The 121,842-nt window shown below is 41.1% G+C and overlaps 6 protein-coding genes across 15 annotated transcripts; 3 read left to right on the top strand and 3 right to left on the bottom strand.

The window, feature by feature from the left end:
* Positions 1–39,914: 39,914 nt before the first annotated feature.
* Positions 39,915–45,855, top strand: KRR1 (KRR1 small subunit processome component homolog). 2 transcript variants are annotated; one of them, XM_083820795.1, is made up of 10 exons: positions 39,915–40,070; positions 40,441–40,619; positions 41,119–41,253; positions 41,513–41,638; positions 41,737–41,820; positions 42,576–42,632; positions 43,102–43,272; positions 43,439–43,516; positions 43,632–43,725; positions 45,234–45,855. In XM_083820795.1, exons 1-10 carry the CDS (start codon positions 40,007–40,009, stop codon positions 45,374–45,376), a joined length of 1,131 nt encoding a protein of 376 aa, XP_083676921.1. In that variant the 5' UTR covers positions 39,915–40,006; the 3' UTR covers positions 45,377–45,855. The 2 variants fall into 2 exon arrangements, with proteins under 2 accessions (XP_083676921.1, XP_083676922.1); XM_083820796.1 differs by having other exon boundaries at positions 39,924–40,070; positions 40,444–40,619.
* A 4,828-nt stretch (positions 45,856–50,683) lies between these two features.
* On the bottom strand, positions 50,684–58,348 carry LOC310892677 (glioma pathogenesis-related protein 1-like). The gene is made up of 6 exons (XM_083820799.1): positions 57,942–58,348; positions 54,235–54,480; positions 53,323–53,432; positions 52,074–52,156; positions 51,586–51,612; positions 50,684–51,502 (listed from the first exon to the last, which is right to left on the bottom strand). Exons 1-6 carry the CDS (start codon positions 58,119–58,121, stop codon positions 51,351–51,353), a joined length of 798 nt encoding a protein of 265 aa, XP_083676925.1. The 5' UTR covers positions 58,122–58,348; the 3' UTR covers positions 50,684–51,350.
* Positions 58,349–60,400: 2,052 nt separating this feature from the next.
* LOC310892676 (glioma pathogenesis-related protein 1-like) lies at positions 60,401–68,065 on the bottom strand. Of its 2 annotated transcripts, XM_083820798.1 has the most exons (7): positions 67,260–68,065; positions 66,412–67,078; positions 64,272–64,517; positions 63,718–63,830; positions 62,451–62,533; positions 61,169–61,195; positions 60,401–61,081 (listed from the first exon to the last, which is right to left on the bottom strand). In XM_083820798.1, exons 2-7 carry the CDS (start codon positions 66,589–66,591, stop codon positions 60,861–60,863), a joined length of 870 nt encoding a protein of 289 aa, XP_083676924.1. In that variant the 5' UTR covers positions 66,592–67,078; positions 67,260–68,065; the 3' UTR covers positions 60,401–60,860. The 2 variants fall into 2 exon arrangements, with proteins under 2 accessions (XP_083676924.1, XP_083676923.1); XM_083820797.1 differs by having other exon boundaries at positions 66,412–68,065.
* Positions 68,066–71,968: 3,903 nt separating this feature from the next.
* Positions 71,969–81,700, bottom strand: GLIPR1L2 (GLIPR1 like 2; the record flags this gene model as incomplete). 3 transcript variants are annotated; one of them, XM_083820800.1, is made up of 6 exons in its annotated part: positions 71,970–72,839; positions 72,935–72,961; positions 74,802–74,887; positions 77,207–77,310; positions 79,770–80,015; positions 81,527–81,700. In XM_083820800.1, 6 exons carry the CDS (start codon positions 81,698–81,700, stop codon positions 72,685–72,687), a joined length of 792 nt encoding a protein of 263 aa, XP_083676926.1. In that variant the 3' UTR covers positions 71,970–72,684. The 3 variants fall into 3 exon arrangements, with proteins under 3 accessions (XP_083676927.1, XP_083676926.1, XP_083676928.1); XM_083820802.1 differs by lacking the exon at positions 81,527–81,700 and adding an exon at positions 80,678–80,814; XM_083820801.1 differs by lacking the exon at positions 72,935–72,961 and having other exon boundaries at positions 71,969–72,839.
* CCDC107 (coiled-coil domain containing 107) lies at positions 81,699–88,456 on the top strand (the record flags this gene model as incomplete). The annotated part of the gene is made up of 6 exons (XM_083820794.1): positions 81,699–82,107; positions 82,898–83,103; positions 84,148–84,214; positions 85,431–85,521; positions 87,072–87,181; positions 87,776–88,456. The coding sequence occupies 6 exons, from the start codon at positions 81,699–81,701 to the stop codon at positions 88,045–88,047; spliced, it is 1,155 nt and encodes a 384-aa protein (XP_083676920.1). The 3' UTR covers positions 88,048–88,456.
* A 1,034-nt stretch (positions 88,457–89,490) lies between these two features.
* On the top strand, positions 89,491–120,660 carry CAPS2 (calcyphosine 2). Of its 6 annotated transcripts, none has more exons than XM_083820787.1 (18): positions 89,491–89,695; positions 90,219–90,328; positions 92,624–92,670; positions 93,720–93,765; positions 93,880–93,996; positions 97,807–97,980; positions 99,968–100,090; positions 103,739–103,806; positions 105,510–105,629; positions 106,751–106,825; positions 107,675–107,770; positions 107,877–107,970; positions 109,985–110,100; positions 114,408–114,484; positions 116,124–116,278; positions 116,778–116,897; positions 117,956–118,052; positions 119,355–120,660. In XM_083820787.1, exons 2-18 carry the CDS (start codon positions 90,248–90,250, stop codon positions 119,528–119,530), a joined length of 1,782 nt encoding a protein of 593 aa, XP_083676913.1. In that variant the 5' UTR covers positions 89,491–89,695; positions 90,219–90,247; the 3' UTR covers positions 119,531–120,660. The 6 variants fall into 6 exon arrangements, with proteins under 6 accessions (XP_083676913.1, XP_083676912.1, XP_083676916.1 ...); XM_083820786.1 differs by having other exon boundaries at positions 89,491–89,759; XM_083820789.1 differs by having other exon boundaries at positions 89,501–89,615.
* Positions 120,661–121,842: the final 1,182 nt, after the last annotated feature.

Below are 121,842 nucleotides of genomic sequence, written 5' to 3'. Positions count from 1 at the left end.
TGTGAATCTGTGAAACACACCTCACTGACAGCCAGCGTTTCTCAGAATGTGTTCAGGTAAAAGCCATGCCAGAACCAGAGGCATTTTGCTGCAATAAGGTCTCTAGGAGCAGGTCCTTCGGTTATTTTTCAGCTGTAGTCTGCTATTAGGCCTCGCTCATGAAACCAGTCAGGGCTGCCATGTCACTAGATAGTTTGAACTAAAGAAGTAACTTTCATGCAATCAAACCTTATTGACTTCAGTGACCTGGAAAGCAAAATTGCTGGTTTCAGGGGCTTTGACTTCTCTTTCAGGCTGGAAGAACATAGGCACTGGGGTTTGCTCCATTTTCAGTGCCTGTTAGAGAACAGGCAGTGGTAGGGTCTGAACTAGAAACGTCATTTCTCCTTACCCAAATGAAGCACACCAAGTGCCAGCAGCAACTGCCTTGTTTAGCTTTGCACTTGTACGTGATGTGGTTCCCTCCACCCTCTACTACAAGCTGGTTGTTGAAAGAAGAAATGTATTTTTCAGAAGAAATTTGTGGAAGAAATTTCCCATAAATAAGTGGGAAAAACAAGGTTTTAACAACAGGCACAGGGGAAGGGAAGGGAAGGGAAGGGAAGGGAAGGGAAGGGAAGGGAAGGGAAGGGAAGGGAAGGGAAGGGAAGGGAAGGGAAGGGAAGGGAAGGGAAGGGAAGGGAAGGGAAGGGAAGGGAAGGGAAGGGAAGGGAAGGGAAGGGAAGGGAAGGGAAGGGAAGGGAAGGGAAGGGAAGGGAAGGGAAGGGAAGGGAAGGGAAGGGAAGGGAAGGGAAGGGAAGGGAAGGGAAGGGAAGGGAAGGGAAGGGAAGGGAAGGGAAGGGAAGGGAAGGGAAGGGAAGGGAAGGGAAGGGAAGGGAATCACCTAGTCTGATATTTTTTTAAAGCAAAACACTTTTTAAAGCTTTAACACTCCAATTTAGGGATATGTTTATGCACAGAGTCTGCTGCCACTACAAATGCTGGTGGCATTTTTATAAACTAAAAGAGGGAAGGGCCTGAAAATGAAGAATCTCTTGAATGTCATAAGTTTATGAGAGTAGAAAAAAAAAATGACTAGGAGAATAAGCTAAGAGAGATTCTTGTTCTGAATTTATTTCCAAATGTGTCAAAGTGCCTAGCTTATACAGTTAATAAAGCTTTTAAACTAAAAAGCAATCAATCTCTGTTTTCTCTCAAAGCTAAACAGCTTTCTCTACTGAGAAATAGCAATAAGTATATACATTAAAGAATACTAAAGAATATGTCTGGCATGCCTGAGGTTGGGCAAAAAAATAATATTTTATATGCTGAAGTAATTTGGATGAATATTTCTTTAATATAACTTAGTATTTTATTATTTATTATTCAGTTTTATTCTTTTTCTCTGCCCACTGACATCCTCATTACGTCTTCAAAATAATGAAAAAAATAAAAATGGATGTATGTACATGAAGTTAGCCAATGGCTTTTGTTAGCCAATACAAACATCCAGAAATCTGAATATTTATCAGACTCCTAAATCTGGGAAAAGGGATGAGACTCTCCAGAAGAAGTATCTTCCAGGCTCCTGAGCAGTGGGAGCCTCCTGCCATTGATGTCAAACCTCATGCAGTGTTTGCTCTCCAAAACACAGGATTTGTTCCCAGAAGGGCAGGCACAGTCAAGTGACAAGTCCAAGGTCAACTGTGCTGTGAGCAGTCAGGGCTAGGAACACAGCTCTCGTGCTACGAAGAGCTGAAATCCATCTTTTTCAGTGGGCACAGAGCATTTGCCCTTTTTCTAGCAGTTATATCAGTCAGAGCACCTATATTAAAATACCTGAAGGATAACAGTAAGATGTCCTGCACAGTGTTCTGCATTCCACTATCTTCATCTGCTTTAAGACAGCAAACGTTTCCCCCCTTCTCCTCTGTCGCTGGTGATGCACAGCCTTCGCTGCAGCTGTTGCCAATGGTGACTGCTGGAGCCGCAGCAGATCAAGGCACCCATAAGGGTGTTGTTGCTGCTGTGCCCCTGCTCCGTGGCTCACAGTTCAGTAGCTGCTGGCTTTGAGGTCACTGGGAGAAATATTTGCTTTTCTTCCTTTGTTCTATCAAGTTTATTTTCTGGCTCATCCAGAGGATAATTTTGTCTTGTGATGGAGTGGAACAGAATAAACCTGTGACTTCAAGTGACTGCAGAGCTTTCTGTATCCTTCTCTGCATTCTTCCAGGGTGATTTAATAAAGGGTAGGAGCTCAAAATAACATGACAAAAACTCATTTTCAAAACTTGGGAAAAGGCTAACGGTGGTGCTCCGGGGCAGTCTACTTCCAGGAGAAACAAGAGTCGTTTCTCAGCCCTGGCACTGCTTTCCTCTTTGATCATTGCCCTATATCCACAGCTGCTGTCAGACTAATATTTGTAAAATTGCTTTGGGTTCTTAAATGTATTCCAGAAGCATAAAGCAATATTGCCTCTGTGCTATACATGTAGAAAAACATAATGAAAACAGGAGGTGGGTGATGCATCCAGCAGTCCAAATACCTTTCTTTGTTGGGCTCAGTACACCCTCAGTTCTGTGTTCTTGTTTTTTACAGTGGATGTCTAAATGTTAGTGACAAAAACATGTCTCTCTACCTTTTAACACTTACAGGACAAAATTCAAGGCTTGCTTTTACTCAGCCTTCCTTTCCCTGGCACACATAGCTGCAGCATACAGCACTCCGGGTGTGAGGGAGAAGGCATTTGGTGTTACGAGGTGTGTTAAGTTTCACGGCGTTGCCGCAGCCCAAGAAACGATGCAGATGTGCTCTATTGACAGGAGAGATTTTTCTTACTTTGCATCAAAGACATTTACATTGGGGCTTACAAAAGGATTTAAGAGAGCTAGGTGCCCAAATCCCTGCGCAGCTTAGGTGGATTTAAGGGCATTGCTGCCTCCAGTTCTCTTGCACAAAACAGTACATGCACACAAGTCTTTCTGCTTCGGTGAGTTCTCCTGATGCACCAGCCTGGCACAAATCACCTATTGCCTTTGCACTGGTTCTTTCAACTTATTTTCATTGGCTTGCATGTGTGTGAGAGGAAGGGAGAGGCAGCAAGACTGAAGAAGTCACAGAGGGTGGGTGTCAGAGCCCAGATGTGAACTCAGAGGGGCACAGCTTGCTGCCTAGGCACTGGCAGGCTCCTCAAAGTGAGAATAACCCCTTTTTCTGCTTCAAGAGACACAGGGAGGTGTGTGACAAAGGATGAAGGGTATTTCAGACTGGCACGCTCCTGCAATTACAGTTGTTATAACTGTAGTATGGCCTTGTGACTTCTTCAGCCTTCGTATTCTCCGTCATGCGTGCACAGCACATGGGTTTCTGCTGCTTTGCAGGCTGGAGGTCACCTGAAGAGCTGTGAAAGGGGCTCAGAGACACAAATATGGCCCAAAGCTACATTTGCCCCAGTACAAACGTATTCTTAGCTCTGCTTCTGATTGTATCTGTATGTGTGTAAAGCTGAAAGACAAAAATAACTGATTCAGATCACAGTTTAGACCAACTCTGCTAAACCTTTTCCATTTTACACTGCTCTGCCAATAGTCTTCTAACCTAGTACGTGAAACCTCTCTGTTGTGCAAGTCAGGGTCTTTGGAACAAATTTTTTTACCTGTGCCAATCTGCACCCTGACTGTGGATGTGTTTTCTCTGCCACAAATTGCGTTTGCATTACAAAGCAGACTTTTCATTTGAAAATGTGTCATCTTCCATATCCACAGACTTAGAAGGTACGTTTTCATGAATAATTCAACCCTACAAAGAGGCTGGCAGGAATACACCTTAGTAATGTGCGGAAGCACAGAGCCCTGAAGCACCGTGAACATCACTTTTAGTATTAAAAAAGAAAAGCATCAACTGATTTGACTTTGATTTGATATCAAAAGAATTTTTATTGTCAAAAGATTTTATTATCAAAAGAATTTTTATTGATATCAAAAGAATTTTATTTGTTCAAATACTCAGGAAATCCCAAACTTGTAGAAGCCAAAGCACCTCTCTGCATGCAGCACTTTGAGCATCAGCCTCATCAGCTCCACGGAGCTCACACCACACTGTCGTGACACTGGGAAGGGTTTGTGCAACTCAGACAGCACTGGGAGAAGTGGCTGGGTGCTGAAATACTTGGAAATACCTGACTTGTGCAGAAGTTGTTGGTTGGTCACAAACCTTCCCTTTGAAGAATACTTTGACCCCTTAAATATGTGCCATGTCCAGTGAGGTGAAATTGCACCTTACCTGATGAAAATTTCCAGGGCCACATTCTAATTTTTGTTTGCTTTTAAAGCTACAAGTCATCCTTGCAACACCCTTATGTCAAGCTATAAGACAGAAATGTACCTGCATGCTCGTCCTTCCTCAGATAACCACACCAGGTATGTTGGAAACAGTCATGACTGTCACCATTAAAGGAAAAATAAGGCCATAATCCTCCACTTGGAGGGAGCTTCTTCATTGATTGCAAACACTTTAGATACTTCCTAGTACACTTGCTCTCTGTCATAGTTTTGCCAATTTGTAAATACCGGGGAACAAAGGTCAAGAGATGAAAGCCCTTTATGAGCATGAGTCTAGCAGTTTTTTATTTTACCTGCTTGCTACACCCTGGAAGTAGGAATTGTAAAACATTTTAGCAATTCAGAAATATTAATTTTCTCTGTAACCAGAACATTCAAAGCAACCAGCAGAACAGCAGCAGTCATGCCTTCGTGAGCACAATAAATCACTAGGCAAGCAGCTATGTGACCAGAAGCTTTGAGAACACATTTAAGTTTTGACATTGAATTTAATCACACATCTTATCCAGAGAGTAATGGGTGGAGGATCGGGCTTAGGTAACATGAAAATCAGTGGTTACTCAAAATCTGTTACTCAAAAATAGGAATGTTTACATCAGAAACCACTTGCTTCTCTAGGCACAGGATATGGCTGAGTATTTACACAGTTAAATCAGATTTGTCACCCTTTTTGTTGAACAGAGGAAATGTGCTATTAAGTATTTGTTTAGATACTCATAAACATACGTGAAACTGTGTACACAGCCAGTCTGTTGAAACCACGCCAGCCTCGCTCTGCTTCCTCCTTTACCTCAGCTGTGCTTTCTCATCTGTTATTTCTCATCTTAAGCTAAAATTGTAATCTTGTGGGCAGGTGAATACCTTTAACACCTACTGCCTTTTGTACGGTGCTCCTGGCATTGTTCAGGTCTCTAGAACTATTGTAGCACAATTATTTAAGAAAACAAGCACTAGTTGGAGACTAGGAGTGCTCGGAAATGATTTTCTCCCCAAGAAGATAACTATGGGAAGAAACAGAAGGGTTTAGCTCTCTGTAGTTGATCTGTCTGTCAGGGGAGGAGGGTGCGTGGTCTGCTCTTCCTGCCACTCTTCTGCTGAAGAAGGTCCTCCAGGTTTTGGAGAAGCAGCTGGTCCCTGGGAACAACAAGCTCAGGCCACCAGCTTCACATCGCTGAGCACAATTGTGATTTGTTATGGTGAGGTTCAGTGCAGCTCTTCTGTATTGCTCAAGGAAAAGGACATCTTTGGAGAACTACATTAGGAACCTAAATAATGTGTGATCTTCAAGGCTGCTGGTCACCGGCTGCTCAGAGTAAATGTAGACGGTGTTAGACAGGCCTTGCCATATGTGAAAGTCAAATTTGGGCTCAGAAACGTTTAGGGAACTGGCAGGGTGCTCCGTGCCTTAGAAACGTAGTCTTATTTTCCTAACTGTTGTTTATTAAGCTGCTTCCTGGGACCAAGCAAAGTGAGAGCTGGCTGGAAATGGAGCACACCGGGAAGCGAGGGGAAGTCCAACTGCTCCATACGTTTCTTGGCTGTAGGCAATGTGGAGCAAGGAGGCATAGCAAGCATTGTTCTCAATCCAGCAGGGAAACGTAATGCCTCCAGAAACTTTCCTAGTGCAGCTTATGCAAGACGAGGCTCTGGAGAATACGCATCAAAGTAAAGGTGCTGTTTCTCTGGTTCCTCAGGCTGCAATAGCAATTAGGCCATACTGAGTTACATTACTTATCTCTCAGTTGAGCGAAGGAGCTACAGAAGCCAGATACCAGTTACGTGCAGGGATTAAGGACATGACCCCAAATAGACCCCATTAATTCTCTCAGCAGCTCAAATGTCATCAGTCTTAAAAATCAATAGGTAACACTGAATTATGAATAGTTTCCAGCTGGAAAGTTTGAGAAATGTTGATGTGGCTGCTGAGCAGTTGGTACCACAATATTAATGTGAGCGATGAATCTAATTAGAGGTACACACAGCAGAAAATTGACGAAGACAAGGTTAAAGTACTGCCTGCTGCCTTTCAGAAAAAATTGTGTTATTCGCCTTAAATTTCAGGATTTGTATTCTCTAGGTAGGTTAAAGAATGGAATTACAACATAAACTAATAAACCCCAAACTAAAAAGCTCTGTGCAGAGCAGGAACTCCTTTGTTGTCCACAAGGACAAAACATTTATATGATTAATTTTTATTTATTTATTTTTTCTCCTTGGGTGATGTCTGTGTCCTTCAATCAACTGAAGTTTTAATTTTTCATGCCTCTATTCAGACTTCCTCTTGTTCCCCAGTTATCTTTTCTTTTTCTTTCAGTGCTGAGAGCGTTTATGCTTTCCCAATCTTTTACTGTCTCTATCTTGTAACCGCAAGTACACATAGCTCCTCTGCTAAAGAACACATATCATGCCTCTCCGCCCTGTATAAGTACAGGAAAGGAGCTTTTTGTTTAAAGCACTTTATAACAGATAAGAGAATGACAAGTGATTGTTGTGCTGGCTCCTTCCAGTGGCTGGTGGGCAGTGGGAGACGCTTTCCTGGGAGGCACAATTACTGGCACGACTTAGCACGAGTCCTACCAGCTGTGGCGTGGTCCTGGTGCCTGCTGAGAACAAAGATGTGAGCGTGCACTGTACTTTCCCCAGCCCATGAATACCTTAGGTTGTTACTGTAAGTGGGATAGGAGGAAATTCAGTTATAAATGGAGGCTTGTATTCTTGCCGTTGCCCACAATAAACATATTTTTCATTCAGCGTTGTAAGAAGTCGTGGATGCTCAAGAAAAGCCTGTCTGTATCTCATGCGTGGCGGACAATGGGTGAAATTCAGCCCCATGTTAAACGCATTGGAGTCCGTGGAGTTTCTTCTTCTTTGGGCTATTATTTCAGGCCAGTTGTCTTCTCTCTACATCCAGATCACTGCTGGAGGGTAGGTGTGATGCTGGCTTGGTGACCACTCTGGTGCTGCCCTGCCTGATGCAGCAGCACCCACTGCAGTAGGGAGGGATGCTCCTGGGACCCCGATGGGCATCTTCCCCACAGTACCCCCACCCCACAAGTGCCCTCATGTCTCTGGGACCAGCCTGACCCAGGAGCTGCTAAATACCACATGGAGGTTCAGTCATATTGAAGGGAAGTCCTGTTTTCTGCAACCACTCTGGACCTTGCATCGTGAAGGCCCCCTGCCTCCTTCGTTACCTGCACACTTCCTCGAATGCAGCCTCAGGAGCAGTTGCAGACAAACCAAGATGTTCAATTAGATTTCGCTATTTCCTGTTTCCAACACCAGTCTCGACGTTAATGGAGCTCTCTCTGTCCCTCTCTTTTATTTATTTCCCAGCTACAGCATGTAATAGATGTCAGGAACTGTGTTATCCCCTCTCATGGCCATGGACTCACAAAAGGCTATAACTCTGGGTTTTCTGGTTCACGGACAGTGCAGCTGGTATTTCATAGCTGGCAGCAGCTTGGGAGGTTGGGGAACCGTGGACAGCTACATCGCAAGTCACTACTGAGAATTGTTTTAATGAGGCAGAAATGCAGTGCTTAAAGTCCCGTCACATATACAAATATCACCAGATAGAATACAGGGGATAAAATTAAACAGCAACGCTGTGAGTACAGTTGTGCATCTGCTTTGTTCCCCAGCTCGTGTTTGCCTGAAATGTGATAATATATTTGAAAAATCTTGCCTTTGCAAATGAGAATCCCACATGATTTTGCCTAAGCCAAGCGACGTGAGATGATCTTCACTGCTCAGGCATGCAGCTTTGGTGGGGTTATTACTGAGCTGGCCACGCAGATGGGCAGTCTCGCTACAGACAATAAACGGGAATTGTCTTTGTTGCAGTGTTTAACTGGCCATCCCCAGATAATACAAGTTAGGGCAAGGCATGCTCCTCCATAATAAATGCTGCTGCACAATTATCAAGCTTTCTGAAAGCCTGCCTTTTGTCCGAGGGCTGATTCTTCTCTCTCATCCTCTGCCTCTTCAAAGAGAGCAGCACCCCCTCTTCTCCCTCTTCACACCGCACACTTCAGCGTTCAGCAGGCAGCTGTGCTGCAGGTAAATATCTCTGGATATCATTGGCGAACCTGCACAATGCTGAACACAGGCTGTGCGGAAATCCTGCTGTGTCCTGAGCCCCAGATGACCCCCTCCTTCACCAGCCACACGAATAGGGCTTCATCTGCACTCTGGCATCACATTTTTGGTTGCTCTCAGACAATTTAGCAGCTAGGGACTGTTCTTTCAGGCATATATATGCTTTGTTGTACGTGTCCTTGACTGAAGGAGTGTGTGTAGAGGCAAGAGGGAGCTGCTATCTCAGGGAGATGCTGCTGCTAATTGCCTGCTACTGCTGAATACTGGAGCGCAGCCTGGGCAGAATTAACCTACGAGATCACAAATTATGCCCATTTCAGCTAGGAGTGTAATTGCACTGCTATTATGCATCTGACTTCTGTAAAATACCATTATTTTACTGTTTAGAAATGTGCCCTTAGCAGTAACTATAAATATGCTTGCATTCCACAGCAGGTTAATTAAACATCAATTAAAATATTTATTGAGTAAGTTATTAATTGGCTATAACCACCATGTTATATGACAATTGTTTAAAGGGATGTGAAATTTTATCATAGACTCTGTGTAGTTACAGCTGATGGCATGGCAATTTTATTAGGTATGTTGAGAAGAAGCACTCATACCCTCTTTTTAAGGTCTCTGATTTTGTCCTTCCTTTTGAAACATGGTTGCTTGTTTGGAGAGTATTGTAAAATGAAGATGACTAAAATGATGCCTAAACATTTTCTAGTTTACTTTTCAAAGTGGCAGAGGTGAAGTGGAAGATGTTCTATCTTGATCTCTGCAGCATTTTAATTCATCCTTCATCCTTGAGCTTGGGGGAGCGCTTGTTATGCCCAGCACACTAAGGAGCAAATGACAAAGAGTAATCTCTAGCAGAATGAGTTCATAAATTACGTTCCCTGCCCCTCCTCTCGGTGACATCCTCGCAAACAAGCTGCCTTGCTTTCCTTGTGGAGGTGGGCAGCATCCTCAGGGCCGCACGGCCTCTGGCTCCCAGCCTCTCCCTCCCCTCCTCTCACCTCAGCATCACTCCAACCTGCCCGTCCCTGCTCTCCTTTCTCCTGCCTTTCACCTTCTTTCTTTTTTCCTGACATGCTAGGCTCTCCTAACCAATCTTACCTCCACATGGTGATGACAAAATAAAACTGGTGGCCGGTGTGATAAAACTGGTGGCCGGTGTGACCCAACAGCCACCTGAGTACTTTCTCGTGTAGCGTTAGACCTTTCCCTTCCCAGCCCCAAGCACAGAATCACTCTGCTCTCGGTGCCAGTCCAGGTTCCTAGAGTTCGTTCTGAAAGTATTACTGTGGGTTATCTCATGCAAAAGCTGCTGCTTATCAGCTGCCACGCTCGTATGGGTGAGGGCTGCCTGCAGGAACTAACACCGTGCGCGCAGGAGGAGCGTGGGCGCTGCGCCTGCAGCCTGCCAAGCTGCAGCAGATCGCACGTGAGCAGTGATGCCCTCCAGAGACATGGGCACACACACCCTCTCTCTGGTAGAAGATGTCAGGACCTCTTCGCAAAACTCAAACCAGAGCATTTTGCTTGCTTCTGGTTTGTGCTTTTATTTTATTATTATTCACACACCCCCCCCCCCCCCCCAAGTAGAGACACAATCAAATGACCTTTATAATGAGGAAAAAGTGAGGAGGGAAAATACGATGCTTTTACTGTTTCTCTCTTGTTATGCTTAATAGATTAACTATGGCTGTAATTCAGTAAAAGGCTGTCTGCGGAGGGCATGTGGCAGTGAACAGATGCAGTGAATACTGTTTTTAAAATTGATTCTTTATTCAGTTACTGAGACTGAGACTGTGAAAGAGATTTCCCCCCAGACCACCATGCATTTGATTGCTGCATTCTGGTATTTTCACATATTTTAGACAGTAGTCATGCTACCATGCAGCTTTTAGTGAAAATCCCCCTTTTTCCTGGACTTTTCCAGTTACTTAAGATGAAGGCTTCTTTTCCTGTAACGTTGTATCACAAGGAGGGAGAGATTTCCTTATGCTTGGCTTGTACTTCTGTGGGTGCCTTCCTAATATTTAGGAATTGACTTTGGGTATGTACCCATCACAAAAAAAAAAAAAAAAACACTTTTATTGAAAATATAGTGAGAGCAGCCCTTGACCTCCTGCATCCCTATTTGCTTTTCAGTGTGGCTTTCCTGTGATGGGCAGTCTGACAGCCTGGGCTGTTCACAGCCCCTCTGGGATTGCCCATCTCCTGCTGTGTGCCAGCACGTGAGAAGTCTCTGGGGTCCATGGCAGTGCCTCTCACAGCATCGCTGCTCTCTCCACTCAATGCTCCTGAGTTTGGTCCTTCCTCTCAGGTTCTTTCTGCTCTTAGCAGGTTCTCACAGTAAATTGAGAGAAAGGAAAAATCATTTCCCTTCTTTCCCTGGAATCACCAGGGCAAGGAGGAGAGGGGTGGGCAGCCCACGACAGCAGGGATCTCCCTGTGCTGAACTGAGCACGCCACAGTTTTTGCTGGTGGGGTGATGCCAGCTCATTTGTAGCATCTGCTGACTGGGGGATTCTGCATGTATATATATACACATATATGCATATATATATATAGATACAGATATAGCTTTTGGCTTCTGGGGTGTTTTTCCCAAATAGCTGAACAGACAGAAAAACTCCAACTACAAAAGGGTATTTACACATTCAGATGGGTCCAGCGATGCTTTCCTACTCATTAGCCCAGCGCTCTGCACATTCGTGTGATATTTCTGGATGGGAATCTGCTACATTGTGGGAAAAGGGAGTACTAGAGCAGGAAAAAAAAGGAGAGGGGGGAACAAGACGGGAAAAAATAGATGGAAATGCAAACTGCATTTCCACAGTAACTGACAGCTTTATCACTCTTGCTGCTAAATGTTTAAGAAGGAGAAGAGCCCAGATGCCAGGAAGACACAATCCCCCAGTTTGTCTTGGATGGGGCTGGGATACAGAACTGAAAATAGAAATAGGTTTTGTCCCAGACATCTGTCTTGTCCTCACGCCCCGTGTCAGGCCATGCCACATCACCCAGCACAGCAGCGTGTCCCTGCCACATCCTTCCTCCCTGGCCACCCGTCCTAGCCTGCCATCTGCACTACCTTCTGCAACAGGCAGGTGATACTTGGGCTCCTCATCCCACAGGAATTCCTTTCATCCCAGCTTAGGAAAAGTAGCGTAACTCACAAAGTGAAGAGGTATTGCACTTAAACGATACTGGTGCGTTTTAAAAGAAAATTCAAAATTCCAGTCTCATTCCTCCTGTCCACGTGTTATCTACATCCTGCGTGATTTATAAACAGCACAAAAGGGCCCCTGTCTCTTTTTCCTTGGCTCTGTCATAACAGAAGGTTAATGAAATCCTTCGTGAAAACCAGTGAAAGCTAAAAATCCTGCTAGCTAATGTCATCTAAGCATTTAGCACGAAAAACAGCAATGCAACTTCCCAAGCAAATGCAAAAAAGCTTGATTAAAACCTCCTGCAGAAGACTGGCATATTTGTCCAGGCCAATGATATTCAAAATATCGCCATAATACCTGCCTTATAAAAATGCATGTATTTCTTCAGCTGTGTGTATTTAGACCTTTTAGCAGTTCGAATGAGCTTTCAGAATGAAGCTACTACAGCAATCAGCTTCTGTGTAACAAGCAACATTTAAATATTAAAAATGTAAATTAGCTAAGCTGGTTAATTACAATTTTCCAAATATTGCAAAAGTGCGAGTAAGACTATTAACTGCTTTGAAATTCAGATATCAGTTCCTCCCACTCAGGGAACATCCAGTTCAGCAGAGAAGATGAAGTTACAGAACAGTCTCCTGAGCTAGCCAAAACAATATCTGCTTACCAGAGCTAAAAGCCCTACATTTCAGCTGCCATTCAGAGATGTTAAAATGACACAGAAGTCTAAAATCAGAATTTACCAGTTTGTGGAAATACAAATGTCTCCCAGAAAAAGTTTCTTGTTGGCTCTTTGAGCCCCTGCCTAAGGATGCTGTGGCTTGGGGTGCTGGGCAGGCTGCATCCCATATCTGCAGCCCCCTGTGCCCATGAGGACCCTCCCCTTCCTGAGAACCGTTTATGTTGGGTTGATGCCCAGCAAGAAATGTGCAGCAGGCAGCGTTTGAGCTGCTCTTGCTTCTGCCCCAGATTCTTGGTAGAAATGACCCTGGCAGCAAACATAACATCAGGAAAATATCTGCAAAAGTCAACTGATGAGGACAATCTCTTCATTTTCTCTTAGTGTGGATGATCCTAGGTACTCAAGCCCACGGTGTGACCCTATTTCCTTGAGCAGCACAAAATCCTCTTAAAAGTCACCCACTGGGAATGCCCCAAGGTTTCAGCCTGGCTGCCAGACACCTCTGCTCTTCCTACAGCAGCCAGCTACTGCACACACCTCTGTTGAAATGGGTGCAGTCACGGAGTAAACGGCTTGTCAGGAAGATGATGAATGGATCCAAAATTATAAACGTGCGCCTCTTTGAGTATATCATCTGCCTGTACTGCTTTGTGCTGCAGAACAAAGAAGGAGCAGAGAAAATTCTTCCCTTGGGTCTTTACTGGAGGTGTTCAAAACCATACAGGAGCTGTCCCTGCTAAAAGGGATCTGGGTGGCTTTTAGTTCCAATATTGCTAAAAATTGCATATTATTTCCTTTTTGTTGTTGTTGTGGTGGTGGTGATTTTTTTTTTTTTTTGCTTTTTTGCTTTCTACATGGCTGTAATTCAAAAGCTTATGAGAGAGAATGTCTCACAAAAGAAAAGTGAGGAAAATATCTGTTTGATTACACTTCTTCGCAAGCATAAAAGCTTTCTTTGTTGTAGCTCAAGGAAACAGCTTTTCAGAGCCAGTTCTGCAGCAGCTACATAAGCATTTGTATTTCTAAGGCATCTCAAGATTTTGCATGTTGCTTTTGTTTATTTTTAAGTAATCTCCAATTTTCCATCTGTCTGTTTGACCTACCCTGGTTAAAATCCCCACTAGTCCCTTCAACTCTACCTAAGGTGGAAATGAAGCTGAAAGCTCTTTCTGGAAGACATTCTGTATTAGAAGCTATCAACACTTGGTGGTATCTTTTCTCTTGGAAATCCCTTGTTGGCCTAATTTAGAGTTCACTCCAGGCAAACTTCTTTCAAAAGTAAGTGAGAGAATGAAAAGGTTTGCTCAGTTGACTTTCAACCGCATGGTAAGAATTGAAGCAAATAATGCTGGTTTCCATCAAACACACTGCAGACCACAACAATTTTTATTGATAACATAAAAAAAAAAAAAAAAAAAGCATGTAATACTTCGGAACAGCCGACAGAATAGCTGCCTTTAGTAGCCTGAGTAACCTTTCAAGTGAATTAATAGAAAGTTAGTCATTGCAACGATAAACTCTTATTTATATTAGCTCAGTGTATGTGGGTTCCCAGTCTTGGAAGACCCCTGGTCCTTGGCATTGCACATGGTGTCAGGGACTGTCCTCCCAGAAGAGGTTATAAACTGGGACTGGGACGAGTCAAGGAGCTAGTATTGTCTCCTTTTCACAGTTGAGAAAATGAATCATTTTAAACAGAAAGCCCGGGCCTGACCTGGAGACCAAGCAGTCCTCCTGACTCTTACTGTCCATCCAACATTTCTACAGGCCTGGGAGTTATATTGGGCATACGTGGAAATGAACAGGTAACTCTATAAAATTTTACTTTGCCTTAGCAGTGCTTTGCCCTGATATATTTGTTGCTGTTGTTCTTGGGTGCCTGAGAAGGGAATATGTGGGTTGTAAAAGACCTCTGTTGAGGCAGTGGAGCAGCTTTAATTTCATGTCACGTAGGGTGAGGTTGTTCTGGCCAGGAGCAGGGGATGCAGCATCTCCTAGCTGCAGAGGAGTGATTTTGAAGATTATCTTTGCGGTCACTTCAAACTGTGAGGCAAGAAGGGCTGCTACTGAAGTGAATTTAGTTCGGATGGACTAGGGTCTAAAGGGAAATATTTGGGCTGTATGAAAGCAAGAGCTGCAGCAATGTTGTTGATTTATCTGCAGAACAGATTTTATCAAGTCTTTGCAGTCAGTTCTCTTTAAAAAGATAACTTCGAAAATGCTCTCGATGGTGGCAGTGCTTCAGTGCCAAGCTGCAGCAGCAAGGAGATATCAGCACAATCTCTCTGTGCAGGAGTGGTATTTGTATGAAAGCATCCCCCACTCCATCTCTAATTGAAGCCCTTAATAACAAAAATACCTTATTTGATCATGCTGCTCAAATGTTAGCATCCCAGTGTTCTTTGTGCCTTACATCCTGGTAGCAGACATAAAAGCAACAAACCTTAAATAAGCCCATCAGTAGGAGGGAGAAATGCAGTGACAGACCCTTGGTGTCTCTTTGAAGCCATCCACAAGGAAACTAGCCTGCCAACCTGAGCAAATTAAAATTTTTGATGTTCTCCTTCCTTTCTCTCCCCCAGTTCCTTTTACTGACTTGACTTTTATCTGTTATTAAATGTTAAATTTATTTTTCTAGGACAAACAACTGAGTGGATCCACAACTACTTGCAATAAAATTCATGTTTGTCTTTCCTGGCCAAGACCAAAATTGTGGATTCATCCAAAATACCCCTGTGTTTCTTACCAGCCTTATTAGGTTAGATCCTTACTGGATTATCTTCTACTTTCTGTTGCTGTCTGAAAATTATAAATCAATACAAAGTTCTTCGGGACAACTTCTGCATGGTTTTGAGCAGTAAGCAATTTAAGTTCTCTTCTTTGGAGGGGTTGGAGGCAGAGAAGGTGGAGGGGATTATTGCTGGTCCAAAGGCAAGACACTTGCTGTGGTTGCACGTTTGCAGCAAAAGTGCATGTCCTCTGCCCAGCACACGTATCTGCCTGGGGAAGCTCCCTTTCAAGCACATCCCTGTGGCATTTCACTGCCTCAGCAGAGCAGCCACTTTTGAAGGATTTTGGCTTTTTGGAGAGTTGACTGTGTGTAACCAGATTTGTTACCAGTTTTGCCTCCAGTAGCAGTTCCAAGCCTGTAACATGCAAGGAGAGCCCTTCGTTCCCCCGAGCCTGGTCCATCCTCCTGCTCCTCCCTGCCTTTGGTGATCGCAGATGTGCAGGTGCTCCTCAGAGGCTGGATTTGGGGATGGAAAAGAGAGGAGAGGGAAGAAGTGATGCTACTATTATTTTGTTGTTGCAGCTGTTTCTTTAGGACCCAACAGAACTGTGGAGATTTGCAGTAGCAAATGGATCACCGAGGAAATAAATAAGATGCGGTAGAAATATATGGCGAGTAGAGAGAAAAAGGGAATTGGTCTTGCACATTGTAGATAAACTTGAATAATGGGGTCACATACTGCAAGCTTTGTAGTCCAATTTCATTTCCTTCACACATCATTCAGTTGTATAAAAGCAATTCATCCAGTTATCACCTCCTAAATCTCCTTCTACATTGTTGTAGGCATTGATGGCTCTTATCTCATTACCATATGCTGCTGCTGGTCAGGAGCTATTCTTTGTGAGCAGTATTACCCTGGTAACAAAATAAAAACAAATTAAAAAGGAGAAAGATGCATAATTTAATGTGTCTGTTTCAAAGATAATTCTTGATTATTATTTTTTTAGATCAATTTTCAGACTCTGCAGTAAGGAATGACAAGGTACCTTGCAGTGAGACTTGTTACATCATGTGATTTCCAAACAAATGATCACAGAAAAAGATATTTTTTAAAGTAAGCACTGGAAACAAAAGCTTGATATCCCTGTTGACTTTTCCTTTCTCCCCATGCATCTTCGTATCAAAGGAATAAAAAGAAATGAGATTCCAACACCAGTTCCTGTCACTACATAAAACAGCAATTTAATGCCACAGTCCTTTTTTTGTTTTTTTAGTATTTTTTTTTTTACTGCAGAAGACCTGGCTTTATTATGTCACAGTGTGAGGAATGTTTTTATTAGTAGCAGTTCTCTGCTGAGGGAAAAATATTAGGTCAGTTATAGCCCAGGTAGTAAGTGAAATCGGAATCTGGCCTATGCTTGGCTAAAAATCAAGTATCTTCCAATATAAAATAAAATATTTCCCATTTTTAAGATAGCAAGCTTTTAAAATACAAACTAAGGGGGTGTCCTGGCAATGTCCTTTTAAACAACCTTCAGAATGGAGCGTGCTGATTCTAAAAGTCCATTTAAATTCCTGGGAGCATCTCAGCAGCTGTGGGAGAGCAGGCAGAGGGACAGATAACAGCAATCAATACTGGCTTTAATAAAGGACAGTGGCAAAGGAGAAGAAATGAAAAAAAAAAAAAAAAAAGGTGAATTGCTGTAGGTGTAGAGGATTTCAGGTCACTTATTTTGGCTTGACCTGCTGCTTTCTCCCCTAATTGAGCCAGGGAGTTGCTAAACCTCTCTCCAGGCAAGGCGAGGAACTGGACGTAGGGGGAGTGAGAGGATGGAAGAAAGCAGCCTGCTTTCTTGTGGGAGGGGTTGAATTTTGTTGTTCGTTTGCTTTAAGCTGAGAATAAATACATTAAAACACTCTATAGTATTTTCAAGTCTTGAACAGAGGTTTATCAGGAGTATCTATGGCTCTCTAGCATGTGCAGGCCAGCAGCTAAAAGCTGTGGTCTGCTTGGAGCAATGCACCCATTTTTTTTTTTGTCTGTTTGCAGCATCGCAACAATGTCACATGGATACGAATAAATCTGCATTATATTCACTGCTCCTTAAGAAAAGGGGTAATTTTTAAATATTGGGACCGGAACTATACGTGCATTAAGCACGGCTGACAAAAAGAAGGGGAAAGCATGTGTATTATTAGCCCGGCCCTGCAGGGAACATGAAGTGTAAGAGGTTGTGCTTGAAAGTTAGAGACGGGCTCAGCGTGTGCACTTGTCTCCTCCACCCTCAGCCGGGGCTGCTCTCCCCACAGCATGTTCTCCAGTGTTTTCCTCAGCCCAGATTCAGGTCAGGGACTTCAGGCCTGCTGCACCGTACTGAGTTCATCTTTTCCTTTCTTTTTTCTTTTTTATTTTGTTATGGGATCTGAGATGTTTCACAGCTGGGAATCCTGATTGAAATGCTGCTGTTGTTGTGTGTCGCTGCAGGTTGGACCAGAGCAGGTGAGCCCAGAAACGTGAGAGAGGTGCAGAAGTCCTGGCCTCTGAGAGCCACCAGGGATGAGCCCTGGTGCTGTTGAGTGCTGTGGCTGCGGGCTGCTGAAGCCCAGCCAAGCTCTGCTTTGCTCCAGACATCCACAGAGAAGGCCATAAATTGCATTTATGCCACTCCAGCCTCCTCCTCAACTTAGGATCTGCTGGAGATGGCCGTTATCTGGGTGCTCCAGTAAAACAGACCCTTGAACAGCCCAAAGCCAGCCACAGTGTGCCATGCAGAGCAGCCAGTGCTGGCCGTGCACCTCGTCCCTCTGCGCTGGGGTGGGAAGAGGCCGAGCTTTCCACTGATCTTGAGACCAGATGTGTTTTTTTCGCTAAGACTGGTAGTTTAAAATACAGAGCAAAATGATGGAGAGGCGGGGCAGGAAGGGTGGTCTACAGGGACGTGGATGTTGTCCGCCTGCGTGAAGAAGAAAAGCCTTTTGCTCCATTAGTCATCCCCTCATGAAACGCCTGGCCTCCAGAGGCCTCTGGGATGTTGTGATCTCATCGGAGCTGCAAGGTGGGTTTCTGAAAAGACAGCTAATGGGATCGGTTAAAGCTTTTACAGCGGCACCAGCTGGAGAAGCCTCGCCCTGGAGCAGGCCCAGCGATGCCGGGTGCTGAGCACATTGCAGCCCTGTGGCAGGGAGGGGAGAGCTGAGGCACGGCGGTGGCTCACCAGGGTGTGGTGCGCCACTGCTGCCTAAATATCTGAAGGCACTGCCCCAACACCAAGCAGCCCCTCTGCTCGTTCTCAGTCAGCCAAGTGGGAAAGCAATATGTGAATCTCAGTGCAGCTTCTTGGTGCTGCCCTTCGCCCTGCCCATGGCATGGCTGCATGGAGTCAGCCTCCCTGTGCCCCTGCTGTGGGGGCGGTGTCCTACCTGTCAGCACCACGCAAGCTTCAGCAGAGACTCCTTTTTGCACGTCACAGTGAGCTGTGCTTGTCTTACCACTGATGCTGAGTTATTTCTACGGACTTCACTCAGAGCTGTAGCCCACAAGGTCCACCCCATGCCATAAAATCCCCATCGCCTCCAGCTGGTGGGACCACCAATCTCCAGGCATCCCAGTTTGGGGGAACCCAATACTGGGCTCCGGGGACTGCTGGCATGTGGTGGCATGGCACAGGGTGACATCAGGCTGAGTGGGGCATCTTTCATTGGATTCAGCAGGTTCCTGCAGCTTGGTGTCAGCACAGAGATGCTGTGCAGGGCTACAGTGAAATGGATGCACTCAGGCATGAACAGGCACAATTACAGCATCTAGAAGCAAATTACAAGTTTAAAACTGTTCTTTACAGTTTGGAAAGCCCAAATTATAGGGCCCACAGAAGAATGCCAGAAGGATAAGAAGTAACTAGAAGAAAGTAATTATTAATGAGCTTAAACATTCTTGTTTGCTGCATTCACGTTGTAGCAGTGCTTCCCTGTGAAATACAAATAAGTGGTCAGCATCCCTTGGGAGAAAAGCAATGCAGTGGTTTTATGCCTTAACCTCCTGGCCAGTGATTGCTAGACACTTCTTGGTGGTTAAGCATTCCCAGCGACTGGAATCGATCCTCTGCAGAACTAAACCTAATTTGGACATAGTCCAGTGTGATTGCTTGATAGGATATAGCTTAATGGCAATGTGCTTGCAGTTAAACAGAAGAGAAAGTGAGAGAGAAAAGATCCCTGAACAAAGAGCCCGTGCTTGTGCCTGTGACAGAAATATGATCCTTTGCTTCAGCGCAATAGGTCTTAAAGCCTTGTCATCTTCCTGAAGGTTGGCAGTGATGTACAGACAGGAGAACGAAGTGCAGTGGCACGCAGCAGCCTGCATCTCTGCTGCTCTGGTTGCTGTTGAACAAGGACTTGCTGCAGCCAAGCTCAAACCCAGACATCCGAGGAGATGGGGCTCAGAGCATCCTTCTGGGGGAAGGGCAGCCCTTCCTCCCAGGAAACTGCAGCAGGCTGGAAAAGAGGTGGAGGCCACGCTGAATATGAGCTGCTAGCCCAGCCCTTCTTCCGAGTGATTAAAGACAGGGGAATATTGAGTGGGAGGGAGCAGGATACGTTACCTCCACCTCTGGCAGCAGCACGCTGGCCAAGTGAGTCCGCTGCTGGTGCCAGTGATTCAAAAAGGTCATTGAGAAGCTGGAGGGTGCTCAAGGAAGAACTATCAGGATGAGAAAAAAATGGAAAACATGAGGAAGACCCAAAGAGAGGAATCTGTTTATCTTATTGAAAACAGGATAATGCAGCCTGCGGCTTCCTACAGAGGAAACATAAGTTTATTAGCAGATAATTCTTTAGCTAACAGATAAATATATAGCATCATCCATCAGGAAGAGCAGAAGACAATAGCACCTTAGAATAAAGATAAGGTGTAAATGTCTAACAGTAACATTAATTGACAATTAACCTCATTAGTGGCCATGGGAGATTACTTTTTTTTTTTTTTTTTCCTGCTGAAAGAGGTGCTCTGTCTCTGTCAGGGGTTAACATGGAAGTCTGAGCTCTGTGCTCTGCAAAATGTCAACTCGAATGATCTCAGTGATCTCTTCTAGCTCTGTTTTTGAATCTTGTAACATATTTCATTCCTAATTCAATATGGAAAAGAGGTTTCATTTCAGTATCTTTAATTTCTACCAAATGCATTTTGCATTCATCTTGCAGTGGTTTTGATTTCCTGTAATGAAATTCTGGCTGGTCTCTAGCTCTGTGTTCATAAACATTGCTAGCACAGCAGATAATATGTAAGACGTCTCACAGCCAGCCTGCAATGTGCAAAGCTTCATAGGAGCACTCCGTAACATTGCAGGCAATTATGGCAATAAATGACTAGATTATGCACCTGATTCTGTGTCCTGGGGGTATTTCAGGGGAAATCCCACCCTTTTCTATAAAGAATGGCCAGGCCTTATACCAAGGGCTTGCAAAGTACACCCATAACCATGTTTTATTGTAGTTGTACATTGCAGGTTTGCATGCAGGTGTACCTAATTAAAAAATAAAAATAAAAAATAAAAATTTTCATTGTTAGTTTATGTGAGATTTTAATTTTTCATTGCCTTCAACTCCTTTTCTTCCAGTAGCCACTTTGTTACAACACTGGAAGTTCAAGGCAGCTTTCAGAAGCTGCAGCATCCAGACCTATGGAGGGATTTCTGGGTTAGACCATTCACTACCTCCAGTATATCATTGCCACTGCTTCATTACAATGACATTTTAATAAATATTATTGTTGGTATTACCCCAAAAGTTTACAATGCCATGGTACATGGGCACATAACAAATAGCATTTATATCACCATTAATTTATAAATTGACCATATGCACATACTACAGGAATAATAAAAAAAGCAGCTGTCTGAGTGTGTTTGAAGAGATAATGTTGGCAAATGCTGCATGGAAAATTTCAGGAAAGAACATTTTTATTAGGGTTAGTTCAAGATGCTCAGTTAGTTTAAGATGTCTGTCTGGATGCCTGGTACAACTCACTTTTCAGCTCCTGACATGGAGCAGACAGAAGTTCTCCTACTTTCTGTTTTTAAATCATGGGTACCCCATGTGAGGCTGATGAATTTGGTCACTAAATGAACACATTGTTTCTCCATGAAATTGGTCTGCATGGGCACGCTTGTTTGACCAGCTAACTTTGTAATTTTTTTCAGACAAAGTAGAGGAAGCAGAGAGGAAAATCCAACACACACAACATGGATTGTGTTCTGGACTTTGAAGGCACCCACAAAAGGATTTTATATTTTCAGGGTTTTATACACAGTGTTTCAGTTCTATCAACTCCATTATTAATGTCTAAATTTTTTTTTTTTGGACTTACCACGTACAAACACCTAGTTAACACAAGCCCTCTGGGTTGAAATAACAATAATTTTAGGCACCAGTAAGCAACAGACAAATTCTCCTGAAAAACCTTTAGACACTTTTTCCATGCTTGCTTTAGAAATTACCTAAAAGCCTTGGCTCAGACTTACATTTCTGTTCCTCTGAGGAGTCCAGGGCCTCAAGTGGCCAAAACACACACTCCTCAAAATCAAAATGTGAGGAAAATTATTTCTACTTGGGGGCTGAGACTGAGCCTTCTGCCAGAAAGACAAATCAAATTGTTTTTTTACATCAACAACAGGTCTGTGTTTCTCAGTCCAGTCATATACAGACATATGACGTTTTGTTATTCCTTTTTTTTTTTTTTTAATTGTATTCCCTTTTTCTAAATGTTGTTACCGTCTTGTGAGGAAGACAGACAGCAATGTGGAGTTTTAACTAAATGCCTCTTTCAGATGACTGACCTGCCGTGAACTTCAGATACAATAACTAAAACAAACAATTCTGTGCTGTTACAACTTCCTAAGCAAGCCATCTTACTGTGAAACTTTTTCTAGGTCTAATTACTTAAACTTTGGGGATTTTTTAAGATTAAATTAAGGCTAGGCTTTGGATGAGCCAGGGTACACCCCAGAATTAACTTTGCTCTTATCTATCTTCTTCTTGGAGGCACTGCCATTTATCTTGAAAGTATCTGAGACAGGTAAGTATTTCAGCTGCTTTTACTCACCCATTGCTTCCTAAGACCTGTTAATATTTCATTGGGAGCTAGACGCACACATGATAAAGGTAGGACTATTTCATCAGAAGGACTCCCACCCACAAAAACTTCCTCTACAAATTGTGGAAAGGGAACAATGCTCCTTGGAGTTTCAGGAGTATGAGAACCAAAGTAAAGACCTGGTTGAGCATCTGTGTCTGCAAAGCTGTGGCTAAGCTGTCACTAAGAGTGTTATGTCTGTTAAGTAGGGACAGAGTTTGGAAGCACGGCTTTGCTCTGTTTTAGCGCTCATGCTGAAGGAGGCTGAGGTCATTCACAAGGAGGCTTTATTTTTCCAGTAATGACTCAAGACAAAAAAGGATCTTTTAATTACACCCCAGTGACGGCAAAGCATGAAAGCACGATTCATGATACCCTGGAGACTGCATGATATCTTGGTGGCATTTGTTTTGTCCAAACAAAATTACGTAAATAAAACTATTTACATTTTTTCTACATATGTTCCTCCGAGGATTAATATTTTCAGAGGATTTTGGAAAAAATCATTTCATATCCATGCAGATACTTAACCAAGAAACTGTATGTTACAGTAAGGGATACAAGATCCAGAAAAAAAACATAAGATGAGCATCCCTGTTTGCTAGAACAAACAAATGCAGGTGCTGGGACTCAGCCCCCAGACCTGATCCTTGGGGACTTAGTTTTAACCAGTCCTGGCCCCGGTGAGAATGCAGGTGTGCTGTAGGCAAAGGAGCCTGGCAGACCAGGGACATGGCTGCCCTCATTGAGAGGGGATGATACTGGTCGTTGTTGTTGTTTTGGGTGTTTTTTTTCAGTTGTGAGTAGGGTGGAGCTGCCCCAGCCCTCTGTCTGACAGAAAAGAAGGCACTGTGAGTGCGCATACCTGGGATGCTGGTGCTCAGGATTACTGCCCCGCTGGCAGGGGCCACCAGCAGCCCACAGGGATGGGCATTTGCTTTGTCAAGGCAGTTTTGCTCAAATGCAAGGCAGGTTTTCGTACAAAAGGAGAGGGGGCAAATGCTAGGTGTCATTTGTTCTTGTCCTCATTCGGCTTGCATCTACCCCCTGGGGTCCTGCTCTTTCTTCGCGGGGAGCTGGAACTGGCCCTGCTGCAGGCACAGTGCTGAGCTGCAGGGAATAAGGGGCTGAGCTATTTTGGGCATCTCCCACACTCCAAACTGATAGCTTTGTGATGGGATTTTTGTTCTAAAGCCGGAGGAAGAGGGAGAGAAACAACCACAGGCTTTCAAGGGAGGAAGTCCAGAGGGAATTTCTGGTGCGTTCCCAAGTCATTCATTAATATCAGCTGATGAGTCAGAAAAATGTGGCTGTCTGCTGACTTGTAACGCGTCTCAGGAACAAAACAGGTTCCTGTAGCAGCAGTTCACCGTTACTAATGCAGAGCCAAGCCCTTTGTCAGCTTCGGATGATTCCCACATCCAAATCAAGGGCTGCATTTTGCTTCCTGTTTGCTTGTCCGATCTCTTGGTCCCCCTGCTGACATCTGCGTGCAGGCTTACAGAAATAACATCTCTACAAAACGCTGCAGTGTGCTGTGTGTAAATATATATATATATTCCAACTGAATCAATAAGAATAGTAGATCATGCCATATTCAGGTATATTTAAGAAGACTGTGTTTTCTGTTTTTAAGACCTTTTGCCTCTCAGTGTTGAAGTTTCAGGTCACGCAGAGTCCTCGAGGCATGTGCTGAGGGCGATCCTGACCCCCTCGAGCAACGTGCTCCCCTCAGCGTGGCGGCAGCACTCACGGCCTGGAGCAGAAAGCGGCTCCGCCACGGGGTTAGGCCGCTGCCGAGCCCCGGCTGCCTCTGCTGTGAGACAATCTGCTCCTCGGGGCTAGCTGCGAGCGAGCAGATGGCGAACGGGCTGATCCTGCCCTCAGCAGGGCGCTGGGTGGCCGCAAGGACCTGCTGAGGACCCTTCCTACCTGAATTACCTAAAAACCTCTGATCCCAGCCAGCACCGGTCAGGATCACAGGTCACCTCACCCGTTTGCCTGAGTCAAGTATTCGGCTCTCCGGCCCGCTTCCAGCCTTGGCTTTTGGCCACACCTTTGCATCTATATCAGCACCTTGTGACAAAATTGCCCCTCTCCCATCCCTCTGCTGGTTGTGCACACAAAGACAAAGCATTTTAGGTCAGGAAAATTAACCTCACTTCAGACACAACTCAAACCATCACGGGTGGTATGGCCGGTAGTCTGTACACCTATATTTCACACTGGGGTTTTGAACTGCAGTGTTCCCAGGCTGTCATGGGCACTGTAAGCCTCTTCACCTCTTTACATAGGGCGATGGTTGCTCATGAGGTACCGGAATTAGTAAATAGCTCTGATCAAACATATTTATCTGCTGATGTAGAAAAAAATTGCTGGACCACCCCATTGTATGGCTAATCACTTACCAACGGTAGCTAAATAGGCTCCAGGTACCTGCTAATAGTTTTTCAAGACCTAATTATCTAAAAAGTTGTTTGTGGGTCTCTTTTTTAGGACCTAAATGCTTTTTTTTCTCATCCAGTGAAAACTCAAATGTGTCTCAGTTTAATCGCAATTGTTGAATCTGCTTTCCAGGAAGAATGCTGCTGGGAATACATAGAATCACGGTGCATGCACTGTTTTCCGTAAATATAAGGCGAACCCGGGGAGAGGGTAGGAGGGGCGCAAATGTTTTGACACAAATAGGCAGGAAAAAAAAGCATTTTTCTAGTAGTTAATTTTCAAAACAGAAATCCTATGGGATTTCAAAATAGAAATCACTTCTACGTAATTAAATCTTTTGAGAGGTTCATCTGCATGCTTGTCCCTGCCTTGGGGCTGGTGTTTCACCACCCGTAATTGCGCACAGTTGGCCACCCCTGACGCCCCACAGGAGGATGGTGGCATGGTCAGAAGTTCCCAGCGATTCGTGGGGGATTCGGCTGCAGCTTGAAGCAGTGACGTGCTGGGGAGGGGAAGGGCATTCGGGAGGAATAGCTAGAATAATTAGAGAAATTACCACATCCCCCGGGGGTGGGTTTTCAGAGATAAGCCCCATTTCTAACAGTGTTCCATGTGTAACCAGTATTGTCCGTTGAGTCCTTCAACCTGAAAATGCATTACCTGAATGTAAAGAATATGGAAATGATGAGCGATTATGGAGATTTATCCCATCCTCTGCATTGTCTCAGGGTGGAAAAAAAAATGCCTGCAAACATGAGCAGTACTACACCCTAATAATAACAGGGTAGTTTCTGAGTAGACTGCTTTCATACATGGGTGTCTCCTCTTCCCTTCTGCTTCTGTCATTAGGACGCTGGGTTTCTCAGCATCACAGGGAACAACAACCGTTTATCTTCCAGGGCTCCTGCGTGTTTAGGAGCCCAGCTGCAGGTATCTTGGCTATACATTTTCCCCAATGCGCCATGTCCATGCCTGCAGAAGCTATTGAGCCCTGGGCCCCCCAAAACAGGCGAGGGCAATCAGGCAGCAGGGGGGTGAGGTGGGAAGCTGGTGGATGCCCCCCACTGTGGGGATGTCCCCAAGCACCCGAGGCTCTCCCAGCCCCCCAGCAGCACCCAGCGAGGCAGGAGCTGCTCGAACACCTCGCACTGGGGCACGGCTGCTGCCCCCATTGCCTCGCCATGCTCTGGGAGCCTCAGAGTGACAGATGGCAGCGTTTATGGCATCGCCGCGGGGTCCCCTGCCAGCCCTGCGCTTATCCCAGCCTGGCAGTGCCAGACAATCCCCCTCATTCATAAAACCCTGAGGTTTCATTGTTACCTTTGCTGCCCCGAGACTCTTGGGTTTCGAATGGTGCTGATTTATGCTCACAGGCATCTTTGCGATTTTGTGAAAAAATAACAGGTGGCATGGGGTCAGGGGCAGGGAGGCAAAAGCGTTTTTCTTTTTGCTCCAGTTCTTTCCTAAGCTGTGTGCGAACTGTGTTTTTCAGTTAATGATGAAGTGCTAAGACTGCTGGGACACTCTGCTTATCCAAGGAAAGGAACAAAGCACGTCTTTTAGCAAAAAGCAATATTTTTTGTATCTGAAAGACCAATGGCGCCCACAAAGCACTGAGGCTTTGAGGCTGGTGCTCAGGGGAAGGTTAAGTGTGAGTGGCAATAAAGCTCAATGACAGCTTTACAAGTGGGGACACCAAAAACCTTCTCAAATGGAATCACGACACATGTAAAGTGTCCTGCACGAGGATTTCACCTCTGCAGGCACTATTTGACAGAACAACTCTGCTCCTGAGGTTTGTGTCATCACAAAATATGATTTTACCTTTGTGTTTGGATGTGAAGCTTAGAAGCAGGAAAATGGCTTCTTAAGCAGAAATTGCTTTTTAAGCAGAAATTAAAGATTATATTAACCACGTGTACAAAGTGTGGTGGCCCATTGCAAGCATTTTCTCAGAAACTGCTTGAAAAAAAGACTCCTACAATGCATTCATCTAAGCCCTGCTTGCAGCCAGGGAAATGGTTACAGCAGAGAGTAAATGACTGTCAGAACAAAATGTTGTTATGGCACGGCGATTACACGACCCCGTATGCAGCTACAGCACAGTTGTAACCTAACGTCCGTGTGAAAAGAGGCTGTAAATGTCAAGACCAAAAGGGGCTATTCAGAGAACATAATACGATTTCTCAGCACTAAAGCTGCAAATCCTCCCCGGATTTCTTAAACATATGAATTGCTATTGTCTGGCAGGGTAATTCAGAAAAATCCTAGGCCATCAGGCTTCTCGGCGGGTAGCCGTAGCCTTGGATGCACCTCGCAGAGAGTGGCCTGCTGCCCGGTGGTGGAGGCAGGAGCACGTCCCTGCCCCTCCTGATGTGTCCGGCTCCAGACGTGGGACAGCTGGGGAGGCTGCTGCCCACCCCAGGGGGATAAACACCCGCACCCTACCCATTCAGCATCCTGCACGTGGCCCCTGCCCTCTTACTTTTATTTATTTATTTTTAAAAAATAACTAACAATTGAAAGTTAATTCAAAATCATGATGGCCTATTTTCAGGTTACCATGGGACATTAAAACAGTATGAATCAAATATACACTGACAGATAATATTCAAACAATAGCTGTTTGCCCTCAAAGTCTGAGGAGATGCACCAGCTTTTGGCTAACGCCCCCCATTCTCCAGTACAGAAGGAAAATCTGCTTTGTTTGGCTTTAGTTGGCTTCAGCTCAATAATAGGCTCAATCACATCTGGGGAACTGAATCAGGTTTTTACACATATGCAGAAAAGCCATGTTTTTTTCCTTTCTGTTTTAGGTACAAAAACACTACATAAGAGACGAGGCTTTTAAATTTATCAGGCAACCAAAAAAAGTTTAAATTATTTGACTATGGATAAGGCTAAAAGCCATTTGTTTCTGGTGCAAAATTGAATTTCAAAAGAGTAAATTATACACATGAAAAGAAATTACTACAGTTTTATAATTTCTGCACTTTTATTAAATCCCACTTTCCATCCAGAAACAGCATGACAGAAAACAAGTTGTTTTTTAGTTTTTATTTGCTGTTCTTTGTCAGACAAAATGAAGAACCTAAGCAGGGTATGCTAAGTTGTGCAGTGGCTTAAATATGTTCGTTGTGTGTCCTCCTGGTTAGCAGAAACAAATGCCAAATTCTTTGCAAAGACCATATACAACTTCATACCAACCCACCTGCACAGCTAGCAGTCAAGGATGTCTAACTTTGTCTTGTGAAAGAATCAAAAAGAAGAAATCCAGAACAAAATTCAAATCAATTATTCAAATGAAGGTGTCCTGCTGCTAAAATTCATTACAATTAAAGCCACTGATTGTAACTGCTTTGCCAAAATGAATCTATTCATATGCCCTGCCCCCTGGGGACACCTCTCACTGTCTCTCGCCGCTGGTAGCCACAGACCTGGGTGGGAAGAAACTTCAAGGAAAAAAGTGATTGCCCTCGAGCGCTGTGCTGAAAGTGGAATAAATCTGTAGGACAAACCTGAAGCACGAGCTGCTAGCTAGGCAGGGAGGCAAAACGGGGCTTCAAGAGAGGAAACGTTCTTGCTGTAGGAGTGGGTGGCCATGGTCATGCTCTCTTTTCCTAGCTTATGAGCCTGGTATATGGGTTCCTGCGTCAAAATATTGTTCAACTGCAATGCATGCTCTGACTTTACTTCTCCAAGGCAGATAAGAGCTGTGGTCCACCCGGAAGGGGAGGTTGAAGGGTTATGTGAAATGTCCTTGCTGCTCTTTCCTGTGTGCCACAGGAATTAATCACGAGGCAGTATCTGCTCTAAGGTTCCTCATTCCCATCAGGGAGGTCACAGCCTGTTTGATACCAAACACTGCCTCATAAATTACAATGGGAGTAGTTTTCTCCTGGATGAAAAGGAAAAAGTGACGCACTGTGGCACTCAAAACATCGTAGGAGTCTTTCTCACACATCCGTGTAGAGCTGCATTGAATGGGCAGACGTTACCTCACTGAGATTTCATAAAATACCTTCAGCAACTTGGGATCCCCTCTCTGGCTTGCGTACTGTACACAGAAACCTGCCCCATCCTGCTTCTTTCTCCACCAAAAGACCAAAAGATGCCAAAGTATTCTGGATTTTTTTTTTTCATAATAATTTTTCAAACATAATTTTGCCTTTAAAAATGATGAGATGAAATGGCTGTCACTTACAGTTCCTGCAGAACTGTTCCTTTCGATATTGAGGAAGCAGCAAGGGAGAAAGTGCTGCGTTTTGTGACCTAGTGGGAAGTGCAGCTTGTTTTCTAACAATGAATGAGATTCTTAAGATAATGGCAGAGCATTAACCCTAAATCAGTACAGTACAGAATCACAGAATGGCTTGGGTGGGAAGGGACCTTAAAGCCCACCCAGTTCCAGCCCCCTGCCATCGGCAGGGGCACCTCCCAGCAGACCAGGCTGCCCAAAGCCCCATCCAGCCTGGTCTTGAACACCCCCAGGGATGGGGCACCCACAGCTGCTCTGGGCAGCCTGTGCCAGGGCCTCACCACCATCACAGTAACAAATTTCTTCTGAATATCTAATTTAAATCTACCCTTTTTAGTTTAAAGCCATTCCCCTTTGTCCTATCACTACACTCCCTGACAAAGAGTCCCTCCCCAGCTTTCCTGCTGGACCCCTTTTGGTACCGGAAGGCTGCTGTAAGGTCTCCCAGGAGTTTTCTCCAGGCTGAACAACCCCAACTCCCTCAGCGTGTCCCCATAGGAGAGGTCATGGCACTCCTCTGGACTCTCTCCAATACCTCCATGTCCTTGTGCTGGAGGCCCCAGAGCTGAACACAGGCTCCAGGTGGGGTCTCACGAGAGCAGAGCAGAGGCGGACAATCCTCTCCTTTGGCCTGCTGGCCACACTGCTTTTGATGCAGCCCAGGACACCGGCCTTTTTTAAAAATGGGAGTTATGTTTCCCCTCTTCCAGTCAGTGGGAACTTCACCAGACTGCCATGATTTCTCACATATGATGGACAGTGGCTTAGCAATTACATCTGCCCGTTCCCTCAGGACTCATGGATTCATCTCATCATTTTTGTACCTTCCCCAAAGCTACAATGATTTTTGCTCAGGCTTCATCCTGTTCTAAGTATTTTCTGATCTAAATAAATCCTTCAAACACTTTCACAACTTTATCCCATTTCCCATTTGCTCTTTGGTATAAAATATTCTACACATTTTAAGTATTTTTATCAGTGATGTAGAAGAGTTACTACTTAGCCATTCAGCTCCAATTATCATTTAACCATCACCCAATTACAGTCTTATTATTAGATGCCTGCAGGGCAGATTTTGCTAAACGCTTGACTCTTCTCATTTGAAAAAACAATCCTTTTTGCAATATTATCTTTTTTTTTTTTTTTTTTAACGAAGAAGCCAGTGGTATCAATACAAATGTTGTGACATTTACAACAGTTCAGCTGGGAACATGCTGCCTGTTCCTTTTATACCTAATTTGCTGATGATTTCCAACTGTGTAGAGCACTATCAAGCTCTCTGATAGCAGCGTGTGCTTGTGCCCTTGTCTTTTTTTTTTTTTTAACCCTTATCTAATTTTGGCAGGACCACAGTTCCTGCTCTTAAACGTGATAAAAGGATCAGCACACAGCCCCAACCTACAGCCAAAAGCTTTGAGACCATGCAGGCAGGATGTGTCAGCCCAGCACATGCTGGAATTTGGTTGTGTGACCTGTGTCAGGGCAGTGCTCTTGCCCATTGAGCTTGCCGGGTGCCTACAGATCTAATACTATTGATATAGGCATATCTTGTCTTTCTAACTCCCTTTATTTCCCCTCTCCTCATTTGGAGATGGCCTCAAACCCTAAATAAGAAGCATTGCTTAACCACAGAGATTTATGAGGATATTTTCAAGCCTATTTGTGGTTTCCACAGCGCAAGCCTTAATATGCAGAGCAACGTGGGGAGAGAACTGGCAGGGTCACAGATCTCAAGGCAGGAAAGTACCAGGAGACATAGCACAAGTGCCTGCTGGGAACAGAGAGTTACATTTGGTTTGCGTGTCCACATACTGAATTAAAGAACTTGTGTTAAACTAAAACCTTTCACCCAGCAAGGCACCAAATCTTCCACTGAAGCCTTCAAGAAGTGGAAAAATATTTCTATCACAAGCATTTGATAATCATCCTTTTTTTCTGAAAAATACTTTCATGTAAAAATCGCCATTCCTATTATTGCTACATAAAATTGATACGTATTTATCCATTGATAATTTGAATATTATCACTGACTCCTCTGTCTGAATTAATGTTTTCTTAATACAATTGTACAATTGAGACCCTATAGAGACATTCTCTACAGATTTTGACAAGCAAGTGACATTTTCTCCTGGAGCTTTTGGCAATTTTGCTGTCTTCCAATTATTTGGAACATTAAGTTTAATTCTGTAAGAAATGTAGTTGTTAACTTGATACAGTTTTGCAGGATCACCTCCCCAGTGCTTCATATAAATATTTGTGTCACAGTGATGTTATTTTCTTGTCCATATGCCCATATATATATATATATATGTGTGTGTGGAGATTATATATGTATATATGTGTTTGTCACAGCATTGTTCTGGTCATTTCAGCAGTATTGCTTGTGCTCTTTTAATTCCCACATGCTCACACAACTACTTCTTTCCAAGATTTCATTGCTCACTGCACAGGTCCAGCCAGCGCTCCTTCTTCCCAGGGCCATGTTTTACCTTTGTCTTGTGTTCAGATACTTCTTGTTTGGATGACTCGAGCTGAGTGTGCCCCAGCTCACCCTGCGTGACTGTCATATCATAGCCTCCTTCTCCTTCACAACCTCTTCATTTTCCACTCATTGACTTTGCATTGTTTTTGTAATTGCTTTCAGGTGCTCAACAAAAAAAACCTGCCTTGGTCCTACACAGAGTGAATCACAAATCTGGCAGTTCATTTCAGGGCTGCTCTCATTGTTAATCAGGTAGGTCTTAATCCACTGGCTGTGTGATGCAATAGGGTTTTGTTTGTTTGATGTTGGTGAGTCTTTTTGAGATAACACCCAGCTACTGTTATAATCTGTATAGGTTAGAGTGTCCATAGCTGCCTTTCATCAGCCAACCTTATAAACTGGGAAAGTGAAAGACATGTTAAATAATGCAGGTTTGTTCTTATAAGACACTTGTGTCAGAAATTATATGTACGCCACTCACATCTAGCTTCCCTGTAGTTTCACCTAGGATGGAAATCAACCAGCCAGTCCATAGATGTCAACCAGTGACATCCTACCTGCCCTCTTCAATTAGCACATCATCGTCTTGCTTTAAATTTGCTGTAGTTCTCCTGGTCTTTAAGAAGCTAGTGAAAAATCATTCCCTTCTCAGCCAGTTCTTCTGAGACACTTGGGATGCACAAGATGCACTCGGCCCCTGCAACAGGAGCCAGTACCATTTTCGAAAAGCAGAGAAAAAGCATTTTACTGAATGTTTTTGCCTTTTTTTTTTTTTGTATCATCGTAAACATTATTCCATCTCCAGCTATTGAAGGTCCACTTTCAGTTTTTATTTTGAATATATTTACCGTATGTTCAAAACATACTTACAGTATGTTCAAAAACAATTTAATAATTGTCCTTGAATATATGGTGGTAGACTCATGGCTAGAAAATACATCTTTCCTGCACTGACCATGAGATGTAGTAGAGTTACCAGGCTCAGCTGTCCTTCCCTGAGTATCTGGAAAGTCCCAGCACGTCACACATGCCACTGGGAGGTGGTGGGACTACGGTGGCCTTGTTTTGGGGTGGCTGGGTGCGATGTTGTGCATGGGGAGCCGCAGGGCTGTGTAAGCTCCCCGCCTTATAACCCAGCAATGTGCTGAAGGAAGGCCGGGGCTCAGCACCCTCCGCCTGCCCGCTGTGTCTGCTTCTTGCTTTTGTTTGGAAGCTCAACAGCAACTTTGTGCTTTGAAAGCATGAGTCCATTTGAGAGGTTTCCAAAGCGCTCGGCAGCTTTTCCAACCTGCTCAGACTCGGCGTCTCCTTGTATGACAGCCTTTTGAAATGCCCACAAATATGTTTTCTCACCCCCTATTCATGTATTAAAAGCTCATCTCAGCGATGAAACGCTTGCCCGGGTCTCGCTTAATGAACAACTGTCAGATGTTTAGCACCAGCAGACTTCGCTCAAAGGCGCGGGCTTCTGAGATTTCCCCTCAGACATTTCCAGCTCAGTCTGACTGGGAGTACCGGGCAGGGGAAGGAAGAGGCTGTTCCTGTCAATGGGATTCCAGCTGGTTTGGATATAAAATCTTTCCAGGAGACCCGAAACGCCTCATTCACCAGTCAGACATCACATGCTGAATGAAACCAGCTCGCTGGTTGACACAGACGGCCCCGCTGAGGTACGTGATAATGGCGCCCCTTGTCTGCTCCCCGCACCAAGAGCCATGCGGCCCTGCCAGGCTCAGCAGCAGCAGAACTGCCGCAGCCTTTCGAGGCCGGGGGAGCACCCTGGCATCACATCCTGGCAAGGACCATCATTTTTACGTCGCTTTTGGGTAAACTTCAATGACTCATCTCGTATTCAAGCTCATCTATGGTCGGCATTTTTTTTTTCTTTCTTCTAATGTGCTGATCTGCCAAGCTGCGAGTGGTTTGCTGAACAATGTGCAGCGCTCGGGGAACAGATGGGCGCTTTTCTTCCTCCCGGTGGCGTGCAAAAGTGAAATTTTATCATTCAAACTTCCGTCTGCGAAATTTCATCTGAAATGGTTGTTTTAACAGCTACTTTGCAACCCGACAGCTCCGTTGCATTTCCTTCCACATCGGATGTGACTTTACGACAAACCTGGTGTCCAGCAGCTAGCAATCTGTGTTACAGCTGTACCTTGCACAAGCTCATTTCGAATTGCCCTCCTCTACAAACACACACATAGAAAAGCTCCTGCCTTTGAATCTTTACAGCTTCAGCAAGGAAAGGGGGCTGCCAAGCTTATCAGCAGGTGATGGGTTCCCAGGTCCTTCGCTCACTATGGAGTTCAGTACAGGCTAGGAACTGCACTTAAACCCAGACAAAACCTCTGGGGGAAAGAACGGTTTGCTCTTCCACATGCCATTTCATGAACGGGTGACCAGAGGATGAGCAGCAGGAGGAGGAAGGTTTCTTGGCTGCTTCTCCACTCGTTCAGAGACCGCCTTTCTAGAGGGTTGCCTGGTAGATTTTCTTTCCCTGAAACTTTGTTTGCTACCATGAGGAAACAAACAGCACAGCACCCAAGTACACACTGCTCACCTACACCAAACACCGAGGGTAACAGCTAAAATCAGAGGTAGGCTAGGACATCATGACTGCTCAGAGAGTCGGATCTTGGGCTACTGCAGTGACTTTGTTCCACACGCTCAGCCCAAGGTGCTCTGAAAGCCCTTACTGCCACCTCAGAAAGAAGAAAGGGCTCGCTCCTCTGTGGCCTGAAGGACTTGCTACCCTGTAGGTAACAAAAAATGGACTTAACAGCCTGGGTGTTCCTACACGGAGCTGGTGCAGCTCAGCTCCTCAAAGCTGTTGGCAACTGGCTCAATGCTTGCCCAGAGCGAGACCCGCTCATGGACGTGCTAGGGCTTTCACAAGCTTCAAAGGTGTGTTTGCTTCAGCAAACTACCCCCAAGGGCTAATTAAACGACAGCAGCTGCTCTTCTCACCTCTATCTGCGGGCTGTGCAGGGGGAAGCTCCTTGGGAGAGGCTCCGAGGAGCTCCCGAAGCCCTGAATCACCTCCAGGATGCAGCCCTACAGATGCACCTCTCCCCTGTTTCATACCTCATGTCCCCAGCTGTGTCCCCCAGGCTCCACGGTTGTCACTGGGGATCTGGCCAGGGGAAATTGCTGTGAAATCTGTTGTGGGTGGAAGGATATGCGTGTCGTAAATGACTTCATGGATTCATAGGGGGTTTGATCTTTCCAATTATGAAATAAAGCTTGCCACATTCAGGGGTTTGTAAGTGGCTGCTAATATTCTAAAGTCAAAAAAAACAATAACCATACAGGATTCAGTGAGTCACGAGGCAGGTTATGATAAGCAGCTTTGTTTGTCAGGTCCCAGCTGCTACGTTGATAAATCACAGGGGAATTTCTCACTGGCTGTCCCAGGGCTGAATGCAGCAAACACAAAGTTTCGTATCAGACTTTACGGGCTGGATCCTTCGGTGTGCTGAGTTCCCTTTGACTCACGTGAACATGAACCAAGGACAAACTGAGCTGCTGAATCACAGATTTTATGGGGAGAGGGCTCCCCGTGGGCACCAGGCCGGTGGGGACACCACCCCAGCTCGGGATTTCAGACACGCAGCCCTTGGCACAGAGGGGCAGGAGGAATGGAGGTGTGTGGGAATGGGGCTCCCCTGGGTCCGGTCCTCTGCCTGCTGCAGGAGTTAGAGGCTTTTGGCTGCTCCTGGGGTGTATATCTGCATATAAGCACATTCTGTGATACGTCCATTTAACCAGGGCAAGAACTGGGGTCTTACCTCCTTTCTGGCACATAAAACATAAGTGTTTTGGGATGAGACCACCCCAAAACACATCGCAGGGGCAGCCGTGCGTTTGGCTGCACGAAGCTCTGTATTGAAATTAATTCGTCCGTGCTTCTGCTGACACCTTCTGATTATGCTGCTATCCCAGTGAAATAAAGGGTGTGCTGCAATCAATTTCCTGCCCCCTACTCCACTTCAGATACGAGACAAAAGATATATTGCTAATTAAAATGTTCTTATCTGCTGGAAAGCAGTTTGTAGGATTTATTTGAATAAAACTGATGATGCAGCCCACTCAGATCACTGGGAAATGACCTCCTTATTATGAAGTCCCAGAATAACTTAGCAAAGCAATCTTGATTTCCTGAAATCTGTCAAAGGAAGAACTTTGCAGTTAGTTACAGCATATAATATGGACACTCCTGAAATGTCCTCCGCTTAATGAACAGCTGATATTGGCTAACCTCGTAGAAATAAGAGAGAATTAGTACCAGCTGCAAAATGCATTCACTGGATAGTGAAACTGGCAGTTGGTATTATGCCTGCTATAAATATTTTTAATTAAAAATTGTTTTCTGTCTCTTCAATTGGTATAATAGCGATGATGCTTACTGAGAGTTACTGAAGATGTAATAGGATTCCCCTTCGTGTATAGCAGAGCTATTTATTCTGCTGTAATTTTGCTATAGTGGAAATTTGCATAATAATGCCTGGATTCTAGTACAAGAGAAAAATAGACCGAGAGAGCATTTTATCTGTGCTTTGCAGAATAAAACACACCGGTACTGTTGTGAATTCCTAAAAAAATGCAGTGCTCCAAGCCTGGCTGCTCAGGTACGAGGTTAAAATGATTTCAACAACCCTTTGGGGGGAAATTCAGGGAAGAGGGGGACTGAGGGTGCTTCTGTTGCCCTGACCAGGGGAGGAACAGCCCCAGCCCTGTGCCCTCAGTGCCGTGTCCCCTGCAGCACTCTCCTGCGGGCTGGCCCCGGTGACAGGGACACCCTGGGGAGCCCGGAGCCCTTAGACCAGCTCTGCTTTCTCTTTAGGTGTGACCTAAACAGGGTGGGTGGTGAGAAACCTCTGTTAACAGACTCTGCTGCGTGCACCTTTGGGAATGTGTGATTGCTCCCTGTACTACGTGGGAGACATAAAGCAGACAAGTGATCATTTTCCAATCCCCACTTGACTCTTTTCCCCTCTGAGGCTTTGGACGAGTGCTCCGATTTAGGCATTTTCCTTCCACCGCCTTCCTCACCCCTGCCTTCCTCCTGCCTGCCTCCTGACACATCCATCCCGACCACGCTCAGCTGCACGCTCAAGCCCTGGCACAGTTTCTGTGGTGTGTTGTTTGCTTTCTGACAACACCCAGGGGCTAAAGTCAAGACAAAAGCCCCATCCTGTCCATCACTGTATGATTCATGATCAGACATGTCCCCTGCGCCAGAGACCTTTTGATCTAAACCCGCTGCTTTGACTTCATAATGACACTGAATTCCTTCCCCATTTGGCTCTCATCCCTTTCTTGGTGACAGCAATTTTATTGCAGCAAGGCTTTCCACAGACAAATCTGTCAACTTTTTTATCTGCTGGTTCTTCCTTCTTGTCCTGGGTTCTTCCTTCTGCATCAAATTGTCTTTGCTGTGGTTTTCCAGCTAACCCTTTCAGACGCTCTTATGGTGTGCAGTCCTCTCATCTTCCACCTCCTTGTTCCTCTTCAGGGTTCAGCACATGTTCTTATTTCTGCTCTCTCTCTTTTAAAGGTAAGCCCTCGCTCTCATAAACTCAGCTAGCTCTTAGCTGAGCTGAATTTATGATGACCACTGTCCCCTTTCCCTTATCTTTGTGTCTAACTTTGCAAGTGCTAGCTACATCTGAAAGCTTTGCTGTTGAGTCAGTGATATTCCTCTCAATTTCTTGCAAAATCTTCCTCTTGTCTTCCCAGCCTCAAGATATGAATAGATATCTGACTGTGTGAGTGCTTGCTTTTTTCACAGCTTCAACCCCACCAGCAGTGAAGGTGAGCTGTTATTTGTTTACCATGTCCTTGTGGCAAGGTGCGGATTTACTCTCTGGTGAAAAGATAGCTCAGAAGAATGGGAATTAGCATATGATCCCAAGATGATACACTAAGTCTCCTTTTCTCTTCTGAAAGTCATGTTTTCCTCTGCCACTTACAGCCTGCCAGCTGTGATGACCTCTACCTTCCCAGGCATTTCCCCAGCTCTCCGCAGAGCTGGCAGCAGCACGGTGGCAGCGTGGTTTGCAGTGGGCACTGTCACTTTTATCTGTCAGCACCTCTGCAGATCACTGCATTCAGCAGCAAAGACGAGAATTAAACAAAACCAGAAAAATGACTTACACCCCTGCCCAGTGAGAGAAGGCGAGGAGCGGGGAGAGAGGAAAGAGAACCGAGGAGCACAGCCACGCCAGCCTGAGGGTGCAGAGGTCATGGCAGCAGGATAAGGAGTGAATCAAAGGGACTTTTCTGGAGGTGGCTGGGCAGGGGGGTTTCTGTTCGACTATTTTTTTTCTGTCAGTCTCTCTCTGAGCATTGGGTCACTCGCAGCCATAATTTTATTCAAATAATGAAAGACCTTGATATTAACACAAAAAGGACAACAAAATTGGAACTTTTTTTTTTTTCGGCATCTAGTCCAGTTAATATGTTTTGGCAGCTGCTTTGAACAATGTTTTGATCAGTTGGGATGTTTGTATGGAAAAGCTGATGATTTAAGAGCCAGTCACACCCAGAGTAGCTCTCACTTGCCCATGTGGCTGTTCCCTGCCCTGCTGTAACCTAAAAGAATTAAGAACACCCTAAGCCAAGATAAATTTGAAATACAATTCTCCAGTTATTTGAATCAAAAGGCAGTATTGATTATTTAATTACGCAGAAATGATCCAGATGCTGAGCATTTACTACAGATTAATGACCATCCCAGAGCAGTTAATGGCCCTTCTTGCTGCCATCAACACAAGCTGCTTATTAATCCCTGGAAAATGGCTTGCATAACAATCATAACCTGCTGTTAAAAGTTTATAAATAGATAAAAGTGTCACATGGATTTACGAGTGCTGAGGCTGAATGGGATCTGTGTGGCGTTTCTAGTGAATGAATGCCATGTGCATGAGCTCATCTGATTGCTTGAATTATCACAAAATCCCAAGTTGCTCTTTTGGATTTGAAAATGGCATGTAAGAAAGTGCCAAGTGGCTGGAGTCCTATCTACTGACAGGGAAATAATTACTTTGCTGCATAATAAAGAGGCACCTTCAGCCTAACGGCAGCGCTCTGCCCTTTTTATCATACAGCCTGAAGTGCATTTAAGGGAGGCTGTGCGGCTGTGCTGTTTCATTCGTTTGCTTTGCTTTTATCAGGGAAACAATGTGCGCGCATATACACACATACAGAGCTGGCCTGGGTGCCCCCAGAGCCCAGCAACCATTCAGCAGGCGTAGGGGTCTTGCTAGGCTGGGACCTCTGAGGTCAAAAGAGCCTTTCAGAGCATTTTGCGCCCAAGTCTCTCTATAACACATGGGGAACGTGGTACACGCGCCGTGCTGCCAGTGAAAGCTGCTCTCAGAAAACGTGTTGTCCCACCACAGCACGGCACAGCACAGCCGGGGCTCCCTGCAGCAGCCCCGGTCCCCAGGCGGCTGTCCCCACCTCCTCACCCCGCCAGACACGCTGTGGCTGGTTATTGCATCTGAGCGGTGACTAATAAAAATGCTATAAATATGTTGTCATCTGGAGCCTGAGCAGGCAGCCCGGAGCAGCGGAGGGGTCTGTGGGAGCATCCCATCTGTGCCAGGAATTAGGGAAGTGGCTTCCCCATATCCGACCAGACCACAGACCCCGAGGTACGAGGCAAGCTGAGAAATTACTGTCTCCTTCGGAGAATCAGACAGGAGGGGACCTGAGGGACCTTCCTGAGTCACAGCTTCCAAGTCTGTTAACGCAACTGCCTGCGTTTCCAATTATTTTTAGCAGACCTGTCTCAACTGGGCAAAGCCACGCTTCAGTGCAGCGCAGCAACACGTCCGCCCTTTGTGTGGGAGAAGCTGGGTCCCACCAGGCACCAGTCCCTTGCACCCTTCCACTGCAGAGCTAAGGGAAAGTTTCCTCTCACAGTGGGCAAGCCCTCAAAAGGCTGGATTTTATTCCCAGTACTGTGACATCCTTTCATCCTCCCGTTGTGCCTGGGCTGAGCAAGCAGTATTATTGTTTTATATTTCCAGTCGGCGAGCAACAGGGATGCTGTGTTCCCATTTCCTTGGAGACAGACGTACCCGCAGCAGGCGTGCTGCCCGAGAGGCCTGTGAGTTGGGGGAAAATAAGGTGTTTTTCACCAGAGAGACTCAAAATTGCACTCATTCCTGTTCGTAGCCAGTCAGAGCAACGTGGCCAAGATCCTGCAGCCTTGGCAGTGCTGCCTCCTCCCCACACCTCAACGTTGGGCTCCCCGTTGCTGCAAGGCCTCAATTTGCCTTTGTGTTCCCCTGCCCCATGGCTCGCCGCCTTCCTGCCCTTCCCCGGCCCTTCCCCGGCCCACGCCTGCCATTTTGGGGTGGGCTGCATCTTACTCCCGGGGGGCGTCAGGATGGGACGCGGTTCAGGGGGTGACACTGGGGGCAGGGGCGGTGGGACCGGGTGAACTGGGAGGTCTCTTCCAACCTAGTGGTTCTGTGACATAGGGACATAAGGCGAATTAGCCTCCTCCGCTCCTCCACCACACCGCATGGGGCCGGTGCTGGCTTTGGGCAGCGCCCAGTGCCACCTAGCGGGGACATTTTAAAAAAAAAAAGATTTAAGGGGCGGGGACGGGACTACAGCTCCCAGCACGCAGCGCGGCCCCGGTTCCGTCGCGGGGCGGAAGGTGGCGGCGGGCAGGCCGGCATGGCGGCTCCCGCGGCGGCGGAGCCGGGGCCGCGGCGCCCCGGCAAGAAGAAGGCGGCCGAAGGTGGGCGAGGAGCGGGGGGCGTAGGGGGAGGCGGCGCGGGCGGGCGGGCGGCGCGGGCGGGCGGCTGCTGCTGCTGCTGCTGCTGCTGCTGCTGCTGCTGCTGCTGCTGCTCCCCCCCGCACGTTCTCCCGTGGCGTCCCCTCTGCGAGGCCTGGCGCAGCTGGGGAGATTTTTGTATTTATTTTTGCCTAAGCGGGTTAAATCGGTAACTCCTGTGAGGCCAGGAGCGGTGCGCAGCACGGTGCCGAACAGCAGCCGCGGCCCTGCGCCCGGTTATTGAAGCTGGGTGGTTAAACCCGGAGGGGGTGTAACGAGCATCGGTGAAAGAGGAGAAGCAAAAACATCCTTTTTGTTTTTCGTTAATCTATAGCAGTTGATGAATCTGAGCTCCTCACCGTGCCAGATGGATGGAAGGAGCCGGCTTTTACGAGGGAAGATAACCCCAGAGGGCTGCTGGAGGAGAGCAGTTTTGCAACGTTATTCCCCAAGTACAGAGAAGCCTACCTGAAGGAGTGCTGGCCGCTGGTCCAGAAAGCCCTGAGTGAGCACGTACGAACGCTTTTGTGATAACGTGATTTATTATTTGGGAGATGGAGGTGTTAGTTATGTTGATCAAAATAGCCCTCCTTGCGTTTCTGATGTTGTGTGTACGTATAGTTCTATGCACTTGCACTTAGAACTTATGGTGTCATTTTTGCATTGGAATTAAAAGTTTGGAGGTCCATGTAGCCAGATGTGTAATTCTTTATAGATGTCAGTAAAGCCTACTGCAGCACCGAGTATCATCATCCATAAGCTGACAACTTTGTTGTACCTGAGTTGAATGAGTTGAGGGAGGTGCTGTTTCAGGCCTTGTGCTGCACAGCATCTGTCAGTCTATTTTTCTTTCTCTCTTTTTTTTTTTTTGTGAATTTTCTTAAGCTGAGAGTCAGTCTAGGAGTTCCAGAAAAGTGTCTAGTATTATGTTTCTTAACTTTATACTATCATGAGATTCTTATTTAGAGATCGATTCACTGTTTTTTTTCTTTTTTTTTTTCAAATATTGCAGTATGTGAATGCAACACTGGATCTGATTGAAGGCAGCATGACTGTCACTACTACTAAGAAGACTTTTGATCCATATGCAATCATCAGGGCTCGAGATTTAATAAAACTTCTAGCCAGAAGTGTTCCGTTTGAACAGGTATGTATTAAATCAAGGAAGATTGTATCAAGTCACATTGTAATATTTATAAAATAGTACATTTTTAAAAATGTCGGATTTTCAAGTGGCGTCAAGGAAAATGAAATGTATTTTAAAAGTAAATATATCTGCCAGCAAAGACAGGAAAAATATTCTCTTGGAAAAAAAAAAAAAGTATTCTCTTGAAAAAGTATTCGCTTGATTCCTGTGAATAATACCTTTGTATTCAGATGTTACTACCTGCTGCTTGTATCTTCAGGCAGTTCGCATCCTTCAGGATGATGTTGCGTGTGACATCATTAAAATAGGATCTCTGGTGAGAAACAGAGAAAGTTTTATAAAAAGAAGAGGACGACTTCTTGGGCCAAAAGGATCTACTCTGAAGGTATTTCTGATAGGCGTAGTAACCGTAAAAGTCTTAAACCCCAATTTGTGTCAGATCTTCAGCTTACACTGACTCCATTCCGTTTGTTGTTGCTGTAGGCCCTGGAGCTGTTAACCAACTGTTATATTATGGTGCAAGGCAACACTGTTTCAGCACTTGGACCTTTTAGTGGGCTGAAAGAGGTAAGGGGAGGTCAAAGTGCAGTTTGTGTAGCACACTTCTGTGCCCAGCTCTGGGGTGGACTACAGGCAGAATTCGGCAACCTTAAGAGTTAGCCCCTTGACTTTTCAGCTCTGTGTTAGGTACGTTTATGTGAATGTCCATAGTCTTAGCTCCTGAATTTTGTTACTCTGACATCTTTCTGCCTTGGAAATAAGGAAATATTTGTAAAATAGTTTTTGTTTGTTTTAAAGCAAGGTTTAGCAAAGGTATCAAAGGTATGCCTTCACGTAAGAGTAATGTGTGTCTACTTCTGTGTCTTTGGCTTTTGCTACCGTTGCCTACAATACAGAATTTTCATAGTTAAGAGGTGCAAGTGAAAATAATGCAGTGTTAATGATATATAACCTGGAGGAACAGATAGTATATTTTTAGTAATTACGTAAGGAAAGAATACTTGTCAAAAGCAGAAAACACCCTAACATCTATGGTAGCAAGAAAGTAGTTCTTGGAAGTCATACTGGAGCATAGTGGAAACCTGACAATATAGCTGATGATAACTCGTGAAGTGCTGTGCCTTCCAGATGTCCACGTGTGTTAGCTTTTCCATCTATCTGCTTTTGTTTTGTTTCGTTTTTTTTTGGGGGGGGGAGCAGGGAGGGGGGTTTTCTCTTCTTTTTGGAAGAAACTTAGCGTATCTGGTATTCAAATTGATCAGACTATGAAATGCCTGCTGAGTCTTCTGTTCATTTTCTTTTTTTTTTTTTTTCAATTACAGGTTAGAAAAGTTGTTCTGGATACAATGAAAAACATACATCCCATATATAACATTAAGGTTAGTATGGTCCAATGTGCACCCTCGTTTATAAGGAAGTACTATGTCTTTCTCATAGAGCTGTATGCTAATAATGACATGTTTATGTATGGTAATCTGCTTTTGAGAATTTCTGTGGTATAATTCTTTTAAAAAAAAAAATCTGATTTGGTATCATCCATTTTACCAAGCTATATTGTTATATCATTAACAATATCTGAGAAAACATTAAAAGAAAAGTGTTTATAACTTTCTTCCCTTTGATTGTTTGCTTGATATCTGCTCACTTAAGCTGTCCCCATCTGGAGACCTATTTATCTTTCCATTTATTCTGGTCATAATTAAATCCCTCAACTCTTAATGCAGAGAGAGATGGAAGGTTCAGATGTAGAATATTCAATGTAAGAAAGTTCGGTAAAGCCTGTAGTTTGAAGCTACTGTAATTCTGTTGTTTTATTAACTTCTTTGTGATATTCTAAAACTATCAAAGACTTTGATGATCAAACGGGAATTATCAAAAGATCCTGAACTGAGGACACAAAATTGGGAAAGATTTTTGCCGAAGTTCAAGCGGAAGAACTTGAAAAAACGCAAGGAGCCAAAGAAGAAAAATATTAAGAAGGAGTACACACCGTTCCCACCTCCACAGCCAGAAAGCCAGGTCAGCTGAAAATTTATTTGATTATGTAGGAATAAAGCATGATTTGAAATACCGTTCTTGCTAAGAGGTTGGCAGGCCGTTTCTGTCAAGTTCTGATTATGTGGTAGTATATATCTAGCTTATAATACATAATTTTCTAATGCTTGTCAGTACTTTTCTTGTGCAGATTGATAAGGAATTGGCAAGTGGTGAATACTTCTTGAAAGAAAGCCAGAAGAAACGAAAGCGAGTGGAAGAGATAAAGGTAAAGTTGTTACAACCCGTTATTCAGTTAAAACCAGAAATCAAACACTTCTTGATTTCTGTCCCTTTTGCCCTGCTCTGCACTGACACTTGACTTTTTCTTTCGTTAACTTTAGGCAAAGCAAGCAGAAGCAGTCAAGAAAAGACAAGAAGAAAGAAATAAAGCTTTTATCCCACCGAAGGAAAAGCCAGTCATGAAAGCAAAGAAAGGTAACCTGATTTTTTTCCTATTCTAAAACCTTCTACTGTTGATTCCTAGCCTAAATAACTATGCAGAGTTACAGTCATAGGAAGTAAGAAAGGTCGTGCTGAAAATAAATAAATTCCTAGCAGTTAAATCCAGTTAGGTATAGTTGCTAGAGACAGTAGAAAGATCATGCAGTCCATAATTCCTATCTATGAAATGACAATTTTCCAGAGCATTTTCCAGATGGAAATACTGGGGTAGCCATCTCAGTTGATTCTTTCAACTGTATCAGTTTTTGGCTTTCAGACTTGTAGTGGAGTTGACATAAATTTTGCACTCAGATGCTTGCTATTTTTTAAGAAAAAGAAACCCAAAAGCAATAAGCAATATATATTTGAAAACTTATGCCACAAGTAAGTATTGATATAAGATAGAATAAATGGCATTACCAAAAATTAAAGCTGCAACGTAGGCAGAGTGAGAACTTGTCTGAGATAATTTGTTTTTTACACACTAGAGAAAAAAGTCTTCAGTTTCCTGGATTCATTGATTTGTAGCATATATTTATTCACTGTATTAGATACACTATGTACATACAGTACTTTTTTGTGATGACAGTAAATTTTCAATAATCCTGTGACTGACTGTACTGTATCTTACATACTGTGCTCTTCCAGCTGATGTGTGTTTTGAACTGAAATCCTTCAGTCTTCCAAGAATAAATGACAGCAGTAGTTTGTACACAGAGAAGAACAGAGATTCAAAAAGGACACCTGATACCAGCTACTGGGTGTAGGAATTAACTATGTGAGACAGGAGAAGTAGACCCAAACTCATGTCTGCTGCCCAAAAGAGAAAATGCCATGACCTAGATGAACAGAGACTAGTTCATTCATGTTGCTCACTATTAAGATTCTTAAGTTCTCTGACACTGTCTGTAGAAGTGTCTTCGAAAGGTTTTCATGAGGGGGTCAGATCAAAAGACTTTGTCATATTCTCACCAACCAACACTTTCCCATCCTGTTTCCGACAGCGGTCGTTAATTGATGGCCAGGGGAGGAGTATGAGGATGGTACAGTTACATGCAGAAAGATAAAATGCCATGAATAATTATGCAGCCAAGAACTGAATAATCAAAAACTTCTTTTTATGTGAGACTAACCAAACCATAGACATATGTCCAAGAGAGCATGTCCATATTAATTTCGGTGGAGTACAGCTGTGGTCTGATGAGTGAGCGATAATAATTTGTATGTATGCAGTGTATGGTATATGTGTTCAAATGCAGTTGTATAGGATTTTTTATATGACTGTTTGCCTTTGAATTCCAGTGAAAGAGATTTGTGTATAATGCTAGTTTCAACAAAAATTATTACAATAGTTTATAAAGTCATTAGTGAGTATAAAATGAGTCCTAACCAATGCCACAGGATGCAGTTTACTGTGGTTACATATAAAGTCATCTCATAGACTGTTAAAAGGTAGAAAAGTAAAATTCATGTCTGTTATCCTTGTGTTTTTTACTTTGTAGCCCCCACTGAGAAAAAAATTGATATTGAAGCCATCAAGGAAAAAGTAAAGAATGCAAAGAAGAAGAAATTAGGAGCACTTCCTATGGAAGAAGTCAAGTTAAAAATGGCAGCAGATGAAAAGAAAAAAAAGAAAAAGAAGTAATTTACCACTTGAGATGCTCACTTTTCTCCTACATTAATGAATGTTTTCACACTTGGAAGATACGAGACTTGGAGGAAACCAGTTCTTGCTATTAGCATAGTGTGGACAAGAAAATACAAGATAGAAAGATCATTCTCTTTTCATAAGCACATTTTAACTAATGGACCTGATGCGGCTGTGCAAAATTGTCAGGGTTGGTGTAGAAAATTTTCTCTGCTGTATAGTTTGAGGAAGTAAGACAATATTTGTGTAATATCTGTCTGCCTAAAGCAAATGTTTCATAATAGAAACATTTAGGAGTATGATGCAGAATGTTAAACATTGAGAGAACTCAGTAGGAGTTTAAGGTAATACTTCTATGAAAGACTACCAGATAAGATTAGGAAAATGACAAAATTTATTACAATATTATGCTTTTGTTTCTGTAAAAGCTATTTTTTAATGTCTTGTCTTGGTGTTAATAAACTATTGTTCCTAAATCATTTTGTTCTTAAATCATTTAATTGTTCATCTATGGCAAAGTCTAGGTCTTATTTTCCAGGAAGCAAGCTCACAGCTTCATATGAAGATTAGATGATCCTAAACATAGTTGAATGCCATTAATAAATTCCTATTTACTACCATTATCCTGAAGACTGTTTTAGACAGAATGTGATACAAAGCGTCTTTCCGCATAAAATATGCTGCGGAGAAAGCATAGAGTGTTGTTACCTTTCTTTAAATATATTCTTTATTTCTTACAAGAAAGTGAGAAATGGAGTTCCTTTTTTTTTTTTTTAAGCTCCTTCCCTTTTTTGAAGGAAGTGTGGAGGTTTTTTTTTTACCTAGAAATGCAAATTGTGATGAAATAAAGTTCACCAGAAGAGCAGATGTTCCTTAGTTGATGCATCTGAGATTAAAGAAGCAAATGTAGCAGTCGGTGGTAGCGCCAGACCACTTTCATGCCTCTGAAATCAGTCAGCGCGTGTAGTGGAGATGATTATGCTAGAACACTGCAGCTCACTGCCTTTAGGTTAGTGAACTTTTATTTGAAAGTAGGAACTGAGAACACAGGGATTTCCTTTGCTACACGGATAAATAAGAATTTAGAATATACGCTAAAAAGTTAGTGTGTGTGTGCATTGAGAATGATCCAGGATGCTTGCCCTTTAGGGCAGGGGACATTAGCCTTAGTGAATGCTACCTCAACTGCTCTCTCACTCCCCCTCCCCAAAGGGAAAGGGGGAGAAAATACAACAGAAAAGACTCAGGGGTTGAGATAAGGACAGGGACATCACTCAGCAATCATCGTCATGGGCAAAACAGACTCAGAGTAGGGAGATTAATAAAATTTATCTATTTATCACTAGCAGATTAGCACAGTGAGAAAATAAAAGCAAACCTAAAACACCTTCCCTACCCATCCACCATCTGCTGCCTCCTTCCCCCAAGTGGCTCACGGGAATGGGGACTGTGGTCAGTCTTCGTCTCCACTGCTCCTTCTTGGTCACCCTCTGCCCCTGCTCCACGTGGGGTCCCTCCCACGGGATGCCGTCCTTCCCAAACTGGGCCTGCGGGGGCTGCCCACAGGCAGCAGCTCTTCAACAACTGCTCCCACACGGCTCCGTACCACGGGGTCCATCCCCCAGGAGCAAACTGCTCCAGCACGGGTCCCCCACGGGCGGCAGCTCCCCCCAGACCCCTGCTCCTGCGTGGGCTCCTCTCCACGGGCTGCAGCTCCGGCCCGGGGCCTGCTCCTGCGGGGGCTCTCCATGGGCCGCAGCCTCCTCCAGGCCACATCCACCTGCTCCACCGGGGGCTCCTCCACGGGCTGCAGCGTGGAGATCTGCTCCGTGTGGGACCCGTGGGCTGCAGGGGGACAGCCTGCTCCACCAGGGGCCTCTCCACAGGCTGCAGGGGAACTTGTGCTGCGTGCCTGGGGCACCTAATGCCCTCCTTCTGCACTGACCTGGGTATCTGCAGGGCTGGTTCTCACTCCTCTCTCCCAGCTGCTGTAGTGCAGCAGTTTTTCTCCCTTCCTTAACTCTGCTCTCCCAGAGGCCCAACCAGCATTGCTCCCTGGCTCGGCTCTGGCCAGCAGCAGGTCCCTTTTGGAGCCAGCTGGAGCTGGCTCTGATCTGACATGGGGCAGCTGCTGGGCTCTGCTCACAGAGGCCACTCCTGCAGCCCCCTGCTACCACACCCTTGCCACATAACCCAATACAGCCTTTCACTTGTGTGATCGCTTCTTGAAACTTACCTCTTGAAGAAGAAACTCAGTCCTTTAAGGTATCCCATCATTCATAAGTGGCAGTTTAATTACTTAGAAAATCAGTCAAGAAGATACTATTTCCGCAGATACTTCAGTGAGAAAATGATAATTCAGTCACATACACCTATCTCAGAAATTATAGGAAGCTGATGTGTTTAGCGATAGCACCAGTATGAAAAGCTTTTAGAAAAGCTAACGGGTGTGTAGCAGTTAACGGTGTAAAGGGGAGACCCAAGTTCAGTCTCAGTCAGGTAGTTCAGACCTCTCATGCAGCAAAAGGACTACAGCAGGGCACGGGCTACCACAGGAGGCATCACAATGTTTCATTTTAAATGGCTGTTCTTACACTGCGATCCCACAAATAAGTGCTTCAAGAGAATGATCTTCAGAACCAGAAGGAGGAGTCAGACGATAGCCAGGGAAGAAGCCTGACTGTATTAGGGGAGGGAGAGTCCTCAGTTACAACCTGGACTGAATGAGGCCCCTTTTCACTGCAGAGGGCCTACACAGATAACAGCTCCCTGTTTGCTGTTTGAAAGGTTAAAATTAGCAAGTTTAGGAACCTGGAAAGAAAATGGCTTGAAGCTGTGACAGGGGAGGGTCAGGCTGGGTGTTAGGGAAAGGTTCTGCACCCAGAGGGTGGTCGGGCCCTGCTCCTCAGGGCAGGGGTCACAGCACTGAGCCTCCCAGAATTCAGGAAGTGTTTGGACAATGCTCTCAGACACATGATCTGATTTTATTTATTTATTTATTTTTGGTGTGGTCCTTTGGGGACCCAGGAGTTGGGCTCAATGATCCTTGTGGGTCTCTTCCAGCCCAGATACTCTATGCTTCTATGACTCTGTGAACCTGATTTGGCTTAAAATACCCTACAAAAAGAGTGATTGTTTTCCAGCTGGGTTAGCTAACTGCATGGCTACCTGAACAGCAGTGCAGGAAAAGGTACTACAGCTTGGTGGCAGCCTGACCTTAAAATATGTATGTATACTTCCATGAAAGTGTGCTTTTTGAATCTTGGACCCACAGCTTAGGCATCAGTGTGGATTTTGCATCAACTCTCTAGCCACTGTCAAACTTAACAGAGTTCTGGGAGTCTTGCCTTACTGTTGTCATGGGATGAAAGTATTGCACATTGTGTTTAATCTTCTTTTTATGGTTGACAGGCTTCAAGGATTGTTGGTTAGACATTCATTTACTTAACCTGGAAAATCAAGAAAGAGCCTTCATTCTTGTAGGCAAATTAAACTGAAGGATTTATCTACATTTTAATTGTAACTGCCTGCATGGGCTTACTGTTAGAGTGTTTCTCACCTGTTTTCAGAGAGAATATGGCTGTACATTTCTAACTCTTGTATAAAAATTAAGAATAGAAAATAAAATGGTTTTGGAAGGTTGAAGTGGTTTTGGTATTTTCAGAAACAGCTTGAACTTTTGTAAATTATCGCCTTAAACTGATTTTAGAGTTTACAGACTAACAAAAATGTACTTGGTGGATGAATGTATATCAGTATTTTGCATTTTTCTTATGGAAGCCATGAGTATATACCATAAGAAAAGTATGAGTGGCTCTAAGGGGTTTGATTATCAGGAGTTATACACCTGCATTTTTGTATACCATTAAAAATGAGATGCAGTATTTGCTTAGCTTCTTGATTTTAAAGGTGGTGGTTATTTTTTTGCTTTTGTTTTTGAAAGTTACCACTTTGTTTGTTTGTTTGTTTTCCTGAGACCCAGTGATTTACAGGTTTTGTTTTGTTTTGTTTTTAATGAAGCCTTTTCTATGGAATTCCCTTAGAGCTGCTAAGGTATGTAGTTCAGTGACAGCGCTGTGAATGTTTTGAACTTTAAGGTCTCTGTGTTCCTTCTGTTTACTCTCCTGGAGACCAAACATAGATTAAACTTAGCAGGGGAGAATTCCCGCTGAGCTCATTTTGCTCCCTGGACACAGCAATGTATGTTCTTTCCTCTCCTGCATTTCTCTTTGCAGTAGTAGGATCTCACTGCATGCAGCTTCAGCGGGGCAGACGCTGGTGTGGGAGAAGAGGGCATGCATAGGGTATGTCCTGCTGCCAATATGCCTGTTATTGTCCATATTGGATTTTTCAGATGGGACCTTGCAGTACGTGAAACTTGAAGTTTGCATATTGCTCAAAAGAAAGTGGCAAAAAGATAAGTGGGAAGGAAAGCACCTGCCCTTTTTAACAGGTAGACCCACAGCCTTGATTTTGCTGTTTTTTTTTTTTTTTTTTGAACACTCTGATCTGCTTAGATTGGAAATCAGAGTTACTTGGCTCCCTCATGGGTAGGCCAGCAGGAGTACTGTGGCACTGGCACTGGACTGTGGAGAAGAAACTGCTCGCTGCCTGTCTGTGACTGTGATGTCTCAGCTGCAGATGCTCTGACGCAAACTAAATGTAAAGACAAATCAAGGGCAAGGAAGAGAATTAGGAATTCTGTTCCCAGCCATATTTGCATTTTGAAGAATGATTTATTCAGGAAATGCTGTGATGCTGAGATGATTCAAGTGCTAGCTACTCACTGCCTGAAAGAATAACGAGAGAAACTTTGGGTCCCTGTTGCAGTTCTTCCAGCAGTGGCACTGGAAGCAGGTATGCAGCAACACTGACAGAAACTCCAAGGGCAGGACCACAGAAAGGAAAGGAAAAGGGGGGCTTCCTGGAAGTGTATGCCTGGGCCTTGCAGAGTGGCATGGTGCACAGGTGTCTAAGCCTGCCTCTGAAGAGATACAGATTGCTAAGGCTCATCCCATGCGGCTCTGCTCTGCTGCAACCTCAGCTGCAACCTCAGCCTCAGTGGTTGAGGTGCCCAGCTGAAGGCTGTTCTCACCTGCTCCAGAGGCACGGCTTCCAGGATACTCTTCCCTTGGCAGCCACTATGGCATGGCAGGATTTTATTCAGAGCTTTGTACTGTCTTTCCCAGCATCATGTTTCTCAGCGCTGCGCGGGCTGGAGCTGAATGTATTTTCTTTTGTTTTGGGTCTTGTGCAGAAGCAGTTAAGCTTTAGATCATGTTGCAGATGCACGATTGCGATGCATGGGGAGCAGGAAATAATGGTTTATTGTTTGAAGCAGCAGTCAAAAACCCCATGCTCGGAAAAAAAAAAAAGAAAAGAAAAATAGGTTGAGGTGGTACATAGTCACATTTACACACATGTGTGTCTTGGCACAGGGTCCTAAGCAGAGAGAAATACCAGTGGCCCCAGAGCACTGTGAGATGGGGCAACGCACTGCCTGCCACTGGATGCAATGAGCATGGTAAGTGCAAAAATTGTTAGAGAAAAACGTTTAAATGAAAAAAATCTCTCCGGGCTACTCAACACCATGCTGCTGCATCTTGCTGGAGGAGGGTTCACAGAGTGTGATAGGCATGAGAGGTGTCTGCCCTGCCCCCTCCTTGGCCACCCTGCAGCCCTCCCTGGGGAGGTGGGGTGGGCAGCTGCTCCATGCCCCCCATCCCTCCTACACTGCTCTGCTTTGTAAAAATAAGTGGGTAGTTTAAAACCTGTTATTGCTTCTGAACGACGAGAAGGCTCCTTGTCAGCTTTCCAGGCTCCTCCATGAATTGAAGACAGTATTTCTGTATTTCTAAATCAGCCGTGGATGCAAACAACATCTCTGGCCATTTTTTTTGTGTGTGATGCCAGTAGCTTACAAACAGGAAAGGAAAAAATCAACCTAAGTGCTCTCGCAGTCTCCTGTGCGTTACTCGCTGGCAGGTGCTATAGACCAGTACTTGGGCAGGATCCAGGCGGCTGGGATTGTCAGAATAAGGAAGAGCAGCCTTAAAACGACCACAGAAATGCAGTACTCATCACAGGCAGGTCTGTCCCAGGCTGGATACCACTTGGAATCACCTGGAAAGAAAACAGAGCACTGGTTTTTAAGTGTAACTGCGCCGAGGGCAACAAATTGAAGCAGAAACATCTGTGGTACTTACTAATGACTTTGTCACGCTCCGTGTTTCCTGGAGAGAGAAAAGAAGTGAATGTAAGCAGGCTTAGACATTGTAAATAATTTGATCTAAACAAAAGAGAAATAGCTATGAGCCTGACATTTTTTTTGCTGCAGATTTGCTGCAGAGAGCTTGGTCATGTCTTGCTGACTGCCCCCGCTAGCGACTGGCATAGTGAGGACTCAGCTCTCAGGTACACTTCACAACGTCACTTCTTTGTTATTTTTTCCCAGTGATTATGTTTAAGAACTGCAGCCTGTAGCTGATGTCAAACTATCCCATCAATCAGGAACCCCCTCTCCTTCTTGTGATGCTGTTTTAACACCTTTAATATCCCTGAGCACCACTGCACTCGTGGCTTCTGATTGCATTTTCTTTCAGACTGCATTTGGGACAACAGTATCCCTGCTGCCAGTGCCTTCTGTGTGCTCCTTCTGCGTGTGCGTGTGGAGGAGGGGGGGTTGTCTACTTACGACACAGCCTGTCGGCACACTGATCGCCCTTGCATTTGCTGCATGCTGCTCCCGTCTCGTAGGGGTGCCAGCCGTAATTCCCTCTGTGAAGGAAAGTAACACTGCTCTGAACCTGCCATTAGGAGGATGCCAGTTCCTGCTGTTCATTTGCTTTTCAGCTTGGGTTTTGCTTCACTTGTGTTGATGGGGAGCAGTTTTTTGGGCTGCCCTCCCTGACCACCCCGCTCCCCCCTAGCCCTGGATGTACCCAAGTTCCCGGGATGCTCCCTGCAGATTTCCCCAGGCAGCCAGCACCCATGGCAGGGCCTTTGTGCTCTGGCAGTGACCTTCATGCTCTGACCCAGCAGGGCTGGGCAGCTCAGGACCTAGGCAGGATCCTGCCCTCACACGCTGGGAGCTGAGGCTTGGCAGGCGTTTTCACAGCCTCCGTGTCTCTCCATGCCCAGGGCGGGATGTGCGGGATGCAGGCAGTGCTGGATGTGACACAGCCCCATTTCTTGTCACAGAGCAGCGTGTTTGCAGTGTGCTCACCCAGCTCAAAATCCACTTCTAATGGAAACACCTTGCCCCCAGAGAGCAGCCTGTCTGCTCTACTTGGTGCTACTGCTGGCCAGGCTCCTGTCCCCTTCCATAAGGTCCATGTCCACACAGGGGGAGCAATCCAGCACCATTTCTGTCTACATTTAAGCTGGTTTTTGACTTTGCTGGCGTTAATTAGCCAGAGAAGTGTAGAAAACATCCATCCCAGTTGCAGCCAATATGCATATGAAGGTCCACTGGATAAACTTCTGCCTTGAGCAGCCCCAGCCTTGTGAATCCAAGTATGCTAAAGCCCAGCCTGCAGCTGCAAGCACTGCACACTTCAATATTTAACCAAACCATTGACCTGGAGGTTTAATTCTGCAGGCAAATGTGTAAATATTTTTAGACTCTGGGCCTGCACCTTGGCAACTGTCTGGGGCCACCTTGGCACTGAGAAGCAAGGGAATAGTTTTCAAATGATCACTTAGGTAGGCTCATTTCAGTATCTTACATTTTACCCTTTCTACCAGTGCCACTGCTTTTTGGCTACAACACATAGCCCCTGTTTAGTGAAAAAAGTCTGCCTGGATAGAGGTGTGCATCTTTCTCTGTTTTGGGGACCCATAAACACGTGAAAAATGGGCTGACCCGATCAAGCTGCACATTGTGGGAGGGAAGAAGGGGCAGAGCCCAACCCCTGTGAAGTATTTGTCATGGAAAAGCTTACGCCGGCCCGTAATTGCAGACGAAGTGTGCTGCATTGGTTCCCGAGAAGTATTGCACCGTGGGACAGAAGTGGACAGCGCAGCCAACCTTGTAGCTTTGACCCCAAACAATCTGAAAAGACAGACACAAGCATCAGTGAATGAATATCTGCTTTAACATCTGAAGCATGAGGGAAAAGCCCTGCCCTCCTCTGTGTCACACAGCAAATGGGCTGAGGAGCGCTCCTTGGGCAAACTTTGCAGAGGAGAGCAGTAGTTTATCTCCATGGAAAATGTTGAACAGCCTCAGATCAAAATCCAGTCCCTAGAGGCCCGGTTGCGGGCAGCCCTGCTCTCTGATAACCGAGGTTAACAATTGCAGGGTTGCGTGGCAGTGGCACTCCCATTCCTCTCTTTGTCCTTTCTCTTTGGGAGTAGTGGTTAGGAAAAAAAAGGTTAGGAGAAGTGATGCTTGCGGGAGCTGCAGCCATCTCATTATGTGTTGGCAGCACTCAGCTGTAGCAGAAGTGCCCCATGTGTCCAAGCTTGATGTGGGCATTTCATCAACCTTTGGCATGGCCTGTAGTGCCACACGGAGGCTGTCTGCCCGACGGGGGACCTCGTCCCTCCACACACTGCAGCCCACAGCCACTGCCGCTTCCCGGTTTTTGGCTACTGCTTGGCTAAACCCGGTCATCTGATGGCTGTCCTGTTTTCTTCCTGGAAACAAAACACAACTGGGGTATGTAAAAAAATTAAAAAAAACGCAGTGACTCTTTTCCTCCCTAAAGTGGGGATGTAAGAACATCTCATGCATACAGGCACAAAAAATCACTACAGCACTTGGTTCATTGAATCTTGGGGAGAAATCTAGAATTTCTGTGTCCAAATGGCAAGGCTGGTTCTTGGTTCAGGTGGAGAAGTTCAATGCCTACCTGTGTGTAATGGCCGCACACTCTCGTACAACTATTAGTGGTGTAACTGTAGTCATTGACCTCTTTGTACCAGGAGTTGATGGCTCCTTCCACGGAAAATATCGATAGCGAGCCAGTCCAGATGTTTTCTCCAACAGAGGTAAACCTGGGGTGAGTCTGCCCTGGCTCTTTGAGGTACGTGTTATGTTTAAACTGGCATCTCTTCGCCCAAGCTTTCGCAGTCTTCGCCAAATCTGGATCCCAACTCTGCAAGAAAAAGACAAGTAAAAATGGCTTGGGTACCTTAGCAATGCGGTAATGCAGAGCAGCTTCTGGAGCAGCTGGGGCTCAGCAGTGTATGTGCTGCGGGTTAGTCTGGTTTTTGCTTCTGCTGAAACAATTCTGCATGGTGAATTGGCTTGTAGGTTTGTGTCTATTGGGAATTTTGTCACTCCTTAAATGTGGGGAAGATTTTGGGGTGGTGGGTGAAGCTGACACTTCAAATGTTAGTGCTGAATTTGTATTTGTGGAGTCACTCACTCGCTTGCTATCCAGTCCTACAGAGAGCTGTTATTTAAGCCATTGAATTATAAAAATGTCTTTTGTTTGCACCAGAGGTGTTGTCAGATTCCTCTGGGTTTTCTCATGCACTCAACCTGATTAAACAAACACAGTGCTGTGCCTGCTAGAAACGCAGTGCCGCCACTCTGTGCCTGTAGCTCTAGCTCAACTTTGAGTCATGAAAACTAAGTTGTTCAGTCCTGCTGGATAATTTTGGATTTTACTTTTTTTTTTTTTTAATGAAAATTCCTTATTTGTCCTTCTGTGTATGGATTAAAATCTCTCAGTTGCTTCTGCAAATAATAGAACCACTAGAGAAGCCATCTTGAGTGGATCATTAATGGTGATAGAGGAAAAGGACTTGGAGGTTTTTAGATTTTTTGTCTGTTTTACATAATATAGCTTTTTGGTACTGAAGATGTCTGAAATAATATGTATTAAGTTTATGCTATCAATAAGTAATTAAAATTCGCAAGATCACATCAAAATAGATCTACAGAGATTTGAAAATATTTTGTAGCCCGTCTTCCGTTTCTCCCTACGGCAAACATTTGGGATGGGAGTTTTCCTACAAAACTAACACAAAAATAATTTGCCTAGAAACACAGTATATGGAATATGAAAGGTAAGCTTGGGGGCAGAGGGTCTTAATTCAAGCGAACAGCTGATAATTCCTTAGATGATAGCTTTTAAAGAGGGTGAACAAAATCTGGTGTTGTTTGCAAGTTATCTTCCAGTCCTAGCGTTTCTGCAAGTCAAGACAGAGGCTGCAGTTTACATTTTGGCAATGCTGTGAGGTCACAAGAAGAAGACCACAACGAAAGCTGTATGGCAGTGATTGGTGGAACTTAGTGCTCTCCAGTCTTGTTTTTCAGATTCTGCTTAAGAGTCTGCACCCTTCTTTTCTCCTTCACCCTGTAGCAGTATTAATAGTAACGACTCAGTGTAAAGGTACTTTTCCTTTTTTGTGTGAATGCTTTGCTTCAGCTGGCTGAAAAAGCAATGTGCAGAGATTTATAGTCCAGAATGGTCTTTAGTTTAAGTGTAGTTTTAATCATAGTTTGCTTACAAAACCGCATTTATCCCAAAAGATTGCACTAAACTCCATGAGGAAAAAAGCACAGGAAAGGGAGGTTTGCCTATAAATATCATTGCTGTTTGGGAAAATAGTAATTGGAGGTGGGTGTTCTTCAGGAACCATTTTTCAGTTTTGGTTTTGTAACAAAGACGAGTTGTTCATTGATTTAGGGAAGGAAAACTGATTGTATGACTGGTGAAAAGTGATGCAGGAGCAGCCACTGTTGTGAAAACCTTGATGAAAGCAGTGAGGATCTTTCTGCTGGTTTTGAAGAGCTTTGGAACAGACCTAGACAGTGCTTTAGGGGGCTGTGAAGGGGTGAACAGGGCTCATATTTGTCTGGTTAAAAAAAAAAAAAAAGTAGATCAGTATTTTTAACAACTGTATTACAACTGTAGCTGTTTGGGCTTTGTCGCTTGTACTTAAAGGAGTTTCTGTCTAGTATTTTCTTTTAAAAAATATTTTTTTCTGAAAGGTGGAAACGCCTTGAGTTCATATTCTTCACTTTTACGTATCTAGGTGGACAGTTATCTACAGGAAACAGAAGTTTCTTTTTTCTCTTGTCATCTTGAAAACAAGTCATTTTCTTTTCCTCTTTTTTGACATGCTTTAGTAGATTAAAAAATTAATATACATGCTGTTTTCAATTCCAATACTTTTACTTTCATAATAGATTTGATCATACATTTTACTGCTTTCTCCACATCAAAATACTCCTGGGAGAGGTCATAATCAAGACTTTTTTTGTGTTTTTTTTTTTTCTTTTTTTTTTTCAGTGATTTAAATGAAAGCTACCATGACTTTAGTTCTTGTTTTATTTGCTCTTTTTTTTCCCACAAATTTCAGATCTTCTACTTTTCAAAAAGATAAAGCAATATACACTGGAAATTTGGGGTCAACGCTGTAAAGGCTTCCTAATGCCCCACTAAAGAAATCTGAAATAAAAAACACATCAGAAGAGAAACTAAATTGTTTCCTGTCAGGGTTACTCGATCTTGCTAGCTGCTCGCTTACACCTCCCTAACGGGCACTTCTGTTTTGGTGTATGACGGCTAGAAATGTAAATGGAGCTGGTTTTGAACTTTGTTTTAGGTGTTGCTAACTGTGGATGGGGTTATGTCCTCTTCTGGTGGTGGCCATGTGAGATGACGAGAGGGGAGCAAGAGGAGAGGCCAGCATTAGGACAATCATTATGGTCCAGGCGAAAGACCTCTGCCCATTATCCCAAGAAGAAACTTTATATCTCGAGCATTACCCAACCAAAGCACAAAAGGTGGTGGCTGTTACAAGAGGCAGCTCCCAAGCTTCTGGAATTGAACAACGCCTCCCACATCAGACAGAGGTGAGCTTCTCAACCCGTAAGCCAGCTTTGTGCATGCATTTACAGCTTCCTCCTTCCCACCTTTTTCCAGCACTGGTGCCACAAGCCATCTTAAACACGAGGTGGCTACTTCCAGAGACTGGGCTATGTTTTGAATCACGACAGATTATCTTTTGCACTGTTGGCTGCAGAGACAGATGGGCACTGTGGTGCAGGACCTGATGCCTTCAGCCCCCACCGCTGCTGCGCTTGTTGCATTTGTTTTGGCTTCCTCTGCACCCCGGTGCCTAGGAACCACTGCTAATAGCTCTCTGCTGGCTCAGGCCGTGAGAGATTTGCAGAGAAAGCTAAAGCAAAACTCTCCAAAGCCATTTGGCAATGTTCTCCTTCCTCGCCAACTCTAGTATGAAAGGTTGTGCTGAGGTCTGCACATAAATCACACCCTGGGCTGTTGAGCTGCGATGCCTTGGAACGAGGAGGCTTTTCACAGAACCAGCTACAGCACCAGGTTGAAATCTCGAGTTTCAAATAAAGAAACTGAGCCAGGCAAAACTATACACATGCCCAACCCTATAAAGCCATCTGATAATCAGAGCCTTATCTGCTTTAAAAAGGAATTGCTGCTATGACTCCAGGAGATTCTTTCTTTTTTTTTTTTTCCTTCCATTTTTTAAAAAATATTTGATTACAGAAATCATCTTTAAGAACTTCAAACACCACAACGATTAATGTTGCCCGCTTGCACGTAAGCTGTGAAGATCCCCTTACCATGTAAAGCATGTTGCTGGCTTGCGGGCTCACTCCAGACCGGAATCTGTTATGCTCGCTCACACATTTCTGAATAAACTCAGCATCTCCAATATCAGGCAACGTCTGTGGTGCATAGGAGCCAGAGGAAAGGCAGAAACGCAGTAAAGCCAGCACGCAAGTGAAAAATCTGCTCGTCATGATTCTCAGCCTCTGGTCTTCCAGCTTTAAGAGCAGAGTAGTTCAGCTGTGTAAAGTGGATTTGACTCCACTGGCAGAGTTTTGCTTCGAAGGCTTTTGGGCTGGACTTATCTTAGCCATGGTAATTGAATACGGCGTTTGTCACAGGAAGTGAGTCATATTTCAGAGCGTTGCTATGAGAATAAGGAAATTAAGCTGCAAGTTCACTTCAGAGCTGTAGAAGCTTTGTCTCTCTCTCTCTCTTTTTCCTTTTCTATTTCTTTTTCTTTAATTCTGGTGAGCAAGCTTCTTCTCTCCTAACTTTTGGCTTATCATTGTTTTGGGTTTTGTCCCTTTCCTCCCACCCACAGCAATCAAAACATGTTGCGATAAAGTTTTGGATAATTTTTCTGGTTTTCATTAAAACAGCACTGCTGTTAAGGCTCCTCCTCTGAGCCAAAATGCAATGAGAAATAATTGATGTGAGCTGTGAGTTTTACTCTAGCATGAGCAATCATTGTGGTTGTACATTGATTTATCGGAGGGGTAAGTTTGGTTGAGAACGACAACTTAAAACATGCTGCACTTGCTGATGGGTTTCTCCTGTGACCACGCATTCGTGGTACATGTTGCTACCCATTTTTCCTTCCAGGCGTTAGTTTAATCACTCCCCGTGACCTGAGCACCAGGCAGAGTTGGGTGCCATGAAGCTTGGTGCTGCCTTGTGCCTGGTGCCCAGCACCCACACCAGGCTTCACAGCCAGGAGGAGGGAGCTGAAGTCCCAGGCACACCTGCCCAACACTCCCTGCCCAGACTCACCACCCTTTCCTCATGCTGCCTTTAACTATTGCCTCTCCATCAAGTTCAGGCTTTCTCCTGTGGTCCCAAGGCTGCTTACAGGCAAAAAGGCCTCCTGGGGGAATCACGTGAATGAAACACGGTGCTCAGAGCTCCCCTGCAGACCACGTCTGAGAGCAGGAGGAGGTGGGTTGACCCCGGCCAGCAGCCAAGCACCCACGCGGCCACTTGCTTACTCCCTGTCCTCAGCAGGACAGGAGGAGAAAGCAGGAAGAACAAAAGTGAAAAAACTCATGGGTCAGGATAAAGACAGCTAAGTAGGTGTGGAAAGAAGGGGGGAAAAGTATATAAACAAAAAAACAAGGGATAGAAAGGCAATTTACTCATTGCCCCCACAGTCAGACAGATGCCCAGTCTCCAGGCAGTGGCCACTTTAGAAGCCGCTTCTGCCCCCTTCTTCCTCTACTGCTTTTTATTGCTGAGCATGATGTTATATCATGTGCAATATCCCTTCTGACAGTTCAGGTCCTGTCTGTTAAAGGCAAACACAATAATTGTGGTTTTTTTGTTGTTTGTTTTGTTTTGTTTTGCTTTGTTTTTAAGGTCTTGATGCATAATTTTGAGAACATTATTTTGTTAAGCAAGCTATTTATTCCTTAGTAACTAGATGTATATATGTATATTCTCTAAATCTTTATTTAAAGCCTTTAATTTAAAACATTACTTATCTCTTAGCATAAAAGATGGCAGCAGACAAGAACTGACAGTGGTGAAATTAACTGTGAGTTTTCTTACATTGTGACATTTTGCTGCATATCATGGAATCACAGAATGGCTGAGGTTGGAAGGGACCTCTGAAGATCAGCTAGTCCAACCACCTGCCAAGCAGGATCATTTTATTCTGTGTGATGTTATGCACCTTCAGGGCTACATCGTGGCCAAGAATTTGAATCACTGTGTTCTCAAAACATTAGGACTAAGATAAAGGAGGAGAAACAGCTTTAAATATTGATGGCACAGTTGTGCTTTGCTAATTTCAGCCAGTACCTCTTAACTTGAAGCATGACTTTCACAACAGGGTTTGTTTCCCTTTACTAACAAAAGTGTACAGCAACAATAGGTGGTTGAAGGCTAAAAAGTCTCTAAAACAAACCGAATCCATCAATGGCTTGGGCTTTTTTAATGAGGCTGAGATCTTCATTCCTGAACCAGAATCTCCCCTGAGCCCATCTCATGCTTCCTCCCCCACTTTTCCTCCTTGCTCCCCGCTTCCCCTGCCTGCCAGTTCAGGGTGGATGTTACCTACTCTGCATTTCAGGTTTTGTAACCATCTCACATCCTAAAATTAAGCTTTCCCCATTGACATGTCATATTCATCCTTGCTCTGCCAACCTACTTTGGCATTCTCCTAGCTACAGAGGATAAAGCTTGACTGCAAGAGGAGCACAGAATAGTACAACCAACAGTAGCACAACTTTAATGGAGAGTAACACGCACAGTCTAAGTGTAGTAAAGGACAAGCTTTATTCTTTCTGCTCTTAAAAAGGAATGCATACAGTTAAATCTCCACTGTCTATGACAAATTATAGTTGGGATAATTCAAAGTTAAAGGAAATGAGTTATTGCTTCTTTTGGATCCAGAGTGCCCCTTCAGACAAGTTTTTGTGAAGCCTTTCCAGAAGGCTTAGTATATGCAGTAATGTGTTGTCTACACGGTGCTCCCAGCAATCTACGCCTGAGCCAGAGCTAAGAGGCTCTTACAGAAATAGAAGCCATCCTAATAAACTACATAACTCTATGCACTGCCATTTAATCCTTTCCCTGAATGCAGAAGCAGCGCTTTCTATGGTGGATAAACATCACAAATATAATGGAGAAATAACTGAGTGTTTTTTTTAAATGTGTGCAATTCTCTGAAAAAGGTATAGTGGTGTGATCACTATCAGTATCTTAAATGATCATTACTCATATATAAATGCGTGTGGAAACCACTGCTGTACTAAAAGAGTACCTACAGCGCTCAGTACCAAAAGCAGCGGCCTTAAAATCAAGACACTAAGACAGTAGTGGTCGCAAGAGGGACGCGGCTGCCCAGCTGGGGGGGTGTGGGCTGGAGGCCTGGGGGGACGGGGTTTCGGTGGCTGGGGCTGCGTGTCCCCGTCCGGGTACCAGTTGGCATAACCTAAAAAACAGTGAAGAAATAGGTGTTAGAACCTGTCCAGCTTAGCCACACTCCTAGGAAAGCAACGAAGAGCAATTGGATACGTACTTAACAGCTTCTCACGTTCTGCGTTTACTGTGGAGAGATCAGAAAAAGGACATAAATGTGACTGTCACTCATTGATGTTTCTTAACATAAAAAGGTATGCCAGTGCTGCTGCCTGGCTGATGGCAGCGGTGCTGCCAGCCGGTGTCGTAAGCATCTGGCAGGGGGGAACTCGGTCAGCAAGGGGGCTCCCCACTGAGGTGGGGTTAGTGCTTTTTATTGAGCAGGAGGAGAAGCAGAAGAGAAGCAGCTGAAATGGGAAGTATTTGTGGCATGGGGAGGAGGGAAGTAAATAAAAATGAGACACAAAACAAATTTAAGTAGTTAGACAGACAAATCTAACTACAAAATCTGTCAGAGAAACAGACCTTTACTAAGAGCTTTGATGCATTTGCAGGATTGCACATGTGCCCCTACTGAAATTGTGATTTGTCCTTTAGGAGAATATGGTAAAACTGGTTCTAGGATCTAGCTCTTAAAAAGCTCTCTTCCTCCTCTCCCTCCCCCTAGTCTTTGTGATGCTTCTAGTTTTTCTGTGGTGCATTAGCTTGTGACTTCAAGATGAGTCAGCCAGGATATCACAGAAGGAAATAAGAATACCAAATGCTCAATTATTTCTACAGCTAAAGCTATCTACTGCCTGGCTAGTAGAGAACATCTCTATTAAACCTCTGTGCAAAAGTCATATTTAAGACATTGTTGAATGCTTTTTACTCTCTGATGATTTAAAACACTGTTTCTGACTAATCTGGAACTAGGTGTAAGGACAAAAGTCCACAGCTGCAAACTGTTGTGGAAAAACAGGCTTTCACTGTGTGCTATTTCAGAAAACTGTAGAAGTCAGAAGTAGGTGTCTTTTTCAATACAGCCTGATTATTGGTTCCAAACTATATATATATATATATTTATTTTTTTTTTGGAAAATGTGATAGAAAATATTAAACAAGAAGGAAAGCAGAAGTTAAATACACTACTTCTTCTGGGGGCGGGGGGAAGAACCAGATGGGAATATTTGTGGGGGATATTTTAGATTTGACTTCTTGGTCAGATAAAAGACAAAAAGTAGTCTGATATTTCTCTTCTTTGGAAACTCTGTTTTCTATCTCTGGGAGCCTTAAAAAAACAAAATATCCCAATTAATTCCTTCTTATACTATTCTAACCAGGGTTTAGTCCCGTTGGTCTGTGGTGGGCTACAGACCCACTATGTTTTTAGTGCATTTCTCCTCTACTGTATTTCCAATGATAACTGTGATGCTTTTATCTCCTCAGCACTTTGGTCTTACCACAGAGCTTGTTCACACACTTGTCATTATTGCATCTACTGCATGGTGGTCCCTCTTTATAAGGTTTTGTTGGGTAATTCCCCCTGCAGAACAGAAAAGCAATACTTTGTTAGCTCTGTCTTTGGAAAATCATTTAAATAAGTGGTTTCATCATATTGCTAGAATAATTTACCATAGGAAGCTATAATCAGGGAAAATAATTTTATGCAAAAAATTGATCATTATCATTATTTGAAATTCCTCTTGGGTCAGACTAAAGCTTTCACTGACATGGGGAGGCTTCTTGGGTAATACTGTACTATTCAGAATAAGTATACAGGAATCTGCCTCTAGCCCCTCTTTACCCACATGTACTTTAAATTAACCTGTAAAATGTATGTCCAGAAATCACAGGGCGTGGAATAAACTAGAGGATTGTCTTCCTTTTATCATAGAATCATTTAGGTTGGAAGAGTCCCTTAAAACCATCTACTCCAACCATCAACCTAACACTACCAAGTCCATGACTAAACCTTGTCCTTTAGAGCCACCACGTTCACATTTCTCTTAAACACCTCTATGGACGGGGAATCCCTGCTTCCCTGGGGAGCTTGTTTCAGTACCTAGCCATCCTTTCCACGAAGAAATTATTCCTGGTCCTTAGTCTAAACCTCCCCATGGTGCAACTTGAGACCATTTCTTCACATCCTATTACCTGTCACCTGAGAAATGAGACTGACACGCTCCTTGCTACAGCCTCCTTCCAGGCAGTTGTAGAGAGCGATGAGGTCTCCCCTCAGTCTCCTCCAAACTAAACAACGCCAACTCCCTCAGCCTCTCCTCATGAGTCTTGTTTTCTAGTCCCTTCACCAGCATTGTTGCCCTTCCCTGAACATATTCCATCAACTCAGTATCTTACTTGTAGTGAAGGGCCAAAACTGAACACAGTACTTGACGTGCAATTACTTCTGCAATTAATTCAATTGCACCGTTCCTACTATTCCTGCAGAGACTGAACTCAAAACAGATTTAATTTGGCAACGCTTGATGATGGTGAGTGCCCTCAGCCTGAACCTGATCGCCTGCTTTCTTAGAAAGGGATTTTCTGCAGCCCAGACTCTGCCCAGCACCTTATGCTCTAAACAGACAGGGGAACCACTAATGTGGACATAGCTTCTTCAGAAATTTGTTACGACTGCTCCTGCTGTTGGTAACATCTGATACCAGGTCAGTTATAGATTAGTTAAAAAGCAGAAAAATGAAACCCCAAATGCCATAATTGACTTACGCTGGCCCATAGTTACAAACAAAATGTGCTGCTCTGTAGAGTCCTGGAAATTTTTCAACTGTATGGCAGAAGTGAACTGCACAGCCAACTTTGTAACTCGTTGCCCAAACGACCTGAAGGGCAAAGTGAAATATGTGATGCACCTGTTCAAGGACTCAAAAAACAACCAGAATTCACAGTATTGAATCAGAAGGAACTAGTGGCTGAACTGAAGGATCTTGTGGAAGTTTAAAACAGCCAATGCAGGAGCAACATCAACAACCCAAAGTGCAGCAGAGACCAATGTCTGACTTGAGACCATTAGGTGGTTTTGCACTTATTACCTGGCTCCCTTGGAAACATGACATTATCAGGGGGATAATCCCTTTTAACCATTAGTGAACAGAGGGCTCAGACACCTTTGCAGCTCAGAATATATTTCCAATCTCATCCAGCACTAAACTGCAGGGCAAAACAGCTGCCATAATTCCTGTTCCAAAGCAGTCTGGTCTAAGCCTGCACTTTTTCTCTGAAACCATTACATTTATAAACCACTAGGCATATAAAAAACTCACCTGGGTATAGTGACCACATATGCTAGTACAGCTACGGGTGTTGAAATCGTAGCTCCTGAATTCATTAAACCAGTCATTCAGAGCTGCAAGCACAGAAAAGATGGTGGCTGTGCCAGTCCAGATGTTTTCTCCTACAGAAGTAAAATTGGGGTGCATCTTCTGTGGTATTTTAAGGTAGCTGTTATGCTGAAACTTGCACTTCTTTGCCCATACTTTGGCAGACTTAGCTAAAGCAGAGTCCCAGGACTGTACAAAGGAAAGAATACATAATAGACATAATAACGCTGAAAACAAACAAACACACAAAAAACATAATAACACTGCATTGCAGTGACTTAGTTGGATTCAAACAATTTTAAACAGAAGATTGCAAAGATTTCTTTTCCCCTGACTCCCACTGAACTGCATTCAGTTTCTTTCCCTGTCTTTTCAACTCCCATAGCAAATTTTTTCTTCTTCTTTCTCCCTCAGATATTGCTAGACATGTAGTATCTACCCCTGTCCTGTGATATCTGACTTGTTACAATACTTAGAGCTGGACTGCAATGTTTAAGCTGCCAGGTCCATGAGGAGACTAGTTTGTGAGACTTACAGAAAGATTTTATGCTGCTGGATAACTAGGCAATAAAATAGCAAGTCAAACTCAGCATACACAAATACAAGTTAAGGCACGTGAGGAGGAAAAAGAATTTTGACTTGGTATTCATGACAGATTTGGAACTGACTGTTACTACTTGTAAATCAATGCTTAGTAGTAGTATAAAAGGCAAATAAAGTATTACAAATTCCTCGAGAGGGAATGGAGAATGAACCCAAATATATAAGTTCACCACTGAAGAAGTCCTGTTAAATACTGTGTGCAGTGCCTCTCCTTAAAAAGGGACACTAGAACTGGAAAGGGCACAGAGAATATAGGGGATCGTCAAATATGAAGGATGCTCTGTAGCTTTCTGCGGAGACAGCTGAATGTCTTGTGTGAAGTATGTAAAAAAGCAATGATTACTTGCTCTTTCCAGCACAAAGATCAGAGACTATCAAATGAAGCTAGCAATTAGCAAGACCAAATCAAATGCAAGGAGATTTTTACATATCATGTAGTTAAGACTGCAACTTTGCTACAAGATATTAAGGGTGATAAAAACTTGCATAGGCTGAAAAAAGTCATGCAAGAAAAACCCATCACAAGCCTTTAAATAAAATGTAGCACCTTTCATTCAAGAGTTTCTGTATATTTGTCCTTCCAGGATTGCACGATCTTTGGTCTGAGCAGCTAAATTTACTCCTGCTTTCTAGCATTCTAAAGCAAACTTTTTTTTTTTTTTAACAAAATGCCAAGAAATTAACATTGTGAGTAGTCTGACTTTTACATCATTACTGTGAATTTCCTTTCACAGAAATTATATCAGGCTGCAGTTGTGCATTTAACTTCCTTTCCAGCTAAGTGGCACTGCTGGAGGGCTCAAAGTAACGACGTAAACTGACTGCGTTTACCTCCCCCAGCTATCTCTCTACCTATTCCTTACATATTCCATTGAGCAAGCTGAGACCTATCCATGGCCTGCTCTGATATCCATTATGTTATATGAAGATCTGTTTTACAGCCCAGACATTAGTATCCCTACTCTCCAAACAGCAAATGTTACAGCAAAGGAAGATGAGGTGTCTATATGGGTATCTGGGCAACTCTTTCTTCAATACGTATTCTAGATTGGAAGACACGGGGTGAGGTGCTAGATTTTCAATAAGCCCTGTTGCCTATCAGGAGCTTTTTAATACCAAGCAGCTTCCCTGTATGAAAGCTGGACTAACATAAGGAAGATTACTGTCCCTCTTTGAAAAAGGTAAATGAAATGCAGAGAACTAAACATTATGTATATTTTTGGTAATACAGTCCTTTGCTATGGCTGAAGTTTAGAGCAGCAACCTGTCCCCAAACAATGAATCTCCTTCCAATTAGTAAGACAGAACAGTACTGTGAAAATGAATTGCTTTCCTATTTCCTAAGAAGAACTATCGGATATAGCACAGAAATCATTGACAGAAAGGGAAAGAAAAGCACAGAGCAACTGGAGAGTAAGGTGGGCTAACTCAGCAGCACCATCTATATTAATATTCAAACTGATCACAAACGCCTCCTTACCATGTGAAACATATTGCTGGCTGGTGGATTTGCTTTGGATCGAAAGTTGTTGTGAGCACTCACACAGTCTTCAATGAACTTTGCATCTTCAATGTCAGGCAAGGGATATTGTGCATACGCACGGCAGCAGGCAAAGAGATCCAGTAAGAACATGGCAGAAAATAAAGACGTGATTTTCATAATTCTTCGATGCTTTCAGTATTTTTCTTAAGTTTTTAAAAGAAATATCCCTTAGGCGGAGATAATGCTGCTAAGCAGTTTCTCTGTAGTCCTCTGGGTGTGGAAGCACTTCAAAGTGTCAAAGCAACAGGAAGTGGAATTGCTTCACAAGGTAGACAACCATCTGACACCACTGCCGGCCGTCTGAGGGCAAGCTGTGGAACACGCATCTGCCATGCCCATTGCCAAGGGGTAATGCCACACATAAACTTCTGCCTTTTCTTTGAATGTGTTCCATCCTGGTTGAATGCCAAGCTGTTCTGTGGCTGTAGGTCTTATCTGAAGAGGTGCTGCGCAGCAGCTTTGCTAAAACTTCTGTCAACCATAAAAACTGTAGCTATGACACAATACAGATCTGCTGCTCAGGTGCTTTTCCTACAGCACAGCTTAGTCATACCAAGTCAGCTGCAATTATTTTGTAGAACCTTTCTTCCATTTCAGAGTTACTCTAGGAATAAATAGAATTAGGGAAAGTGCATGTATTAAACTTTGTGTCCCCCCCAGGAGAAAAAAAATAAAATTTTTTCCTAAGCAGCAGTTTGCTGTGGAACCTTCTAACCCTCTGGTTTGGTGTGTAGCAAAAGTATGACATAGAAATCCCAGGCATGAGTGAGTGTGTTGAGTCTCACCTTCACTAGCCACCTGATTATCTAATAGGCTGAAATTAATGGAAGAGCTTGCTGTGCTCATGTAAGGAAAGCAGCTCTAGGATTACCACTCCTGATGTAAATCTCCAAGACCGATCCCTTTCTGGTGTAGTAGGATGGGCCGTGCTGGGATTTATATTCTCACCAGCTGTTCTACAAGCTGGTTAATTTAATTTAATTTTTTCAAACCTGTAGCCCCCCAACACCATCACATTTACATCTATTTATCCCCTTAATGGGAGACATGCAAGTATTTCTCTCTGTGAATATGTATGGATGTTAATGAATTACTAACTCTCTGCAGCCTCCTCTTAGCCCTGCCATGATTTGTTAGCTGATTTCATGAAGGTAGGACCAGCTGCAGGAGGCAACAGTGTGGGCACCTTCTGAGGTTCTGGATCTTTTGGGGGAGAATCAAAAAGGGGACCTACAATTATTTTTGTTGGACAGGCTTACCACAGCCCTTACAGAGGGGTCCTCACAGCAGAGGCCAATGGGATGTTCAACACGGCTAAGTGCTGGGTCCTGCACTTTGGCCACAACAACCCCATACAGCGCTACAGGCTGGGGGAACAGTGGCTGCAGAGCTGTGCAGAGGAAAAGGATCTGGGGGTGTTGGTCGATGCTTGCCTGAACATGGCCAGCAGGGTGCCCAGGTGGCCAAGAAGGCCAACGTCAACCTGGCTTGTATCAGGAATAGTGTAGCCAGTGGGACCAGGGAGGTGATCGTCCCCCTGTGCTCTGCTCTGGTGAGGCCGCACCTCGAGTACTGTGTTGAGCTTTGGGCCCCTCACTACAGGAAGGACATTGAGGTGCTGGAGCGTGTCCAGAGAAGGGCTACAAAGCTGGTGAAGGCCCTGGAACACAAGTCCTGTGAGGAATGGCTGAGGAAACTGGGGTTGTTTAGTCTGGAGAAGGGGAGGCTCAGGGGAGACCTTATTGCTCTCTACAACGACCTGAAAGGAAGGTGTGGGGAGCTGGGGGCCAGCCTCTTCCTTTCACAGATAAGTAGCGATAGGACTAGTTACTGAGGGACTGGCCTCAAGTTGCACCAGGGGAGGTTTAGGTTGGAAATGAGGAGACATTTCTTCTCAGAAAGAGTAATTAGGCATTGGAACGGGTTGCGAAGGGAGGTGGTGGAGTCACCGTCCCTAGGGGTGTTCAAGGAAAGGTTGGACGTGGTGCTTAGGGACATGGTTTAGTGGATGATATTGGTGGTAGGGGGATGGTTGGACCAGATGGTCTTGGAGGTCTTTGCCAACCTTAATGATTCTGTGATTCTCACCAATAAGCAGCCCTCAAAGGCACAATAGGCTTGGACAGAGAGGGATCAGGACAAGATTTGTCTTTGCTTCCTATTTTCTTTTACAATAGTTTCCAGTGCTTTGAAAATCTCCCAGAAAGATCACAGTGTAGTGGGTTTACATGGCAAGGTTTTGGTACTGGGAGGCCATAGGGGTGGCTTCTGTGAGAAGAATCCAGAAGCTGCCCCATGCTAGATAAGGGACCCACTGCTGGCCAGAGACAAGCCAATAAGTGATATTGTTTGCGCCTCTGTGAGAGCAGATTGAAGAAAGGAAAAAAACAAAACAAAACAAACAAACAAACAAACAAACAAAACTGTGGCCTGTGGAGAGGCCCCTGGTGGAGCAGGCTGTCCCCCTGCAGCCCATGGGTCCCACATGGAGCAGATCTCCACGCTGCAGCCCGTGGAGGAGCCCCCGGTGGAGCAGGTGGATGTGGCCTGGAGGAGGCTGCGGCCCATGGAGAGCCCCCGCAGGAGCAGGCCCCGGGGTTACCTGTTCCCCTGTCAGTGGGTGGCTGTGGTTTCATCTGCCTCCAGAACATGTATGTGATGGTCATGACCTCACCTACATCTAATAGATCCACCTGTTACAATTGCCACCTGGTGTGCTGCTACCAGTGCCAAGGTCCCTCATCTAGCAGATGGAGTTTCTATTCTCATCTGCTGTCTTGTTCTATCCCAGAAATGGGGTGTAGGCATTGGCAAGAGTGATGGGGCCCTCACCATTATGGTCAATGGTCCCCTCCCCTCCTTCTAAGCTGAACATAGACAAAGGCTCATCACCTGCTTGTCCCTTAGAAGTTATCTTGACTCTTTGCTAAGCCAGGGCTAACTGACTTCACTGAAAATGCACAGGAAATCTGTAAGAATCTAAAGCTTTTGCTCAGCTAGACTTAACGTAAAAACATGACTATATTACATTGACAAGCAATTCACACTAAAATTATTAGCAACGTAGTAAAATTGCACCATTAATTTAGCAATCCAGTGATCTAGCAGTTTTATATTTGTGCAGCAGAAATGTTCTGCTTGGAGGCTGAAAATTGAGACCTTTTTGAAGCAGAAAAATTTGACCTGTGCAGGATAGTGCAGGTTGTAAGACCATAGAATCATAGAATATCCCGAGTTGGAAGGGACCCACAAAGATCATCGAGTATGAACTCCTGAAGATGCTTTCTTGGAGAAGATGACTCTGGCTCCACCTAGTGATTACGTCTATAATTAAAGTAGAATTGCTGTCTGCCCATAAGCATCTAGAAGTGATGTTTTCATAAAAAAGAATTATAATCCTTCAACCCATAGCATAACTGAGCAGAATTGTAACGCGCTGCTTGCTGACCTCTCTGAACAGTCTGCGGGGATGCCATATGGACCAAAGTACGAGAGGTTGCTAGTTCTTAACCTTGTGGTGCCTACCTCCTGCCAGTCAAGATGGCCCTTTATCACATCTTCTTTGGCCTTCAAGCACAGCCTGTCTCACTCTCTCCTTCCAACCAAAGCATAAGGGACGTGTGATACATCCACCAAAGGCTGTCTCCTCCCTTTGGTGATAGCCCTGCTGAAAACCGAAGGAATGACAAATAGGCAGTGATAATGCTGGGGAAGACAATGGTCTCCTGAGTGATAAGTACTGACGTACATATGCCTGAAGGGAGGGTGAAAGGAAGATGGGGCCAGGCTGTTTTCAGTGATGCCCAGTGACAGGACAAGAGGCAACGGACAGAAATTGAAACACAGGAGACTACACCTGAACATCAGGACAGACTTTTGTCTTGTGAGGGTGCCTGAACATTGGCACAGGCTGCTGAAAGCGGCTGTGAAGTCTTCCTCCTTGGAGATATCAAAAGTCATCTGGACATGGTCCTGGGCAACCTAGGTATCCCTGCTTGGGCAAGGGTGTGGACAAGGTGACCCTCAGAGGTGCCTTCCAACCTCAACCTCTCTGTGATCTTGTCATTCCTTGATGGAGCTGAAGCTCCACTGGCTTGTGCACAATGAGGGATTTTGTATGGTCTCAACAATATAGATACAGGAAGCTTGTTATAGAGTACATGTGTATGCCTAGCTGTGCTGCATCTCTGGTTATCTCTTTATTTAATTTCAAGGTGCTAAATAAGAAGATTCAAAAAATAAGGCTTTTCTGCTGTTCATTGTACGTTCATTTTCTTAGGATAACACCTGAAATAGTTGGTGCATGGCAGTAGCATGAAAATGTGTACATTCAAGAACCACTACAATACTATTGGAATATTACTGAAAAATACTCAGGAATCTCCTGACAGAGGATACAGAAAACCATTACAGTCCACCTCCATGCTGTTTTTAGAAAAATGTGATTTGGAATAAACTACCTTCTCAGCCACACCTAGACTTCCTCCCAAAGACATTAGGGAATTAGGCAGAGAATGGAGCAAAGTATTTTTTGTGTGGACACAAGAACCATCACTGAGGATGGTAACAGCCTATCAGTGTGTGGTTATATCCTTCCAGTGCCTCACAATACTGAGCCTATAGTTACACTAACTCTTCTCGGTAGCAAAGTATAATAGAATACTAGGTCATCCAAGCACATAATTTTGTATTGCAGGTACTAAGCAATCTTTTTCTTACAAAGTTTGAAATTAAGCTTTACAACCATAAGAAGCCATCTAAATAAGGGTTTTATCTTCAGAGACCTAACTTTCAGGTAAAGCAATGGGAAGAGCTGCTGCTCAGGAACTTTCATACTGTGCAATTTTGTATGTAGGAGTTGTCTATTTATGGTCTTAGGTATTAGACTCCCAGATTTGAGAATGTAACCCAAATTTTAAATAAAAAGCTCATATATTAAAAGTCTGTTCTGTGTTTGAGTAATTTTAGAATAGAAAACTTACTGAAGAAATAGCTATCATGTGTGATTAAATTAATCTACAACAGAAGTCTAGCTTATTTTCTTTGAGACTCTTTTATAATATTTTTTTTTTATGCAATCAGTGGAAAACACCAGTATAGATCTAAATAATCAACTGCAATGTTTTAGATCCGAGTTGTCGATCATACACACAAAGAAAGGAAATATAAAATATATTTGTTCCAAAAGATGGAAGATTCCTTTAAGTTCAGATTGAGTTCTGAACATTAAGAAATAGCAGGATTTGACTTTTTTTTGGTCTGTTTTATAATAACGGTGAAACATTACCCAATAATAATGGATTTTAATAGTTATTTTAGCATTTATTAGATAAAACTGATACAATTAAGAAAATCTATTTTATTAAACTGGTAACAAAAACAGCTTCGGATCCTTGTGTAAATATAATTCGCTTTTAATAGAAAGTGAAATTAAAGCATATGAATTAAAGACTTGCTCTCTTGGATACAGAAGAATAAAATCTGTGTTGAATAAAAGGACTTAAGCAGGTTTCCAGAAAAAATAACAGAAAATTTATTATTAAAACTTTAGAACATTTACAGAACAGGGAATACCTTATGCATAAGTAACAGTACAGGTTAAAACAAAGAAAATAAAAAATTTACAAATGAAACACAAGGTTTGGCATTTTATTTTGAAGGAGGAACGATAAATACATTACTGAATAAAAACCAAATTGTACTAACTTGTCAAACATCAAGACTTCTAAAGAACTGTTTCTACAGAACCTTCTCACTATATATTTTAGTCGGAAAATTCTGTCACTCTAGGAAATAGGACTGAATACATAATATGATGTACTTCTTCTCAGCATCTAAATTCAGTAATTGTCACTTCAAATATTGGCTTAGGATGAATCGTAAGTTATTTAACTGATAAGTAATTTTCTCCTTGAATTCCGGGAATATAGTATGCAAATTTGGTAATTAAGTGCAGTTGAATATGTAAATTTGGTAATTAAAAACGATGCCTTGGATCTTATCAGATGCCATCTTTAGCTTAATATTTTCCCAGCATGGGTCTTACCTACAAGTATGTTCAGTTTCATAGCATGTTATCTTTTTATAAACAGCATAAAGTAGTAACAAAATTACTTGAAAAGAAAGCTGTCTTTAAAGTTATGGCAATAAGACTTTTTGCTTAATTCATTAGAGATTATCTTCAGAACGTAGCACGTATTTCAAATACAGTTATGTAGACATATGCATGTTTGTAAAGTGCTTTTTGATAAAATAAACAATTAAAACAACAAGAAACATCAACAATGCTCTCGAAACTATAAGCGTGACACAAGCCTCATCACATATAATTCTGAACTCCCAAGGGGGATGCCATCTTGAGTAATCTATAAATGAACATATAAATATAAGTTTCGTTGGGAATACATACATTTATAGTAAATAAGGAATATATACAACAGTGTGAAATTGTAATACGTACAGATAATTTTATCACGTTCTGCATTTTCTGGAAAAACGAGAAAAACAAAAGAAACAGTTGTACCAGACAGCCAGTATTTCTCTCTCCTTAAATCTTTACTAGTTAGTTAAAACTAACCAATCAGATTTACAATAAAGAGAATTTGACAACCCTGAGAATTTGCACCAATAAACCTTAAAAATAAAAAAGCCAAAATGTTTTGATAAAACCTAAACAGCAATACTTTAAAATACTCCATAAAGATATAATTGCTTGTAATAATAACATTGATAGTAAAAAGCCCCATATAAAAATGAAAATAAAGCCCCATACAGGCCCTTTATTTTCAGTTTGAGCCCCCCTCACCTTTGTGCTTTTTAAAATAACGTATCTATCATTTTAATATCCAAAACATATACATGAGTTAGTACATACTACCAAATACAATTTTATGACTGAGAATAGGAGACAGACTGTTTCCTAAGTGGAGCTTAATCCTGGGATGAAGTATAACCTGACAGTCCATCTACCTGTTCTTCAGATGTGTCTCCTATCTAAAAATTAAGACCTGCAGGATTGCTGAATGCTTTTAAAGCTATACTAACATATACTAAGCAAAGATAATAACTACCTGTTAAACTACAAGCCGTCCTCCCAGTTATTGAATGAAACTTAAAAAATGTATGTCCGAACTCTAGCCACATGAAACTCCCAGCCTGTGACTTCCCACTAGGTGGAAGCTATAGGTCTGGAACCTTCTGAAGAGAGACACATTACTGTCTGTTACTGTTTCACTCTATTAAAACTTGATGCATATTTAGCAATTCATGACTCTAACTTGTTTTCTCATCAATAAAGAGTTAACAGAATTACCCAGTTTAAGGAATAAATACAATTCATTGCCATGGGGGAAATATTTCATAGCTGAAGAATTAACTAAGTTATGTGCTTACTTCTCACACATATATAACTATGTGAGAAAGACAACATGCTTTTGAGAAAAAAAAAAATTACAACTCTGGCATGAATTACAGAAGCAGAACAACTTTCCTGCTGTTACTGTGACCATTTACAAAGTGGTCAGCTATACTCACTACTCACATATAGCATATATACTCATATATCATAGAATCACAGAATCGTTAAGGTTGGAAAAGACCTCCAAGATCATCTGGTCCAATCATCCCCCTACCACCACTGTCACCCACTAAACCATGTCCCTAAGCACCACGTCCAACCTTTCCTTGAACACCCCCAGCGATGGTAACTCCACCACCTCCCTGGGCGACCCGTTCCAACGCCTAATTACTCCTTCTGAGAAGAAATGCCTCCTATCTTCCAACCTAAACCTCCCCTGGTGCAACTTGAGGCCATTCCCTCCCATGTATAGCATCATCTATACTCATTCTCAAATGTAATTTGGGTATGGCTACACAGAATGGTCACAACAGATTCAGTAACTGCAATCTCCATATTTTAATTTTAATACAACTGATTAGTAGCTTTGCAGTCTCTGAAACCTATTAGACTATTCAAGAGTATCTGCTAAATACTACTTGAAAAAGTATGTAGATGCTGATTTCTTTGGTATGACTAATGAAGTCAGCAAAGTATCACAGTGCAAAGTAATACACTTAACTGCAATCATGAGTTATACCTGTCTATAATCAAATGGACACTTCATCATCATCACTGAGACCCAAATTCAGTAACATGAACAATGTATTTGTTCCGTGAATATAAATGGCCCTAGGAATTGTTTACAATTACCTGCAAATTGGACCTGCCAGAGCACCAGCAAGGAGCAAACCGAAGTTTGCAAGTCTTTATCTAATAGGTGGTTCTATTTTTTCCTTACATATTATATTTTACATTTGCTTTTACTTACTACACAATTTATATCTACAGATGTCCCCTTTTGAACATTGGCTGCATGGTACTCCTCCTTTATATGGTCTTCTTGGAAAATTGCCACTATAAAGGAAAAATAAAAGTTTCTATGAGACAGGTTGCCTCATTTTCAAGTAAATCATGTGTTGAAGTAAATACACTGAAAACACGAGTTGCTCACAATTCATTAAAAACCTTGGAATAACTTTGAAATCCTTCTTTTCACTCTCATTATTCTGTCCATGTGGAAGAAAAGAGTCTTAAAAAGATATTATTTTTCTTTCAGACTTTTTATTGAAATTTTACTCTGGCAGATAAATGACTTTAAAACAGAATGTTCTGAACAGAGCCTGGTTTCAACCAAGGTAAAATGAGAAGGGTTTCAGAGTGGAAAATTTTAAAGCTGACACATTCCCAAATAGCTTATAACAAATTATTTAACACCCCCCATCAAAAAAATAAATATATATATATATATATTTGGGCTGTTGAATTATAACCGTTAGAAACAAAACCTTCATTCAGCAAAATGCATGTGAATGTCTAACAGTAAGTAAAAATAGTGGGATCCTTACATGCTTAAGTACTTCATCTCAGTGGAACCTGAATGTTTAAGCACAAAGATTAGCCTGCAGTACTTACTGATGACACATTCTCATAAAAGGTACTTACACGTTTATCTGGGAAAACTGGCAAGACAGAGATCATCATTGTGGATGCCCATACTATACTACCAGGGAAGAGAAGCACAGCATCCCATTTATGCTGTATGGTCTGTTCAAAAAGATGGAGCAATGCTATGCTTATAGCCTAGTCCTGGGAACAAACGGACAGATTGAGATCCCTTACAGGACTGTGGTCTATTGCAATCAGTTTTGTCACCCTCTTCACCTTGACACGACAAGTAATTTTTATCGAAGGAGATCGCTTGCACCAAGACTCGTGTACCCTGTATCATCTATGTTTATATACAGGAGCTAATCTATATACAAGACGTACTGAAATAAGAGTTGGTATGATGTAGCTGAAGAAGGTGGAGGGAAGAAAGTGTTCTCTGGGAAGGTAACTGAGCACTAAGGGTGGTGAGGCATGGAAACAGGTTGCCCAGAGGAGCTGTGGATGCCCCATTCCTGGAGGTGTTCTGGGCCAGGTTGGATGAGGCCCTGGGCAACCTCATCTAGTGGGAGGCACCCCTGCCCATAGCAAGGGGGTCGGAACTGGGTGGTCTTTAAGGGCCCTTCCAACTTAAACCATTGGATGATTCTATGATTTTAGACAGCTACTCAGCTCAGCTATCAGTTGTCAAGAACCCACAGAACAGCATAGGTTATCAACATGACAAGTTGTTACAGGTTAGAAAAGACTCAGCTGACAAGGCTTTACAGACTGCTGTTGATATCAGTTAGTCATTATTCTGAATCAGCAACTGGAAACATTTTTGGTTAAGATTTTAAGAAGAAAACAATAACAAAACTCCATACATCAGCAAGTTTCAAAATAACAATTCAATTACAAGTAGAGATAGAGGTACAGGAAGAGATAAGAGCAAAGCTTAATGAAATGTTTAGTTCAGACTAAGTGAACTCTGGCATAGTGGCCAAGTTTGCTAGAGGAAAAAGTAATTGTCTACAATCTACAAATTTTTTTTTAAATGAAAAACAGACTGCATATGTGCATGCTCAATTATAAAATGTGCATTATCATTAGACTTTTTTTAAACTATCTGCCTCTGTGTTTTCAAGCTCCTACTGCTTTAGGAACAGTACTGGCTGGATGTATTTTTTTTCAGAGTATTGATTTAACTGTAAAATGAGTTAGTGTTTCAGTTAGCAATTTCTTGCATTGATCTTTCAGTGTTTTCTAATGCCTAAATAATACTTGGTACAATTACAGCTATTAAATGGGAAAGAAATGGTAGTATAATTTTATTTTTCTCATTTACACAAAAAGAAAAAGCAACTGATCTAACAAGTGGGCTGCTATCAAGTCATTTCCGAAGATACAAAAAAAAAAGCTGAAACAGCATAAAAAGCTAAACTGCATAAAAAAAAGAGTACAGAACTGCAAGAGGTAATTCCAGCTCCAATTCCAGTTGCTTGCAGCAACTTTCTCATTTCTTCTGGTTCATATTAAAAAAAAAATCAATGAAGTGGAGCACAAGCTAGCGTTTGGGATTTGCTTAAGATTGGCACAGAATGACTTTATCAGTAAAGTTAACAGATTAGAAAAACCAAGCAAATACATATTCTAGCGGTCATGGCTCTCTTGATAACTAAATCAGACAACCATCACTCTCTCTGATGGCATTTACAAGGATAGCAATAAATGAAAATCCCAATTTACTTTCAGTGAACTTTTATTACAATTACTTTCACTTCCTCAATATTTAAAACAGCGACTCACCTTGGTCCATAGTTGCAAACAAAATTTGCTGCATTTCTTATTCCTGCAATTTCTTTACAAAAAACAACAGCACAGCCTAGTTTGTATGAATTGTCCCAAACAACCTAAAAAAAAGTTTAAAAATAAATTAAAAACTACACTCAATGCTAACCTAGTCAAATATCTAGGAAATACCAAGTTGTTTTAAGAGACCGTATATATTACCCTCATTTTGCAACATCTGATCTGTTTTCTCATAAAAAAAAATGCTGGTAGGAAAGCTTTTACATTTTCACACCTCAAGATTATGTGATCTATGCTGCAAGTTTCCAGAATCTTCTACAGAACGATCTCAGTAAGCATCGCTGACTTTACGGTCCCTGTATTCCAAAGAAATTAGAGGCAACTACCTGACAGCTCCTTTACATAGGAGCTTTAAGCACTCATAACTTGGGTGTGCTAGAAATGGTCTACAAGTAAAGGGTAACTTCAAGTCTGAAAGCTTTAGCACTGCACAACTCACACTAAACAGTGTCATCTGCCCAATTTAAGTGAAGATGGTTTACTATCGCTTCCAATTTGAGCATCCTCTGCCTTTTCTTGGGAGATTCTTCCTGTACCTCCTGCATATGACTAACCAAACCGTACCGAATTCAGTTAAGAACTTTTAACTGTATACCTAGAACATCTGGATGATCTGTGTTTTCACTTCTGGAAAGCAAAGACGAAGTGGTTTACTCTCACTTTCTCCCCAGCACGTAAGAGTACAGGTCTCAGACTGACAAAATTAACATCCCCTGAAGTTCCATCTTGTCAATGTTAACGGCTAGAAGTGGTTATGTTAAGAAGACCTAATCTTCCTTAGAAAAGGACTTCAGTGTTTAATGTGATACTACCTGAGTCCCAGATCACGGACTGAGCATTTCAGGGCCCTTGGTTTAACAGTCTAATTTTTGCATGTTTCCGCTGCTTTGAGATTCCTGGATCATGGTTCTCTCGGCAGGTCTACAAAGCCTATCCATTTATGATTTGTAAATTGTACCCGTTTTCAATTTTTTGTCTGAACCTTCCAAGATCATGGTGGCCCCTGGATCATGCAGGGTCTTTGCCCATTGACTTTTTTAAGAAATGTGTACTTTTACATATTCGTTGGTGTTTTACCCACGTAATTTGCTTTTTTTTTTTTTTTTTCCCAGTGATTAGTTTCCTTCATATTCCTGCCTGAAAGGCATGACCATTTTGTTTGTACTTAACCATGTAGAACAAGCAAGAAGCAAACAATCTGAACTGGGGGAAAGTAAGCTTAGAATCCAGTATCACTCCAAGAAAAATATGCAAAAACCTCCAAAATTCTCTGTAGGAAAAGATCAAACAACAAAATTTCAAATGGTAGGATCTACCTTCTTATGTCACTTTTTATAATTTATTGTGCCAGAGAAAAAAATAAAAATACTTTCATGAAATATCACCTAGTTGTAATCTTCTAGAGATTTACTGCCCAATAAAAAGCAAAATGCAAGTTCTCTAGCCTCGCTTTAGAAGATGTAGAAGAATGTAGAAGGCAGAACAAAACATTTCAACTCTCATATTACAAGTCCCTACAACTTCCTGAGGAGGGAGGGAAGTGCCAGTCTCTTCTCCCTTGTAACTGATGGCAGAGCATGTGGGAATGGCACGAAGCTGCACCAGGGGAGGCTCAGACTGGACAAGGAAAAACTTCTTTACTGTGAGGGTGATCCAACACTGGAACAGGCTTCCCAGTGAGGTGGTTGATGCCCCATGCCTGTTGATGTTCCAGAGGCATTTGGAATAATGCTTTCAATAACGTTTTCACTTTTGGTTAGCCCTGAAGAGGTCATGCAATTGTACTAAATGATCTTTGAAGGACTCTTCTAACCGAACTATTCTATTCTATTCTATTCTATTCTATGTTTGGTCATAACTTATACTAGTTTGTTTTTAAATGCTTGTTTTTTAAATACAGCAATAAATAAATCCATTTAAAATATTAAGTGTTCAAAGAAAAGCATTATTTTCTTAACAGAATTGAGTTTGTTGGAATTACCACTGACAGAAATGTATTGCAAATTGCCTCTTTTGTTGCGGATGCTCTTTTTTTTGGTCTTCCTTTCTTACTAGATGTGTAAAGGATACAATTTTCTCCTGTTAACTTTTCTATTACAGAATTCCCAAAGGCATTCTGCAATTACCGTGTTTACTTCTAACAGCAATTCCAAATTTACAGAATTCAGAAGTGTGCAGGTATGCAGTTGGAGAACTTGGAGCAATTATTTTATAGAGTTCATGTAGTACTGATACAATTAAATGAGTAGCGAGGCTTTCAGTGATGACAATCCTACAGGAAAGAATTATAGATTATTATTACAGGATTTTACATAAAAGAGAGTGGACCAGCATAGGGGTAACTTGCGCTATTGCCACTGCTTGAGATTGGCAAAGAAGACAGTAAGCTGCCAGTCACTACAAACCCCATACACAATTCTGTATTAGTTACAGTCTCTGATTTATCTGGTAGGTACTATACAAGAACTGTTCATAGCATTTTACTTAAAATGATTCTTACCTGAGCGTAATGACTGCAAGACCTAGCACATGTGTGCACTGAGAAATTGTAGAATCTGTTCTCATTATACCATGTTCTAATGGCAGTCTGAACATCAAATATTTGATAACTTCCAACCCAAATATTCTCTCCAACAGATGCAAAAGTAGGATGACATTGATATCTCTCACTTAAATATGTGTTATGTTTAAAAAGGCATTTATTTGCCCATGCCCTGGCCGTCCTTGCCAAAGCTGCATCCCAGGTCTGCAAAACATTAAAGTAGAAATAGTTGTGCAATGTCAAGTTACAGGAGAATCTCAAACTGTGAGATAAAACCAGTCAGGTGATAAAGTAGGCACATACAGATCATGATATACCAATGACAGACATTATATATTGGAGTTACATAAACAATGCTTTTGCTTGTTTAAGGCATATACCCATGTTTTGTTTTGATGTTTCCTATGGCAGCACAGAAATAGGAACGTATTTCATTAGGATTTTTTTCACTTCACTGTTGAAAATTAACTTTGTACAAGCACTTGCTAGCACCAAAAAAGATGTTTGGAATGCACTTTTATCTTCAGGTAAGAAATTAGTCATGAAGCATGAAACTTTTGGGGTATTTTTTCTTATTGAACAGATCATTAAGGATTTCCATTATTTACATAAAAGTTAATTCAAAGTAAAAAACGGACACCTCCCCTAGATTCAGATGTAAAAATATTTGATATATTTTTAAGAGATCCTTCAGCAACAAATACTTACTTATCCTACAGTAATGTTTTAAATACACATATGATCATTTTACAAAGTTAGTGTGATAAAATAAATGTTTGTTTGGTCAATAATTCTTTCTGCTAGTTATTATTTCTTTGCAGTCTATCACCAGTCTATAACGTAACTTCTGATTACTTAACAAATACCTTTTTTATTTGTGTTCCACTCATGACTGTTTTTCAGCAGGTTTCCTCTATCCTTCAAGTACCTAGTTTTATGTCTTATATACAAGATCTTGGGTTTCAACGCCTAGGCTGGGCTTTGTACATACGTTTTGGTTCACTCTTCATCTCCACGTGGTTGCCAATACAGTTTTCTCCCTAAAGCCTGTTGCTTTTTCTAACAATGTTTCTAAATCCTTCTTTCTTTTTCTTTTTTTCATCATTTTTTTCTGGTATTTTTTTTTTTTCCCATCATTTTTTTCTGGTTTTCCTATTCCTGAACACTAAGCACAGGCGCAGTGTCTTTAACAATCCTCTTGACCTCCACGGTTATATCCTCCCTACCTGCCATTCTGGCTTCACACCCATGCCTACAAAGATATTATTTGCCATCAGTATCTGTTCCCAAGCCTTCCTCAGAACAGTAACCCTTCAGCTGTCACAGTTTACCCCATTTACCTCTTTTTGCTGCATAGAACTACCCTAAACACCAAACACTCCAATTTTCAGCATCTTCAGTTTTGTTTAACCCTGCCCCAGCGCGGTTTGGTTCAGAAGGAGAGGCAGAGGTTCTCCCTTGCCACCAGGAACCTCCTCCAGCGGCTACTCCAGCCGGAGCTCTTGCTTTGGGCAGACAGCAGAGCCGTCCGCTTCTTCCTAAGGAGAAACTCCTTGGGGGTAACGCCAACCTCGTCACTTCGGCTGTTCTTACCGCACCCTAGCGCTCGATGCCCATCCAGTTCCCACCCCAACCCAGCTTCCTAAAAATCCTTCTCTTCAACGAAACGAGGCGGCGGTTGAGCGCCATCCTCGCCTCCCCGGGCCCTTCCCTACCATGTGCCGCATGTTGCTGGCGGCGGGCAGGACCCTGCGGCGGTATTCGTTGTGGGCCTGCACGCAGTCCCTGACGAAAGCCTTGTCGGCGATGCCGGGGAAGACGGGCTGAATCCAGGCCGCCCCCAGCACCGGCCCCAGGGCCAGCACCGCCGCCCACAGCCCCAGCCCCATGGCTCCGCAGCCGCCCCAACGCTCCGCGCCCCGCGAGGCGCCCGAGCCCTTTCCAGAACCTTCGCGGCCCCCCCCCCCCCCCCAAATCCCTCCGGAGCCGCGCCGAGCCCCCCAACAGCCCCCGCTCCCTGGGGGCGGTGCGGGGGGCCGGCAAGCCGCGCCGAGCCCGCCGGGGGGCGGTGTGGGGCCGGCCGGCGGATCGCAACTCCTCCGGCGTCAGGAAGGCGGCGCGGCCGCGGCCATGGCGCTGTCGCTGCTGCAGCAGGCGGTGGTGTCGGCGGTGCTGGTGCTCTGCGCGCTCCTCGCCGCCCCCAGGATGCTCGGGGGAGGCGGCGGCAGGGCCGGCAGGGCTCCGCGGGGCGCCAGGGCCGGCCCCGGCCCTCACGATCCCCGGGCGCAGCACGGAGGTACCGCGGGCAGCCGCCGGGCCGGCTCCGCCCGGGGGAGCCAGGAGGGAGCCGCCGCGAAATGGCGGGCGGTGGGGGTGCTGGGGGGAGCGGCGTGAGGCGGCTCTTGGGTCTTAGAGCATCGATTTACTGAATGTAGCTGGCGCTCTGTTAGTATAATAATATATATATATATATATAGGGTATATATATGGCTGCAGCGAGTGGGTAGGAGGCGTGGCGTTGCCGGTGGCAGTGGCTCTGACAGGTTACTGACTGAGTTGGAACTTCAGCCAGGACACCAGGTGGGACGTGTGAGCGCCGGGTCTTACCAAATCTGTCCAGTAACGTATTGAAAAGGGCCCAGGATCCTTTCTTTAGGAAAGGTAGCACTGAATGGGCCAGGCTGCTGTTTGCTGTTGCATAACTTTTTCTGGCTGAATATTTGATTTGCGGAAGTACAGCCTGTGGGGGTAGGTATGTAACGCTGAATTTATTGCTCAAACAACCAAAGCAACAATACAGCACGTGCATTTCAATTATTTATTTATTTATTTATTTAAAACTTGTATCTTAAAGGAAGATAGAAACTTAATCCGAGAGTCTTTTCTACCTAGACTTAACTTCACATTCTGTGTACAAAAGAGTATTGTAGGTAACTTTATTTTGATGTAGGGCTGACCACACCATTTAGAAGAGTGAAGAACAAAGGTCATCACAAGAGGGGGGAAAAAAATGCCAGTTGTGAAACTAATTCCACCTTTGATTTCACTTTTTATTTTGTCTTCTTTCTCTCAATTCAATTTTTAAGGTAGTCCTCAGGCAGTTCATCAAGTTCACCTGAATCCAGGAAATTCTGAGAGTCATACTTACCAGAGTATTCAGCAGATGAGAAATGCAATGGAAAAAGAGATAAAGAGTGAGAGGACAAGAGGAAATGGTAGAGACTTAGCATTCACCCTCATGCCGTTGTATGCTCTTGGAGTGGGAGTGTTTGCAGCATACAAATTCCTAAAGGTAAGCCTTAAAGCATTCAGTTATTGAAATTTAGAAAGAAATGTAATCCTTGCTCCCCGCCCCTCCCCCCCAATTCTGCTCCCATGTATATGGCTGTCTGAATGACATCTTGTGCTTGAATTTGAACATAAACCCCTTACTTAAAATTGTAGCATACATGATTCTTCCTGATGAAGAAGGCTTCTGACTTACGTATTTTCAGACACTTGATGAGAGTCTTATGCTTCTCCCCCAGTCTCAAATAAGAATCTAAGAATACAAACAGTGCTGTTACCTGAGGCTGTAACTGAAGTCTCATTAGTGTTTCATTTTTTTTTTCATACTTGAGAATGACCTCAAGTATGGGAAGGAGGTGATTCCTGTAGAATAATAATAGCCTTAGGTTAGCAATTGGATAGAATAATGAGCAGCTGAGACACACACACACCCTGCCAGCCCCTCTTTTAAGGGAGGAAAGGGGGGAATAAATAAAAGTCAAGCTTAAACATGAAAAGCAGGAGAGACAGTGTATCTTCATGTCCATAGTCAGTTTCATATCATCTCCTTTGTGAGAAGAATACAACTGCTTAGCAAGGTGAAGATAAAGGTTGAACAGTTTGGTTCTAATAATCATTGTAATTAGGCTGTATGTAAAATTTAACATCACTAAAAACTGTACTTTGTATATTACAACTCTATACACTTGTGCTTGTGGAACAGAAAAGTAAGTATTTTTATAATAGCGTCTTTATTAGTTTAAGAAAAGGAACTTTATTTCCGAATTAATGGTAGGAGACTGGATCCAGTAATGTAGAAGGTTCCTTCAGTTCATTTTTGTAAACTGGAGATGAAGAAGCAACCGCTTCCTTTATAACTTGTCTGTTATGTTTCTGTTGCTTGAAATCAGAAGTGTTACTTTAATATTGCAAGAAGGCATAGCAGAAATAGTTTCATTGAGTGCAAATGTTTATGGTTCCTATTTACTGTCACTGAATTTGTAAATGTATTTTTATTCTTAATATAAGAATAGTTAACGTAGCCTTTACACAATTTTATTTATCGAAGATGAAGGCACACGAAGAAAATCTCTCTAAGAAGGAAAAAAGCACAGAAGACAAAGCAAAAGAAACTGGTAAGATACCATTTAATATGGAAACATTCACCAGATGTGTATTTCCTACTGAAACAAAGCTACATATTTCAATTAATGCGGTCTAGCTCAACAGGAACAGTCTTTACGGTTACTTAAGTGCTATTAAAAACCTAAAAAAAACACTTTGTTATTCTGTATATTTCAAACGCTCATTAGGTTTGTTTGAAAGCTCCAGATGGTAGTATTCTTTAAAACAGATACACTAGTACATACAGTTCTCTACCTTGTAATGTGTGATGCTTTTGTCACTTGAGACCTGTTGAATTTTTCTTCAATAGAATAGGTTGTTTAAACAGGATATAATACTCTATAAAATTAATAGGATTTTGAACTAGAATATATTAGAATTGAACTGTATTGATAACAGAACTGTATAGATAATTTGATACAAACTTGTATTCCTAGGCCAAATTAGAGATCTGTCAAAACCGTGAAAGGTTTATAGAGGTGACAAAGTAAGAAAGTAAGTAAGTGATGACATCTTACTCTTCATGATACAGAGTGCTCTTGGCTCTCTGATTTAGACTATTCTGGACATGCCAAAAAGTGGGCTTTCCTTTGGAGAAAAAGTTAGGGCACATAGAAGTTATGTTGTTCTCATACTTTTTTTTTGTCCCTTTTATAGACAGTTAATTAAACAATTGTAAGCCTCATTTGGTGTCCCCATATGCCAGATTTCTAATTGGTTTCAACAGTGGTTTGTTACACTGCTTACTTACCACTCCTATGTATTGTGTTTTTCTTTCTTCCACGCTTAATAGCATTTTAGAAAGTTACTCCTCTCAACTGTAGTGCCTGAAGCATTGAATGTAGTTGCAAGGTATGAGTGAACAAATTAATGACAGCGTATCAAGTATGAAGGCACTACTGTTGGCTCAGGAAGTCTTGGAATTAAACAATATCAGAGGCTGGGGAGGTGACAGTAACAGTCTCAATTTCTACCAGCGTATCCTGTTAGACATTACTGGATGAGAAGTATTTCAGTCATACATTGTAAAGCTTCTGTTTTTAAAGCTACAACCTCCTCTTCACATTCTAGAGTTTTATAGAGGAAAAAAAAGCTTCCTGTGTTTTGAACCTGTCCAGCCACTGATATAAAGTAATATCCTTTTGGTATTGTAAATAAACTTCTTAACATAGTGTGTTCCCCTTTGCCCCTCCATCCCTCTTTATTTTATTTTATTTTTTTTGCAAGAACATCAGCTTTTAGAACTGGAGCAGCACCTAGCACAGACAGAGAAAATGTTAAATTCTTTATTGACTCAGTTGGATCCACTGTCAAACTGGTGAGTGATTTGAAAACATTTTAGTTAGTATCATTGTCTATAAATAGAAATTTTCCAAAATGTTAACAAAAAGTTCAAAAAAAGTTTCTTATAGGTAGAGAACATTGTTTAGCAACTGTCTTTAATTGCTTACTATGTTTGTAGCCTTTTACAGGTAGTACCTGTTCTGCCGTTTAGGGCATCTTCTAGAGACATCTCCTGTCTTGTTTACCAACATAAATGCAAAAGCTCAGACGTACGATCAAGTTACTGGGGCTTAACAAGTTAAACTTTAATGTGGGCCGAGGAGAATAATACCAGAAAAATACTTAGGCTCAGCAGTGTTTGAAAAGCCTTGTGAGGATTAGATTTCTGGTGGCAAAATGAATGTCTTCAATATCATTAGAAGATGAAAGTGGTTATCAATGTATAGCTGTTTATTTCTTTTTCTTGAAAGGAACCTGATAAATGAATGTGTGTGTTTCAGGGAACCATAACTAGTCTTTAGTAGTAGTAAACAAGGGAATAAGTAATATATATTACCTCCTTGTATTTTTAAAGATGTTCTTTCCTTAAGAAGGTAGGGCCTTATGCATGTACCACAAATAAAAGTATCCATACTGTACGTTCTGTGTAGACTGACAGCTTTCATGAAACCTAGTTTAAAACATGCAGAATTTCATGATTGTTCCTTAAGTGTTCTTCTGAACTTACTATGTGCTGAGACTATTAAACACTAAATTCACTGACCAATTTGCCTAAGAAATTTCTAGTAGTCCTGGGGACAAGAGCTGATAGAGAGTAAACAAAGCCTAAAGTAAGTGAGAAAAGCCTCTGAACTGAATAGCTCTATATTAGGCATTGTTGTCCTAAAAATAGAATCACTTGGGTGGTGGTTTCTTTCTGTAGTCATTACTAAACCTTGGTAGCCATTGGAGCTCCAGCATTTGAATTCAGCAACTAAATTACTCAGTAGGTGTGTGTGATTACAGAATCACAGAATATCCTGAGTTGGAAGGGACCCACAAGGATCTTTGAGCACAACTCCTCGCTCCACATGGGGCTACCTAAAAATCAATACCGTGTGTCTGAGTGTTGTCCAAATGCTGCTTGAACTCTGGCAGGCTCGGTGCCATGACCAATTCCTTGGGAAACCTGTCCCAGTGCCCGACAACCCTCTCAGTAAAAAAAGACCTTTTCCTAACATCCAAACTGAACCTCCCCTGACGCAGCTTCATGCCATTCCTTTGGGCCCTATCGCTGGCCGCCAGATCCATTCCACGAGGCTGCTCTTCAGCCTCTCATCCCCAGGACTGTACATATATACAGGATTGCCCTGTCCCAGGTGCAGATTATGGCACGTTCTCTTCTTAAACTTCACACAGTTGGTAATTGCCCTGCCCTCTAGGCTGTCAAGATCTTTCTACTTAATGGGAGACATTCTCATTGACCTAAAAGTCTTTGCTAAGTTAAGTATGGCATTTATCTACTAAAAGAAATACTGCAATCCTACGCATTGTTATCAAGCGCTCATTTCCAAGGTTTCAGCTGTTGACATCTCTCTTTTCCAGTGTTAATGCTTTAGCTTGTGAGCAGAAAGATGAAATAATGACACAGATCCAATCAATTAGACGACTGATGAAAGAAAGTGGATTGGATAAATCAGAAAACAAGATGGCAGGTACTTAAATTTTCAGTAGTATAGGTACCCAAGTGGTTTATATTTTAAAAGAATAAACAGATCTTTCTGTAATAATGTTCAGCTCCTGCATCTTTGGTTAAATGTGCATGGAATTAATTTATTCCTGAGGTGTACCATTCTTCCTGATTGAAGTATATCTGATACCACATCTTGATGCATTGGTTTTTTTTTTTTGTAAGAATAAATGCTAAAGTACATTGAACTAGGTCAACTAGCAGTCACATTTTGTTAAAACATGTTTCTTGAATATGAGTTCCTGAGCAGTCTGTTAGTATTGGTCTAACTTCAGTCCAAGGATTTCCAAATGGGGACCTTTGGGGATGCAGGCAATACTTGCATGATTGCATTGAACAGTAAATTGTATTTTTGTTCCCTCTGGAGGCTTCCAAAAGGTGAATAGAGTCCAAGAGAAATCTTCATTGTTAAGAATGGTTCATTAGAAATTTGGGGAATTTCTGCATTAGTTGAGTTTTTAAAATGAAAGAGAAAACCAGAAATGAATATGCTGCTTCTAAACTGCCTCTGAAACTTGGAACCTGTCCAGTAATTGAAACCTTTTTTTGTACATTTAAGATGTCAACCACATTTGTAATGAGAAACTTGAAGATCTCATTCAGTCATTTGCGGAACATCCTCAAGAGAAAGAACTAGATGACAGAGAAGATGACAGTAATGAAGATTTGCATGAGGATGTTGATGATGATTACGAAATAGAAGAGCATGAATTATATGATGAATGTGAAGTACATCGGTTTGAGCCAGATGTGGTAGAAGACCAAGAAATGATAAACAAAAACGTCATAGAATCAGAGATGGGGTTGAGGAGACGTAATAGATATGAGTGAAATCTGCATGTAAAAAATTTACAAAAACTAATGATCTTGTTTTTCCACAATGTTGTATGCACTTTAAACTGTTTCCAATGAAGTTCCTTGCACTGCTGTATGCTTTAAAAAGAGGGGTGAAAACTGCCTGTACTCCTATCTGTAATGGTTCTGTAAGTGGCATCAATAGCAGCAAAGTTTCACTGAGGATGTTTACGTATTTTTTTCTATTTATTTTTTCCTATGAAAATATTTCTGTACTCTGTATATAATGCACTGTAATTATACCTGATGCTTCACTAAAATATCGGAATATCTTGTAATTTAGACTGTAAAGAATAGGTGCTTCGTCAATGTTTTATAACTAGTGAGCTTAGTGCCACTCGAACTGTGACTTGAGTTCATTAAAGAGCATGCACTGTTGAATTCAGCTCTTTGTGGAAAACTTCTGGGGCTGGGGAGGAATGAAAACCCGTGCGGGGTAAGTCTTAGAGTTGTGTTCACAGACAAGTTTCTTCAGTTGGAGAGAAATTTAGCCACAAACACTGTTAAAATAATTCTCCTTTGTCTGTCTCCTCAGGAATGATGTATAGTTTTGTATGTCAATTTAAACCTTACTGCATTACACTGGATAACTTCGTTTATTCCCCAACCATCAGTGGTTAAACTTGGCCGCAGCCTAATAATTGCTGATACCTATTAGTACTAGTGTCCCTCATTCATGCTTATTTTAACACTGTAGACTCTGGCCTTCTGATTCATTGTAATACACTTTTCTTAACACAGTATCAATAGATGTATTACTACGTATCATTCAAGAACTGCAGGGCTTGGGTGTAAATTTTTTTGCGTTAAGTGGCATTTTTAGGTCAGTGTTTAGAAAAGCCTTTTTTTTTTTTTTCCCCTTTGCTACAGTCAGTTCTGTCCAGACCTTAGTTATTTTCTATTCATTTTGTGTTTACTTAGCACACGTGCCTATGAAACTGCCACCCTTCAACAGCAGGAATTACTGAAGAGGTAGGTTTGACTGTAGAATGCTGTTTTTTTTTTTTTTTTTTTTTTAGTGCCTAGCTTTTAAGTAGTATAGTATAATTTCTTAACTTTTTTCATCTTCTTTTTCAAAATTCTTAAAGGAAAATAAAGATTTGTTTCTGTGGAGCAAGTACACTTTAGTGAAAGGGACCAACACGTGGTGTTTCACTCAGTGAAACTGAAGGAATTGTTCATTTTTGTGTAGAAACGCAGCCTGTCTTTGCTTCTGAAAACAGACCAGAGGTTTGAAATTGATAGCCTCCAGGAATACATCTCTACCGTAGTCAGTGTATTATTACTAGTTTCGCAATAACCGACAGCTTTTGCCTAACTGTGGAAGCACCCTTGGAAGCCAGGCGTGGACAACCGCGGCCGGACTCCTCCGGGCCGGGCGGCCCGGCACCGAGCTCCGCCGGCCGGGACCGGGAACGGGACCGGGAACGGGAACGGGAACGGGGCGCAGGCGCGGGGCGGGCCGGGCCGCCCCCTGCCCGCAGCGGGAACCGCCGGCACGGAGCCGGGAGCGCCGCCGCCCCCCGGCCGGGCGGGTGCGGGAGGTGGGCCGGAGGAGGCAGGCTGCGAGAGCAGAGGGGCCGTGCGCCCGGCCGGCCCTGCCCTCGGCTCCGCTTCCTGCCTGGTAACGGGCGCTCGGGAGTTGAAAGCCCCGCAGTGGGCAGCGACGGGGCCGGCCTTTGTTAATGGTGATTTAAAAACGACAGGCTTTGGGTTCATAACCGGCTGGGGGGAAGGAAAAACCAGCCCTGTCGGGGAGAGCACCGGGAAAAAATGTCGGCGTGGGGCGGCTGGGTGCCAGCGGGGCCTGCCTGCGGGCACCTGGGCCAGGGCAGTAACACGGCCTCACCTTCCCGAGGGGTAACAAACACTGATGCTGCAACGGGAGTGCCAAAAGAAGCGTGTGGGAAAGGGGCTAGGACTTGAGACAAAGAGGTAAATTGGAAAAAGAATCTGGTAAAGCGTTAGTAAGGAAAAACTGAACTTAAGAAGTGCTGAAAAACGGAACCTAGCAACGTTTGGGAGCTTGCTGATGAAAATACCCAAATTATCAGTGATGGAAGCATTCTTTCTAAAACAATTTTTTGTTTACAGAAGTACTCCCACTGAAAGTGTGTGAATTTCTAATACTCTGTTCTGTTTTCTAGTTTATTCTGAAGGCTGCTATTGAATTTGCATGGATTTGAAAGTGGAAGGAGTTGCTGCATCCCCTCGAAGGCAGACTCAGCTGTCATCGAGGGGGAAAAAACGTAGTCAAGTATGTTAATGGAAGGCTTGTGGTTGTTTTCCATCCCTACTTTGAATCTTTTACAAAACTTTAATCATAGGTAAAGTCGTGTGCTTCTAGTTCAAAACTTTTTAAGACATGCTGTAGAGAAGGAAACTTTTAAAGAAATTACTTTTGTCAGAAAGTGATAGTTTAGTATGATAACTCAGTATGACAGTTTCTCAAATAAAGGAAAGGATTGCAAAAAGAAACACACGTCCTAAAATAACCAATCTTCTGCATACATAGGTAGGATGCAGGGAACTCAAGAACAAATTAGGGTTTTCAATAGAGACTTTTTGTGCTTTTTCAGATTCCTGCTGAAAGTAGCAACAGGTGTGATTACGTTTTTGTTTTCCAAGGAAGCAATACAGTAAAGCAACCCCCAAAACATAATTTCAGAAGGCATCATTTCAAACTGTCATGGTGTGAAATAAATCGCAGTGCTCAGCACTCATTATGAAAGGGATTTTTTTTTTTTCAGGTAATAGCCAACATTTTGAGATAAGATAGGTAGACAACACCCACAAGATTACTGTAGCAGAAACTCAGACTAACTTTTGAAAGCCTGGTTAGTGCAAATATGAACTTGGATTATGAGAGTCACTGGTTTTATTATAGCTAGGGTAAATATTAATATTTTTGTAACAATTGATTTTTCCCACAGATATGGAATTCTTTAAGCCTGCAAAATAAACTTCTTTTGTAATACTCCCTCAGCCTGCAAGCACCCATTTGGCCTCCATATTTGTCAGATGATCTTGGTCATTTATCATAGGTTGTAAAAGAAATATCCATTTTTTGCTAATCTCTCACCCATTCTTTCCTTCAGTTTTTCACACCCATCAGTTTCCCAAATTCAGACTTCCTACTACATGACTCTTGGTGGTTTGGAAAAGTATATCATAGATAAAAATGAGGCTGAAATGATGTCCTTCACCTAGTAAATATGGACAGTCTTCAGGATGATTTTGTTTGCTTTCTTCCTGATTTGATGACTTCCAGGAAAGGAATTACATGAAGACTAAAAGATTAACATTAAAATCTAGAATATAGTGTGTTCTTTTCCTTAAGGAAGTTGAAATAGTTAAGAAAAAACGTGTACTTGTGATTTAATGCATTGAAAAAATACACATGACTTGGTGCACTGTATATGCATAGAAAACAAGACTTTGGTTAGTTTAGTCTAAGAAATAAAAGTAAATTGCACTTGATCTCTTAAAAAGCTTTTTACACATTTGACCACAAGGTGGTGGTGTTTATTATGTGCGACCCGCCGGGAGAGACGCTTTTCTCGGAATACCCTTTCCTGAAGGCACAAGAGGGTGGTGTTGCTCACCTCTGAACCTGTTTTTTCAGGAATATGGTGCTATTTGTGGGGAAGAAAGCAGTTAGAGTACTGTGACAGCTCTCAAATCATGAAAGGTATTAGGCCACAGCTGGAAACAGAATATCTGCGCAGTTCAGACTGTCATCTTGAGATCTCTGTGCTGTTAAAAAAAAAAAAGTTAAAAACCAAGATGCTAGCAGGACATGCACAAAGCACAGTTTCTTTCGTGACTGGAAGGCTAGTTGGGGGAATTGTTACAATATGCTAGCTCCGGTCATAGGTCATACAGTCTTCTCTAAGGATTTGCTGTTGGCTGTTTTCAGAAATGCAATAGCGAGGGAGATGGAGCTTTGACTTGAGTCTTCCTCTCCCCGTGTTCTTGCCTAGTTGAGTTTGAAGATCCATGTGGTACACAGTCGTGCAAAATTAGCAGTGTGAGTATAGACGCTGCCTAGGCACCATCATGCGCTGTTGCACTAAAGCTGAGAAGATAGGGCTATACCAAATACCTGTGCTACTTCGGAGTCTGAGCTACCACCGTGTGAGCCAGCTGACCATCTGTACTGTGGTTTTGGTTTATGGGCTGGCTGAGGGGTTGCTTGAGAAACATCCCAACCAGTTAGGACCACATGACCTGGTGAACAGGGATTATACAATCAAAATCCCAGGAAAAAGGATAATTTTGAATGCATTGTTGATAGCTGGCATGGACAGTATCTGGATTCTTAATGACTAGAAATCTTTGTCTTGATGAATATCAAGTCTTTTTGTCTCATGATCTGTAAGAATCAACTTTCATTGTAAAGTTTTTGTTTTGCACTTTCCTGAGTGGCATCTCAGTCAAGGATAGATACTTTGAGGCATTGTTTCGAAATACTCCAAGGGAAGCTGAAAGGGAGAGCTGTGCATTTTAATCCTGATCCTTGTCAGCATGTAATAATACTGCGTCCTTTTAGGGGTGGAGACCAGATACACGGGCTTCTCGTGGTCCTCGCCCACCAGAGTAAGTCTGCTTCTAGTTTTCATCTGACTTGTTTAATTGCTTTATTAACACCCTGCATATGCATGTATTGGTATGTAAATCACCGTTACTTGAAATTTATCATCTTAGGTTTGTTCTCTATGAATTATATTTAAAGTTCTCAATTATGAATTTATGTTAGTGAAGTGCCTTAAAGACAGCGTATCTTTCTACATTATTTTGCAAGCATGTGTCACCATGACCTTGGATTGTTTGTATTTTCCTCAAAGAACTTCAATTTCTGTATATTGTCAGTCATTCTCTAATGAAAAATGACTGGGAATTAAAGAGCTCTTTCATTTGAAGAAGCAATCTCATTATAAAAGGGTTGTTTGGAAATACTGGCAGTAAAATGCAAAAATAAATGCAGTTGTGGTGCTCCAGAGTATACCTAAAGTGAAGACAGAAGGCACAGAGATGTATTAATAATTTGAATGTTTTAATTTCTTTAAGCAAAATGAAATACTGAAGTATAGTTTACTTCTACTGCATAGCTGGCTTCCATTATATTAATCTCGTCCAAATAATTTGAAAGGTTTACATCCCAAGGAGCTATTGCTTCACCGTTGGCTCTCTGGTGACTAATTAGAGGGGGATGTTGCCACAGACCTGCTGTGGAAGACAGGGATAAGGAGTCCTTGATTTGCGATTTTGTCGCAGGAGCTCCTGGTGGGGATTGAAGAGGAGCCAGGATGGCCTTGCTGGACTGTCTGAGGCTGGGAGTGAAGAAGGGCCTTGCAGGGGCCTTCCGCAGCTGCTGGTGTACTCTGCAGCTGGGAGAGAGGAAAAGCTCAGTGTCCGGTTCCTGAACTGTTGTAAGAGGCACTAATAGGCATTTGCAGAGTAGGCTGTTTCCAGTTGTAATGAAACTCTGTTCAGAGTAGGGAAACTTTTGTGAAGGAGCTAATACTTATATATAATATAATAACTATAATAATGCACATGATATATAACTAATAGGCAGCTTGCTTTTACTGTAATTGAAAAATAAGAGAACATACTGCTCTTAAAATCATTTTAACTTCCTGCAGGGTGCCATGCCTAGATCTAAGGAGGCTGGGAGATTCTGATGAAGAGGTAATTATAAATCAGTTTTGTCTTAAATAGTTTTTAGAATTCATGTGTTGCAGGAGTTTATAAAAATATGACTGAATATAAAACAATTATGGTTGCTATCCTTTGTAATTTTAGGATGGGAACTCTTACATACCATACAGTAGGGGTTATCCTCATACTTGCCCTCTAGATTCATCTTCAGATTGGAGAACATTACAAATGCCGCCTGCACAGCATCTTCCATCTCAACAGGTAGGTCTGTCACTACAAATCTTTTCAAAATTTGCCCCTTTAGTAGTAATTTAGAAAAGTATCCGTAGCATTATTATACAAGTTTTTTTTTTTTTTTTTTAAATTAAATTCTCATCTCCTAATGCTACTGGTTCAAAATATTTTTGGCAAAATACATTTTACTGAGAACCCTCTAGAATATTTCAAAAATCCAGTTTCTTTGCTCTTCTTCATTGGTAGATGAATTCATTCTTTGCATTGTACTCAATTTGAAGAGATATTTTAATAACTATATTTACTATTTGTGAAAACAACTGAAAAACTTAATAGTTTTGAGATAGAAAATGTGGAACTTTTGTTTATCTAGACAAAGTGTAACTTACAAAAATAATAAAGATCAATAGTGGTCATTAAGCATACAATTGAGGAAAACAACCTAAGTTTGCAAAGAGTAAGTATTATTTCTGTGGCAGAATAGTTACTTTTGATGAAAAGGAAACTTTGGTGTTAAATGCAACAATTTCTTAGAGTTTTGTTTAGTCTCTTGTCCATAAAACACAACTGTGATTTTAACTTTGGAATTATGTTTAATTGGTCTAAACAATTTTATTATTAAAATTTCCTGAACAAATACCAACATTTTTTTCCTGGATGACTAAGAAACTTAATTACCACTAGTCTTAGATACTTTGTAAGGGAAATCAGTAGTCCAGATGTTAATATTCTGTTTTATAGATTGATAGCACTGTTCAGGATTCAATATCCAGTATAATAAATTTAAGAATTAATTTAATTACTCAGTTATGACAGTTGTTCCCTGAATGCAAGAAAAGATTTCCTTTGAACTTTTACGTCTGAATTAAGTTTGGAAAAAGTGAATTTGACAACTTTTTATTTGTCTATTCACACAGCTGAGACTTTGCTAATTACTGTTTAATTGCTATTTTAAACAGATTTCTAGAAGGCCTTGTCAGAAGAAAACAGAGATAAAGTAGCTGAAAAAATATACACTGACAAAATTAGCAACCGAATAGCAGAGTACTGTGGTACATGGTCTGAAAGTGTTTGTTTTAACTTCTTTTGTGTAAGAGGAACTAGTTTATTTAAGAGACTTTTTCATCTGTCATTTCTACATCAGTTAGTATTTTGAAAATTAACTAGAGGGAAAAGGTTGTAGTATTAAAAACTGTAGTCTTCTGTTAGTAGTTGCTAAATGTTTGAGAGATCAGATATTCCTGAATTAGTTTAAAAATTTCAGATGATACTGCCTACAGAATTTTCTGTCATAGTCAAAATCTTTTTAACATTTTACCATACATTTTTATTTGGTTAGGATGCAGGAAATATCCTAACTTATCAGTGTTACTAATTGATGGAAGAATTGGAAAATACAATGCTTAGAAATCCATTATTTCAAAATAAACAAACAAAAAAAACCCCATACATAAACCTAAGAAATACTAAATGATTTTGTCTAGAACAGCAGTGTTGCCAGAGGGAAAACAATTATTAATACAATTACATATAATCTGTACTCCTTGAAGTAAATAATATATTGACTGGCATGGCAGGACTACGAATCAACTGGAGCTATTAAGGTGAATGGGACAGGATTATCCTTTTATATGTTTCCCCATATGAGCAAATGTTTTCTCAACTTGAAACAAAATGTATTTAAATAAAAACTTAAGTATTTATTTTTTAAAATAGAGAAAATGTAGAGCAATGAGGTAGAATAGAGGAGAATGAAGTTTATGGGTAGCTTAATCCCTACACATTGTATCTTGCATCTACACATGGATGCTGTAAAATCAAAGACTTCCTGAGTTGCTGCATACTCAGAGGTGGGGGGAAAGAGGTTTCCTTAACCCTGCTGAATGCAAACAACCAGATCCTTGCAGTTTCTCAGTATGAGCTATAGCCTCTGGTCTGAATGTGTGCTGCTCAAGGCCGTGCCTCCCTGTCCTCCACACCTTGTACTCTGTAGAAGAGTCTGCTAAGCGTCTCCTTCCTGATCAGTCTTGGTATCTCCTCCAGGGAAGGCACAGTGTCCTCTTTTGTTTTTTTTCTTTCCCTCCTTCAGGTTGCTTCATTTCTTCCAGTGTTACGGAAGGTAATTAGTAAAATTGTGAATAAAAACAGAGAAGTACAAAACATACCCAACACAAGGACAAATAGAAGTAGTTTTCTGAAAAGGTGATTTGAACATAAATAATTAATTTGCTGCGGCTTCTCACCTGTTCATTCGTATTGTTTAAACATCTCCATACTACCAGAAGCATAACAATTTTATTGTTTCTTAAAGTTCCAAGCTAATGAGAACATACCAACTCACATTCATTAGTTTAGGCTGTCTGTATGGATTGTACAACTGGAGAGTACTGGACTAGTAGTGCAGTAGTTCTCAGAATATCTACATACCCCATGTAGGTGTTTATACACCTCTTAAGATGCAACTGTAGATGTTTAACTGCAGATGGCTAATTTTCCTCTGAATGGCATTATAAGTGCAGTGTGTACGTATTTGAGTTGCTATACTCTTCTCAGCTCTGGATGCCTATAATTTCACATCTTGTTATACTTTTTTTTTTTTAATATTAAGTTCATACATATAAATCTGTCTAGCTGGAGGAGAGTTAACAAAAGGTTGTTAAGGCTTTGACTGTTTCAAGGCCTTTGTTTCGTTCTCTGCTTTCCTTTATCTTGTCTATTTCCTTTCTGCCTTCATTATGTTTTAAATACTGTAGTGCTGAATTTGCAGTAATGCATCTTCTGTTCATTTACCCTCTTTTTGCCATCTCTCTTGTCTCTTTTTTTTTTTTTGCTTGACTTTTACTTTTGGGGAGAAGATTTTCAAGCAGTTTTGAAATATTTTAATACATTCTTCTGAGCGGCCTTTATTTCTGCATTGCTTGCTTCTGGGCCCTGACTGAGTGTTTCTTTAGCAAGATATGTTCCGACTTCCTCGATAACAGACTATGTAAGTAAATCTTCCCAAAATAGGTCACTTTTGGAGGAATAATTTGAATACTGTCTTATCACTCAGGAATTAACCAGTGAAGGGATGTAGATCCTCTTTTGAAAGAGAAAGCTGCCCTTTCAAGAACATAAATCTTTTGGTTTTTTTTTTTTTTTTGAAAAACGATTTTGTAGAACAGGACTGTTCACTGCTGCTTCAAGATGAGATGTGCCAAGCAGAGAGGCTAGATAAGGCCGTCTTATTTTTGTTAGCGTTGAAGGGATATCATTTAAACATTGAAGGTGTTATTCAGGGAGGAGAGAAAGAAGAATGGAGTTCTGGGCTTCTCACATTGCTGTTGTTCCTACTGATCAGCCTCAACTGCATGGAGCACTAAAAGAAACATAAAGTTAGGAAGTTACTTAGTTGGCTTCACAGCCTTTCTGACTGGTGTTGTTGTAAGGAAGGGCATGTAGGGACTAATACTCATCTGCCATCCAAGTTTATTAGAAACTGTGATTGGAAAAAACCACTCATTAGCCCATTTTCAGCAATCCAAAATCAAATGTCAGAATTCCTGTTTTAGTCATCTGTAACATTGGCTTGTAGGACAGCACCACAGAGTCTTGACTTTGTGTAAAGTTACTTGGCTGTTTACTACTTACATTACAAAAAAAAAAAAAAAAAAAGGCAGAATGTGAAGAACTCCATGAAAACGAAGCCTGAATGTGCGGTCATATTTGTATTTTTTCCTTAATGTGAAGCATAGTGTCAAGTAGTTTCATAAGTTTTAGTATATGGGAATTACAAAAATGGTGTTCTCTTTCAATGTATCAACCAGAGGCATTTATATCGATATTTCTTTGCTCTAGCATTCTATTTTAGAGCAGAAGATAATACCGGAAGATCTGCCATCCCCAACAGACAAATACAAATTGAAGTATCGTCAGTATGAAGCAGATTTGAAGGAAGAATATAAGCAGTATTCTGAGAGAATTGCAGAAAAGAAAAGAGGCCACCAACAGTGTCCAGAAACTTCAATAAAGGTAGCTGGCAAAGTAAAAATTGCATTTTTAAGTAGTAAATTTGAGTGGGTAATTCATTACAGTGTACAGAGTGATTTGAATGTGCATGTAAAGAGTGATTTGAATGTGCGTGTAAATAATTTCTTCCATGTATTTATTGTAAAGACATTTCCCTGTATGGTTTCAACATTTAACGTTGAGTAGGATATAAAATAAAGTTTGCTTCAGTTCCTCCAGAACGAGAAACTGGTGCTCTGAGAATCAAAAGTGTGCTTTTGTTTTCTGATGAGAGATGTTATCATTTGCCCGTATAGTGTACATCTATCCTAAGTGTCAAGATTAGCATAATTGATAGGAATAAGTTTTCTGCTGAAGAAGATGAGAGTAAAAAGAACTTGGTAAAATGTTATTTATGTTATTTCCAAATACTGAGATGCTTTCCATTTTTTATTTCTTTTTTAATATTATATTAAATTATGATGCTACCTAGGATTTAGAAAAGAAGGGGTCTGGGGGGAGCTGCTGCCCGTGGGGAACCCGTGCTGGAGCAGTTTGCTCCTGGGGGATGGACCCCGTGGTACGGAGCCGTGTGGGAGCAGTTCTTGAAGAGCTGCTGCCTGTGGGCAGCCCCCGCAGGCTCAGTTTGGGAAGGACGGCATCCCGTGGGAGGGACCCCACGTGGAGCAGGGGCAGAGAGTGACCGTGAAGGAGCGTCGGAGACGAAGCATTAGAGACTGACCGCAGCCCCCATTCCCCTTTCCCCTGCAGCACTAGGGGGGAGGAGGTGGAAGAGGGTGGATGGGGGGAAAGTGTTTTTAGTTTGCTTTTGGTTTCTCACTGCTCTAGTCTGCTAGTGATAGGCAATGAATTACATTAATCTCCCAACGCTGAGTCTGTTTTGCCCATGACGATAATTGTTGAGTGATCCTCCTGTCCTCTTCTCAACCCTTGAGCCCTACCCATCGTATTTTCTCCCCCTTTCCCTTTGGGGAGGGTGAGTGAGAGAGTGATTGTGGTAGCAGGGTAAAACCACCACACAAGTATAAACTGAGAGAGAAAAAGCAGAACTGGCTCATTCCTAGTGCTTTTGGGTTCCAGAAAGATGCATGCTAAGTGCTAGAAGCTATGCGTGTCAGTTTTTGTGACAGATTTTAATATATCTAACAAAGACTATTCTGCTAGACATTATTGCTATCTGATTAAATAATAAATTTCAATAGATTTCAAGATATTTATCATCTGATTTGTGGAACTTGCAATAACTTCTCTGAAAAGAAGCTGCTCCTAGAGCAGAATAGGTAATGAAACCTACATTACTGATTTGTGTCCCGTGTTTCCATAGGTAATGAAACCTACATTACTGATTTGTGTCCCGTGTTTCCTCCTTCCCAACTTCTGTAAATGCAGTCTCCTTTGTTCATACAGTCTCCTTGCTTCATATCCTCCATGTGGGAAATATTTCTGTAATATATTCAGACTGATTTACAAGTCTCTTAGACCCAGTTCAGCAATATACTTCAGCTGTTCCTTATCCAGCCTTTATTTAACTTCTTTGCTGGTCAAGAAATGACACTTCTGTGATGGTGAACTTTGCATGTGATTGCAGATCTGCTACTTTCTCTTGTCTGTTCTTGAATGCAACAGAGAAAGAATGAGCTCTTTACTTCAGAGAGGTACTAACAGTCTACCTTCTATGACTTGCTGATGGTTTTTAACAAAGCATTGGTACTTTGGACCATGGTGCTTCTGATTTTTTTTTTATTTATTTTTTTTTAATATGGTTGAAAGTTGGTAAGGGTTCAAAAGCTTTAAGGCAAGACTTGAGAGCAAGATTTATGAGTTCAATTTTCATAGAAATCTGGGCTTAAAATTTCTTTGCTTTTTCTAATTAGAATGAAGAAGGAGAAAGACTTTTTCAAATAAACAACACTTTTTATAAATTGTTGAGGAAAATGTTTTGTTTTTAATAATTAAATTTGATTTCTGAAAATAATGTGTTTTTGTATAGGGTACACAGCTTGAAGTTGGGCACAAGGATGATCTTACAGCTCTTGATGAGAAAGCTCTCCTGCAACAGTGCTACACAAGCAAGCCCTACAATATGCAGCACAGTGTGAGGAAATCAGAAGCTGTAAGTGTTTTGGCTGGTATTAGGCTGTTAACTGTCTAGACTTGCAGAATGACATCCCAGATGTTCAATGGAAGTTAGGCTTTTGATGATTTGGTCCTAGTCTGTAACTGCAACCATGGGAGTTTGAACATCTGTTTTAATGGGAGTTGAACTGAGCAATCCAGTGAGCAATTTTTTAATCTTATCTGCAATGCTTGTATTTTATGCAGTAATATGTATAAATAAGAATGCAAATTAAATATGAATAAATACAGCTAAGAAGATCAACTGAGTGACTCATGTGAACCTGACCATACTATTACATTTCCTCTGGTCTGTAGCTTGTACCTGAGCCTGTATTCCACGATTCATAGATTTCATGATTCCATCAGCTTTTACTCTGACTAGTTTCTAGAGTAAATAAACTGTTTTCCGTCGTTATCTCTTGAAATGGAGTATGTGATGAGACCCCACTTTGTAAGCAGTATGGGCTCTGCTGCTAGTATTAGATCAGGTCAGCTATGGCTTTGGCCGAGTCTTCAAGATCCAAGGATGGAGTTCTACAGCATCTCTAAGCAACATATTCCTTTGCTATGCTACTCTCCTTGTGAAGATGTTCTTCCTATTATCCTTACTGAGCCTCCCAAGGCTCCATTTGTGACATTGACCTCCTTTTATAATGTTGGCCACTGTTGCAAAAGTAAAAAATGAACAACCAAAAAACCCCTTTGTAACTGTCTTTTGGTTTTAGGAAGCTTTTAGACCTCTTCATAGCTGCTTCCTCTGCAAACTAAACAAAGCCAAACTCCCTTAGCCTCTCCTTTCAGTTGCTTCATCTCCAACGCTCTTTTGGTTCCCCTCCAGTTTCATCTCATCCCTATTGATTCTGGGGGAGAGAGAGGCCCCCAAAGTGGAAACAGGCATGGCTTCAGTATAATGACTAGAGAGGAAATAATAACTTTTCTTATATTGATATACCCAGTAAATTTCTTTAATTTCTTACGTAAATACAGATTTTTACTCTCCTTAGGACTGTGCAAAAGGCGTATTGTACATTTAAGGCTAAATCTTGATTTTGGGATTATTTACAATGATGAAGAACCTTGAGACTTGGTACTGTGTGCTTCACTATTTGCATATGCAGAGTGATGGCTTTCATAAGTGAATTTTGTAGGTATTGCTGAGCAGGGTTAGCATTCTAACGTTCTGATGGAATACTAAGCCATAACAAATTTTATGAGACTATAAAAGTAAATAATTTCTCATTTATTTTGTTTGCTCATCATTATGCACTGAAGTTCACCTTGCAAACATCTATTTGATTTCTAGTCTAGTTAAAGTGTGTCTCGTCTCATATGAAGTCTAATTATTTGCTTAATAATAGTGAATGTTGCACTATTGAGGTTACTAATCATTTTCACGATCAGAAAATCTTTTCAAAAAGTAATCTTATGAAGAACTTCCTGTTTGTTATTTTTAGAATTATTTTAAAAATCCGTATTGTAGGGTGAAGCTAGTGGGGAAAACTCTTTTGAAGTATCATTAGAGTAACTACTTAATGCTAAATCAAATAACCTGAAAATACTGAGAAAAGGAGCAGTGCCAGACCACAAATGACAGGTACACTGCAGCTGGCATGTTTTAAAAGGAAGCCAGCAGGTGTCTCAGCAAAGTGTCACAGGGACCTTTGGAACTCCTTCTGTTACTGATTGCGCTCGTGGTTGCACAGGCACTCTCTGTCTTTCTAGGAGCCTCTCTAGGGTTCTCTCAGGTTCAAGATTCTGACAGAAGTAGGAATAATGGAAAAATCAGAAGTAACTACTGCTTATATAATAATGCAATTGGATATATGTTGTCTCAGTTATATGCATTTGATTTTAAAGTGCTTTAAAAATTTGCTTAAGATGACAATATTTTTAACATTTCCTTTTACTGTAATCACTGCTAAAACCTCTAATGTTAAAATAGATTTTCTTTTAAATTTTCTCTAGCTTGGGTTGAGAATTACCTTATCCAAGTTGGATTACAGTAAATGTATGATTGCCAAAGAACACTATATATGATAAAAATATTTTTTTTTGGAAGAAGGTTTGTTTTCTGTAAATAATTCTTTTGTGGACAAAAGAGTTGCATCTTATTAACAACTGAGAGCTGCTGTAAGCTCAATGTCTACCTCGGCAGTTTTGTAAATTCATAGTAGAGTTTTTGTCTAAGAGGTGAATGGAAGATTTTCTTCTGAGAGTACTTTTAGTGACCTTCTAGTATTCAACTGAAATACAAAGTGTAAAGTTGAATTTTCAAAATCAGTTTTTATCATGTGGCTGTTTTGGATCTATAAGATTGATCTTTGGAATACGTTGAGTTTTAACAAACACTGCTGTGTACTGTCACTGTGTACATAATGCACCTTTACATAATGCTTCTTAACATCAAAGATTCAGTAATTTGGAATAAAGTACCAGTAGATCTGATAGATGCAAAATGAAATATGAAAGCAAAATAAAAAGTCCCCAATCTGCTATAATTTAGAAGTCTTTTAAGGCTTAAAATCACTTCAGTATAAACACCAGTTGGTCTGGTGTTAAATTTTTCATTCTTCTGTTTTGTTTTGTTTCTGGCTAGTGTTAATCAGTATTTACCTGAAGATTTGTGAACAATATCCATAGCGCCTCTGGGGATTTTTGGTTTATCCATTAGTTACCTTCTGTTTGGGAACTAACTTTTAATTCTTCTTCAGCCATGGGAAGACTTGATGTATCTAGAATTTGGTTGGTGCATGATAATCTATGTGGGGGAAAAAAAATAATAAATCATAAAAATATCGTAATTCTTCAGATTCAGAATAGCTAACAAGTCATCAAAGAGGTCTAAACCCCTCAGAAACAATAATCTCTATTTTCTCATAAATAAAAATAAATCTGGGGGGAGAAAAAGCAAATGTAAGTGCAGTGAAAAAGTTTGGAGATTTGGAAGACGAAGTGAGATGGTGGGGCATAACTGTTGCCATTGGCCTCTGTTCTGACCTTGGGCATCCTCTTGTGTCTTGGGTTTTCTTTCTATGAAACCAATGATGATCAACAACCAAGCACTTTACAGTGAACGGCACAAGGTTATGGTTGGCTGTTACTCTAAAGTAAAAATGCCAGTAAGATCCTGTTAAATCTCCTGCCCCCTCACAATGATCTCTCGTTTATAAGGAAAGGTTTTTCAGGTTGGTCTGTTTCAGTAGAACATTATTCTGGCATGCAGAAAATAGAAATTGGGAGCAGAGACTAACATTTTCTTGACTAGCTATTGCTGGAGTCGCATTCTTTCAATGGGAATCTGTGTCAACCATGGTACTTGGAATAGTGTGAGTTTCCTCAGGCTCTAATGTACTTAGAAAATTTATTGGAAACAAAAGATAAGGAAAGCTGTCTGTCAGCAGAAATACTAGAAATCTCATATTTATTGACATCTAATATGCATAGACAAGTTGAGTGTGTAGCAGAGAATATTATTTGTCATGCAAATAGGACTCTAATTGAAAAGATGAAGAAAACCCGTGAAAATTCCAAATTAATTGTGACATTTGTAAGATGGTGATCTCTGTACACTGTCCTAAGAGCTCTTTTAGTATTTGATGTGCTTGTTTAATTTCATTTTCTCTCAGTCAGGTTTTCTTTACAGGAGGATGTTGCTGCAGAGCGGAGAAAACAAGCTGTGGTAGAACAAGTGATGGTGGATCAGTTATCCAGGTAAGTGAATTTACAGTGTAAAACTACAGTGTTCCCTACAGAAGAATTTAGGTCAGTGAGTGTTTGACTTCTCTTGCTAGGAAGATGTTTTGATGACCTCATTGCAACTCTTATGTAGTCTTACATAGTGCTATTTCTAAAATCCCTTTAAATGAAAAACCTTTTTAATTTAAAATCACTTTCATGTGCTATGTTTAAGTTCATTTTTCTTTGAGAAGAAGTGTTGATTTTTATATCTGAATCTAATTTATGGGTTTTACAGTAACAGTACTCAGAAATAACCTTCTTTTACATCTGCAAAATATATGGATACCTGTTGTTACAAATTACAAGTCTTTAGTATTTATTTTCTGTTCTAAGACTGTCACCTTTATTAATATTCCATTATTAATATTGACACAACATCTCTCTGAAGTAAAGGAGTATTATATCAGTGTTAATCAGGAAGGAAAAAAAAGGAGCAGATTAATCAAATTGATCTAGGTTGTACAGGAAAGCTCTCCTAACTTCATTGCTATCCCTTTAGCTCCAAGAAAGCATTGAATCTATGTAGAAAGATCCCATCATAGGTTAAGGAGGAAAAATAAAGTAACAAATAAGTAAAGTTGAGTATATTAAAATTATTTTTCTTATTATTGTTCCCATAAACTTGTTCTGAACAAAGTCAAGTGCAAGGTCCTGCATCTGGGTCAGGGCAATCCCAAGCACAAATACAGGCTGGGCAGAGAATGAACTGAGAGCAGCCCTGAGGAGAAGGACCTGGGGGTGTTGGTTGATCAGAAGCTCGACATGAGGCAGCAATGTGTGCTTGCAGCCCAGAAAGCCAGCTGTATCTTTAAGTGCAAAGCAAACAACTAAGAAATGCTTGTCCCATATCAAATCTTTACAATGATGTAGTTAGAGCAGATGATTACAGAGATTGTGTTAAAAAGATGCTAGTTGTGTTGAAGTGTTTCAGTGCTGCTGGTGTTGGATTAGTTTTATGCGTCTTGGATCATTGATGTTCATTCTATTCTTAACCTTCTTCAGCTGCTTCTCCTTATTTTTGCACGTATCTATGCATCTCCTGCTCTGAACCATTCTGTTGACAAAGTCAAAACAATATCCAGTAGTGCTGCAGCTGCATCAGGATGAACTTCTAATTGAAAAAATCTCTCTGTTTATTTTCCAAATATAACTGTGCCAGTACTGCCAAACAAATTGGTATCAGAGAGCAGGATGTTAATCGGGGAAGATTAGTTCAAAACTGTCACGTGGAAAATCTATTACAGGAAACACAAAGGGTTTTTTTGATTGTTTTAATAGAGCCAATCTTGCAGTTAAATTATAACTGATGTGTGCAAAGTTGGTTCTGCATAGATCAGAGAGAAAGTTTATAAATTCACATCAGCTATGCAAAATTGTTTTTTCCTTCTGATTATTAATCATTTCAATAACGTATTTTTTAAGGGGTCTTCTCTTACATAAAACATACAAAAAAAAATCATACAAAACCTAAAAGAAAAACCACCAACCAAATAAACAAGAAACCCTCCCTCAAATTTATGCAGGTGTAATGGCTAACTTCAACGTGTTATTGTTGAATTATTCACATGGCATTTTTATTTATTTTGTTTGTTTTTCTTCCTTGGGTAAGAATATGTAAGAACTAAAATTTAAACTTAGTGTCAGTCAGAGAGCTTCTCCCTGCTCTTTTTGGTCAGAGCTGTTATAAGTGACCCAGAACAATCCACACGTGCTGATGTTTCCAAGGAAGCTCATGGGAAGCTGGGACTTGGGAACACACCCATGCGTTTTAGAAAAAGAACACTGCATGAAACAAAGTAAGTTTTCTCTAGTGGTCATTCTTTAGAAATATTTTTTTGTTATTTTGGGCTCTGTACTCCCTCTTTGTCTTTCCAGGTGTTTTATTCCTACTTGGAACAAAAAACTTCAACTGAGGTCTTATTGTTTGCCTCCCCCATTTGTATAATTGCCTCGTGGGACCTATTTGGGGATTCTTTGTGTATAATGATTCACAGAAGTTATAAAACATGGAAGAACCATTTTAAGCTCATACTGATACTGTTCATCACAGGGTTTTGTCAGACTTTGAGTTGGTTGAATCCTTGCAATGCTGTTGTATCCTTTTAGAGATTCCCATCCCGAGGTGTTTATAATTGCATAAATATGCATCCATAAATGCTATTGTAGATCTTAACAATATAATCATACTTTTCCTTCATGTTTTGATTTCTGCTGAAAAATTGGCATTTAAATGTAATTTCTGTACTGTGAGCATTAAAACAGTAACTCCAACAGCTTAAGAAAAAATGAGAAAATATTTCGATTTTCATCAATGCATGCTGAAAACAACATGAATCTGCAGTTCCTGTTTTTATTATGTTAATCCTTCTCAACATGCAGGCAAATATCTCTTTGTACATTTTAACATCATCTTCTGAAGTCTTTTTCAACAAATGTCTTCTTTTTAATTAAAAGAAAAAAAGCAACAAAACCTGTGTCAAGAACAATCTCTCAGTCTCAATCTGTTACACTCATCACATGAACAAATCTCTGTTTTGGGAACTAGTTATAGTCAATATAAAGTATCTAAGTGGGGAAGGAAGCCCCCACATGGGTATTTTGCAAGAAAATTGATTCAGTGGTGGAAGCATAATGATTGGCAGACATTTAATTCTTGACATAAGTGCATATAAACAAAATATCCCATTCATGTCTATGCTTTCTGTAGATGTAATCTCATATGATGTAATTACGGAGTGCTTTCCACATTGCAACTCTGAGTTGCTTTCTAATTCAACCACAAGAATCATCTCCTCAGCCAGTTGCCAAGGATACCGTATTTTACATTTTTTTTTGCTGTTTTGAAATGGTTATTTTCATATACACCACTGCTCTGTGAGCATATAGATATCATTAATTTGCTGCATTATTTTCTCAGAATAAGGACCAAATCAGGATTGACTGAAAGCGTTCTCTCTAACAAACTACGCTTTGATAGTAGGATTATATCAAGGTAATCACACATTTTGTAAAGCTTTTCAATTCTGTGAATTTATGAATGATGGTTGTTACCTTGTTGAAATATTTAATTGCACTGAACTTTTCCTTCTCTGTTACATATATAGAAAAAAGTATATACTATGTAGGTAGGTAGACCTGCGCATATAATACACCTGACATGGCTGATACAGTGTCTTTACTGTCCCGTTGTACAGCATTAAGATGCATAAATAATGTTATGTTACCATCATGTCAGTCATAGCTTTGTGCAGGACAGTTGGCACAGGGATGTAAAAGAGTGCTCTTAACCATAGCATGTCACTTAACTGTAACTTCTTTTAGCCTTTTCTTAGTATGTGGCAACCATTGTGGAAGGAAAGGATGGCTTTATGTCTTTTTTGTAGCTCCTTACATACTAAGCTTACAGGCTGAGGGCATCTTTGTTCTGAATTGAGTAGTGGTGACATAAACATATTCTTCAGCTCTGAAGCAGTGAGCTGTATAGACATAGTCAAGGATTCAGCCCCATAGCTTCATCTACCATAATGAATGCAGTAGTCCAGGTTTACGTCATCCTTTAACGAATGAAAATTATATTGGCATTCTAAAACATGAAGCTTTGAAAGACGTTCTTAATGTTATGGAGAACAGAATATTGCATTAAGATGTGTTTCCAAATCCAGAAGATGGATTCCACAGTGGTTTAGTGCAAGTAGATGGCTCTTTCAAAGAAAAAGATTGTGCAATATGCAAGATTGGATATAAAATGTGTATTTCAAAATAGAAGTGTTATTTGTGTTTGGGTTAAATTAGGTTTGTATAGATGCAAAAATATAAAGGTGCTTTTCAATTTTCCTTTTAGAAATGGTCGCGATGCTTGCAGAGAGTTGATTGGATTCTTTTTTGCATATGACCGATCCCTTACTGTGTATGAATTCCGACAGTTTGGAAAAAATAGGTAGGTTAAGTTACTTTAAAAAAAAAAACATAAAACATCTTTCACTGTACCTATCAAACATAAATAAGTGTAATTGTTTTAAGATTAGTTTTGAATTATTTCACAGAACAAATGCCTTGCCTTTCATTCAGAGGGGAATTTATCAACATCAGAGAGGACAAAAGAAGGGAAAAGCTTATGATCTTAGTGACTTCTATATTGTAAGTATTCTATTGAATGCAAGGTAGTTTTATTGGTGATTTGAAAATAATATTTAGATATTCGAACTGAAAATTGTTATCTAGCATTCAGGGGAAGACATTTGGTCTTCCCTTCAGTAATGTTGTCAAATTAAGGGTTTTTCAGGAGTCTGGATTACTTTGCTGTCCCATGATTTAGGGATTCCACTTTTGGCTTCAGTTTGTAGATTTTCCACTAGAGGGCACAAGACTGCAGACAATGTAGACCTTTTTGTAGATAAAATGAACTATTTGGGACGGAGAGTCTTGAAGTAGAAGACTTAAGTACTTACTTGTTAACAAATTAATGATCTTTGTGAGGTTTGCAGATGTTTCGATGAAGGCATTGACTGAATATTTTTTAAGCACGAGGGAATTGGTTTTAACTTAAAGTTTGAAAATATTTACCACCAGCTTTATGGAGAGAGTTTTTGTTACAGTTTTTTTTTGTTTGTTTGTTTGCTTCTTTTCTTTAAAAAGGTGATTGTTTGAAACATCATTTGAATAAATAGCATGTATAGTCAAGTTTCTACTTAACTGAGCATTTGAAACTATGGTAGACTTGATACACCAGATAATCTGATCATTGACTATGGACCATATTGTGTCTTCTGTGCTGCTGTACATCTGTACTTGGAGAAGCGTTCATTGTTTTTAAATACAAGCATTTTCATAAATATTCATAAATTTTGAAATACAGGATGGTTTTGCTGCATCCTCCTGTAAATCTTAAGTTTGGAGCAAACAATGCATTTGAATGAAGTATTTTAAATAAAGGCAACAACATCAGCTTTTAGTATTTTGTCTAATCACTTGAGTAATCCTAGCAGTTTACATGTAGCTACCATATAGGAGTTTCCAAGATGAAATAGATGACTTTTTATGGTACGGAGATTGAAGCTAACTCTTTTTTTTTTTTTAGATTTTTTTTGGTTGTCATTTGTGTCTTTGCAACCCGCAAATGGAATTATGGGAATGTGTTTTAAACAAAGGTGTGTCTTAAAGACATCCACAAAATGTACTGTCCCCAAGTTCATTATCTCTTTGGAATGATGTCATATTTGTGAATCTCCATATCTTCAAGCTCAGTTTCTCGGATGACATTAAGCTACACAAATCTCTCACAAAGTCCAAGTGGTTGACACAGTTGCACAGCAGCAGTATCTTCCTACTTTATGGGTGTTGGAATCTTTATAATCCAAGCCTGCATGGATATTATAGTTAGAGCTACTGCTTTTTTGATTCTTGTCACTGTTCTTTGTTTCTAGTTTACTTCTGTTCTTTTCTTCCCTCTCCTTCTCACAAACCAGATACCTCACATATTTTCTGAAGTTAAAGAAGCTATATCCCTTGTCCCCAGCTTGGAGGGAAGAGGAATTTTAATACTCAGAAGGGACAGTATTGAACAGAACTTTTTACTAGTATTAGTGTGTTTTTATTCAATATTTGTTACTGAAATACAGTAATTTCAAAGAATAACTACATATTTAAGCATTGCAAGGATTATTTGAACTTTGGGATGTCTACCTTTTGGTTGTTTTTTTATCTTAAGTATGATTGTAGGTTATTGAGTGTAACTGTGGAGGGTTTCTTCTAGTCTGAAAACTTGGCTCCCAGAGAATCATTGTGGCACCTTCTGTGACCATCTGTTCTGTGGTCCAGTGAGTTTTGGATTCCATAAGATAAGAAAAATACAAAAGTAGAGCCTGGCTGAGAGAACAACAATCTATAGTATCACATTACTCAATTGTGAATTAGGGTAGAGCAGATGCTCTTACTAGACAAGCCTCCATGTAGAAGATAAAGTTTCATTTCGAAGTCTGTTTGTTTTTATTTAGTATTAGAAAAGTTCTGTTAAGAAGGTTAACTGACCTTAGTTACACTTTTTCCATCATTTCATAGCAAGACTTTAATGATCATACTTCTGAAAGTCTTGCAGAACATATTCTACAAACTATGTGACCTGTTTGTAAACCATTCTATGTTTTGCCAACAGGGAGCTAACCTAACTTTCCGAAGTGTTGATCATAATCTTCCAGAAAGTGTCAAGCAGAACCCAGTCCTCACCCTTCGTGTGATAAGTATTGATGAAACAGCTATGGATTTTCTCAAGTAAGTGCAGCTAACTTTTTCAAATTAGTCTTCCTTAAGCAAAAAATACTTTTCTATAAGAGCTTCTAACATGTTATTTATCCTGTTAAAAAAAATCTGTATTTAGGCTGTTGTTAGGAGAAATTAGTAATAGATGTGAGTGGATGTTCTATAATTCAATAACTTCCTAGAATGATAAGGAGTAATTTGAAAAAAAGAATTAATTAAATATGAAGCTATCTTACTTGCTTTGTTTGAAGTCTTTTTAACTCAAATCATACTCTGAAACTTTTCTGATGTGATGAACTAATGTACTATGTTCAGGGCAAAAATCATTTTTTTGTGATCAACATTACCATTGAATCTTTTGTGAAGCTTATATTAAATGCTTATATCAGTTATGCCAATGCAAGTGTTTGAACACAGGCAGGGGAGGGATTGATGGTTTCTTTTTTTTTTTTTTCCCATCTTCTTTACTTCCTTTTTGTATGCCTTCCTTCTTCAGTCTTTGAGATACTGCTACACATTGAAGACTGCAGGCATTGGGACATCTAATTTCTCAACACATTTGTTTTCTCATCCACTTGCTGTATTCCCTCCAGTCAGGTATTGATACACATCGGTAAGATCACCCTGAGCATTCTCTTCTACAGGCTGAACATCCCCAGTTCTCACAGCCTCTCCTTGTACATCAGATACTACAATCTCTTCTTGACTAGGAACAACAGTAACAGAGCCTCAAATATATTTACTATCTAAAAACTACTTTCATCAGAACAACTTAACTAACCATTATTTTTTTTTCTGCAAGTGTTGAGATACATGAAGCTTGTTCTCAGTTACAGTAATATTCACTTTAAGGTCCCTTTACACTGAAAGCTCTGCAAAGAGGCCCTAGTGAGCTAACAGTCCATAAAATTGTAAATTCAAATTTAATTGGTTGTAGAAACATAGAGCTGTATGATGCTTACTTCTAATTGTTCCCTGTCTGCAGGGTTTTCATGAAATAATATAGTTTAATATTGGTTGGCTTGCGTAGGACATTTTACATCTCAGAAGCATATTGTTTTGGTAAATATCTTTTTTTTTTTTTTTCATTTGTTGATAATTTTCTACCTGCGGAATTTGGAGGTGATCCAGTATTATTTCTGAAAGCTTGAGAATGAAGACCTGTTCATTGGGTTTTAAATTCATATTTTCTGCTGCTTCTTTTCTGCTATTTCTTTTTTATGCTCTCTCAAGCTGAGGTGTGGGTTTTTTTTCAGGTAGTAAATTGAAGTCTGTCTCATTCTTCTGAACGCTGTGTCTGGGTGGGGCTATTATTGAACCGTAACTCGGTCTTCTCTGGTGGAAAACTCATGATCTGAGTCCTTTTATCCCAATTAATGTACTAGCAGGGAATCCCACTCAGGAGCGTAGAGTCAAAAAGGTCTGTTGCAGATTTTCAGGAGGAGCTATGCCCTTCTGTCACAAGCTATCTTTTGTGCTTTACCCTTGTTCTAGTGAGAATATGTTGTCCTCTGTAGGTGGTTGACTTCACAGTTTAGGTAGTTTGATATGGACAGGCTCATAGGGACTTCATAATGGGAAGTACCCAAACTGGAGATGAAAATTCTTAATAGCAGAGAGGTAAGTCTTCGGCCTCCGAAATAAGGAGTAGTCCTTCATGGCAAGGCACTGGTGAACACGCAGTTTCAAGTTGGCAGTAGTTTTTACATCTGTCTTCCTACTCTGATTAAAAGATTAAAAAAACTATAGCACATTTAATTTTTTTTTTTTTAATCTTCCAGTAGGTTCTTCCACAGTATTTTTTTCTATCAAGCTTTATACTAACTTATTTGGATTACTGGGAAGCCCTTCTGAGAACACAAAATACAGAATTTCACTATAATTTTTAGTGAAGGAACCTGAGATGCGCTGATCCAGCTTTTGGTCTAAACCCCTGGCATAGTTTGTTGCCTTAGTAGTTAACTTCTTTAACTACTGTGAGTTTACATTGTTTTCGTTTGGCAGACATATAGTTAGCATGTAGGAATGAAAATAGAAACAAATGACCTTATAAACTCACTCACTATTAAGTCAGATTTCATGTCAAATACATGTAGCTAATCGTGCTTTCTCCAGAAGAACATGCAAAACAACACATTGTGGAAAGATAAGGTGTTTTCTTGTGTTTATTAATGGTTAGCTTGTATTTGAAATGAGAAGGCCTATGCATTTCCCAACAGAAAACTTATGTGCTTTACTGGCAATTTAACCTTGGTAGTTAAGACTTCTATTTGGTCCCAGTACAAGGTGACTCCCTTCATAATTTATAACTCATACCTGAACTAGAAGCATTTCTTTCTTCTGGATGTGTATAACCTACAGTTAGCAGTGTAAGCATAGATAAAAAAAGATATAAAAGTAATTTAGAATGGTGTTAACATTTGCATCATCAATATCTCTCATTACTGCTTTTTAATTATCTGGACATATTTCAAGAAATTGACTCCTTGATTTGAGAGAGATTTTATTTTCCCTGAGGGTGTATGTTTATCTATTCAACATTCAAATAAAAACGCATCAATATCCATAAACATGTTTTCCTGGAGATTTGAACTTTGCTGGTGTACTTTTAAGAAGACTGATCTGAATACTGGGACAAATAGGAAGCCATACAATAAGCCCATTGACATTCTTTTGTTACCCTGCTAGTGATGCTTTTAACACTGGGTACCTTGTGCTTTTTGGATGTTATCAGATGTTGAAAGTAATCAGGATCTGGACGGTCTAGTACCCTCCAACAGGTATCTGAAGATCTAAACAGTTATTCTTTTGTCTCCATTGTTTCTCCAGATTGCTAACAATAAAGCCATGAGAGTGCAGAAGCCTTTTAGTTAATTCTTTTCTTGCGTGATCACCTCACCACTAGTTTGTTCTAGTAATTAAAATTAAATTCAAAATCTATGGGGGACACAAGTTTCTCAAGAATATATGTTGGGAAATATATGGGATATTTCATAAGCATATACAGCAACTTCTACCTCTTGAAGTTTCTCTGAGCTGTCTCACAAGATTCTTTTTTGTGTGATTCCCATTTATTGTGTCCTGTTTATTAGCTTTTTTTTTTTTTCCAAGCATTTCTGTGGAGGGTTTTTAGAAATCCATGACTTATTTATTAGAGCCCTCTTAAATGGATTACTTTATGTAGTGCTGCAAGAATCAAGCAAAGAAAGCAGGTTTTTAAACAATAATTAGCATACATGCATATTTGTCTTCCTTGAAATCTTCAGTGGAAAACTCTTCAGGTTCCTGAAAGCTTCTATTAATACCATGTCCATTTCTTTTATGAAAAATGTCTATCTGTTAGCTTGCAAATTTTTCATTATCTCTTTGTTTAGTAAATTCTGGCCATTGCTCTTTGGAGCTGCTTGTAGGTTGCATGGAGAATGCATGGTCACTGCAGTTACAAGGTCTGGAATTCTCTCTTACTGCTCTCATGTGTCCTTGATGGACCATGTCCATGGCAATTCTTCCGTGGTTCAGGACATATATTGTCATATACTGTCAGTTGAATGAATACAGTCATATGGAACCCGTTCTTATTGTAAGGAACTAGGTGATAGTGTGTGAAATACCTGAATACTGTCAAGTAGAAATCTTTTAAATAATTCTGTTCCTCTGCAGAAGTATTCCTTTGTTGCTGTGTTGGTCCCCAGTGCCTCCTTAAGTGATGCTGTTCTTGATCTGCATCATGGAAGATAATCTCTTCTGCCCTTTTTCTGATTAGTTAATAACAATTTTAGTCTTTTTGCCCTTGTGTTCCATTAATCACAAGTGCAAGACATAAAACAGGTGGAAAATTGCTGACTAATCTTGGTCTTATCATTTAGACATTTTGCTAGGAAAATAAAGATTCAAGATATAACTTGTATAGTTTTGATTTTTTTTTCTTTTAAAGAGAGATTTGTAGCTACTTCATGTTATTTTCTTGGTTACTAAGTGTTGCTGCCTTAACAAACTTTTCCACTGGTCTTAGCTGAAGAATAGGACTATCCAGATATGCTTCTGGAGATTGTACAAGCAGGAGGAATTATGCATGAGTTATAAATTGGAAGAGGAGCTGCTAATGGAATAATGTCAGACAAGAGTTTCTGTATATCTGCAACTATTCAGCAAGGACTTTTTTGTACGCCATGTCAAACTTGAGCACTTGGACACAGTGCTTATAAGGGCAGTATAAGAATTAAATACAAAGTTCATTTTTTTTTTTACTACAGCTATTTTGAATTCAGTAATATTACATATGATTTTCCCCAGTCAACTTTAAATTGTTATTATTTTAGAGCTCCCTCTGAGGAATTCAAGCAAGAATGTTCTGAGCAAGTGACCAATGACAGCAGAGTTTTCAAGAAGATTCAAGGTTTGTGTCTACCAGAACCCACTTAATTTTAATTTCTGTATCTCTGTCTTTACAGCTCAGCTCAAAGAAGAGTGGTGACATTTCAAAGATTTTATTCGAATAAATGAAGCTAACCAAGAGTTAGATATTTATCAGAATATTACTAAAATCTGATACTGGAATAAACTGTTCATAAGAATACTTTCTACTCTTAACTTTCCTTCTTTAAATAAACAGTCTGGCTAAAGATCATGGAAACGGTACAGAATAATTGTGAATGTAACCAATAAAATATCACTCTCCATGACAACAAAATCTTAAAAAAAAAAAAAAAAAAGGCTAAATCATAACACTGATCCTATGTTAAACTGGCATCAAATTAAAAAAAAATATGGGGAAATATGCAAACAATCTTATTTATTCAGTTAATTCTGTTTTAGATAGTTCTTTGGCCATTATTTCTATGCATTGAAAAGTAGTTTTTTCATATTCTTCAACGTTATCCTTACTAAATATATGTGTACAATTTAATAGTATATTCTAGAATATGTAATTGTATTTTGCCAATTTACTACCTATAGTCTTTTGTACAAGAGCATAGCTTTGTGTTTAAAACTATAGAAGGGTGTTTATGCACTTGCTGTGTAACTTGAGTCCACAAAAACTGTTGAACTGAACAGTTTTTAGTTTGTATTGTAGAATCTCCAGTATAACTTTTAATAGCAAACCCGCTTTAAGTAGGCACTCTTTGGTCGCTACAATCTACTTGAGCACTTACTTTTAGAAAGATTGTTGCAATAATACGTTAGGGATATTTTTTATCTTCTAGTGCTCCTTCCTCTCTTTTTTTTGTCCTAGTGTTTCTCAATTATCTGACCATATCTAAAGCTTGCTGGTGTGGCTTGGAAGAAGGCTTAGTGTATATACTTCAAGACGTATTTTAATGTACTTCTGAGTTTGATCTTTACTGGAAAAAAAATCGTCCCTCATCCTCTTCCCCTCCATTTTGCTTTTTAATAGTAGATGCCAGTAATTTGAATATGTAATATGGTAATAATAGATGACTTCTGTTAGCAGAGTATGCTGGGAAACTCGTACAGCCCTAAAGAGAAACTGCTGCACAGAGATTTTGATAAGGCCATCATTTTTACTGTAGAAATAGTTCTTTGCCTATTAGTTTGGAACGATTTTGCAGAACTACTGATATTTGTTCTTGTTTCCACATGTATTTAACATCTCTGTACAGAAAAGGATTGAATCTGTGTCCCTTAATGGGATGTTTGTATTAGCAAAGTACAGTGTTGCTGAATTGCTTTGGGCGTTGAATAATAGTGCGTATGTATTTGATTCCAGTGGAAGTTAGCAGTTTCATAATCTGAGCACATATAGGACAACAGACATTCTTTCCTTCTGTGATCTTTTTAATGGTTTATTAGATGTTGCTGCTGCCTTATGTGATTTCTGTTACATGTTAAGTAACTGATAGTTTCATTGTGATCTCACATCTGGTCATTAAAGGTATGAGAGCTTAGGTGTGTGGATGTGCCTTTTAAGCAGCAGTGCCAGAAGCAGTTGTGGCCTTGTTTTCTTTTGTAACAGCTCCATAGCATGTGGTCAACTTCAGGTAATTGTTATGCCCTTTCCTTCCGTAAATCCTCAGGTATGCTCAGAGAGACACTAAGTAAAAGAGGAGTTCGAGTTATAACAGGCCTAGGAAAGTATTTCCGACATATAGACAAGAACAGAAATGGTTTTCTCTCTCAGGCAGACTTTAAAGAAGCTCTGAAAGTATTCCATCTGGAAGTGCCTGAAGGGGTAAGTCTAGCTTGGGCAGTATTTCACTTTAATTTATGGAATTATTTCTTTACTTAAATCTACTACAGCTTAATACGTATTTTTTCCATGGCTTTATTTCCTTGTGTTATATTGGCATTTCTGCATTCAGTCCTATGTGACATTCTTGAATAAATAAAAAAATAAGTGTGCAATCCTTTTGTGTTATGAAGAGGGGCAAGTGCGAGTGCAATCCATTTTTCTTTTTCAGCCTTTTGAAGATATTCTATAGGGTACTATTTACTTATTGTTCTTCTTTTTAAATACTATGTTACAAGAAAAGCACACAACTATCAAAATGGTTAATAATGTGAATTATGGTCATCAGTGACCAATGATGACTTGTGTTATTTTGAGAAATATTTGAGTCAGTTTGGATGGGGACATTGTTCTTTGTGAAAGTATTGTAATTTCCTACTGTAGCAATTGTTTTTTTCTAGCACATAGTGAAATTTTTTGGCAAAATATTTTCAAATTACAGGACTTTGAATCCTTGTGGCTTATTCTTGATGATAGCAAGAGTGATAAAGTTGACTATGGAGAATTTATTCATGCCATAGTTGGAGAAATGAATGAATATCGGAAAGCATTTGTAAGAAAAGTAAGTTTCACTGCAGATAGTATAGATATTTTGCAGCCTAACTTTGGAGTTAGTTATTGTGTTTTGAATTTTTTACTTAAATTTTGCATCTGGTAATTGAATTTTTAAACTGTCAGATTAGTGTGTTAAAATAAATGTAAATTAGAAGACTGCATGCTGTTCCATTGTTGAGTTAGTTAATTTTGAACTGCAACCTAGAATCAAGTCCTTTATTATTTTAGGTTTGATTATGCATGCTATTCTTACAGTGCTCTCCAGTGTGGAAAGCATCTGGCACTCCAAAGCTCTGTCTTCCAGAAATCTCTCTCTGTATTTTGGCATATCACTATATTTGTTATCCATATGCACTGTGTGCATTTTTTTCTCAATGTCTAAAATAGAGGCAATAATACTTGCCTTCTTTGAGACATCCAATTCGAGGCATTGCATTAGTGAGAGTTTTTTATATTTGAAATGTCATTTTGTTATTTGTCTATCTAGAAACTGGAAAGACAGAGGGATTGGAAATGTATTGTGACTGTTTCCAGTGTGAAACACTGGTTACAAACCAGCCAGTATCATAGTGACGGGATATCATAAAGATCAAGAAATGGGACACGCTTTTGTTCTTTTAATAATGGAGGATCTGACTCTCCCAGCCCTATATATTGGGTATGTGTATTAGAGTAAGCTGTTGAAATTAAAATGAAGCTGCTCTTAGTAGTGCTGTAGAGGCACACTGGAATGACGCCGGAATCTTAGTAATTGGAGGAGACAGAAAGCAAGCAGCTTAACTGTTGATTCTAAGGATGAGCTAGAAATTTTGGAGACAAGACAATTTTTTTTTTGAGTTTGTGAAGGGACCACATTTGAAGTGAAACTTGTCAAGATAAAACAATTGTGAAATTTCATAATGTTGAATTCTTTACTGGTATCTGGTGACTGTGATAGCAGATTCAATTTACTTAAATAAAATATGTGAATCAGAATAATCCATTGAACAAATCTGAAAATATGTGCTAGGTAGCTAAGTATGTTTGGACTTTAATTTTTTCTGCCTTTTTTTCTCCCTTGTTTAGGCTTATATGAAACTAGACTTCAACAAAACTGGAAGCGTTCCTATGGTAGACATCAGAAAATGTTACTGTGCAAAGAAACATCCTCTGGTATTGGCAGGTAATTAATTAATATTAACAACAAAAAATGAAAAAAAAAATCTACAATTAAAGTAGTGAACTTGTTAGCAGATATACGAGACCCAGAAACGGATACTAATATAAACTGTTTTCATTTCATCTGTTAACAAGAACTTTTTTCCCTCTGATTACCTATGATGTGTCTATCTGGAACTTGGCTATAAATAGTAATGGAGTTTATATACACAATTTTAATACTTGCTTTTTATCATGCTGCAAATACTTCACTTATATAGGTTAGATTGCTTTCCTTACCTGTGTAGGACTACATTTAAGTAGTTATATATCAGCTCTTATGTGCAAGAAATCACTGACCCCTATGATATCAGTAATTTAAAATTAAGAGAATACTCTTTTTCATATTACTGTTTTCCCTCAACTTCTATAAGGCTTCCAAGTGACACTAGATGTACTCATCACTTGGGGTTCCTTCTGAATAAATTATTAATTTATTTCTAGGACATGGATTGTCATTCTTTACAGAGAAAATGTTGGTATCTTCATTATTTTTCAGGCTTTGCAAAAATGTTTAAACTCTGCCATTGGAAAGATAGGAGTTTAAATCTTTGTATGTCAGTTTCTAAAATAGTATCTCCAGATACCAAACTAGTTACTGTGAAAGTCTCTTTAGTGTCCTGAACCTTTCTGTTTTACCAGTAGAAGAAAAGATGTTTTCTGTATTGCCAGTGACCTTAATAGTAATATACGTGAGGATACTTTGTGGATTAAGGATGTTGGACATTCCATTTTTTTTCCATTGCTATAATGCTATATTTTCTCCATTTTTTTCCTCAATGCAATAAAAGTCATCTAAAGTATAATCTTTATTAAGTTGCTAGAACACACATGTCAATTCCAGAACATTTTTGAATGAAAACTTGCATCTTAATGTGTTCCTAGAGCTTTGAACTAATATTACATTAAACACATGATTTATCACAAGTTTACTTCTGATTTACCAGAATTTTAATTAAGGAATGTGCCATTTAGTTTTAGCAGTCATTTGAAGAAAAATCTTCCTGATCTTATAATCTATTAAAATCGACTTTGGCCTCATGTTTCCAATGATATTTAATGCTATCGTTTGCTATTAAAGGAAGGTAATTTCTGCAGCTGATGTTAAGTGAGCAAATGACTTCATTGCCTCTTGTGAAATATTGAATTTGTTCAAGAAAAATATTTGCAAGCCAAAATCTTGGATTTTCTTTCCTAAAATATATTAACTGTCATATATTTATTGGTCTTGAAAATGTAATTAATGGGAAAAAATACACTTTCACAGGCAAAGCTACAGAAGAAGAAATTACAGCATCATTTTTAGAAACATTAGGAGAGTCCTGCAGCAATCCCAATGAAGTGTCCTATTCTGAGTTTGAAGATTACTATGAAGGATTAAGTATTGGAATCATGGATGATGATGATTTTGTTAACATCTTAAGGAACCCTTGGGGAATTTAGAATGGAAGAAGACAAATGAAAAAGAAAGACCTTCTGAACAAGGAGTGAACTAATCAAGGACTGAGTTTAGTTGTGACATGCGTTACTTCATAATTAGTTGAAATCAATAAATTGATTTCAAGGACTGAAAATTGTAGATGCTTTCAGAATAATACAAGATAAGTTTCTTACAGAGTCTGTTGAGCAATGCTAACCACTTTTTCAGTGTAAATGTTGTTCATGCATTTTCATTGGCTGTTCACCATACCAGAAAGCAGAATTTACTTGATATTAGAATAAAGTGTCATTTTCAAATTCCCTCTTATTTTAAAATACTAAAATGTGTGAGAGTATGTGCAAGAGAAATTTTAGTTTTATGATTGTGGAAAGGTTTAGATATGATGATGTAAATATCTGTGGTAGCTTTTCTTCAGTTTTCTTTTTATAAAAATGCCATATTTTTTCTTATTCTTTTCTTTGTTTCTCATTTTTTATGCTGGTGGTCAGCCTGAGAGAGAGCAGGCCATCCCCATTCAATTTGGAGGAAGACCATAGTACTGAAAATGCAGAGAATTTCACACCAATTAACCTTTAAACTAGTATCCAGGCCATCTCTGCTGCTTTTTTTTTTTTTTGTCTTGTTCAGGGATCTTCAGAGATGAATCCCAAAGGCTTTAATAAGCACAAAGATATTTTTCAGTGTCCTTCTTTTTCTCTATTTTGCTAAATTGTTTTCAAAACAAATTTCTATTTAAGTATCTGGCTTCTCTACTTTCTATTGCTGTGATTTTTTTTAAACTAATCAATGATATCCTTTGTCAAATTGATATACATCGTTTTATGTCTATTGTGAAAGTATAAAACAGAAAAGTATATATTAAAAAAACACCTTGTTTCAACAAAAATTAAGCTTTGAATTAAAATATTCCTTGCTACTTCAACTATTCAGCCAGGTATGCTTTTCAATGTAATACATCCTGTTAATTCTGTAAGGTTAATTGTGTTAGGAAATAAAAAATGTATTATTAATTAGTTTTATATATATATGTATGTATGTAGATAGCACTTGGTTTCAATATACCTTTCAAAATTAACTGTATGTTGAACTGCATGTTTTAAGCCTATGCAATTAAAGAAATCCTCCCTGGTGATGCTTTTAGGAAGGTTATTCCACATTATCCTACGGAGTAGAAAGACTGATCACAAATGGATGCTTCCTTAGTGAGTCGTCTTATCAGCACAAGCTGCAAAGGTCGTACCTGCTGCAAATTAAATGGTGTGTATTGTTCTTATCACTAAAGTTAGGTGAATGATAGGCACGAATGATATTTCCATAACTTTGGTATGCATTTTTTTCTTCATCTGAAGTTAGATCCTTAACAGGGTAATCTACAATAAATTCTAAAGGTCAGAAATTACCTAAAAAATACAAGCCCATACTTTGGTAATTCTCTAAAACCTGGTAGGTATTAAATTTCTGTTAAATACAAGGTCAGTTATACATCAGTGGCTGCCTCAAAACACCAGCTATGATGTCTCTGGTGAATTTATAACGGAGTTCACAAAAGTTCCTTTTAAAAAGTCACTTTCTATCTGCCTGCTGTTATTTGTTCTCTAAAAATGGTGGCAAAGAATTGACACAAACTTCTACCAAGGCTGGAACGCCATGCTTGCAGTGAGCAGAAAAACTAGCAAAACAGAAACTGTATTCAGACCAGGGTCTGTGGTGTGGGATTCTTTTTATTATCAGTATTGAAAAGCAGCATCTGACAATGCTGAGGAATCATAGCCTGTACGGTTCCTCTTTGGAAATCAAACATCATAGCAGACACTCTGGGTAAGGAAGTAATGCAAGTCTGTAAACCTCAATGGGTTGTTTCTCTTAGTATCTAATACTTTAGTAATTTTTTGTTTGTTTGTTTGAATATACTTGAAATCTACTTGTATGGTTGAGATGAGAATAACCAACTGTTGTGATCTATATTTCTGTGTTTGAGTACTTGGAAAAGCTGTCAAAAGACTCTTTTCAGTAACAGTGGTCTCAATGCTCAGTTTAATTGCATTCTGATTTGCTTATATTTGCTTGTAAATGAACCCTGAAGCCTTACCTTTGATCAACATTTTGTAGCTTTAAAACTTTCTGGAGGTATCTGCTGGAGCTTGCTGCCTTTAAATGTGTTCAAACAAGATGTTTTCTGTATTCGGTACCTTTCTCAGAATTGCTCATGTTTTCTGAATTAGAGGGTGGGTGTTCTTAGATGGGGTGTTCTTGTTCTTAGATGTGGTTTTCTCAGTCACAGAAGCTGTCTGGCTTCTTTCCTGAAAGTTAATGC

Source organism: Anser anser (assembly GCF_964211835.1).
Source record: "Anser anser genome assembly, chromosome: 1".
Taxonomy (NCBI): domain Eukaryota; kingdom Metazoa; phylum Chordata; class Aves; order Anseriformes; family Anatidae; genus Anser; species Anser anser.
Note: the sequence above shows the minus strand (reverse complement) of the source record. Positions and strands in the feature narration are given on the sequence as shown.

Bases quoted from the DNA above. Each gene is read 5' to 3' on its own strand.
- CAPS2 (XM_083820787.1), top strand. From the start codon at position 90,248: ATGGATTTGAAAGTGGAAGGAGTTGCTGCATCCCCTCGAAGGCAGACT. The intron at 100,091-103,738 runs GTAAGTGTTTTG...TTTTCTTTACAG, and splicing joins GTGTGAGGAAATCAGAAGCT to GAGGATGTTGCTGCAGAGCG. The intron at 107,971-109,984 runs GTAAGTATTCTA...TTTTGCCAACAG, and splicing joins ATCTTAGTGACTTCTATATT to GGAGCTAACCTAACTTTCCG.
- KRR1 (XM_083820795.1), top strand. From the start codon at position 40,007: ATGGCGGCTCCCGCGGCGGCGGAGCCGGGGCCGCGGCGCCCCGGCAAG. The intron at 41,254-41,512 runs GTATGTATTAAA...TTGTATCTTCAG, and splicing joins GAAGTGTTCCGTTTGAACAG to GCAGTTCGCATCCTTCAGGA. The intron at 43,726-45,233 runs GTAACCTGATTT...TTTACTTTGTAG, and splicing joins AGTCATGAAAGCAAAGAAAG to CCCCCACTGAGAAAAAAATT.
- LOC310892677 (XM_083820799.1), bottom strand. From the start codon at position 58,121: ATGACGAGCAGATTTTTCACTTGCGTGCTGGCTTTACTGCGTTTCTGC. The intron at 53,433-54,234 runs GTAGGCATTGAA...CTGTCTTTTCAG, and splicing joins TGTGCGGCCATTACACACAG to ATTGTTTGGGGTCAAAGCTA. The intron at 52,157-53,322 runs GTAAGCTTTTCC...TTTCCTTCACAG, and splicing joins GTCTGCAATTACGGGCCGGC to AGGGAATTACGGCTGGCACC.
- LOC310892676 (XM_083820797.1), bottom strand. From the start codon at position 66,591: ATGAAAATCACGTCTTTATTTTCTGCCATGTTCTTACTGGATCTCTTT. The intron at 63,831-64,271 runs GTGAGTTTTTTA...TTTGCCCTTCAG, and splicing joins TATGTGGTCACTATACCCAG to GTCGTTTGGGCAACGAGTTA. The intron at 61,082-61,168 runs GTACGTATCCAA...ACTGTTTTTTAG, and splicing joins AGAACGTGAGAAGCTGTTAA to GTTATGCCAACTGGTACCCG.